Source organism: Ovis aries, chromosome 2 (genome assembly GCF_016772045.2).
Source record: "Ovis aries strain OAR_USU_Benz2616 breed Rambouillet chromosome 2, ARS-UI_Ramb_v3.0, whole genome shotgun sequence".
NCBI classification, from domain to species: domain Eukaryota; kingdom Metazoa; phylum Chordata; class Mammalia; order Artiodactyla; family Bovidae; genus Ovis; species Ovis aries.
In genome coordinates this window covers 117288136-117432314 of record NC_056055.1, presented here as the reverse complement: position 1 = coordinate 117432314, position 144179 = coordinate 117288136, and the positions used below count along the sequence as shown (strand labels likewise).

The window sequence follows — 144179 nt, the reverse complement described above, 5'->3', positions numbered from 1 at the left end:
TTGGGTTCCTCATGAAAATAACTCTAGAACAGTGTTCTGGAGTGGAGTCTGGGGACAGAATTTGCAGCGTCTGTGAACTTGGACAGAGAAAAGGTACGTGTTTATTCCCACTGATGTGTACCTGAAAGTGACTGCTTCCTTTCACTGTAAGTAGAAGTAGTAAATTTTAGTAATATTGGTAGTACTTATAACTCTGTCACCAATTGAAATTATGTATATTTTCATATCACATTACCCAAACTCTACTTTAAAATACAAATTGCAATCATTCCTGTATTGAAAGCATATTGGTTATTAGATTTATTATTTTCATATCACATTACACAAACTCTACTTTAAAATACAAACTGCAATCACTCCTGTATTGAAAGTATATTGGTTATTAGATTTATTGACAGAGCTTGTTATTTAATATATTAATAAAAGAGTGCATGTATTATAATGCACAAATTTGGTTTTAAAAATATATTTTGATAATAATCATGTTCGTATATAATCTGTTTCCCCTGAGACCCTAGGTACTTTACCTTATGTGATTAAGAACATTTTTCTGAGAAGAGTCCATAGGTTTCATAAGACTGCCAAAGGTGGTCTGTGGCAGATAATTGGTTAAGAAAATCTCTACTTTTTAATAGACTCAGGTCCTGCCTTTGCTACATTTCATCTGAGGCCTTTCTTACCTGTTTCTTTCCACTTCCATCCTTTTGGTTACGACCCAGACTGTCATTCTGACTGGTGTCTTTTAACTGAGGGTTTCTTTGATTCGAACTTTTGCTTCCTTGCTTCTACTCCTGCTCTGCAGCTCCCGGGCAGTGGCTCTGCCCTGATACCTGGCCCAGGAAACTGACCCACCCGGCAATGACTTCCGGATTGCTGAGGACCAGGGAGGAGGTGTCTTCTCCACCCAAGGTCACAAGGCCACCCAAAGAGTTTATGACCGCTAGAAAACCAGATAATAACATAAGCAGCACAGAATGGGAACCCTTCAATCCAGGCCTTGTAGACCTGGTCCGACCCCCTGAGGGTGTCCGGCTTACATTTGTGGCTTCCTTCATCACCTCATTTCCTATGAAGACTTCCAGCTCATGACCTGAATTTGTGGCTCCAAAGGCCATCCAGACCCAGGAGGTCCACATTGCCAGTGCCCACCGTCCATGGCCACGTGAAGCTTCACTCCCCACGGTGTGGAATCCGTCAGTTCACAGTAATTGGGGTTTTCACTCCCTGTGGATTCCCCAAGCACACAACTCTCTTATTCTGGGCTCACCCACCTGGCCAACACTGGGGGAATTCCATGCTCCCACAGGGAACAGAATGATGTCTTGCAGGGGTGAGCAAGGACCACACTAAATCTCCTCCTCCCACCCTCTTCTTGAGAGGGATGGAACATCATGAGCAGTTGGCCCCTGCTAGGCCATTGTGTCAGTAGCACATGCTGGCCTCTAGAGGGAGCCCCATGAACGATGAGGAAGGGGAGCCGCAGCTCTGAGCATTTAGGGAATGGGGCGACGGAAACCTTGAATTCCACCTGTCCTGGGGAATGGGGCTCATCTGAGCCACATACCCTATGTTCACGAATATCCTTTAGTGTCCTTTGGGCAGGAATGCCCGACTTAATTTACTCTGTCTGGTCTGGCCTCCCTCCAGTCCCTGCCCACAGCCACTGTTTATCTATGTGGGGATCATGATCCAGATCGGTTTTTAAAAATCCCTTCTATTTTTATTTACCACTAGCAAACAATTAGGAGTTAAAATAGGAAGGTATCTACAAACAATAAATGCAGAGAGAGTGTGGAGAAAAGACAATCATCCTACACTGTGGGTGGGAATGCAAATTGGTACAGCCACTATAGGGAAGAGTTTAGAAGTTTCTTAAAAAGCCAAAAATAGAGCTACCGTATGACCCAGCAATCGCATTCATAGGCATATATCCGGAGAAAACCATAATTTCAAAGGATGCTTGCACCCTGATGTTCATTGCAGTAGCCAAGATACAGAAGCAATCTAAACTAAATGTCCATTGACAGAGGACTGGATAAAGATGTGGTATCTATCAGGCAGTTCAGTCGCTGAGTCGTGTCTGACTCTTTGCGACCCCCATGGACTGCAGCACGCCAGGCTTCCCTGTCCATCACCAACTTCCAGAGCTTGCTCAAACTCGTGTCTGTCGAGTCGGTGATGCCATCCAACCAGCTCATCCTCTGTCATCCCCTTCTCCTCCCGCCTCCAATCTTTCCAAGCTTCAGGGTCTTTTCCAGTGAGTTAGTTCTTCCCATCATGTGGCCAAAGTGTTGGAGCTTTAGCTTCAGCATCAGTCCTTCCAGTGAATATTCAGGACTGATTGCCTTCAGGATGGACTGGTTGGATCTTGTAGTCCAAGCACTAGGTTTTCTCTAGTGGCTCAGTTGTTAAAGAATCTGCCTGCAATGCTGGAGACCTGGGTTTTATTTCCAGATTGGGAAGATCTCCTGGAGAAGGAAATGGCAACCCACTCCAGTACTTTGGCCTGGAAAATTCCTTGAACAGAGGAGCGGGGCAGGCTATAGTCCATGAGATCACAGAGTCGGACACGACTGTGCAGTTTTCACTTTTCCAACACCACACTTCAAAAGCATCAATTCTTTGGTGCTCAGATTTCTCTTTAGCCCAACTCTCAAATCCATACACGACTACTGGAAAAACCATAGCTTTGACTAGGCGGATCTTTTTTGGCAAAGTAATGTTTCTGCTTTTTAATATGCTATCTAGGTTGGTCATAGCTTTTCTTCCAAGGAGAAGGCGTCTTTTAAATTCATGGCTGCAGTCACCATCTGCAGTGATTTTGGAGCCCAGCAAAATAAAGTCTCTCACTGTTTCCATAGTTTCTCCATTTATTTGCCATGGGACCAGATGCCATGGTCTTAGTTTTTTGAATGTTCAGTTTTAAGCCAACTTTTTCACTCTCCTCTTTCACTTTCATCAAGAAGCTCTTTAGTTCCTCTTCATTTTCTGCCATAAGGGTGGTGTCATCTGCATATCTGAGGTTATTGATATCTCTCCCAGCAATCTTGATTCCAGCTTGTGCTTTATTCAGCCCAACATTTCGCATGATGTACTCTGCATATAAGTAAATGAATAGGGTGACAATATACAGCCTTGATGTACTCCTTTCCCAGTTTGGAACCAGTCTGTTGTTCTATGTAGTATCTATATCTATACCTAAATCTATATATGGCTTCCCTGGTGGCTCAGATGGTGAAGAGTCTGCCTGCAACACAGGAGACCTGGGTTCGATCCCTGGATCAGGAAGATCCCCTGGAGAAGGGAACGGCAACCCACTCCAGTATTCTTGCTGGGAAAATCCCATGAAAGAGGAGCCTGGCGGACTACAGTCCATGGGGTCACAAAGAGTTGGATATGACTGAGCGACTTTCATTTCATTTTCATCTATATATAATGGAGTATTACTTTAATCATTAAAAAGAATGAAATAATGCCATTTGTAGCAACATGGATGGACCTGGAGATGATCATACTAAGTGAAGAAATTCAGAGAAATATCAAATATCATCTGATAGCCCTTACATGCAGAATTTAAAAAAAAAGATACAGATGAACTTGTTTATAAAACAGAAACAGACTTACAGACTTAGAGGATGAACTTGTAGTTACTGGGAACAGGGGAAGGGTGGGGAGGAGGATAGACTGGGAGTTTGGGATTGACATGCACACACTGCTATATTTAAAATAGATAACCAACAAGGACCTACTGTTAAAAAAAATAAAAAATAAAATAAATGAAGAAAATAAAATAGGAAGGTATCACGTTTTACAACTTTTAAAAATCAGATATGATTTAGATGGCAAGGTTTATACTCTAAATGGTATAATAATACACCAAATATTATAATACAATGTTGAGAGAAATTAAGGCAGACTTAAAGGAGGTACATGCCATCTCCACGGACTGGAAGATGCTGGGTGAAAACATCTATTCTGCCCAAAGTGATACAGACTGGCTACCATCCTGGTCAAAACCCCAGCAGGTTCCCCCTGCCACTCCTGCTGTGTGGATAACTAGAACAAACTGATTCTAAAATTTTTTTTTTGTTATGGTAAAGTGTATTTAACAAAATTTACCATTTTAGCTGTTTTAAAGTGTACAGTTCAGTGTTTTAAAGTGTGCAATGGTGTTCAGATAGATTCTTGACTGCTCAGGCTCCCCTGGTCTCACCATCAGAACTCCCTTAAAGGAGACACTGGATTTTAGCAAAGGGCGGCAGTGAGTGTATGTAGAAAGCAACCATTCTGGGACAGATGTGCATACAGACTCTCATCCAGGCTTCTGTCTAGGAATAAACAATGTCTGTAATAAACAAAGCATCATGTTTAGCTTTTCTTCTTTTTAAGCGGATTGTTGGAAACACTTCACCACTGTGTTATTTTTCTTGTCTCACTTTTTAATTTAGGAGTATTTAAAAAACACACAGAAGGGTTGACACTGTTGCACAGTGAGCAGCTAGATTCCAGCCACCTAGAGTCAACAGCTGGCAGCATTTTGCACAGCAGTGTTTCATGTCACCTTTCTTGTCCTCTCACCCATTCTCTTACATGTGATTTGTTTGTTGACAAACATTTTTTCCCTCCTAGACCATTGGACGGAGAAGGCGATGGCACTCCACTCCAGTACTCTTGCCTGGAAAATCCCATGGATGGAGGAGCCTGGTGGGCTGCGGTCCATGGGATCGCGAAGAGTTGGACACGACTGAGCGACGTCACTTTCACTTTTCACTTTCGTGCATTGGAGAAGGAAATGGCAACCCACTCCAGTGTCCTTGCCCGGAGAATCCCAGGGACAGGGGAGCCTAGTGGGCTGCCGTCTGTGGGGTCGCACAGAGTCGGACACGACTGAAGTGACTTAGCAGCAGCAGACCATTGGGAAGTAAGTTCAGGCATCAAGATGCTTTACCTTAAAATACCTCAGTATGCATTTCCTAAGAATAAGAAGTTTCTCCTAAGGAAATTTAACACCATAGAAGTTGCTCTGATGAACTCCACGTCCCCCAGGGCCCTCAGCAGTTTGTTGCTCAGATGGGAGAGTGGCCTTCCCCATACCGCGTCAGCAGTGACAGACTCCCGGTGCCAGGCTATTGCCAAGGGCCTGCCTTTTATGGTTCACCTTCCAGGCTTATTTGTTCTGGACTTCCCAGGTACAAATAACCCACAGGCCCTTATATTTTATGTTTTAAATTTTATTCCTTTGAATAGAAAATACATTCACACATTATAAAAAAGGGAACAGTGCAAAGTCTCCCCCTTCTCCTCTCTGTCTCCCCCTCAGGTTCCCTCCATGAAGGAATCTTACTAGCTTAATATGTGTTATTCCTAGGATAGTTTATATATTTACAAGCATAAACATAAATGTCAACAGTTTTCCTTCATTGCACTCTCTTTTGGGCCTATTTCCATCTATGTTTGAAAATATATAACTCAATGTAAAAGCAAAATTTTATGCCTAAAATGTGCCTTAATTCAAGCTCTTCCATAGTAGTCAAGCTTCAACAACAAGCTTCACATCCAGGGGCTAGAGCTTTCCACTGTATTAGGAGAGAGTTTTGTGGTCACAAGAGTAGTGGTTGCTCAGGGAGCCTCTGTTCTTACAAAAGGGTTTCCCTGGAGACTCCTACCAAGTCCCATCAATTCTGTCTGATATGAAAGACAGTTCTATCTAATATCAAACATATTCTTAACAATACAGTATTGACATTGTCTCTTCCTAGCACAGTGTGTATCATATTAGAAGTACCTCTTCTAATATTATGACTCCCTGGTGGCTCAGACGGTAAAGCGTCTGCCTATAATGAGGGAGACCTGGGTTCAATCCCTGGGTCGGGAAGATCCTCTGGAGAAGGAAACGTCAACCCACTCCAGTACTCTTGCCTGGAAAAATCCCATGGACGGAGAAGCCTCAAAAGCTACAGTCTATGGGGTCACAAAGAGTCAGACATGGCTGAGTGATTTCGCTTAGAAGTAGTAAACAGCACAAAGCAAAGGCTAATAGAATTTTGCCAAGAGAACGCACTGGTCACAGCAAACACCCTCACCCAACGACACAAGAGAAGACTCTACACATGGACATCACCAGATGGTCAACACTGAAATCAGATTGATTATAGTCTTTGCAGCCAAAGATGGAGAAGCTGTATACAGTCAACAAAAACAAGACCGGGAGCTGACTTGTGGCTCAGATCATGAACTCCTTATTGCCAAATTCAGACTTTAATTGAAGAAAATAGGGAAAACCACTAGACCATTCAGGTATGACTTAAATCAAATCCCTAACAATTATTCAGCAGAAGTGAGAAATAGATTTAGGGGACTAGATCTGATAGACAGAGTGCCTGATGAACTATGGATGGATGTTCATGACATTGTACAGGAGACAGGGATCAAGACCATCCCCATGGAAAAGAAATGCAAAAAAGCAAAATGGCTGTCTGAGGAGGCCTTACAAATAACTGAGAAAAGAAGAGAAGCTAAAGGCACAGGAGAAAAGGAAAGATATACTCATTTGAATGCAGAGTTCCAAAGAACAGCAAGGAGAGATAAGAAAGTCTTCCTCAGTGACCAGTGCAAATAAATAGAGGAAAACAACAGAATGGGGAAGACTAGAGATCTCTTCAAGAAAATCAGAGAGACCAAGGGAACATTTCATGCAGAGATGGGCTCAAGGACAGAAATGGTATGGACCTAACAGAAGCAGAAGATATTAAGAAGAGATGGCAAGTATACACAGAAGAACTGTGCAAAAAAGATCTTCACGACCTGGATAATCACGATGGTGTGACCACTCATCTAGAGCCAGACATCCTGGAATGCAAAGTCAAGTGGGCCTTAGAAAGCATCACTACGAACAAAGCTAGTGGAGGTGATGGAATTCCAGTGGAGCTCTTTCAAATCCTAAGAGATGATGCTGCGAAAGTGCTGCACTCAGTATGTCAGCAAATTTGGAAAACTCAGCAGTGGCCACAGGACTGGAAAAGGTCAGTTTTCATTCTAATCCCAAAGAAAGGCAATGCCAAAGAATGTTCAAACTACCGCACAATTGCACTCATTTCACATTCTAATAAAGTAATGCTCAACATTCTCCAAGCCAGGCTTCAGCAGTACATGAACCATGAACTTCCAGATGTTCAAGCTGGTTTTAGAAAAGGCAGAGGAACCAGAGATCAAATTGCAAAAGTCCACTGGATTGTCAAAAAAGCAAGAGAGTTCCAGAAAAACATCTACTTCTGATTTATTGACTATGCCAAAGCCTTTGACCCTGTGAATCACAATAAACTCTGGAAAATTCAGAAAGAGATGGGAATACCAGACCACCTGACCTGCCTCTCGAGAAATCTGTATCCAGGTCAGGATGCAACAGTTAGAACTGAACATGGGACAACAGACTGGTTCCAAATAGAAAAAGGAGTACGTCAAGGGTGCATGCAGGGTGTATATTGTCACCCTGCTTATTTAACTTCTATGCAGAGTACATCATGAGAATTGCTGGGCTGGTTGAAGCATAAGCTAGAAGCAAGATCTTTGGGAGAATATCAATAACTTCAGATATGCAGATGACACCACCCTTATGGCAGAAAGTGAAGAGGAACTAAAAAGCCTCTTGATGAAAGTGAAAGAGGAGAGTGAAAAAGTTGGCCTAAAGCTCAACATTCAGAAAACAAAGATCATGGCATCTGGTCCCATCACTCCATGGGAAACAGACGGGGAAACAGTAGAAACAGTGTCAGACTTAATTTTGTGGGGGCTCCAAAATCACTGCAGATGGTGACTGCAGCCATGAAATTAAAAGATGCTTACTCCTTGGAAGAAAAGTTATGACCAACCTAGAGAGCATATTAAAATCAGACACATTACTTTGCCAACAAAGGTCTGTCTAGTTAAGGCTATGGTTTTTCCAACAGTCATGTATGGATGTGAGAGTTGGACTATAAAGAAAGCTGAGCACTGAAGAATTGATGCTTTTGAACTATGGTGTTGGAGAAGACTCTTGAGATTTCCTTGGACTGCAAAGAGATCCAAGCACTCCATTCTAAAGGAAATCAGTCCTGGGTATTCACTGGAAGGACTGATGTTGAATTTGAAACCCCAATACTTTGACCACCTGATGTGAAGAGCTGATTCACTTGAAAAGACCCTGATGCTGGGAAAGATTGAGGGTAGGAGGAGAAGGGGATGACAGAGGATGAGATGGTTGGATGGCATCACTGACTCAATGGACATGAGTTTGGGTGGACTTTGGGAGTTGGTGATGGACAGGGAGGCCTGGCATGCTGCAGTTCATGGGGTCGCAAGGAGTCAGACACGACTGAGCGACTGAACTGAACTAAACTGAAACAGCCTCTATCCCACAGAGCCTGCTGAAATTATGCACACGTGCGATCCTCAATGTGCTTAGCCCGCTGAGCCTGCTTTACCAACTCTTTCCTCTGGGAATGGCAGTAAAGAGCGCTGCTCCCATTTCCCCTTGCTCTCTCTCTGCCTCCTGGCTGACCCTGGGGCTTCCCATGTGGCCCTGCTTGCTGCAGCATGTCCTCTCACCTGGGAACTGTGGGAGACGATCTCTTCAGTAGCAACTGTTTCCTGACCTGTTGGTTTCACCAGACCTGAGTGATATTTAAACCTACATTTGAAAACAAGTTTGCGGTTATAATTGAGGAATGGTATGGTAACATAAGGGCTCCCCTGGCGACTCAGTGGTAAAGAATCTGTCTGCAGTGCAGGAGACCTGGGTTCAATTCCTGGGTTGGGGAGAGTCACTGGAGGAGGGCATGGCAACCCACTCCAGTATTCTTGCCTGGAGAATTCCATGGACAGAGGCGCCTGGCAGGCTACAGTCCACTGGACTGTACAGAGTCAGATAGGACTGAAGCGACTAAACAGCAGCAGCATGGCAGCATAAATAAATACGAATTTGAGCAAACTCTGGGAGATAGTGCAGGACAGAGGAGCCTGGGGTCAAAGAGAGTCAGACATGACTCAGTGACTGAACAGCAACATGGTAACACTGTGGATGAAGTTAAACCTAGAAGTTGCGTATCTCTGTAAGTCCATTTAGGGAGAATTGCAATGGCTTGTCTAATACTAGAAGAATTCAGTTAAATTCCTCTCAAGACTAAATGGCAAACTGAGATTCGAAGTCAATGAATATAACACATGGATTTATCAGGTAAACTGATCATTTAAAAGATTAAAAAGAGAGCTAATCATTTGATTTATTTACTCATAAAAGGGAAATGTAACTCATAAAAGGGAATTTAATAGTTAAATCTTAACAGATTTTCTTTCTGTTAAGACCAGTACAGAATATGGCAGCTAGTTCCATTCAGAAATGCATGTCACTTACAGGTTCAAAATCATCTGTATCAAAATCCCAACTGTCTTCTCCCCAGCCAATCCTAAAGGAAATCAATCCTGAATATTCATTGGAAGGACTGATGCTGAAGCTGAAGCTCCAATACTCTGGCCACCTGATGCGAAGGACTGACTCACTGGAAAAAACACTGATGCTGGGAAAGATTGAGGGCAGGAGGAGAAGGGGATGACAGAGAATGAGATGTTTGGATGGCATCACCAACTCAATGGATGTGAGCCTGAGTAAACTCTGGGAGATAGTGAAGGACAGGGAAGCCTGGCATGCTGCATTTTGTGGGGTCACAGAGTTGAACCTGACTTAGCTTCTGAACAAAAATAGCAAAGCTATTTTAAAAGTGTGTAACTAACTTATCTTAGATGCATGAAAGGTATATTCACACCAAAGTGAACCATTTCCATTTCATGATGGAAAAAATATTTCAAATTCAAGATAGCCTTTAAGTTTCTGTATTATTTCCCATTATATTTTAGACATAATAGGTTATTACATACAACATACTGTTTTACTTTATTATCTTGCAGTTAGGAAAATAGTAATAGTTGCTTGAGAGATTATCATAATAAGTGAAATAAGTCAGAAAGAGAAAGACAAATAGTACATGATATTGTTACTTATATGTTTAATCTAAAATATGAGACAAGTAAACCTGTCCATGAAACAGAAACACACTCCCAGACAGAGAGCAGCCTGTGGTTGCCAAGGGGATGCAGCATGGGAGTGAGACGGACTGGGAGTTTGGGATCAGCAGATATAAACTGGGATATATAAAATGGGTAGGCAAGGTCTGGAGAAGGCAATGGCACCCCACTCCAGTACTCTTGCCTGGAAAGTCCCATGGGCGGAGGAGCCTGGTGGGCTGCAGTCCATGGGGTTGCTAAGAGTCGGACACGACTGAGCGACTTCACTTTCACTTTTCACTTTCATGCATTGGAGAAGGAAATGGCAACCCACTCCAGTGTTCTCGCCTGGAGAATCCGGGGGAGGGGGGAGCCTGGTGGGCTGCCATCTATGGGGTCGCACAGAGTCGGACACGACCGAAGCGACTTAGCAGCAGTAGTAGTAATAGTAGGCAAGGTCTTACTGTACAGCAGAGAGCTATACTCAATATCTTGTGATAAGCCATAATGGAAAAGAATATGAAAAAGAATGTATATTTATGTATAACTGAGTCACTTTGCTGTACAGCAGTAATTAAAACATTGTAAATCAACTATACTTCAGTGAAATTAAAAAGAAATACATTATACTTCAAAAAAAAAAGTTGCTTGTAAAAAGCTATCCACAGTAGCCGTTTAGTTTTTATTCTGAAAAACTGAACCTTGTAGAGCTACCTAGTGCAAATCCATCAGCACAGCTCAGTACAGCACAAAGGCAACCAAAACCCAGGTACCATCTACCACGCCCCAGATGGGCCTCTCTACTTGGAATACTAGGCAGGTTTACTTCCTCTGGTGTTTTCCCATTTTTGTCTGTATTAATTGCCTTGCTCTCTTTATTATAGGTTTCTATGCTAAATTTAAACCATCTTCTGGGCTTCCTTGGTGGCTCAGTGGTAAAGAGTCTGCCTACCGGTGCTGGAGACATGGGTTCGATCCTGATCTGGGAGGATCCCACGTGCTGCAGGACAGCTAAGCCCACGCGCCACAACCACTGAGCCCAGGAACTGAAGCTACTGAGCCCGCGTGCAACTACAGAAGCTCGCATGCTCTGGGGCCCATGGTCTGCAACGAGAGAAGCCACCACAAGGAGAAGCCTCCACCACACAGCAAGAGAAAAGCCTGCTCAGGAACAAAGATCCAACAGAGCCAAACACAGACAAATAAATAAATAAAAGGATAAAAAAATTTAAACCGTCTTCTGAGAGGTATAGGAGGAGGAAGTTCTGGAGAAGGAAAGTCTAAGACAGGAATATTGGCTATTAGAATTTCCTTGAATTTCTCTATATTTGCTGCAGAGTTCTCCCAGGAAACTTGATGCACCTCTTTGCACTTGTGATCTAGGTTGCCTGTTTATCTTTTCATTTTTCAGGATTTGCCCTCAGTGTGTGATGTTGGTGCTCATTCTTTTTATGAAGCAAGTATAGTAGTGATTCTTAGGCCCCTTTCAAAGAGTCTAGGATTTTTCTGGCAGGTATTTATCTGTAAAAAGGCTATACTTCTGAAAGAAAAAGAAAGAGGCCTAAACGCCAATAGCTTTGCCCTTGACTACATTCTTCTGGGCTTTTTTCCGTGGTTCTGTGTTGCCTTTTTCCACTTTCTTGGTTCTGAGATTTCATTTCATTCTCTCTCTAAGTTAATATGTTGGCCTGTCCCTATTTCATGGGTGCCGGCAGAAATTACCAGACTCTTGGATCAAGTTTCATTGCATGGATTTATTACAGACAGCATAGCAAGCAGCATCAGCATTATATATGCATGATCTTTTTTCTCACCACTGCCTCCACAAGTCCCACGTGGGTGACACGGTGTGGGCCTGATAGCTTTTGTGCACACAGTGAGTTTTCATGACAGCTGAGATACATGGTGCTTGGAGAACTCACTATTTTATAGCAAGCAGAATGCAAGCCTGCTCTCTGCCCCAGAGAGAAGCAGTCTCATATCTCTTAGGGCTGCTTGCCGCAAACACAGTCCCAAGAAATGGCCTGGGATTCGTCAAGGTAGTCAGGCACTTGTGTTCTTGACATAGTGTTATAGTGTTAGTGACTCAGGTGTGCCAGACTCTTTGCGACCTCATGGACTTCAGCCCGCCAGGCTCCTCTGTCCATGGGATTTTCCAGGCAAGGATACTGGAGTGGTTTGCCATTTCCTTCTCCAGTGTTTTTGGCATACCCAGCAAGAAAGGTGAGAGACACATGAAGAACTGTCTGTCTCAACATACTGCCCTTATTTCACATATGTGTTGACCTCCCAAAAGGGCTCCCCTAGGTAATCCACCATCTAGGAGCTTCCTGGATGGCTGTGCTAAAGATAGCCAACAACAAGCATAAAAGATAAACCTTCATTAATGCTCCCACCAGTGGGGACTGTCAAAGGAGAAGGGGCTTCATCAGCTGGAGGCAGGTGATGACAGGGTCATGGGAAGGCAGCCCGGTTGCAGAAGCGAGCTATTTATGCATTAATTAGGGTTGAGTTACATTTTGCACAAATTCTTCTCTGACTGGCTGGATTTGGATCCTAAAAAGCTCTCACAGGTGCCACCGAAAAGGGAGCATACATGTGAGTTCAATACCTGTGAGGCACAGGGGTGTCAGTGGGTGAAGCAACGGAGGGAATGCAGATGGAAGGACATTAGTGGGCATCCCAGAGTTAAGTGGGATTTAACCAAGCTGAAGTGGGTCTTAGGAAGTGCTACTGTGAACAAAGCTAGTGGAGGTGATGGAACTCCAGCTGAGCTAGTTCAAATCCTAAAAGATGATGCTGTTGAAGTGTGCACTCAATATGTAAGCAGATTTGGAAAACTCAGCAGTGGCCTCAGGACTGGAAAAAGTCAGTTTTCATTCCAATTCCAAAGAAAGGCAATGCCAAAGAATGCTCAAACTACCGCACAATTGCACTCATTTCACATGTTAGCAAGATAACTCAAAATCCTTCAAGTTAGGGACTTTCCTGGTGGTCCAGTGGTTAAGAATCTGCCTTGCAATGCAGGGGACACAGGCTCAATCCCTGGTCAGGGAACTAAGATCCCATGTGCCATGGAACAACTAAGCCCATGCCACAACTAAAGCATAAGTCAACAAAGATGCCACATGCTGCAATTAAGACATGTCACATATATTTAAATAAATAAATAAATTTTAAAAATTCCTCATCTTAGGCTTCAGTGGTACGTGGACCAAGATATTCCAGATGTACAAACTAGATTCAGAAAAGGCAGAGGAACTGGAGATCAAATTGGCAACATCTGTTGGATCATAGAAAAAGCAGGGGAATTTTTAAAAAAATTTGCTTTGTTGATTACATGAAAGCCTTTGACTGTGTGGATCACAACAAACTGGAAAATTCTTAAAGAGATGAGAATACCAGGCCACTTTACCTGTCTCCTGAGAAACTGTATGCAGATCAAGAAGCAACAGTTAGAACCAAACAAGGAACAATGAACTGCTTCAAAATTGGGAAAGGAGGCTGTCAAGGCTGTATGTTGTCACTCTGCTTATTTAACTTCCATGCAGAGTACATCATGTGAAATGCCAGGCTGGATGAATCACAACCTGGAATCAAGATCACTGGGAGAAATATTAACAACCTCAGATATGCAGATGACACCACTGTAACGGCAGAAAGTGAAGAGGAGCTAAAAGCCTCTTGATGAGAGTGAAAGAGGAGAGTGAAAAAAGGTGGCTTAAAACTCAACATTCAAAAAACGAAGATTGTGGCATCCAGCTCCATCACTTCGTGGCAAAAAAAGAGGGAAAAAGCAGAAGCAATGACAGATTTTTTTATTTCTTGGGCTCCAAAATCACTGTGGACGGTGACTGCACCCATGAAATTAAAAGACGATGCCTCTTGGAAGGAAAGCTATAACAAACTTAGTGTATTAAAAAGCAAAGACATCACTTTGCGGATAAATTTCTGTTTAGTTTAAGCTATAGTCTTTCCAATAGTCATGTACGAATGTGAGAGTTGGACCTTAAAGAAGGCTGAGCCTTTATTGAAGCCTCAGTAAATGACAAGAAATTGACTTTCCATTTCCCTGCAGCTCATGATTGGTCTCTCCTGCTCTGTTGATAAACGTGGAGTGAATTGGGTGCTTCTCTTATTTTTGGAGATGTTAGGCATCACTCCCCTCTCCAGAAAGGCATTAAGACATCAAGACATATTCACAGAGTTATGACTGTCTTATTTCGAAGGTTTTGCAACCCCTCATTGATTGTCTAACTATGTAGAACCAAATTAGGCACTTGGCTTACGTCCTAGTCGATCAGTAATTTCCTCCAAGCTTGCCTGTCTATTGTTATAGAAGGCATATTAGAAATTCCTCTCGTAGAGATAAAGTAGCCCAATGAATACTACTATATGAGCAGGATTAAAAGCAGTGAGGGGACAATTCTCAGTTCCTGCAGCCTCCTGTGTCCTTCATTCCATGCTGTTTGCTGGGACAACTGACTTTGGAGAGGAGTCTCAGGGGAATCAGGTGGGCATGGGAAGTGGTGCAACCTACACTGCTGTGCCTAGACCACACTGCTTCACAGTTGACGTGAGAAGAACACAAGTGAGGAAAACTTCAGCTAAGCCTGAATTAGCCTCTGTAAGTTGGCTGAGGCTCAGTCACGTATCACCCAGAATCCTGGGCTACACAGAAAGAACAAAAGAGAAGCTGGTAGAACTTGGAGGCCCACTCCTCACGCAGAAAGATGATGGGCCATGTGGCTTGCGACTGCCCTGTTTCTCATAGCTATCTGTGGTCACAAGCCAAAATTACTTTTTTTTTTTTTGGCTTCACACCTTACAACAGTGAAAGCTTGAAATCCTGACCACTGGACTACCAAAGAATTCCCCCAAATTACTTTTTATAATGGTGACTGCGGTTCTCCCTGTTGCTAGTTTCCAAGGGGCAGAGGTCAAGCACAGGCCAAAGACCATTATAAATAGAATTGCAGCAGAGTGCACAGTGAGCATGCATGGAGCAGCAAGCAGAACGGTTTCCCTCAAGAAATCCGTGCTGATGGGTTATAGAACATGACACCATAAGGAATAAAATATATGAAAACTCCACTAAATTTCTGGTTGCTATTAAGAAGCAAAAATGTTTTAGTTGTGGCCTCCGCAGACCTGATTTGAGCCAAATATTGTAGGGTCATTTTCCATCACCCGATTCTCACACTGAGGCAGTTTACAGCCCCAGGGCCTCTTAAATTGAAGGGGAAGGAAATCTCTCTGAGGAAAAACCTTGCAAGACTTCTCTGATAGTCCAGTGGCTAAGACTTCACACTCCCTATGCAGCAGGGCCTGGATTTCATCCTTGGTCAGGTAACCGCTAGACCATTCAGGTATTACCTAAATCAAATCCCTTTTGATTATACAGTGGAAGTGAGAAATAGGTTTAAGGGACTAGGTCTGATAGATAGAGTGCCTGATGAACTATGGACGGAGGTTCGTGACATTGAACAGGAGACAGGGATGAAGACCATCCCCATGGAAAAGAAATGCAAAAAAGTAAAATGGGTGTCTGAGGAGGTCTTACAAATAGCTGAGAAAAGAAGCGAAGTGAAAAGCAAAGGAGAAAAGGAAAGAAATAAGCATTTGAATGCAGAGTTCCAGAGAATAGCAAGAAGATATAAGAAAGCCTTCTTCAGCGATCAATGCAAAGAAATAGAGGAAAACAACAGAATGGGAAAGACTAGAGATCTCTTCAAGAAAATTAGAGACCAAGGGAACATTTCATGCAGAGATGGGCTCAAGGACAGAAATGGTATGGACCTAACAGAAGCAGAAGATATTAAGAGGTGGCAAGAATACACAGAAGAACTGTACAAAAAAGATCTTCATGACCCAGATAATCACGATGATGTGATCACTCATCTAGAGCCAGACATCCTGGAACATGAAGTCAGGTGGGCCTTAGAAAGCATCACTATGAACAAAGCTAGTGCAGGTGATGGAATTCCAGTGGAGCTGTTTCAAATCCTGAAAGATGACGCTCTCAAAGTGCTGCACTCAATATGCCAGCAAATTTGGACAAGTCAGTAGTGGCCACAGGACTGGAAAAGGTCAGTTTTCATTCCAATCCCAAAGAAAGGCAATGCCAAAGAATGCTCAAATTACCGCACAACTGCACTCATCTCACACGCTAGTAATGCTCAACATTCTCCAAGCCAGGCTTCAGCAACTAACTTCCAGATGTTCAAACTGGTTTTAGAAAAGGCAGAGGAACCAGAGATCAGATTGCCAACATCCGCTGGATCATTGAAATAGCAAGAGAGTTCCAGAAAAACCTGTATTTCCGCTTTATTGACTATGCCAAAGCCTTTGACTGTGTGGATCACAATAACCTGTGGGAAATTCTTCAAGAGATGGGAATACCAGTGGATGCGTACATGCGGACCAGGAACCAGAGGTTAGGAAACGGGGAGACACAAGGGCCTTTCGCCAAGCAGAGTGGGGACCAGTGATGCAGACCAGACACTGCCCATCAAGTTCTCTGAAGTGATAAAATTAACAACTGAAAAGTCCCCCAGGAGCTTCAGTTCCTTTTTATGAATTAGGGATGCCATTATGGGGCCAATCAATAAAGATGAGAGAATAAGATGCTGGATCAAAGATGTAAAATAAGAACTGATTTGACAGAAATACAAGTAGAAGAAAGACATAAATGTAATCAAAGATAAAGCAGTGTAAAAATACTTACAAGGTAGGCATTTACAGTTAACTTATATATGGCTATTTTTAGATATTGTCTTTATTGTGTTTATTAACTTACTTTTGGGCAATTTCTTTTGCCAGATGGTGTGGAACCCTGTACCAATGTCGCAGGATAAAAATCTCTGAAATTGACCAACCCCCATAGCATAGCAACTGTTGCCATGTGCCTCTGGGATCTAAACCAGCCAGTTCCCTGATCCCATATTAGGCAAATTATCCACCCTACTATCCACCCTATAGCATCCTCACCAATCACCTAATGCCACAATTTCAGCAGGAATTTTCTGTCTTGAGGCCATAAAAACTGGATGCAAGGCTGTGAAAGGGCTCGGTTCTCCCTTGAGTTAGCCCACTATGCTAACAGCATCTCCCACTGTAATAAACTTTATTCTCCTCTCGTTCTGCCCCATGTCTGGAAATTCATTTCCAACCCGTGTACGGGCCACGACAGATTGTTCTTTGTTGGGAACTCTAATAAGACAACTCTGTAAATGCAAAATATATACTAGTTCAAACAGTACAAAAAATGGTAAAATTTCTTAATAACATTAAAAATAACTACCCATTTAAAGGCCCAGGTTGCCTTACAAGGACCAGGTGGCCTGGGTCTGCAGGGCCAGCACCCCTGAGGACATAACTCTCCCACTGGGTCTGCCTGCTCTTGAGTCCTGTGTTAAGAGAAAAAGCACACAGAGTCAACAGTGGGCTTTTGTTTCTAAAATTACAAACAGAGCTTAAAAGTGGGAAGAGTCTATGCTCTGTCTCTTAAATAGTTCAAGGAGACTCACTGATCTCATGGCAGGTCCTTTGCCCACAAGCCGACAGGGTAACAGCAGAAGTAAGGGCAGAACACCTCCTTGGTTGAGCATGTTCACATGGACAGAGGAGGGCGATGTGGCTGGAGCTCATCATCAGATGTTGCGTGGTGCTGTCCTGGGATGAGGACGTAGCATGGAACTAAGTAGTGTCCTGTAACGGGGAAGGACAAAATCTGACTCTGTGCTGGGTCTGCTTCTTTTACTTTAGCCTTTGCTTTCCATTGCTTTTGTCGCCATAATCACTGGAAGAATGCCCTGTATTCTATATGTATGCTATAAGCATACACAGTGGCCTGCCTTGTGGAACCCTGTCCCTCTGCCTGAATGTTGAAGTATCTTTGTTCAGCTCATGGGGAAACACGCTGACCCTGCCCACCTGTGGATGGCTGCAGAAAAGAAGAAACTGACAAGCCCTCTCCACAGGCTGACCAAACCAGGAGATATTTTGCAAGACTTTCGGTGGTTTTATTTTACTTCCTCCTCTCCTTCCCTCTCTCTTCTATAAAAGAAACTGGTATCCAGATCATGATAAAATGGTACTCTAAGACTCTAGTCTGTCACCTTCTCTGAATAAAATCATTATTCCCTGCCTCAATACTGCGTCTCTCAATTATTGGTCTGTGGTGCAGAGAGCAGACTGAGTATGGATTTGGTAACAATCCCTGTCCTTGTGTGGTGACATCTAATATGGTATAGTAGACTATAAACAAATATAGGACGGAAAAAATAAAGTGGGTAAATCAGACAGAAGGTAACAGTTTGGGGATCTATTTTAGGTGGGGAAGTGAGGAAAATCCCTCTGAAGAGTTGATGTTGACAGTGACCTAAGTCAAGAGTATGAGCAGACCTTGTAGAGAAGGGGGAAGAAGACAATTCAGGCAGAGGGGCAAGCACAGGAAGGTGCCTGTGTGTTCAAGAAACAGTCCTGGTGAGGCGTGCACTCAATTTACTCTCAATAATTTTTTTAATGACAGATAGGGTGGTTAGCAGAGTCTATGGCTATTGAGCCCTTAATATGACTGAATTGAGATATGTTGTAAATGCAAAATGTATACTAGATTTCAAACACTATTTAAAAAAAGAGTAAAGTGTCTTAATAACTCTTAAAATAACTGCACACTTAAATGAAAATGTATTAAATATATTGGTTAAGTATAATATATTGTTAAACTAATCTCACCTATTCTCTGTACTTTTTAAACACTTTTTATTGAAGTATAGTTGACTTGCAATGTTGTGTTTAATTTCTGCTGCACAGCAAAGTCACTCAGCTATGCATATATATGCATATATTCTTCTTAATATTCTCTTCCATTATGCTTTATCTCAGAATATTGAGTGTAGTTCCCTGTGTCTTTGTACTTTTTTAATGTGGCTACTTATAAAATTTAAAATTACATGTATGGTTCACATTTTATTTCTATTAGACACCACTGATCTAGAGATCCAGGCTCTGCCAACAACTCTTCTCAAGCAGTGTGTTTGGACTTCTGGTTTCTACTCTGTGAGTAGTGTTTGGAAGTCATCTTTCCCATCCTCACAACAAGAAAAAACTGAATGAACTAAAAGTCAACAGATAATTGTCAGAAGACAAACTGCCAATCCCCAAACTGGAGAGATGGGTAAACACAGAGAATAAAGATCATCCTACCTGAAGGAGAAGCTGCTGGAACTACTAAGTCATAGGAACACTGAACAGGTAATGTAGACAAGTTTCTAGAGGCTGAGTCTACACTAGTTTGAGAGAGAGATACCCCTCAGGGCCCAGAGTAAGGTGAGATGGTTCCTACAGTTTTGTGGGGTCTGTCTCCAGGAGCCTTTTCAGATAACAGTAAGTACCTTAGAAAAATCTGTTCATGTTTGGCCTGGTGGAAGGGAAATGCAATGATTTTGAAACAAGTCCAGAGAATTCTCCAGAACAAAGCCTTACCCAGTGAGGAGAAAGCCATTACCCCAGCCTTCTGACTTGGAGGGAAGGAAATCCCTGAAGTCCAGCCCCCTCTGGATATCCTGTCTCATGCAACGTGAAAAGCGCTTGTGGAGGTCATAGCCCTGGGAGACAGGCCTACAGAATCTAAGTCCTAGCCATGGAATTGCTCAGTTTTCCCTCCCATCAACCTTACCACCACATCAACAGGACTCTTGTAATAATGTGGGGTACAGCTGGAAGGACTAATAATGCCCAGGCTCTACTTAAGAAATAGTTTCTAGGGAAACCCAAATATAAGAAAGGAAACAAAAACAAGAGGACAACAGAGGAAATTTAGGTCTCTGATATATACAGCTTCAGGAACAGTAAACACAGCCTAACTCCTAGACAGAAAAATATAAAGGCTCACACCAAGGTCTACTTACCTCACTTCCTCCTACCTACTACGTCATGTCTGGGTTTCAAGCAAAAATTACAGGCATCCTTAAAGTCAACAAAAAATATAGCCTGACAAGATAAAGCATCAGATCAGGCTCTGATATGGAGAGATTTTGGAATTATCAGACTAGAATTTGAGCAACTTTGTGTAACACGCTAAAGGCTTAAGTGAAAAATGTGGGCAACATGTAAGAATTTCTCTTTGTGTCCTCAGATGACCAAAAGGCAAGGGAGCCTCTGAAGTCTTTTTTATAAGGGAACTAAGCCCATACATGAGGGTTCCACCCTCATGGTCTAGCCCCTTCCAAAGACCCTGTCTACAAATATTACCATGTAAGGTTTCAACATATGAATTTAGGTGGTGGTGGTGGTTTGGTCGCTAAGTCATGTCTGGCTCTTGCGACCCCATAAACTGTAGCTTGCCAGGTTCCATAGGATTTTCCTTCTCCAGGGGATCTTCCCAACCCAGGAATCGAACCCGAATCTCCTGCATTGCAGGCAGATTCTTTATGAACTGAGCTACGAGAATTTAGGGGTGTGACACAAACATTCAGTTATAGTTCAGTTCAGTCGCTCAGTCGTGTCTGACTCTTTGTGACCCCAGGGACTGCAGCAGGCCAAGACTCCCTGTCCATCACCAACTCCCAGAGTTTACTCAGATTCATGTCCATTGAGTTGGTGATGCCATCCAACCATCTCATTTTCTGTCATCCCCTTCTGCTCCTGCCTTCAGTCTTTTGCTGCATCAGTCTTTTCAAATAAGTCAGTTCATCCCATCAGGTGGCAAAAGTATTGGAGTTTCAGCTTCAGTATCAGTTCTTCCAATGAATATTCAGTACTGATTTCCTTTAGGATAGACTGGTTGGATCTCCTTGCAGTCCAAGGGACCCTCAAGAGTCTTCTCCAACACCACAGTTCAAAAGTATCAATACTTCAGCACTCAGCTTTCTTTACAGTCCAACTCTCACATCCATACATGACTACTGGAAAAACCATAGCCTTAACTAGATGGACCTTTTTTGGCAAATTAATGTCTCTGCTTTTTAATAAGCTGTCTAGGTTGGTCATAACTTTTCTTCCAAGGAGCAAGCGTCTTTTAATTTCATGGCTGCAGTCACCATCTGCAGTGATTTTGGAGCCCTCCAAAATAAAGTCTGTCATTGTTTCCAATGTTTCCCCATCTATCTGCCATGAAGTGATGGGACCAGATGCCATGATCTTAGTTTTCTGAATGTTGAGCTTTAGGCCAACTTTTTCACTCTCCTCTTTCACTTTCATCAAGAGGCTCTTTAGTTCTTCACTTTCTGCCATAAGGGTGGTGTCATCTGCATATCTGAGGTTATTGATATTTCTCCTGGCAATCTTGATTCCAGCTTGTGCTTCACCCAGTCCTGCATTCCTCATTATGTACACTGCATATAAGTTAAATCAGTAGGGTGACAATATACAGCCTTGACACACTCCATCCCGATTTAGAACCAGTCTGTTGTTCCATGTCCAGTTATAACTGTTGCTTCTTGACTGGCATACAGATTTCTCAGGAGGCAGGTCAGGTGGTCTGCTATTTCCATCTCTTGAAGAATTTTCCACAGTTTACTGTGATCCACACAGTGGATCAAAGGCTTTGGTGTAATCGATAGAGCAGAAGTAGATGTTTTTCTGGAACTCTTTTGCCTTTTCCATGATCCAACGGATGTTGGCAATTTGATCTCTGGTTCTTTTGCCTTTTCTAAATCCAGCTTGAACATCTGGAAGTTTGCAGTTCATGTACTGTTAAAGCCTGGCTTGGAGAATCTTGAGTATTACTTTACTAGCATATGAGATGAGTGCAATTGTGCGGTAGTTTGAACATTCTTCATTGCCTTTCTTTGGGATTGGAATGAAAATTGATCTTTTCCAGTCCTGTGGCCACTGCTGACTTTTCCAAATTTGCTGACATACTGAGTGCAGCACTTTCACAGCATCATCTTTTAGGATTTGAAAGAGCTCAACTGGAATTCCATCACCTCCCCTAGCTTTGTTCGTAGTGATGCTTCCTAAGGCCCACTTGACTTTGCATTCCAGGATGTCTGGCTCTAGGTGAGTGATCACACCATTGTGATTATCTGGGTTGTGAAGATCTTTTTTGTGCAGTTCTTCTGTGTATTCCCATCACCTCTTCTTAATCTTGTCTGCTTCTGTTAGGTCCATACTATTTCTGTCCTTTATTGCGCCCATCTTTGCATGAAAATTTCCCTTGGTCTCTCTAATTTTCTTGAAGAGATCTCTAGTCTTTCTCATTCTATTGTTTTCCTCTATTTCTTTGCATTGGTCACTGAGGAAGGCTTTGTTTTCTCATCTTGCTATTCTTTAGAACTCTGCAGTCAAATGGGTATCTCTTTCCTTTTCTCCTTTGCCTTTCACTTCTCTTCTTTTCTCAGCTATTTGTTAGGACTTCTCAGACAATTATTTTGTCTTTTTGCATTTCTTTTTCTTGGGGTTGGTCTTGATCACTGACTCATGTACAATGTCACAAACCTCCATCCATAGTTCTTCAGGCCCTCTGTCTTTCGGATCTAATCCCTTGGATCTATTTGTCACTTCCACTTTAAAGTCTTAAGGGATGTGAGTTAGGTCATACCTAAATGGTCTAGTGATTTTCCCTACTTTCTTCAATGTAAGTCTGAATTTGGCAATAGGAGTTCATGATCTGAGCCACAATCAGCTCCCGGTCTTGTTTTTGCTGACTGTATAGAGCGTCTCCATCTTTGGTTACAAAGAATATAAATAATCTGATTTTGGTATTGACTATCTGGTGATGTCCATGTGTAGAGTATTCTCTTGTGCTGTTGGAAGAGGGTGTTCGCTATAACCAGTGCATTCTCTTGGCAAAACTCTGTTAGCCTTTGCTCTGCTTCATTCTTTACTCCAAGGCCAAATTTGCCTGTTACTCCAGGTATGTCTTGACTTCCTACTTTTGTATTCCAGTCCCCTATAATGAAAAGGACATCTTTTTTTGGTTTAAGTTCTAGAAGGTATTGTAGGTGCTCATAGAACCATTTTACTTCAGCTTCTTCAGCATTATTGATCAGGGCATAGACTTGGATTACTGTGATATTGAATGGTTTGCGTTGGAAACAAACAGAGGTCATTCTGTCATTTTTGAGATTGCATCCATGTACTGCATTTCGGACTCTTGTTGACTATGATGGCTCCTCCATTTCTTCTAAGGGATTCTTGCCCACAGTAGTAGGTATAACGGTCATCTGAGTTATATTCACCCATTCCAGTCCATTTTAGTTGCCGATCCCTAAAATGTCGATGTTCACGCTTGCCATCTCCTGTTTGACCACTTCCACTTTGGCTTGTTTCATGGACCTAACATTCCAGGTTCCTATGCAATATTGCTCTTTACAGCATCAGAATTTACCTCCATCAGCAGTCACACCCACAACTGGGTGTTGTTTTTGCTTTGGCTCCATTTCCTCATTCTTTCTGGAGTTAGTTCTCCACTGATCTCCAGTAGCATATAGGACACCTACCGACTTGGGGAGTTCCTCTTTCAGGAACTGTTCATACTGTTCAGTTATAGTAGATGCTGATAAGACCAGTGGTTGCCAGGATTTCAGGGGAGAGGTGAAGCACAGGGGATTATTAGAGGGATGAAACTATTCTGCATGAAACTGCAATGATGATTATGTGTGCATTTGTGAAAACACGTAAGGTAGTACAACATCAAGAGTGAACTGTGACGTAAACTATGTACTTTAGTTAGTGATAATGTATTCGTATTATTTCCACAAACAATACTAACAGTTAGTGTTATGCTGTTAGTACAGCATACAACAGTTAGTATGGCATACAACAGTTAGCTGTATGCTATAACTAAGCAAGTACTGGTGTTCAGTTCAGTTATCCATGCAACAATAGCAGACAACCAAGTTAAAACAGAGTGAAAAACTAACTGTATTGTGGTTAAACAATTCATTTTTAATGAAATTATCACTTGAAGTGACTTTAAAATGCACAATGGAAAACTGCTAACACAAAGTCTCTCTGAAGAAATACATTTTGAAACAATCACTTCCATTCCTTAAATTTTTTTGAACTTTTTTTAGTCTAGGAAGGAACAGAAAACCCAACGGTCAGCTACAGTTCTTAAGTACAGTACAGACATATAGTTATCAGATTAAGGCAAGTGTTTTTTCACTACCTGTTCTGCCACTCTCAAGGGAAGGACTGTTTGTGCCATATAACCATCAGTCAGTTAATATTTTACACTTTTTATTTAGGTACTTACAAAAATATGCTTGGCTTTTTAGCTCACTTTATTAGTTAAAATATATCCCCCAAAGACAACTCATTTCTGGGTGGCTAAAATGACCTGCCTAGTGTCATAATTCTAAAAGTATTTTACATAGTAATTTATATTTGCCAAAAAGTAATTCAAAGGACAAAGTAACCCTTGCAGATTAAGCCGCCACTGCCCATACAAAATAAGCAAAAACGTCTCATGAAATTAAAAACAAACAATTTTCTCTGCTCCCTGTAACGGAAGCTATCCAAGATAGTTTGAAATAAAGTCTAAGAAACTCAGAAACATTAAGTCGTTTGGTCCTTTACGGTGCAACAGTGCTTTTAATGGACGAGTTTAAGGAAGCGGGTTCTACCCAGTCTCTTCATGTCGTAAAGCTTCTGTGTCTCAGTTGTCCCCTTACATGTTCACAAACCTCAAAGAACAGCGCCTCCGCAACCAAACTCCGGTAGCAAGGAGATAGGCGGACCCTCTTCGGAAGTAAGATGGCAGTAGCGTGGCGCTCTGGGCGGCCCCGGCCACGACTCTGTAGCCGGAAGTCCTCCGGCGCTAGCCAGTAGGAAGCGGAAGTAAAGGGCGGTCGGCAGCTGGTCTCTCCTTTGCGAGGCCGGCTTGTGAGCAGAGCCGCGGGAAAGGCGCGTGTCGGCCGCTCACTGGCGCAGCTGCTGCCGCCTGCGCCGCTGCCCTGCCCCGCCCCGGCGTTGTCGCAGGTGCCGTCGCGGCCAGAGCGCGGCCCCTGGCATGGGCTGGAAAGGGGATGAGAGCGGCGCGTGTGCAGCTGCAAGACCAGTGACAGGTACCCCTGGGGTTGGAGTGGGGAGGTCTCGCCGGCGGAGAGAGGGTCTGGGGAGCGAGGCCACCGTGTGTCTCGGTCACCTTGATCTTCCGATTCTTTTCTGACTCAGTTTCCCCTCCCGTGTCTCAGCCCTTCCTCTCTGTTCGAGTCCCTCTAGAAGTCCTTCAGTGTTTTCTGGGCAAATCCGGTTTCTGCGAGGGTGGCCGCGGACGCTCTTCATCGGTTTTGCGCCTTCATTGGAGAGCTTTGAAACCCGTGTGCCCAAGTGCAGACGGAGGTGGGGGACGTGTCCTAACACGAATTCAGACCAAGCTTGACCCCAACAAGGTTGAGAGCCAGCGGTTTGCAGGACTCCGGTGGGAAAAGGATGGATCTTTGTATAGATTTATGTTTTCCCTACAGTGAATTCGGGTGGTGAATTTTGTTTACCGTTTTCGTTTGTTTCAAGGAACTGTTGACTGGAAATTGGATGATCCGGTTTCACTTTTAGTGTGGGACCTGCCAGAAGAATAAGATCGCGTACATCGCCAATGAGTTACGTGCGCGAGCTCTTCAGCGTTCCTTGGCCAGGATCTCTAGATTGTTTAGCATTTTTTTTGTGTGTGTGTGTGTGCCAGATTTGAAAACTAGCATAGTTTGTTCATTTGAAGTCTTGGGGTCTTATGCCTTACTGTGTGCTAACTATTTTGAAAACATTCATCGTGCACTTGGCCAGCCAGTTTTAGTGTGATGTTTGAAGACGTTTAAATAGCTGTATGATAGCAACATAAAAGTTGGGTTGATTGTAGCCTTTCCGTTTGACTTGGTTTTGATAAAACTTAGCTGAAACTCATTTTTAATAAAGGAAATAAACATTACTTTCTACGGTAGTATAACTCCTTCACAGTGTGTGTTTAGCTTGAGGGGACTAGATTGAACTATGGAGAAAATTCTAGGTATAAATGTATATTAATTTAACTACTTCAGAAGTAAATTTATTTCTCAAGAAGGGTGCTTCCTAATATTTTTCCTTGCTGTTGTCATATATGTTGAAACTCATCTATTAGCCTGAACCCTTCAGGTGTTTTTTTGAGTTCATTAGCTATTTTCTTCAGTTTAAAAATGGAAAAAGTTGGTGATGACTTAGAACTTTATGCCTTTTCTATTTTTTCAAAAGTGATAAACACTTGCCATAATATAACTTTGATGAATATTTTAAATAAATGAGCAAGAGTGTCTTTAATTTACACTAAAGAAACCAGGCCACACGCTAGATCTTACAGATGAATCATTTGGGCCTGGAACTTACTAAAGACTTTTTAATGTATGCATCATGCCTTAAGTGTGATGCCTATAATCACGCAGTGCCACACTGAAGATTCTGCCAACTGTTAGTTTGCAGACTATTCCTCTTGATAAGCAACCTTGAAGGACTACTAGCGTCACAGTGATATGGGATCTCGGCAAATGAAGGTATCCTCAAACAAAAGACCACTCAGAAAGGTTCTTATTTTGACTTCTGTGAACAGTCTTTTTGTCTGGTGTTACCTGTGGTATCAAGGATGTGGGGTTTGGGTGTGGGAAAGCTGTTCATTAATGTATGGCTTTCCTCCCTTTTCCATCTCTAATGATGCTCTGCTGCACCCCAAGAACTCTATGTCTTTAAAACAGGTCTAGGGGATCTCTGAATGAGTCATGATGCGTAGTTTTCATTTCCACCCTTCTTAAGTCCTAGGCTTTCTGAGCGCCTCTGCTTTTGGCGCCACATCCCTTTTTCTCCCAGTTCTTTTCATTCACCTGTTAAGGAACAGAGTCTGTGTTTGTTTATGTTGAGGGCCTCCTGTGTCCCAGGCATTATGCTAGGCATGTGACTGTGACAGAACTCCCTGCTCTTGAGGTGCTCACATTCTGTCCCCAGAGTCAGCCCCAGTATGGATCTGTCAGGCAGGTTGCTTGATCACACCCTTGGTTCCTTGGTTTCAAGGTGAAACCATACCTCTCTTGGCCATTTGGGACCCAAAGCCTCTGCCCCTAGAAATCCTTGAACTTGCCTTGGGTCTCATAATAAAGCCATATGGTCAGTCTAGGTCTGGACATTAAGAACCCCTTCTTAAAGCCAGGGCAGAGAGCATGGTATTATAGAACTTTTGAAAACAGGCAGGTGTAGGTTCCAAGAATTGCTATTTATTAGGCAAGTTACTTAGCCTCTCTGAATTCCCATTTTCTTATTTTTAAAGTGGGGGTAATAGTGTTTCACCCATCATGCAGCATTTTTATGGACTGTCTGCCGTTTGCCAGGCACTGCTGTTTACTGAGGTGAGCAGAGTGGAGCAGGCCTTGTGTGGACAGGCTGGGGAACATGCTGTTTGCAGAGCTCTTGGCAGTGGCGCAGTCCAGAGTGATTCCGCCTCTAGTAATTGCTCAGTAAATGTGAGTGTCTGCCCGGGTGGAGTGGGGAGGAGCCGCCTCCTCACTCTCTGCATGCAGTCTATCTGGGAGTACTGTTCAGTGGCATCCAGTTTCTCATCTGGAATCATCACTGTTGGGGGTGACATATCTAGGTCCCTGCAGGAAAAATTGTGAACACAGCTGTAGCATTATCACTGCTTGAACATAGTTCGTATGCGCTGCCTCTGGTTTAGAAACTTACTGATTTTGGGGTAGGATTTTAAAAAGTTTTTGTTGGCGCAGTGGTAAAGAATCTGCTTGCCAATGCAGGAGACGCAGGTTCAGTCCCTGGGTTGGGAAGATCCCCTTGAGGAGGAAATGGCAACCTGCTCCAGTATTCTTGCCTGGAAAATTCCATGGACAGGGGAGCCTGGCAGGCGACAGTCCACAGGGTCACAGAGCTGGAAGCAACTGAGCGGGCAGGAACTATAGCTGATTTACAGTGCTGTGTTAGTCTTTGCAGCAGAGTGTTTCTTTCCCCCTCTAGCCACAGAGCATACATTTCCAAGGAATGTTTTTGGGGCCTTGTAATAGTGCTGAGCTGTTATTCTATAGTTTAGAAGATAGTTTCTAGATTCTTTTCCTTATGACGTTTTGCTAGATGGGTTAGTTTTTGTGTAGTACTTGGCACATTACAAAGTGACTTTCGCTACAAAGTGACTTTTGTTACAAAGTGATTTCATGTTGCCTTCTCATCCCCGCAGATACTGTTATTCTTATTTTAGAGAGTGGGAGACTAAGGGTAAGGGCGGGGGAGTTATTAGGTAACATGCTTGAGGTTAAACTGTTGGTAACTAGCAAACTCAGGAGTTGATCATAGGTCTCTATTACTAACCCATGTCTGTTCTATCAGGAGGAGCAGGTTTCTGAGGCTGCAGCCCATGAACCTCCCGGGGAGGGTGTCTCAGAGAGTTCTTGAGTGGCCCGAAATTGTATGTAACAGTTTGGGTCCTTGCTTGCCCCCTCTGCAGGAAATGTCAGTAACTTTTGCTACTTCGGGAGAAGAGCCTACATCATTTCCAGTTTCCTCTCCGTGCCCCCCACCTCCCCAACCCCCGCACCCTCCCAAGCCAGGACTTACCTGCTAGCAGGTTTCATTGTCAGAGGTCTGGTTTGGTTAGTCCTAGTCTTTATTAATGTTGATTTAAAAAAAAAAAAATCTGTTTATAAATGGGGCTTCCCTGGTGGCTGAGGGTAAAGAATCCACCTACGATGCAGAAGACAGGGGGTTCGATCCCTGAGTCAGGAAGATTCTCTGGAGAAGGAAATAGCAACCCACTTCAATATTCTTGCCTGGGAAATACTATGGATGGAGAGCCTGGCAGACTCCGCGGGGTTACAAGAGACAGACACAGCTTAGCACCTGAACAACTACACGTTTATAAGTGGGACATTCCTATTAATTTTTTTGTTTCCCAAGAAGCCAACAGTGCCTGAACTTCAGACTCTTTTAAAAGCAGCTTTTTGGGCTTCCCTGGTTGCTCAGTGGTGAAGAATTCGCCTGCCAATGTAGGAGACATGGGTTTGATTCCTGGTCTGGAGGATTCCACGTGCCATGTGGCAACTTAGCTGGCGCACCACAGCTGCTGAGTCTATGCTCTAGAGCCCGGGAACCACAACCACTGGCCCCGACGCTGCGACTGCTGAAGCCCACACGCCCTCGGGCCCTTGTTCCACAGCAGGAGAAGCCTACTCAGCGAGAGGCTAACATCTCTGATTGGCATAGGCACCAGGAGATGAAGTGCAGCCTTTGTAGCAAAGAGTGTAATGAACTACACACCTTTAGTTGTGTGTCAGTAATCAACTAACATATATTGACTATCTGTAGATAGTGTGTGCTGTTATATTTTGGAAACATTTTTATTTCTATCACAATCATGTTTTTTTTTTTTTTGTCTCTAAGTATTAAGATTGAGGTTGAAACATTGCCTTGTAGAAAAATCTTTTTTTTCCTCCCTTTTCTAGGACTTTGCTGTAAAATGGGCCTTCTGCCTATGCTTATTGGACTATGGCTGTTTTCCTCAGTTAAGGCAGATTCAAAAGCCATTACGACCTCTCTTACAACAAAATGGTTTTCCACTCCATTGTTATTAGAAGCCAGGTAAGAAGACATGTTTTTTTCCTTTCCACACGTTTAAGTGAAAATGTGGGCTCTGCCAGTGAATATTTGGGAGCTTTTAGGGAGTGGGATTCTTATTATGCATTTAGTAAGAGCCCCATTCAGCGTGCACCATGCTGTGTACCCGCCACAGGCTGAGAGAACACAGATTCTGCCGGCAGGCTAGGACTGCACTGATGACAGAGATCCTTAGGGACTTCTTTAGACAGATCCACTGAATTGGTTAAGTTATTATGGTGTCTTCCAGGAAGAGTATAAATATGCTAATAAGGGAAGAGAGTGTTGTACTTAAAGGAAAATTTCTGTTTATTTGAACAGGGTGCTAAGGGGTGTTTAATACGAGAAAGAGAAGAAAGCTTGTTGAGGTGCAGGTGGAGGATATACCCCTCCTGAGAACTTGGAAGGAGACAGACCCCAGATAAAAGAGTACAGGGGGGAGCTGAGAAAGTGGCCACATCTAATCTGATGTTAGCTTCTCCAAAATCAGGATGCAGTTAATCAAGTTGTTATCTGACAGTTAAAATTGGTAGCATCTTTCACTCTTAGCATTTTCTAAAACAATGATATGTCTCAAAGTTGACAGTTGTCTTTGGGCAGCATTTCCTGAAACATGCTGGACCCTAGTCTCCTACCCCATGTACCTCGGTATCATCTGGGGCTTCAGGAAACTCTGGAAGACAGGTTCTTGCCTGTTTGCCTTCTGCCGCATGCAGCCGTTTCTACTTCTGCTGTGTTCCGGGGTCTTGGTGCAGAAAATGAGTTTCAAAGGCCTAGGCCTTGAAGGGATTTAGAGTGTAGTGAATATGCAGTAAGTCACACCAAGTTTCCCACCGTTACCTCTCAAACTAGAAGAGATTCTCTGGTCTGGGGAGTATGGAAGAAAATGAAACTTGAAGGAAACTTGACAACCCTTCAGTGAACCACAAGAAGGAGTTAGTAGACAGGTTGTAGAAACCATACGTATGTTTGTAGGGGAAACAAGAAAACATGCATCTCAGTTTCTCAGTAAAGAAGATTGCCCAAACTTGGGGAAAAAAAAAAAGAAAATGTCCTTCAAATTGGTAAAGTAAAATATAGTCAATGATTTCTTGGAAGGTTTTATAAACCAAATATACTTTTTAGTAAATGGTTGTTATATAAGTATAATCAGATACCTGTCTTTTAGTCAGTTTTTTTGTTTATAGAGGGAAGCTTATTTTTATTGTATCTCAAATAACATATAGCTAGGACCTATAGCGAATCTTTCTAAAGCATACATTTAGGTAGGTGAAAGATAAACATTTAGTAATTTTAGAATTTGATAGAGCTGGAAATTTGAACTGTTCATCAGTTAACTTTGTGGTCTATCTTTGTGACCTTTAACTTAGAATTTTATCTTCTCACATCTTTCCTTAATCCCTAGAAAGATGTGAACAAAGTGTTTGTTGTATTGATAGTGTACCTCCTAAGGAAGAGCCTCCTTTGTATTGAGGAGAGGCTGGAAGGAACATGACTTGCTGAGGAGCCTTCCAACTTTCTGCTGAACAGACTTTCTGCCGTCCCTTCTCCATGCCCCCCTCTCCTCAGCAGTTAAAGGGCAGCAGAAACAAACCCCAGGCCCTAACAACCCCCATGCCCGCTCCACCAGACCCCACTGCTTATATGTCATAGTGATGTTACAATAACTAGATAGATAAATAAGCCGAGCCCCTTGTTAGATCTTGGGTGTTTGTAGCAGTGAAGTGTGAAGGCATATGAGGTCCGAGACTGCCTGGACTAGGACTCTTATAACTAACTGAATTTTTTTTCTTCCTTCTACTCATCTTATTTTGGATGATTTGTCTGATGTCAGTCTAAGTCATTGAGATTTACTACTACTTTACAAATAAGTTTGTGTTGCTATCTGTAATAGATGTTTTAAGATATTCTGCTTAATAGTCATAACTGGGTTACATCCCATTACTCTTACTTATACTAACAAACTTACTGGTGTTTGTATATTTTCTTAGAAGAGTCTTATGGCATATACTTATGGACTTTTGAGAAAGTATGCTCAAGTTGTCAGCCTTAATTAATCAATGTTTTTCAGTTCTTTGATCTCAGTGAAGTGAGTATTATAAACTATTTCCTTCACCCCAGTTTACCCATAACAAACATAGCCGCTTTTCATGACATCCTGGCCATTTGCCATTTGGGTTCACTATTTTAGTTTTCCTTTGTGGCTATTTACAGATAGTTTGCTAGGGTAATGGGATGAGTAGACAACTCAAAACTATGCTGTGCTTGTTTGGAACCACTCCATATTCACCTCCAGAGCTGGCTGAGGCCACCATCCTTCCCTCCCGCATCCACGGCAGACATTGATGGTGGGTCACAGCACGTCCATGGTGGGAGGCTGAAGGGTCAGATATTTCCCCATACGTCGAGGCGTGCAGTTAACACAGACATTTTGCTTTCCTTGCTTCTGGCCCTTAGGGACTGAAAATATTCCCGTGTGTATTTTTAGATTGGACCTGATGCTAATGAAGGGTTTGTAGCTTCTGATTGTCCACCAATATTTAATTGAAGTAGAGCCCTGAATATGTTTTGAGCAGCTATAGTTACTAACAGAAACATTGTATAAATAAAGTTCTGTTATTAAAATTGAAGCAATCATTTATTGAATGCATAAACATTATAATGGCCTGAGAATGCAGCTTGAAAGATTTGAGTGATTGAGACTGGAATGTAAATTCCAGAGTTTTCTTTTACTACCTCTATGCCCTTAAGAAAGCTAATATATTTATAAGTGGAGAAAATGTTATATATGATGTGCTCTCTCTGCCTGTCACCTAGTTGTAGCGATTGTCAACTCAAGTCCGATAACCATAACTATCACTGCCCTCCTGCCTTCTCCCACTAAGACATTATAAAGCAAATCCCAGACATCGTAGAATTTCATCTGTAAAACCTGATTTTTCACTCAGTGGAATAGATATCAGAAGCTAAAAAACAGTTTAGAGCGAAAAGCAAACAAATTGAAGCATACTGTAAGCAAATGGCAGCATTCCTTTTAACAGTATCTTGTACTGTTCTTATCTTCCATCGGTTAGTTCAGTGGATCTGGTAATTAATTTTCTTAAGACTGTTTGACACTTAGACATTGTAAGATGTATTTATGCATTGGGGTGAGAAAGAATGGATGTTTATGTTTTCCTGTAATTATATGAAAGTATGTATTTATGTGCATATGGCCTTTGTAGGAGGGCCTTAGCTTAAGTGAACCCTTGTCTCACAACTAATGAGTGTATTACTTCTCTCCCTTCTGCTCACTTATCTTGTGAATGCTGCTTTAATTCATGAATTTAGCATTTAATTACACATTATAATCTGTTGCAAAGAGTCGGACACGACTGAGTGACTGAACTGAACTGAATCTGTCTTAATACCTGTAAGACATTAATAGACTGTAAGCTGTTATAAGATGTGTGTGATGTTTGTGTCAGTTACTCGAAAGCCTAGAAAAATGCCACATTCAAGGAGGCACTAATTTAATACATTATTATAATGGGTATTTTCAGAAACCTATTTTTAGAGAAGCTGTGCATTACCAGGAAATGTTTCTTATTTTTCCCATATTTCTGTGTCTAGCTGTGGAGTAGAGTGAGAGTTGTACATCCCAGTGTTGACAAGTAATGGGAAAGTCTTCCTTTGGCTAGGTAAGCTGAGATCCAGATCTGTAGTTTGCTCTAAGACAGGGAAAGACCACCACTACATTGGTATGGTTTGGAGGAGAAGATAACCGATTTACATGAATCATTCAATGAGTACCTGCTTTTTCTTCTTGTGATCTTAAAGGCCCTGAATGAAGGGAAGTGGAGAATAGCCATTATTTTATTTTAGGTCGGTACAGTAAAGTCAAGGAAAAAATTAAAATGGCATTAAGTTCTGAGACCTGATTTTATTAAATCAGTACTAACTTTAAAATTTGATGGCCTTTAAAGTTTGGATTTATGGATGTAAAAAGATTGCAGCATGCTGCCTTCAGTCTCCTAGAGATGTTTCTAGGATTCATGTTTTCCTCAGGAGAACCTTAGGCGAAACATATTGTTTTGTTCTTTGTAAGTCTTTCAGAAAATGAGTGAGCAGAACTAGTACTAGAATTATAAATTCCTAATTCTGCTTCCACTACTGACAGCATTTTCACAAATGAGATTTCATAACCTTTCTTTATATTGGGACTTCCCTGTTGTTACAACATTTCTATTATTCTAGGATTCTTAAGGAATACTTATGAAGCTATTAAGTGAATAAACTATGAAGCTAATTATTAGTAGCTAATAAGCTAGTAAGATTTGCCTAAAATTAGGAAATATTTTATTGAAATATATTACATATGTTCATATAAAATATATATTATCAAAACCAACCTTTGGACATTTGGAAACTTAAAAGCTTATTTTTACTCTCCTTAGTAATGTAACTTATATTGGAAGATTTTTATTAAGTTGTTTTATTTCTGATATTTCCCCCTTTTCTCTCAGTGAGTTTTTAGCAGAAGACAGTCAAGAGAAATTTTGGGATTTTGTAGAAGCCAGTCAAGATATCGGATCATCAGATCATCACGGTAAAATAGAAGCAGATGCTTCTTTGACTTTGGTGTCTGGGAATATATTAAAAATTTGGTCTCTTTCAGGGTATGGTGGCATGGCAATTAATGAAAAACATTTTTATCTTTAATGAGTAGAATTGTCGTGGCAGCCAGCAGAGCCAACACAAACTAGTAATTGTTTTTGAAAAAGTTTACAACTTTGGCAATAAGAATTGCCTTTGATTCCCCCAGCCTTGTGTTTTGATTTTTTGTGTTCTTTTATTGAAAGTGCTATGTGATTATTTTGCAGAGGTCAAATTTATTTAGAATCATTTAGCATCTACATAATAACCATCAGATTTGATTCGCGTTCTTTTGTTATGAACTAATTACTCAACTGATCTGTTATCTGTTAAGTTTCTTCTCATTGAGTGCCATCCAAAATGTTTTCCATTATGCATGCCAACCACTCACAACTAGAGTGTCAAGGTGTCAAATGAATGTAAACTGTATACTTGTTTAGTTTTTGATGAGCTTTCACAAACGTTTTCTAATTCAGTGTAAACTATATAGAATATGGACATTAATACTCAAAGATGCTGATCCAGGAGTAGCTAAAGCCTTGAATATTGCGTTGACAGGCATAAGTCCTTGTTGAAGTGAAAGTGTGTACAAATTGTAAATTTGTGACTGCTGTTAATGTTTGAATTGATTTTTAACTTTATGATTTAAAAAATTAGAGCATATTTAAAAAGTGAAGTCTAAATCTTGTTTGCAGTTTAAATATGTAAAAGTTTTGCACAAGCATCTGTAAGCTTTAGTTAAATAATTTAGAGTCAACTGGAATTGTTCAAGTAACCAAAAAAAATTATTTTAGTTTACAATTTTGTAAAACAAATTTATGAAAGTGGGTTTTATAGTGAAATTTGAACTCTGACATTTAAAATGAAAGTTCTTCAGTATAAATGCTAGTGTGTTTTTGGTTGAAGTTAGGAGAGTATGAATTCTTGGAAGTGACCATAAAAGTATATTAAACACTTTATTTGAAATATTATTCATAGTCCTAACACCCAAAGATAGTCACTTTTAACACTCTGGCAACATTCCCTTGTGGCTCAGACGATAAAGCATCTGCCTACAATGCAGAAGACCTGGGTTCAATCCCTGGGTTGGGAAGATCTCCTGGAGAAGGAAATGGCAATCCACTCCAGTATTCTTGCTTGGAAAATCCCATGGACGGAGGAGCCTGGTAGGCTACAGTCCATGGGGTCGCAAAGAGTTGGACACAACTGAGTGACTTCACAAAACATTTTAAGACATTTCTTTCTGATCTCTTTTGCTGCTTTGAAGGTGCTAATGTCACACAGAACCTTTTACATTTTGCTTTTTAAAATGTTAAATATTTTTCTTAAAATTTTCAAAAATATATAATAGTAGTTTAAAAGTCAAAGCTTCACATACCTGAAACTATCATAATATTGTTAATCAACTATACTTCATTATAAAGTAAAATTTTAGAAGAAAAACCAAAGCTGTATAAAAGGCTATACAGAGAAAAATCTTGTTCCTTCTGTTTCTCTTGGCTTTTTATAACCACTTAAAATTAATTTGTTTAGCCTTCAGTATTTTTTTGTTCTTCTTCTTTTTTTTTTTTACAACTATTGAGTTGACCAAAAATTCGTTCAGGTTTTTCCATATTATTTTATAGGAAAACCTGAATAACCTTTTTGGCCAATCCAATACATAAGTATGTATTCTTATTTCTTATTCTTCCTAACAGTAAGAAAAAATAGTGTACTAAATATATTGTTTTGTACCTTATGATTTTCGTTTAATATATCCTGGGGATTTTTTTTTATACTGCTACACGTATTTTTCCCCCAGACAATTTGTTTCAATTGTTTGTTTTAATGCCTCTCCCCAAACCATCGTTTCATTAGCATTCTTTAATATCTTGTGCTTCCTCATTACATTGCTCAGCCTTGTCAGGTTGTTTGAATAGATAACTTGTGCCAGGGGACACAAGGACACATCATAGTTTCTGTGTGCAGGGGCTCACAGACTATTGCGGGGGTAGTTAGGGATCAAGTGAACGAGTGAACAGTGGGCTAAGTGAGAGAGGTAAGCGAAGAAATAGGGGAGCAAAGAAGAGATGAACATGATTGATTGAAGTGTGGGGGTCGGGGCTGGGAATGCCTCCGTGGGATAGGTGCTCTCATAAACTGAGTTCTTCCTGAGGAAGAAGGTGGAGTTAGTCATCCAGGTAAGTGGGAAAATCTCAGTCCAGGGAGAGGGAATAGTGAAAAAGGACTGAAGAGAGGAAGAGTCCAATTGCACAGTATACTCTTAAGTAATTCTAAGCATTTGACAACAGCTCAAGACAGTATGCTTTGCTTCCCTGGTGGCTCAGGAGGTTAAAGAGTTCTCCTGCAGTGTGGTAGAGCCGAGTTTGATCCCTGGGTCAGAAAGATTCCCTGGAGAAGGGAATGGTTACCCACTCCAGTATTCTTGCCTGGAGAATTCCATGGATAGAGGAACCTCAAGGACTGCAGTCCATGGGGTTGCAAAAGAGTCAGACAAGACTGAGAAACTAACACTTTCACTTTGCAAGACAGTATAGTGGTAACATTTTGCAATCATAAGCTTTTGTAACACATAGCTTTATACTTTATGAGCTATCTTATTTGGATACCTGTAGTCATATAGAACTATTTTGGTTGGTATTCTTCTGACAGGTACTGATTACTCCTATTATCATGCAATATTGGAAGCTGCATTTCGGTTTCTGTCACCACTACAGCAGAATTTGTTGAAATTCTGTCTGTCTCTCCGCTCCTACTCAGCTACAATACAAGCCTTCCAGCAGGTGAGTTCAGTGCTTCCACGTGACAGGACTTTTTTAGGGGTTGTATCACATGATTGGATGTATTGCAGTTGTCCTGTCATTGTGTTACAGCACTGTACCTTTTCTACCTGAAATTTTCTAGGATTTATGATTTGTTTGTAAATAATGAGCAAAACTGATGATGTGAAATCTTCAAATAACATATAAAAAAGGTCCATCTAGTCAAGGCTATGGTTTTTCCAGTAGTCATGTATAGATGTGAGAGTTGGACTATAAAGCAAGCTGAGTGCTGAGGAATTGATGCTCTTGAACTGTGGTGTTGGAGAAGACTCTTGAGAGTCCCTTGGATAGCACGGAGATCCAGCCAGTCCATTCTGAACGAGATCTGTCCTGGGTATTCATTGGAAGGACTGATGCTGAAGCTGAAACTCCAATACTTTGGCCACCTGATGTAAAGAGTTGACGCACTGGAAAAGACCCTGATGCTGGGAAAGATTGAGGGCAGGAGGAGAAGGGGACGACAGAGGATGAGATGGTTGGATGGCATCACCGACTCAATGGACATGAATTTGGGTGGATTCCAGGAGCTGTTGATGGACAGGGAGGCCTGGCGTGCTGCGGTTCATGGGGTTGCAAAGAGTTGGACACGACTGAGCGACTGAACTGAACTGAACTGATTTTGCGCTTATTGTCATTTAAGGAAAAAAATGCCTATGCAAAAAACCTGAAACTACAGACTTCATTTATATAGCACAGCCGAAGAGAGAGATGCAGTTTTGCTAAAGCAATTACCCCTGAGGGTGATCACAGTCTGTAGATCACAGGAGAACAGCAGATAGGAAATGTGAAGAAATATTACAGGGTTATAGTCAGGAAAAGCTAGAATGTGAAAGACTTCATGGCAAAATGATCTGATTTTATCAACAAATACATTAAAAAAAGAAAAGAGGGAAGGAGGAACTTCAAGAGAAACTTAAAAATGTGTCACCTTAATGTAATGTGTGGATCTTACTGGATTTTGAGTTGAACAAACTTGTAAAAAAAATAGAGAGCAAGAGAATCAAAGCTGTTTGTACACTGGTTGTATGTTTGATATAAAAGAAATGCTAATTTTAAAACCATTTTTTAATTCTGAAATGAAACTGGTGTAGACAGCAACTCATAAGAAATGTATAGTGTGATGCATTATGATGAAGGGAACACGTTTGTGATTTTCACCCAGGTCAAGAAATTGAACTTGACTCAGCACCGTGGAAGCCCTTTATGTGCTGTGTCCCCACCACGGCTGACTTTTGCCCTGCAAAAGGAGTCACTTTCTTCTTTTGGAATCATCTGCTGTTTTCTTTTAAAAAAATCCTTTCATTGCTCAAGAGTGCCTCTCCATACAGTAGAGTTTAGTTTTCTCAGTTTTTTTAATAAATTTATTAATTTTGGGGGGGAGTGTGTTCTCTTAATTTATAGGTTCTCCCTCCGTCCCTCTCTTTTCTGTTGAGTAACTTACACAGTTTGCCCTATACATATTTTTTTAGCCACACCAGGTGGCTTACCAGGGGATCTTTGTTCCCCAGCCAGGGATTGTACCTGAGCCCTAGCAGTGGAAGTGTTGAGTCCTAACCACTGGACTCCCATGGAATTCCCAGTATGTCGCTCTCACTGCAGAATTTTTCTTGTAAGGCTAAGAGTGTTATTCTGCTCTTTCCCCTCCTCTTTTCTTACAGTATGGCATTTGACACTGAGACTTTCTCTGCTCAATTTGATGTGAAATTTGTTTTCTTTAACTTCCCTGGTTCCCTGTCCTGTTGATTTTAGGTTTTGTTAAAATATGGTGACTTTAAAAAAAGGTAGCTTGCTTTTTGAAATTTCCTGACTCTGTTCCCTTCTTCAGCTTTTATTTGGACTTTTTCTTTTATTGTCTCTTATTTCTGTCCTACTCAAGTATTATTCTACCCTCAAAAGTTTCTCCTTTGCGTGGGGCCCTTCCCTGGAAGGGAGTCCTAGCTTGTGAGTTCCACGTTCGCAGAGCTCAGACTGCCATGTGCTTACCTAATGTTAGGCTGAACAAAACCAGTTGGTCCATCATACTTGGCCAGTGAAAACCTGTTAGCTGTTTCAGGGTTTTCTTATTCTCAGAATCATTAGAATCTCTGCAGTTCTTTTTTATATTTTATATCAGGGAGATTTCTTTCCCCCTGGCTTTGTCATAGATGTGGTCCATTGGTTTCTGTTTTCATTTTTGCTCTGATGAGGGCACTAGGGAAGACTGAAAACCTGTGCTGCCAGTGGCCATCAATATGGAACTGTATGACTTTTTTTTAGTTGTTTATTTTAAAGCTTGAGATACTGTTTATTTATTTTTTGGCTGTGGTGGGTCTTCCTTGCTGCATGAGGGCTTTCTCTAGTTGTGACTAGCAGGGGCTGCTGTTAGTTGCGGTGCAAAGGCTTCTCACTACAGTGACCTCTTTTGTGGAGCGCGGCCTCTAGGGTGCGTGGGCTAAGGTAGCTGTGGCTCACGGGCTCTAGAGCAATGGATGAGTAGTTGTGGTGCCTGGGCTTAGTTGCTCCGTGGCCTGTGGGATTGTCCTGGACCAGGGATTGAACTGGTGTCCTTTGCATTGCAAGGCAGATTCCTAACCACTGGACCACCAGAGAAATTACTTGTTAAAAGTGATAATGGTGGTATGTTTTTAAAAGAAATCTCTGTGTTTGGGGAGTTCCTTGATGGTCTAGAGGTTATGTTTTTGGGCTTTCACTGCCATGGCCCAGGTTTAATCTCTGTTAAGTGAAACTGAGATTCTGCAAGCCACGTGGTGTGGCCAAAAAAACTAAACGAATAATTTTTGTGTTTTATTGAGAGATAACTGAAACATGCATGAAATGTTATTTGGAGTGCATATCAAAATGATCCAATAAAGTGTGGTAGGAAAGTGGAGGAAATAAGATTTGGCCATAAATTGATAATTACTGAAATACTCATCATGGGTACATGGGAGTACTGTATTGTACTATTCTTTCTTTTTACAAATAGAAGTTTGGAAGTTTTGTAATAACTTAAAAAAAAGACAAAGAATGTAATGAAAAGTTTTAATGTTCATTTTTCATGGCAAGCTTTCCATTTCTTCCCCTCTTTTCTTAGTTATTTGTATTCCAGCCATAGAAAAGAACATTCACTAAGAATACGTTAAATAAATGACATCAGTGCAAACAGCAGTGCTTGTCATCACGCCCTCTCTCCCATTTCTCTACGCTCATGCATCTCGGGGTGTCTCTCATTAAGGTTGTGGGTGGACTTGTGTTGTTGTGCCTTGGCGGTAGTGCATTTTCCTCTGAACACACCCCATAACTCATTCAACCTTTCTTTTAAATGTCTTACTGTGCTCCGTGGGTGATTTTTGCCTTTCCATATATACTCTGTTTTCGGTCCTGTTGGCTTTTTAGATGCACTGTCATTCTTCCTGTTTCAGGGAGGGGCTTTGCATTAATCTGCATATTAGACTGAAGACTGCATTGTTACACTGTGACACCTACAGCTGACATTCGTAAGCTTAGTTTTCTGCAAGGTACATATTCTATTCCCTGGATAGCTTTTGATGTCTTCTAAGATAGATTTTTAAAGTTCTGTGTTCAGAATAACAATAACACCTACTTCGTGGAGTGATACTGGGAGGAGCTAGGTGAACTAGTATAATGAGGAAAGTAGTGAAGCGTAGAGCTCTTACTCCTGTCACGTAATAAATGTTCAGTAGATGTTGCCTTTGTTTCCACTGATGTCTTATTATTATTTTATTACCTATTTAGAATATTTATTTTTTATCTTGTCTTTGGTTAGAAATTATTTTTAAAAATGTCTTGTATCTTAAATGACAGATAGCAGCTGATGAACCGCCACCAGAAGGATGTAATTCATTTTTTTCAGTGCATGGAAAGACGACTTGTGATTTTGATACCCTTGAGACTCTTCTACTAACAGCTTCTGAAAGGTACATTTGTGTTTATTTAAGTGTCATGCATTCATTGTGCTTTCTTCTGATTTTTCTTGTGGGGTTTGTAGTTCGTAAATATAGTGGTTTAGAATATGGATTCTGGAACCAGACTGACTAGATTTAAATCCCAACTCCATCACTTAAAATAGTTTTGCCTACTTAAGCAAATTATATAACCTTTCTTTCCTCATCTTGTTTCAAAATAGAGATAATAAAAGTACTTACTGTTGTTTGCTGCTGCTGCTAAGTCATTTCAGTCGTGTCCGAGTCTGTGCGACCCCATAGACGGCAGCCCATCGGGCTCCCCCGTCCCTGGGATTCTCCAGGCAAGAACACTGGAGTGGGTTGCCATTTCCTTCTCCAATGCATGAAAGTGAAAAGTGAAAGTGAAGTCGCTCAGTCGTGTCCGACTCTTGGCGACCCCATGGACTGCAGCCTACCAGGCTCCTCCGTCCATGGGACTCTCCAGGCAAGAGTACTGGAGTAGGATGCCATTGTAATGACTATATCAGAGAGGTTACAAGGCTTTTTCATCAGCTTAGTAAAGAATATTCTGTGTATTAAAACCAGTGCCTGGAGTAATGATAATAATGGTAATGAGCTTTAAGGATAGTATTACTTTCAGCCAAAGGAGATTATTTAATATAATTGCAAGCTTAATTTGAATATTAAGTTGGTAATGGCTGACTTTTTTACTTGAAGGTAGGTTTCCTGTGATGGACGAATAATAGGTCCTTCTTGCTCTCTGGCTAGGGCAGTAACCGCTCTGGATATCCTCTCATACTTTTGTAAACAGGATAATAGCAACCTCTTCTTTGAGGTTGCTCTGTGCCAGAAGTGCCAAGGGTGTTTGAGGTGAGGAAATTCTTCTTTAGTGAGATTACCTACTCAGCATCTGTCCTGTGCCCACCAAATGATACGAGTGCTTTTTCCTCAGGGTGATAACCAGAAATGCAGTGAGCAGCATTCAGCCATTCAGTGGGGAGGTGTGGACTTTTGAAATTGGCTGCATGGCAAAGTGCTGTTCACTGGGGAAAACAAGTTGACCGACTTGAAAAATTCTTTGTTTCATTTGTTACAATAATGCAGACCTTTATAAAGAAAAGAGTGATAATGTTTCCTCTTCTGAGGTGTGGTAACTTTTTAATGCATTGGCATATATCCTCTTATCCTTTTTTCTGTGGTTATACATTTATGCAGGTAGGTGGGTTTATTTTTACTAGAGGCATCTTCCACTTGGCACATGTAGGTGTACTTCCTTGAGAGGGGCTGGTAGGTCATAACATCTGTGTGTTATGATCTGTTAATACCTGATGCCATTCTTAAAGGAGCTTTCTTGAGGGGGGGAGTTTCAAAATTTATGACGAAAACCTAAATAAATGTCAGATCCAGTAGTAGGATGATCATAATGGTAAAACCAATAGAGAAGGGAGATGCTGTGATTGGGCAATTATATGCTTAAAATCATCCCCACTGTTTTGCATTACTCACACTTAGGTTTTCAGATAAAAGATAATTATATTCTATTTATATAGTAGAATAGTTTACTAAAGTTTTAGTACTATGAGGTCTGGATATGTATTTGTTTCCAGGCTCCCCCACTTCTTTAGGAATTGATAACAATTTCTAGTCAAAGTCTACATTTTATAATTTATATAATTTACATTTGTTATGTTTAATTATGGACCAATAAGACTTATATCTGACAGTATTCTTACTAACTAAAAGCTGTTTAAGATTGTGATACTCAATTTTCTATTAAGATGCTTATAATCTGAAATTATCATTGCTGTAGCTTCGTTTTGTACTGTTTTTAACATTTAAAAACTTTTTTAAAGTTAACAGTCTTAAGCTTTTAATATTTATTTTCAGACCAAAACCTTTATTGTTCAAAGGAGATCACAGATACCCCTCATCTAATCCTGAAAGCTCAGTGGTTATTTTCTACTCTGAGATTGGCTCTGAGGAGTTTTATAATTTCCACCGACAACTTATTTCAAAAAGCAATGCAGGCAAAATAAATTACATATTCAGACATTATGTATCAGTAAGTATTGACTTGTTTTATACTGTTTTAAATGTTAATTTGCCCATGACAACCTTCGCCCTTAAGCTAATAATTTCCCCCTTTATAAAATGACTTGAACTACTTCTTTGGAAACCGTGGTACTTTCATCAAATCTGTTATTTATACTTTGCTTGCCTTACTGAAGAAATGTAAACAATTATGCTTTAAAAATTTAAAAATTTTTAAATAAAATTATGCTTTAAAAATAGCTTCCCAAGTGGCTCAGTGGTGAAGAATCTATTTGCCAAGCAGGAGATGCAGGTTTGATCCCTGGATCAGGAAGATCCCCTGGAGAAGGAAATGGCAACCCACTCCAGTATTCTTGCCTGGGAAATCCTGTGGGCAGAGAAGCCTGGTGGGCTACAGTCCATGGGGTCACAAAGAGTCAGACACGACTTAGCAATTAACACCAGTATAAAAGTTAACGTTCTATTTCAAAATGGACCATGTAAATTATATTTAATTTCATCCACATTTAATATGGGCATCATACTATGAAACTGATTCTTGAATTCAGTACCTTTCTAAACCCTTTTTTTCCCCTCCTTTTTGGAATTTTTCATTTGATAGGAGGAGAATGTCTAAAGAGATAAAATCTAGCAGAATTGGTTTGAAATTAAGGTTTTCAAACTTTGTGTAGCATTTAGCATTTAAAATATTTATATGTAATGATCGTTAGCCTTTAAAGTCTCTTTGTCATATTGAGCTCAGTAAATACTGTTAAGTCCATGCGGAATAAAAAAATTAAAACTTACATGAGCAGAAGCAGAGTTGTCAGCATCCAGTTTTTGACCCTGTCCCACTATGCTCTATTGCTGGCCATCCTCATTCAGGATGATGGTAAGCCTGTGACATTTGGTCAGCCCAAACCCTACCTGAAGACATGTAAATTCAGTAGAAAAATGTACACACACAAACACGCATGTTTACACATATGGTCTCAACAAAGCAATTCAAGGTTTGAAACCTTACCAGTTTTCAGCCCTGTGTAGGTCCAGAACTTCTTTTTTATTTTCTCCATTTCTTCATGCGGTTTGGTGACCATCACGCTTCCCACTATGCCTTCATCCAGTTTAGCTTCTTCCTTGGAATTTCGGTTCTCACACTTGTGGCAGGATCCACAATCTGAGGATTTCCATAGAAGTTCAAGCGTATCATGAGTACCTGATCCTAGGTGATGACTGCATGGCATTAATGTGGTTGCACTCTGTATGCCATGGTGCATTAAGAGCTAGGTGGTCATGATGGCGTGGGAGCTCGGTGGTGATGGATTGCTTGCTCTGTCTGCAGAACCCCAGGAAGGAGCCTGTTTACCTCTCTGGCTATGGTGTGGAGTTGGCCATTAAGAGCACCGAGTACAAGGCCAAGGATGATACTCAGGTGAAAGGTGAATTTGTAAATTAAGACCAACGCGTTTTCTTTAGATACGACAAATTAAAGGGGAATTTTTTTCTTTAATTAAAAAGAATAGATTTAGGAGAATGATGAAGCTGTGTTTAAATCTTGGTTCTGTTATGTTTGAGTTGGGTGACAAATTATGTGGGTCCTAATTTTTTACTCTGTAGAGTAAAAAACGTGGTTAATGATATATGGTATTTGTGAGGAGAAAATAAGATGTGTAGATAAAAAAATTTTACAAAGGTTTTTGTACAATGAAGTTCAGTAAGTAGTAGCTACTGTTACTGATAATAAGTAACTCACAAATAGTAATTAACTTGTGATCCAATATGAAATCTTAAACTATTATGTAACAGTTTAATTTTGTTGTTGTTGTCGTCATTTTCTGACTTGGAACAGTTTATTATGGATACTTCTTGTTGTAATATGCTAGGGTTTTGAATTTCAACAAGGTTTATGTGTACTCTTTTTATGCCTTTTGCTTTATTTTAAAGGTAAAAATGATTGATTTTGGTACGTGGAAGGTAGCCTAGTATTTCATCATTTTGTTCTCAATAATTATATCTAGGCTTAAGTTGCCTAGTTATAGATTCCTCAGAATTTTGATATTGAAATACCTGTTATTCTTAATTTTGAAGTATTTAAATGTAAAAATTTCCAAAGTTCAAGAAAAAATACAGTCTTACTTTATCCAGGATCACAGGCTATATAAAAAACACATTTATAAATGCTATTATAGTTTCAGGTATTTCAAAATGTTTCCTTATATTTTTCAAATTTTATGAAGTTAATATTTTTATATTCTGAATGATTAGACATGTAATTGCTGTGCTTTTGTAGGAACTGAAGTTAACGCCACAGTGATTGGTGAAAGTGATCCTATTGATGAAGTTCAAGGATTTCTCTTTGGAAAGTTAAGGTGTGTATTTTCTTTTGGGAGAGGGTTTTACTCTCTTTAACTCTTTAGGCTTCTTAGCATTGTAAGTATCATCTTTCTCATTACTATATCTCCTGTTTCTCAAGAGTACTTTACATATGTAATCTGATATGAGAAGATGACCATTTAGTTTCTAGTATGTTTATGATTTTTAGTAATTCTGAAGCACATTATTCTTACATGATACTATGACTGCCTGCTTATGGCTTAAGTTGATTTCCCTTTTTGGACCTTGTAGTTGATGCCATTAAAGTTACATTCCACTTTTTGATTCACATAGTAGGAGAAATCTAATAATTTTATGTAATCTTTTCCTGAGAAAATCAAGTGTATTTTAACTTAAAGAGGTTTTAGCTATTTTTTTTGCTTGTTTTTTGTCTCTTTAAAAAAAAATTATTGAAGTATAGTTGATTTATAATGTTGTGTTTATAGCTATTTACTTATGCTCAGCATAGCTTGAAAAATTGCAAAAGAGTTATAATAGGTATGGAGGATTTTATATGCTCCATTGAAATACATTTTATTGCGATTTGCTTTATATGAAATAAGATAGAAAATGGCTTTTTGAAGAAAATTTCGTTAACTGTTTTATGAAAGCATCTTGGAATTTTTTACCTGAAAAATCTTCTTAGCTCTTATTTTAAATGTTGCAGCTATTTCTGATATGTCTTCTCATTGTTCTGAGCCCTGAATTCTGCTCAGGGCTCAGGGAAATCTTAATTAGGACATCTATGGTGTGCTTTTTTAAAAAATAGAAATTGTATTTGTAGGTGTAGTTTCATAGACTTTAGCTTTAACATTTGGTTGAGTAAAATGATGTAACTAAAGTTTAGCAGAGATGATTTCGTGTTGAGTGACTGCACATACTGAGTTCATCCTGTGCCTATGCACATTTCTTTGTGTTGAGCACCAATTATGGCCTCAGTATGCAGTCAGGTTCCATTCTTATTGCATCTAGATTTCCATAATTCCTTTTCATATTCACGTTTTATGTTTGTTTTTTGGATAGCATTATGATTTCATGTATTTACAGCACAAAGGTATTGTGTAGAATATTGAAGACATTTTCCTTTATGGACATTCAGAATAGTTATTTAGCTATTTAAAGTAATTGACCCATTTTAAGACACTTTCGGAGAAGGAAATGGCAACCCACTCCAGTGTTCTTGCCTGGAGAATCCCAGAGACGGGGGAGCCTGGTGGGCTGCCGTCTCTGGGGTGGTACAGAGTTGGACACGACTGAAGCGACTTAGCAGCAGCAGCAGCAAGACACTTTTATCATGAAGAAAGGTTTGTAATAACTCGAATGTGTTGGTTGGATGGTGAGTGATCTGAGTAAATGTTTTACTTTTGGCATTTAAGAAGTTTTGAGTTAGAATATTTAAAAACAATTAGTCTATTGCATCTGTGCTTCTGATCTAAATGATGGATCTCTGCCTCTGAAAACTTGTTTTACTAACTTTAAATAGAATGCACTATACTTTGAGATAAAACTAAGCAAAATCCAGTTATTTTGGATAGCTTGAATTATATTCACGTGAGTAAAGGATTTATGGGCAGGTATTGAAAGAAATTCATTTTGGGACTGGCAGCAAGATATTTGCAGTTTTATTTTGAGAAATTAAAAAGATTCAGGAAAAAGAGAATAATATACCTACATATCACTCAAAATTGATTGTTGCTATCATACTTGCTTTTCTGTATGAAAAAACTGTGAATTGAGTTTTTTTCCCTTCAACACAATGCCTTCTTTTCCTTAAAGCAAGAAAAGAAGAAACAAGTTGAGTAAAACACAGTGAATAGAGTTGAGGTCCTCTCTGTTCCCTACTCTCAGTCCCACTCCTCTCCATCCCCTCAAAGAGAGAATCACTATGTAGTGATGCGTTTTTAAAATCTGTGTTAGTTTTTAAATGAACTTATTAATTTTTTTTAAAGAAAAGTAGTTATACTTTAATATTTTTCCTGTATTGTAGGATTTTTTCTATTATATAGAGGGAAAAGTCATGAAGATAAATTTGAGGTCAACTTTTAAATGCTTTGGGAAAGAAAAGACACATGAAAGGAATTGATTTTGTGTTTCTTTCAGAGACCTGCACCCTGACCTGAAGGGACAGTTGAAAGAACTCAGAAAGCATCTTGTTGAGAGCACCAATGAAATGGCACCTTTAAAAGTCTGGCAGTTGCAAGGTAATAAAAATGTAGAAGAATCGTTCTAAATTTTACAGTGTTAAAAAAGTTAGAATTTGTATTTGTTTGTATTTATTCACAGATTTTAAGGGTCATGTGATTTATTGTGATTTATCAGAAATGGAAGGAAGTCCTTTTGTAGACAGGTAACACTTAGCAGAATAATATATATTTATAGAAGAGTACCAGATCTTTCTCTCTTTGACCAGATGTGTTAGTTTGTAAAACTAGAAACAAGCTTGTCAGAAGCTTTGTGTTTCTACATGTACACATTTATTAAACAGTTGGATGCTAAAGGCATCTCATATGGCAGGATGTGCTCTTCTGGTCCAAAGAACTATATATCAAAGTTTTTTTCCCAAGATAATCTACTAAAATCTTTTGCTATACTTTGTGATATGTTGTAAATTCAGAAGAAGGAAAAGGATTTGGGATGGATTAATCTGTGCTAAATGTGTTGGTATGTACCCTAGTGTTTATGCAGGCAGATTGAGAAACAGCTACAGTAAACACTTTAGGAGCCTATGAATTGAGTAAAACCTGGACACTCTCTGAAATGGTGGCATTCTAAGGTATTCTTAATTACCAAGAAAATAATGGGAAATAAATGTTTTTTTCCTATTTCTCATTTCTCATTGTGTTAGATTAATACACTTCAACTTCTGTTTGACGTTGTTGCAGATCTAAGTTTTCAGACTGCTGCACGGATCTTGGCTGCACCTATTGAGTTAGCTCTCGTGATTATGAAGGATCTCGGTCAAAACTTTCCCACCAAAGCCAGGTAACACAGAGTAATACAGTTTTGAGACAGTCTTCTTTTTAACATGTGTCTGATTATGTCCATGCTTACGCCATGTTGAAGCCACTAAAATATGAAAATGCCTAGAAAACTAAAGTTCTGTTGCTACCAGTGCTGTACCACTAATGGTATCATCTTTTCAAGAAGGCACCCTTGCATTGTGTGGTTGAAGAGAGTAACTTTGCAAATACTCACATTCCTCAGCAATAAAACAGAAATAACAGTACCTGTCTTTCAGGATTCAATGAGTTAACAAAATTTAACATATGCAGACGTAACTAATCTAGGGTCTGGTGTGGACTCTAGTGCTTTTCTTCCTAAACAGTTCCATATATATCATCTTAATCAATCTTGATGAAGGAAATGAATTATAGAGGCTGACTTGTTCATAGTGACTGATTAAGGTTTTGAATGCAGCTCTTCTGCATTGCTTTCATTTCTATAAAGGTCCTCTACTTCTCATAAATATGAGACAAACTTGTTTAAAAGCCACATTTTTAGAAACTTAAATGATTGTCAGTCCTTTGAGTAATTGAATGAGGTGTTTTAACTGAGATGCTTTTGTAAATAAATTTGTTTACTTGGTTAGTCTTGGAAAACACTTAGACAGGACTTAACAATAATGTAGTACATCCTTATTTAGTCATGTGTGCTGTTGATATATGCATGTGAAGTCGCTTCAGTTGTGTCTGATTCTTTGTGACCTTGTGGACTGTAGCCCACCAGGCTTCTCTGTCCATGGGGATTCTCCAGGCAAGAATACTGGAGTGGGTTGCCATGCCCTCCTCCAAGGGATCAAACCTGATCTCTTATGTATCCTGTATTAGCAGGTGGGTTCTTTACTACTAGTGGCATCTGGGAAGCCCTGTTGAAGACATACATATGCTTAAAAGGGTTGAGCAGTCTGTAGCCTTAACTTATTTAACATTATCCTTTTATTCTATGAGCTGTAGAGATGATGTATAGGAATAGAGTTGCATATATTTAACTAAGTTCCTGGAAATAACTGCACTTCCATTAAAATTAGCTATTACTATTATTTTTCCTTGGTTTTATAGCTTATGATAATGAACAAATATACACATCTGAGAGGAGAAATTTATTTTATCAATTGTAAAGGTTTAGTTTTTTCCATTTAGTTTTTTTTTGTAATTTATTGAACCGTGTGTTGTTTCATATAGGGAAATTGAAGTCATGTATATCAAATACTAAACCAATCACTGATAATATTTTTCTTTCCTTAGAGCAATAACAAAAACAGCTGTGAGTTCAGAACTTAGAGCTGAAGTGGAAGAGAATCAGAAGGTACTAACCAATGGAAAATAGTAACCTTTCTATTTTGTATTATATCTTTAAAGATGCACAATGTGAGTTAAATCAGTGACATTTAATGGTTTTGCTCTTCTTTTATTAAAGATGATGATATTTTGATTCATTTCTGGAATCTTTTTTATACTTTCCATTTTTAATCACAGTTGAATATGAATATAACTCAAATAATGTTATCAGTTTCTTTAGAAAAATAACATCCCCCCTATCATGTCTCACTCCCTATGTATCCCCCTTCCCAGAAGCATCTGGTTTCAACTCCTGATTTCTTTTGATATTTATCTCTGGATTCTAGCAAGCTTAAATTGGTACTTTCTCATTTTCCAGCCTCATATATTGGCTTCTGTTACAATGGTGAGGTTTAACTTTCTTTCACTGCGCTTCCTCTCCTCCCACTGTCTACCAATACTTCATATTGGCACTGTCCCCGTCTCTCTACTATCCCTTTAGTTTTGTCATGATTATATCAATTTTGATCTGCTTTACTGTGGACTGGTTGTTCTTTGTGTCTAGTGTTGTGCTGTGCTTAGTCGCTCAGTAATGCTCGATTCTTTGCGACTCCATTGATTCTAGCCCACCAGGCTCCTCTCTCCATGGGGATTCTTCAAGCAAGAATACTGGAGTGGGTTGCCATGTCTTCCTCTCTTTATGTCTGGTACATATCAGTTATCCTGGGACCTTCCTTTAACCTCTTTTGTTGAATCTCCTATCTCTTGGATTCCATGTCTTCTTTGATTTTGGGTTATTCCCTTATTTTCGTATAGCAAATCATTCTTCATGAGAAGGGTTGTGTGTGAGGTAAATTCTAGGAAATCGGTTTTCCTTTTTTTTTTTTTTGACCATCCTATGTTGCATGGATCTCAGTACCCTGACAAGGGATTGAACTTGCGCCTCCTGCAATGAAAGAGCAGAGTCTTCACCACTGGACCGTCAGGGAAGTCCCTTCTGTTTCTGATTTTATCAGTAGCTTGGCTGGGTATAGAATTATAGGTTGGAAGTTATTTAGAAGTTTGAAGGCATTGGTCTTTGGAATTTTGGTTTCCATTATGGCTTTTGAGACATCTGAAGCCTTTATATGCTGGTTTTTTTTTTTTTTTTTGAATCATAGGATCTTTTCTTTGACCCTAGTAATCTGAAATTTCACAGTGATAATGCCAAGAAAGGCAATGCCAAAAAATGTTTAAACTGTCATAAAATTGCACTCATTTCACATGCTAGCAAGGTTATGATCAAAATCCTTCAAGCTAGGCTTCAGCAGTACGTGAATTGATAACTTTCAGATGTACACACCGGGTTTAGAAAAGGCAGAGGAACAAGAGATCAATTTGCTAACATTGTTTGATCATGGAGAAAGCAGAGGAATTCCAGAAAAACGTCTGCTTCTTTGGCTGCATTAAAGCCTTTGACTGTGTAGGTCACAAAAAAACTGGAAAGTTCTTAGGGAGATGAGAATATGAGGTCACCTTACCTGTCTCCTGAGAAACCTGTATGCAGGTCAAGAAGCAACAGAACCAGGTGTGCAACAACTGACTGATTCAAAATTGGGAAAGGAGTACATATTGTCACCCTGCTTATTTAAGTTGTATGCAGAGTACATCATGGGAAATGCTGGGCTGGATGAATCCCAAGCTGAGAGTTAAGATTACTGGTTGAAATATCAACATCCTCAGATAAGCAGATGGTGCCAGTCTGATGGAAGAAAGTGAAGAGAAACTAAAGAGCCCCATGAAAAGGGTGAAAGAAGAGAGTGAAAAAGCTGGCTTGAAACTCAGTATTCAAAAATCTAAGGTCATGGTGTCAAGTCCCATCACTTCATGGCAAATAGAAGGGGGAAAACTGGAACAGTGACAGATTTTATTTTCTTGGGCTCCAAAGTCACTGTGGACAGTGATTGCAGGCATGAAATTAAAAGATGCTTATTCCTTGGAAGGAAAGCTATAACAAACGTAGACAGCATATTAAAAAGCAGAGACATCACTTTGCCAACAAGGGTCCGTATAGTCAAGGCTATGGTTTTTCCAGTAGTCATGTACAGATGTGAGAGTTGGATCATAAAGAAGGCTGAGTGCTGAAGAATTGATGCTTTGGAACTGTGGTGCTGGAGAAGCCTCTTGAGAGTCCCTTGGACAGAAAGGAGATCAAACCAGTCCATCCTAAAGGAAATTAACCTTGAATATTCATTGGAAGGACTGATGGTAAAGTTGAAGCTCCAGTACTTTGGCCCCCTAATGTGAAGAACATTGGAAAAGACCCTGATTCTGGGAAAGATTGAAGGCTAAAGGAGAAGAGGGTGGCAGAAGATGAGATGGTTAGATGACATCACTGACTCAATGAACATTATTCTGAGCAAACTCTGTGAAGTAGTAGAGGATGGAGGAGCCTAGTGTGCTGCAGTCCATGGAGGTGCAAAGAGTCGGACACGGGTTAGCAACTGAACGACAACAACAATGCCTTTTCAAAAAGTCTTTGTACTTTTTAGTGGTTGGTGGACCCTTTACATCTGGAAAATCATTTCCTTTAGTTTTGGGAAATTTTCTGGACTTATTTCTTTGCATTTGGTCTTTTTGGTTTCTCTTTTCTGTTTTTCTAGAACTCCTGTTTACTCTTAAGATGTTATACCTTCTTGACTTGTTTGACCTAATTAAAAATGTTTTATTTCTTGTTTTCTAGTTCTTTTGTCTTTTATTTTTAAACTTTCTGGGATGGATCTTCAAACCATTTGTTGAGATTCTCTTCTTTAGTTGTCAAATTTTTAATTTACAAGGGTTATTGTTACTGGGTTCTCCTTTTTATGGTGTTACTTTTCTGAAGATGTCAGTGGTTCATGTGTGTGTTTTCTTCTCTTTTCATAGTCTGTTTGCTTTTAAGTTGCCTTTCTTTTTGTCTTGGCCTCTTGTCTTAAATGTTGGAGGCTTTCCTGAGATACCTGGTGATCTCTCACTAAATACTTATATTGGAGAGCAAGACAGTAAAAAACTGATTGAAAGCCCTAAGAATGCGCCTCTGTGACTGTAGGCTAAGGTGATATGGCCGTTTCTTAGGGTACTCCAGTGACAGATCTTTAAACTTTTCGTCTTAAGCTGTGTAGTCTCCAGAAAAGGATCTTCTCATCTTCTGCCTGGCAGGGTTGTTGAAGCCCAATAGAACAGAGCATTTGATAACTTCCACTCGGTCACCTGTTTTCAGCATGGGATCCCCGCCCTCAGTTGTGTTTCATTTCTCATAGATCCCAGTCAGTAGGGTGCTGTGTTCACAGCCTTGGAGTGAGCAGATGTGGAGTTTCTCTTTCCTGTGTAAAAACTTCTGATTCTCATTGATGCAGGTTTCTATTATCTACCCTTCTCTTGCTTATCATTTATCTTCTCAGGGCAAAGAAGCAAAAGCTGTGGCTTTGGCATTGTTTTGTTTTATGTTTTTCCCACACAGTGCTAGATAGATCTTAGAGTTCATTTCTCTTGGTCCACTGACTGGGATCATGAAGGGAACTCAGCGGTCCCTGCTGCTCACTCCCAGCCCTGGGAGAGCTTAGGGATCTAAGTTCTGTTCCTAGCATCTGATTTGTTTCTTTCCTTCTCTTATTGTGTGGTGTCTAATATATGATTAACAGTTCTGATTTCCTTGGAGAGGAAGAATTGAGTGGAAAGGATAGAAGTCAATAGAAGCTATGATATGGCATCAAAGCAGTGTTTCCAGTGGGTTAGGCAGTTCTGAAGGCTGCAGGGGCTGTGCAGTCGTGTGTGTCCCACCATGACTGTGAGCATCAGTTGGAGGGCCCCCTAAAGGCCAGGCCTTAGAGAGCTTGGGTGTGTATAGGTGCCGCCCTTAGCTCAGCGACTCAGTTTCTTGATATGCCTTAGTTTGGAGGTGTAAGGGAGGTATAGGGTTTTGAAACCCTTTTGGATCAGATCCCTGGACTTCATCCAGAAGGCCAGCTGTTAGTGACTGCTGGCTCAACCTTGACTAGTATCACAGACAGGCAAGGGTAGCAGAAAAGTAAATCTCAGCACTTGGCTTATTGAATACCCTCCCTACCCCAACATTGTAGGAAACAGTGTAATGATCATTGTCAATATTTGTGTATAACGCCAGAAACGTGGATATTTTTGTTAAACATTCTCTTCCTACTCCTTAATCAATTTTTAATATTTCAGTATTTCAAGGGAACTTTAGGGTTACAGCCTGGAGATTCAGCACTGTTCATCAATGGACTTCATATTGATTTAGAGACACAAGATATATTCAGGTATGGATAAATATTTTTTACTCTGGAAAGTTTTAATAATGTATGGCTCCTTGTGATATGTCCAGACTGTTGTTCCTCCTTGATGTGACATGCTGCAAAACCTGATGACCTACCAGCCCAGTGAGTGCATTTAGGTAGTCCATATTCTGGCTGGGATGGGCAGAGTGATACTTTGCCATTTTTTATCATAATGTACATCTGATACCTTGGACATTTAAGGTCCAAGTGTCTATCATTTGAATAGCTATCTTTTTGTTAAAATGTGGTTTAGGATTAAATTTCTCTAAATTGTCCCCATGAATTTTGGGGTAGGTGGGTATGGAAGATAAGTGGAATTCTGATTTTATCCTTGAAATTAAAAGTGACATAGTTGACACTAAGGCTTTATAATAGTGAAAACAAAAGCTGTGGTTGGTTAATGCTGCAGAAGAAACAGCTTCCACAGTAAGATACTTTTCACATTGATTTAATTAAGCTTTTATGTCCACATACTGCTTTCAGACCTAGTAAAAAAATTGGTAAAGAACACATTAAAAGACTGCTCTTGTTTTTATTTTATATTAAAAAAACCTTTAATTTCCCATACTATTACAAACTGTGTACTAGCTTTTTGTAAACACTTTTCAATAATGCAGAGATAAAGAAACTAAAATGTAAAGTCTTCATTTCGTTTCATCTTCTTTAATCTTCCTTACCCTGCAGACCTTTCAAGTTGGGTGTGAATTCCTCCAGACCTTTTTCTGTGATCATATGTATGTGGGCCTTGTGGGAATTGATACTGATATTGAAACACATATTATTTAGTGTATTTTTTGGTGTTCCTAAATTATTTTCAGATAGTTGTAGATTCATGTGCAGTTATAAGAAATAACGGGGAGATTACTTTAGTGTTTTTAAAAACATACGGTGTAAAATCCAGATTTAGGATTATTTCATCCTCAAATTGTGTGTGTGTGTAGTTAATCTCTACACAATGTATACATTGGTAAGTATAAATAATATCAACCAAGAAGCAAGTCTTACCCACTCTGTTCTGCATATTTGGATAAAATGAAGCAAGGGAAGAATCTCCTCTTTTGATTTCTCAACTACTGTGATGGGGCATTGAGTTTGAACTGATGAATTTTTTCATGGTGAGAAATGTTTTTTAGGGCCCTTTTTCCTAAATACTGTTTTTTTCCCCCAGTCTGTTTGATATATTGAGGAATGAAGCTCGGGTGATGGAGGGTCTACATAGACTGGGAATAGAAGGCGTTTCTCTGCATAATGTCTTGAAACTGAATATACAGCCCTCTGAGGCCGACTATGCTGTAGACATCAGGAGCCCTGCTATTTCGGTAGGTATTCCGTGAGTGTCCAGGGGGTGATCTGGCCAATTATTTTATTATGGATCTCGCATTTGTCTTCTATGAAAGATAAGTTATTCCTGTCATCTCTTTCGTTGGCATCAAAGATTTGCAACAACTGCTTATATGGCATATGTGTATATAATAAAGTAGGCTCTTAAATGCTCCAGAAAGTAGAGTCATTTGGTTTAATGTGGCGAAGACAGTGATTTTTCCTATTTTACATCTCCGTAGGAATCGGCTGAGCACCTCTTGGGAAAGGGTTTAGTTGTTTTAGTTGCATGCTAGTCTTGTGTGATTTTGTTTAAAAATGTTATTTTAGCTACCAAGCCTCTTTAAGAAAAGACTGACATTTTATACTGAATGATTTATATAGATTAATGTCTGCTGTGTGATGTCTCTGGGCCTTTGTCTCCTCAGATATGAGAGACTAGAGGGATTGGAGCTGCCTGGGGTAGTTGTGGTGAAAGTGATACAAGCGGTAGAGATGTACCCGCGCCTTTAGCTCTCCAGGCCCTTTTTCGTGCTGTCTGTCCTGCATTTATTTTAGGGAAATTTTTTGGGAAGGGGAGTAATACAGAATGTAGATGTTTCCTGCTTGAGTTCTCACTTGGTGTTATAACTGTTATCTTGATGAACACTGTTACATGATTCGTTTTTCCATAGAATTTTTTTCATTACAAAGTAGGGATATTGACATAATTAACAATCATAGGACCCATTGCCATACTTACTAAATGTTAGTTTAATCATTTCATGTTTCCTTGGAAGAAAAGATGTTTCAGTCAAAGCCCTCTTTATATCTCCTTCTAGTTCCACCCCTCTCCTCCCTGCAGGTAATTCGTCTTTTGAAGTGGGCATGTATCCCTCCTGTCACTTATTTGATCATTTTCTTCCCTGTCATATGTTTTCAAAATTTTGAAAAATGCCATATCTCAGTATCCTTCAGTTTTTCAAGACTTATCTGCTTGATACATAAAGGTCTAGTTTATGATGTCATGTTTTACATTTTTCTTATTTTTTAAAAATATCTTTTATAAATTAACAATGTGGAATTTAAGACATACAAAAGAGTGTGTATTGAAAAAAGTCTTCACTGAGCTGTCCAGTTTTTCTTCCTAGAAGCAGTAGGCTTTATCAGTTCATTGTATATCCTTCCAGAAATACTCTTTATATACATGAACAAAATATTATACACATACTTTCCCACGCTGCTCTTTTGTACAAATATTATGTACCATGTAATCCATTCATTTTTTATGGATATTTTAGTCAGTTCAGTCACTCAGTTGTGTCTGACTCTTTGTGACCCCGTGAATTGCAGCACGCCAGGCCTCCCTGTCCATCACCAACTCCTGGAGTTCACCCAAACTCTTGTCCATCGAATCAGTGATGCCATCCAGCCATTTCATCCTCTGTCGTCCCCTTCTCCTCCTGCCCCCAATCCCTCCCAGCATCAGAGTCTTTTCCAATGAGTCAGCTCTTCACATGAGGTGGCCAAAGTACGGGAGCTTCAGCTTTAGCATCAGTCCTTCCAAAGAACACCTAGGACTGGTCTCCTTCAGTATGGACTGGTTGGATCTCCTTGAAGTCCAAGACACTCTCAAGAGTCTTCTCCAACACCACAGTTCAAAAGCACCAATTCTTCGGTGCTCAGCTTTCTTCACAGTCCAACTCTCACATCCATACATGACTACTGGAAAAACCATAGCCTTGACTAGACAGACCTTTGTTGGCAAAGTAATGTCTCTGCTTTTGAATATGCTATCTAGGTTGGTCATAACTTTCCTTCCAACGAGTAAGCATCTTTTAATTTCATGGCTGCAGTCACCATCTGCAGTGATTTGGGAGCCCCCAAAAATAAAGTCTGATACTGTTTCCCCATCTATTTCCCATGAAGTGATGGGACCAGATGCCATGATCTTCGTTTTCTGAATGTTGAGCTTTAAGCCAACTTTTTCACTCTCCTCTTTCACTTTCTTCAAGAGGCTTTTTAGTTCCTCTTCACTTTCTCCCATAAGGGTGGTGTCATCTGCATATCTGAGGTTATTGATATTTCTCCGGACAATCTTGATTCCAGCTTGTGCTTCTTCCAGCCTAGCGTTTCTCATGATGTACTCTGCATAGAAGTTAAATAAACAGAGTGGCAATATACAGCCCTGACATACTCCTTTTCCTATTTGGAACCAGTCTGTTGTTCCATGTCCAGTTCTAACTGTTGCTTCCTGACCTGCATACATATTTCTTAAGCGGCAGGTCAGGTGGTCTGGTATTCCCATCTCTCTCAGAATTTTCCACAGTTTATTGTGATCCACATAGTCAAAGGCTTTGGCATAGTCAATAAAGCAGAAATAGAGGTTTTTCTGGAACTCTCTTGCTTTTTTGATGATCCAGCGGATGTTGGCAGTTTGATCTCTGGTTCCTTTGCCTTCTCTAAAACCAGCTTGAACATCAGGAAGTTCACAGTTCATGTATTGCCGAAGCCTGGCTTGGAGAATTTTGAGCATTACTTTACTAGCGTGTGAGATGAGTGCAATTGTGTGGTAGTTTGAGCATTCTTTGGCATTGCCTTTCTTTGGGATTAGAATGAAAACTGACCTTTTCCAGTCCAGTGGCCACTGCTGAGTTAATTTTTTACTGTTTTGAGCAGTATTGTTATGGCCCTTTTGTACCTCTCTCTTTGTGCATTTGAGAATTTAATATTTGGGATAGATACCTAGAGCTGCAGTACTTAGTGGTAGGATAGTAGCAAAAGTTTCATCTTTGAAGTGAAGTGAGGTGAAAGTTGTTCAGTCATGTCCCACTTCTTGTGACCCCATGGACTCTCTCCAAGCCAAAATACCAGAGTGGGTAGCCTTGTGGGGTAGATACCTGGAGCTGCAGAACTTTGTGGTAGGATAGTAACAAAAGTTTCATCTTTAGTAGGTCATTTTCTCCAAAGTGACTATTCCAGACTTCAGAATTGGATGGAAATGCCCATTGTTCTATATTTTTGCCTATTCTTGGATATTGACAATATGAATGAAATTACACTGTGCTTAGTTTATACTTCTTGGATTACTACCGAAGCTGTGTATCTTTCCTTCTGTTAATTGCCCATTTAAAATTCCTCTATAAATTCCTTATTCATATTCTTGACCCATTTCTATTTCTCGTACATTCCTTGACTTTTTAAATTGATATGTTAGTTCTGTAGGTATTCTTGACACTAGTCCTTTATTGATTTTGTAAGTTGCAAATACTTCCTTATATTCTGTGGCTTGTGTTTTAGTCACTTTTTAAATAAAATTATTTATTGATTTATTTTTGCCTTGCTGAGTCTTCCTTGCTTCATCTGGTCTTTCTATCGAGAGCAGGGGCTACTTCCTAGTGGCCGTGTGTGGGCGTCTCCTTGCAGTGGCTTCTCTTGTTGCCGGGCACAGGCTCCACGCTTGTGGGCTTCAGCAGTGTGGCACATAGGCTTAGTTGGCTCACAGCGTGTGGGATCTTCCTGGACCAGAGATCGAACCTGCGCTCTCTGCATTGGGGACATTACCACTGGCCCAGAGGGAAGTACTGGTCACTCATTTTTCTACTTGATCTGTTTTTGAAAATGGTCTTTTCCTGTGTGATTCTTCTTGAAATAAAGTCTCAGTGTTATTTTTGCAAATTTCGCTGGTGGTAACTAAAGTATATACACCATGTTGTGTTCTTTGTTTTGTAGTGGATCAACAACCTGGAGGTTGATAGCAGATACAATTCATGGCCGTCGAGTCTGCAAGAACTGCTTCGCCCCACCTTTCCTGGAGTAATCCGACAGATCAGGAAGAACCTGCACAACATGGTGAGTGGGGCTCCTTGTGGCTGGGCCATGGTCTCTGTTTCTCCCTTGCCTTCTTCCTTTTCTCTCACATCTAGAGCTCACTTCTCTCCTTTGCTAGTTGCTTCTCTGCCTCGCTCCCGCCCCCCACTACCGCCACTAAACATGTTCTTTTTCTAGCTCTGTGTTCAAACTGAAAGGGTTTGGAAATGTATTCATTGTAGGGCTATGGAATGTCCGTGTGTAAGGGATGCTCCTCATCTTTAACCTGAAGGTCTAGATTGTCTTGAGTTTTAAGATGGTTTTCCTTTTTCACTCAGAAGATAAATTATATACCGTTTTTCTTGAGTAGCTTAGTCCCTAAAATTTGATAGTTCGGTTTATTCTCTTAAATAAATCTTTGCCAGCTCCTACTTTTTATCCTTATTCCACTGCTTTAGAGAGATAGAGGTTCTTAGTTGGCCTCTTTCCCCGTCCCATGTCTTTCTCTTCCCTCATGTAGCTCCTGAAGAGGCGGGGCCGGTGAGGGCCGAGGTTGGCTTCCTGAGAACTCTTCAGGGAAACGATCTTCTGTACTTCCATCCCTCTTTTGAAACCCCCTTTTTTCCCTTCCTAGTCAAAATTTCAGTCTTTTTTTTTCTTGGCATATGAAATAATTTATTAAACGAGAACTTTATTTGATTCAATGAGATGGCTATTATTTTTTAAAGCACATCATGAGAGCTTAATACATGATACCTATTATTGTGGTCTAAAAATTGGGTTCTGTCCTTTGAAATAAATACCCAAGAAGCTAATCTCTGTTTTCTAAAGTGGAAGAATTAATAAAATATGTATTGTTAAGTAGTGAAGGATAGGAATAAGGTATCTGGATGTAGTTTTCATGTTAGCATAAGATCATGAGAAAATCATTTAGTCTTTGAGTACCATGTTCTTTGAATACAGAAGGAGGGTAACTGCTATTTGTATAATTTCTTTTTTATAAGGTTCAAAAGTAGCTGGAGGGAAACGGCCAACCCAATAAGAAGACTTAAGGCATTTTTCCTGACCCAGTGACATTTGAATAAATGTGATTTCATGTTTTCCTTTCCCTCTTCCTATAGGTTTTCATAGTTGATCCTGCTCACGAGAGCACTGCAGAGTTGATGAACACAGCTGAGATGTTCCTCAGTAATCATATACCACTAAGGTAACATCATTGTTGATTTGATAATATAACATTTAGTTGAGGTTTTGTTTGTCATTCTTAAATGCAGATCTGGTACTACTGAACTTTAGGATAATTAATTGTGGGGATCATTAATAACAGTTTTATCTTTAGCTCAGTATGAAGCCAGTGTATTTTGGGGTAGAGAACTTGATTCTTAATGAATAGAATCTTATTGTCATTGAGTTATTAGTAAATAGCCCATGTAAAAATAGCATGTGATCTCAGTTTATTTTCCAGTGGAAGGGAATTTTCCTACATAAGTGTCCGCATCACAAAGCCCACCTCCACTTTTGGCAGAGATAAGAAGTATTGCCAAGAACTTTTGTTAGACTCAGAGCTAAATGTATACACAGCTTTTTATAGATGCAAACAGACACATTTATTTCACTAAATAGTTTTTACCAAATCTACCAACAGAGTATTTAAATGGCTGAATTTCCACTGTGCCTTTTAAGAACAATGTTTTAAGGTTTTACATATAAAGGTTAAGGTATTTTCACTCACATTCTAAATAATATCTGATAATTTTATGAGTTGGTAAAATTTGAATTCTTAGAAAACATGAAAATAAAGAGGAAGAGAGCTCTTTAGTTAACAAATGTTATTGTGTGTTCCATACTTAGCACTGAGCTAAGTACTATGAGTGGTATATAAGGCACATTTCTCCCCTCTTGGAAAAGTACAGCGCCTACTTCCTGTAAGATACTTGGTTAAGTGCTGGGTGATATCCTTACTAGTTATAAGTTCTTTGGAATTTCAGGGAAACAAAAGACTATAGATGGATATTTGGGAAGGACAGAGGTTTCATGGCAAAATTGGATTTAAGTAGACTTTGAAGAAAAAGGTGGGTTTTCACTGATGGAAAAGCAGAGGTTTTGCATTCGATGAAATTTTTAATATAAACACGAATACTACCTGGCTCAGTGGCGGATTATAGCCAGAGCTATGTTTGATTAAAAGGGAAATATAAGAGTAGTCATGTATGGATGTGAGAGGTGGACTGTAAAGAAAGCTGAGCACCGAAGAATTGATGCTTTTAAACTGTGGTGTTGGAGAAGACTCTTGAGAGTCCCTTGGACAGCAAGGAGATCCAACCAGTCCATCCTAAAGGAGATCAGTCCTGAATATTCATTGGAAGGACTGATGCTGAAGCTGAAACTCCAATACTTTGGCTATCTGATGTGAAGAATTGACACATTAAAGGCCCTGATGCTAGGAAAGATTGAAGGTGGGAGGAGAAGGGGACGTCAGAGGATGAGATGATTGGATGGCATCACTGACTCAATGGACATGAGTCTGAGTAGACTCCGGGAGTTGGTGATGGACAGGGAAGCCTGGTGTGCTGCAGTCATGAGGTTGCAGAGTTGGACACGGCTGAGTGACTGAACTCACTGAAAAGAAGAAAAAGAAGTTGGCTCATGGCACACAGTAGGCACTAGTTAAAAATTTACTGAATTGGATTGAGAGACAGGAACAAGGAATGTGGTCTTCGGATTGCAAGGGTAGATAAGAAGGCACTGGCCTCATAGGCATGTTGTGAACAATTAGGGGAAAGGCAGACCAGCAGTTGTTTTCCTTTGTTGCGTTAATGTGGTAGCTGGGTTGTTGGCAGTTCAGTGAGGAGAGGAGAGAACGAATCTGAGAGCCTTCTTGCTGGTCCTTGATGAGGGTTCCAAAGTCTGAATTTTGGAACTTAGTTAACAGAACGACTTTGATGCCCTTTTTAGAAACTGAATACCTGGGAAAGGGAAGTATTGATACTTTTTGAGGAGATAATTAGGTTCTCTCCCTTATTTTTATTTTCATAAAAATAATATTTAGGTCATTCCTGCCTGGAGCTTATTCATATGATTTTTGTCATAAGAGACATTAAAAAAAAAAAAGACAATTTTTAATCCAGAAACAAACCCTCTCAACCACCTTATCTTTGGATACACAAATTTTCCACTTACATTCTGAGAGCATGATGCTTGAAATATGTTTATATTTTCTTCTATTTAAGCTGTACTTTAAAAAAAATGAATAGACTTTGTACTTTTTAGAGCAGTGTTGATTAATTAACTGATGTTGCTGCATTCTTATTAATGAAAGTCCAGAGTTTACATCTGGGTTTACTGTTTGTGTTGTACATGTTGGGAATTTTGACAAATGTATAATGACATTTTCCGCCATTATTTTGGAGCAGTATCATAGATTAGTTTCACTGCCCTAAAAATCTCTTGGGTGTCATCTATTGGTTCCTCCCTACCTCTCTCCCAGCCCCTGCCCGCAAATGACCTTGTTACTGTCTCTGTAGTTTTGTCTTTTCCCAAATCATAATGTATATAACATTTTCAGATTAGCTTGTTTCACTCAGCAGTACAGTTTGCTTTTAAGTTTTGTCCATGCCTTTTTGTGATTTGAGACCTCACTTCTTTTTATCACTGAGTAATAGTCATGTGGATGTCTTATAGTTTTCAATCCATTTGCATGTTAACAACATCTTTGTTGTTTCCAGGTTAGGGCAGTTATGAGTAAAACTGCTACAAGAATTTGTGTGCAGGTTTTTGTGTGGATATAAGTTTTCATTGCATTTGAGTAAATGCTGAGTGTGATTGCTTTATCTCACTGTAAAATGTGTTTAGTGTCTTGAGAAACTGCCACATTATATTTGAAGTGGTTGTATCATTTCACATTCTCACCAGCAACAAACGAGTGTTCCTATTGCTCCACATCCTTTCCAGACAGAGTTTTCTGTTTTGGGTTGTACCCTTTCTCCTAGGTGTATGGTGGTATTTCATTATGGTTTTAATGTGAAATTCCCTAATGACAGTGATTTTGAGCATCCTTTTTTTAAAAAAAACAATTCTTAAAAAAAATTTTTTTTAAATTAATTTATTTTTGCCCACACTGGGTCTTTGTTGCTGCACCCTGTCTTTCTTTGGTTGTGGCAAGTGGGGGCTGCTTTCTGGTTGTGCTGCATGGATTTCTCAGGGCGGTGGGCTGTCTTGCTGTGGAGCATTGGCTCATGGGCTCGGTAGCTGTGGTGCAGGGGCTTAGTTGTCCTGTGGCGCATGGGGTCTTCCCTGACCAGGGATCAAACCTGTGTCCGCTGCATTGACAGGTGAATTCTTAACCACTGGGCCACCACAGAAGTCCCTGAATGTCTTGTAATATGCTTTTTTGCTGACTGTATGTCTTATTTGGTGAGATGCTTGTTCAGATCTTTAGCCCAGTTTAACTTTTTAAAAATTATTAGTTTTAAGAGCTCTTAGCATATTCTGCATATCAGTCCTTTATCAGATATGTGTTCTGCACAGATTTTCAGCTAGTCTGTGGCTTGTCTTCAGTCTCTTAGCAGTTTCTTTAGCAGAACAGAAATTTTTAATTTAAATGGAGTCTAGCATACCCAGTTCTTTTTGTTGTGGGTCATGCTTTTGGGGTTAGACCTAAGAAGGTATTGCCAAACCCGGGATCACCTCATTTTATCCTGTGTTGTTTTCTGTGAGTTTTACAACTTTCTGTGTTTTACGTTTATGTCTGTGATCCATTTTAGTTAAAGACTGGCCATTCTTCATTGCTTTTGCTCTGAGATGGAGTCTAGTGGCCTACCTATTGCCAGTGCAAATCTTTTCGGCCAGTCTGTACATGTGTGGTGGTGTATCTTTGTGGTTTGTTCCTTTAAGTTTTAAAATGTAATTAACTTTGGATATAGCTTTTTACCTAAGGACAGTAGTAAAAATTTTAATGGTTCCCATTTGCCTGTGATGCTCGTATCGCTGGGGTGAGATCTCCAAATCCTCCACACCCATGTATGCTTTCACATTCTGAGAATTCTCCCTTCTCCTAGTTTTGGTTTAAAAACAGAACGAAATCTCCATCTTAAGCTATAGCAACATCTTACATGTCAGCGATGTCTCATTTCATGCTCTTGAAACAACTTGCTTCAATAGTTATAGTCTAAGCCACCTTTGGGAACTTGCTTTTTTTATTCTTAAGTGATGAATAGCTTTGCCAACCACGTTAGAGAATGACGTGAACTGTGCTTTGTAAGACGATGCCTTTCCTTTTTTTTTTGATGGGTTGCATTCTTGGAGATGTTTCATTTGCTTCTTTTTGCTCACCCCTTTCTCCCCCCAGACTTGGTTTAATCTTCGTGGTTAACGACTCTGAGGACGTTGATGGGATGCAAGATGCTGGAGTGGCTATTCTGAGAGCGTATAACTATGTTGCGCAAGAAGTGGACGATTATCACGCCTTCCAGATTCTGACACATGTATGTTTCTGTTCAAAGTGGTGAATAATTTCTAAAAATCTAGCTTACCCTCAGAAACAGTATGTGGTAAGGGGATTCTGTATTTCTGGAAAGAGAACAAGGTACAGTATTCACAAACTTTCTGCATTTTATATGTTAGGAGTTGCCTTTATTGATACACTAATGTTAATAATAGATTGTTGAGATTTCAGCTAAGATTCCTTAGATACTAATTCCTTAAAAACTAAATACATCAATATATCCTAGTCTTTGGCCTTTTGACAATTTGAAATCACAGGTTAACGCCTTTTGGTAACTGATGTTCTCTACTTGTTTAAAAAACTTTATTCTTTTTCAAGATCATCATGATATTTTCATTAGGCATCCATTTAATATTCAAGTCATAAAATTCTTATTATCTGTTTTCTCTATTTTTAACTGGAAACTCTGAAGTGTTCTAAATTATATATGTGTATTTTGAGATACTTGCTCAAGTCCAAACAGAGAACTCTCCTTGTTTTTTTTTCTTCTATTTTTGAGTATTAAAAGTTTATAAGTAGTAGTTTTGTTTACAAATTAGTGTTAATTATTTAAAAGCTAGTTTAAAGCAGTTGATTTTCACCACTTCTGTTTTACCTGTAATCATGGCGGCAGCCTGCTGTTTATTATGCTTGTTTTGTTTATTGTTTAGAGATTCAGTCAGAGGCTTTTTTTTTTTTTTAATTAGTTGAGTGTTCCTTTACTTATTTGGCCAGCCTTTATTAAAGATGCACCCTTTACAAAGAAGTGCAAGCTTTCCTCCATCCTCCAACACCTCACGATCTATTGGGCGACGCCTCCACAGAGATGATGTGGTTCTGTGTAGCACCGCTGGCTACAGCAGCATGAGGCCCTCACTCCACGTGGAGTGAGGGTGTTCTTGTGGAGTGTAAAGCTGTCTCAGCTCTGCGTAGGTGAACAGACAGGAGTCAGTGAACAGTGACTGCAGGTCAGAGGTAGTGACTCCGGGTTGTTAGTGTGACTTGAACAGAATATCGTGAGCGCAGAGTGGAGCAGGGAACCTGGTCACTGAGCCCACTGGGCTGCGTAACAGGTATCCAGGTCTAGAGTTAAACCCCAGCCCAACTGAAAAACCACACTGTGATGCATATATGGAGGTGGATCTGGTGAAGGGTGGAGAAAGGCACGAGTCCTAGCTGATGAGCTGATGCTGTGACCTCTGTAAGAAGTAAGGGTGGACCCATGATTAGCAGTAGGCTGTGGAGAATGAAATAGGTTCATGTGAAGTTACTGAGGATAAGGGGTTTAAAGTTTGCTTTTTAAAGTTTTTCCCCTCATAGCTATGTGTATGAGGGAAAGGATAGTGAGTTTTCTTTTTAGTCACAAAAGGAAAAAAATTATGTTTGTTATTAAAATTTTTTAAAAACAGTATTGAAGTGTCAGTTAAAAATCTCTTCTTCCCTCTCCTTAATTCTACTCCCTAAAGGCAGCCACTGTTAAAAGCTTGCTTAGTATATCCTTCCTGTGCTTAACTGTGTATGCATAGACACAGTTTTGTTGTTTGTTTTGTGTCTGCCTTTTACAAACAGGGATTATGCCATACATATTTTGAAACTCTTTTCCCCTTAAACATCATGGACATGAATGCTTATTTCAAGGATTACTTATAAGTATTCAGATTTAAAAAAAATTAACAGATTGTTGTGTTTTGGACTTCTAATGTGTGAGAATGAACTGACTGAGTTATTTTACAAATATATAGTTTCTAACATAAGAAGGCATAAGGAAGTAGTGCAGAAAAGGGAGAATTGCTAATATGGCCCGTTTGCCCTTTAAGAGAAATAGCTATTTTTTTCTTTTTCCTCTGCATTCTGAAATCTTTTGTAATAAGTACTCTGAAATTTTGGATTTGAAAGTGTAGTTGGTTACTTGGTTTTTCTTTCTTTAGATGTATAACAAAGTAAGGACTGGAGAAAGAGTGAAAGTTGAACATGTGGTCACTGTCCTGGAGAAGAAATATCCATATGTGGAAGTGAATAGCATTTTGGGAATTGACTCTGCATATGATCAGAATCGAAAGGTAAACATTCTCTGGTGTTTCTCATCTGACTGCAGCACTATGCTTTCCTTACCTCCCCTTATTATTGAAAATGAAAGTCACTCAGTCTGTCTGACTCTTTGTGACCCCATGGACTATAGTATACAGTCCATGGAATTTTCCAGGCCAGAATACTGGAGTGGGTAGCCTTTCCCTTCTCCAGGGTGTCTTCCCAACCCAGGGATCAAACCCAGGTCTCCTGCATTGCAGGTGGATTCTTGACCAGCTGAGCCACCAGGGAAGCCCAAGAATACTGGAGTGGGTAGCCTATCCCTTCTCCAGCGGATCTTCCTGACCCAGGAATCGAACCAGGATCTCCTGCATTGCAGGCGGATTGTTTACCAATTGAGCTATTAGGATTTCTATTAATATAGGTGGTGGTGGTGAAATATTTAGATACTTAGCATTTAAAAAATTTAGAAACCAGATCACTTTTTTATCTTTGCAAATATAGTTTATTTTTCAGTTTTGTAAAGGTATCTTTAGCTGGTCTATTAGCTATTAAATTGAAAAATAATTTATCTTTATTATGCAGTAGTAGTACTGATGTGATGTTCATTCCAGATAAAAGCTGCTGGAAGTGTATGATGTATGCTTGTCAGGGTATGATGAATAGCCTAATGTGTGTCCTGTATTTAATTGCTTAGACTAAAGGTGGAAGTGTAGTAAGAAATGCAATAAACAGAATGGCAAAGTCTGATAATAAAGATGTAGGGGAATATTTTAAAATCTTTGTTTAAAGATAATAATGAGACAAGTAAATATAGTGAAGGACCTTTATTGCAAACAGTAACATGGGTGGTTAGTTTGTTGAAAATAAGTGTTAAGGCAAGGAATCGAAATACATTTCTGAAACAATTTAAAACAGTAAGAGTATATTTATTTACCAACTTTTTTCATTTCTTTGAATGAAAGACAAGACCTTTGATTCATCTGCTTGGAGATCTGAGCTATCATTTCATTAGAAACCATACTGATAATGAATGTATTTTTTATAATTGGTCTTTTGTCTGAGTACAGAATCCTAGATTCTATAATTTCCATCTCAAGTCTTACGTACACCGAATTCAGTACCAGTTGTTTTTAGCCTTTTGCTTTTTTGTTTTTCTCGTCATTCAGTTTATTTTCATTTCCTCCCTTCCTCTCATTTAATTTAACTTAATATAATTTTATTAAGGTAACATTGCAGAGTTGACTCATTGGAGAAGACTCTGATGCTGGGAGGGATTGGGGGCAGGAGGAGAAGGGGATGACTGAGGATGAGATGGCTGGATGGCATCATGGACTCGATGGACGTGAGTCTGAGTGAACTCTGGGAGATGGTGATGCACAGGGAGGCCTGGCGTGCTTGAATTCATGGGGTTGCAAAGAGTCGGACACGACTGAGCGACTGAACTGAACTGAACATTGATTTATAACATTATAAGTTACAACATTTTATTTCTACTTCTGTATCCCCTACAACTTGCTCACCAAAAATTTAGTTTCTACCCATCACTATACAGTTAGTTGATCCTATTTACTCATTTCTTCCTCTCCAGTGTCCACTACTGTGTTGCGTTTGTTTTTGTTTGGTTTGTTCATTTATTTTGTTCTGCTTGTTAATTAGATTTTTATATTTCACATATAAGTGAAATCCTGTGGTATTTGTCCTTTTCCATCTGCCTTGGTTTCACTTAGCTTATTAACTTCAAGGTCCATCCATGTTGTCACAGATGGCAAGATTTCATCTTCTTTTTATGGTTGAGTAGCAGACTGAGTGACTTCAGTTTCACTTTTCACTTTCACGCATTGGAGAAGGAAATGGCAACCTGCTCCAGTATTCTTACCTGGAGAATCCTGGGGACGTGGGAGCCTGGTAGCTGCCATCTATGGGGTCGCACAGAGTCGGGCACGACTGAAGCGACTTAGCAGCAGCGCAGCAGCAGCAGTAGCAGTCTGTAGTATGTGTGTGTATATCTCATATCTTTATCCATTCATCTATTGATGGACATTTGGGTTGTTTCTGTATCTTGGCTGTTGTAAACAGCGTCATGATGAACATAGAAGTGCATATATTGTTTTACATTAGTATTTTCATTTTCTTTGGATAAATTATCAGAAGTAGAATTATTGAATCTTATGGTAGTTCTATTCTTAACTTTTCTGAGGAATCTCCATACTGTTTTTCATAGTGGCTGCACCAATTTACATTCTGACAGTGCAAGAGGATTCCTTTACTCCACATCAGTTCAGTTCAGTTCAGTTGCTCAGTCGTGTCTGACTCTTTGCCACCCCGTGGACTGTAGCACGCCAGGCATCCCTGTCTATCACCAACTCCCGGAGTTTACCCAAACTCATCTCCATTGAGTCAGTGATGCCATCCAACCATCTCACATACTTAGCATTTTTTGTTGTCTGTCTTTTTTACAGCAGTCATTTTGGCAAGTGTGAGGTGATAGCTCACTGTGGTTTTGATTTGTATTCCATGACGATTAGTGATATTGAACATCTTTTCATGTGCCTGTTGGCCATCTGTATGTCTTTGTTTTTTTTTTTTTTTAATAGAGATATTTTACTTTATTGTATATATAGTAGATATATAGTTTAAAAGGAATAAAACTCCTACTCTCTAGAACATGAGATAGTAAATAGAACACAGATTGGCACTATTATATAAATGGAATTCATGAACATAAATAAGTAGTGATTTTTAACTATATTCATATTATGCAGTTTTAAAACTATCTAATCTTTTACAATGACCAAATCCTTATTGAAACTGTAGAGCTGATGAAGGATACACGCCACTTAGGTGTTAGTTTGGAGACTTTCAGAACAGCTTTACTTGGTGGTATTTATGTGTGAGGAGTCCTACTACTGTGTATGATTATCATGTTTTAGGAGATGTGACTTAACAGTGAATTTTTTATATTAACATTACAAGGAAGAAATCAGTTTGAAGTTATTAGTTATTTTAGAAATACTACTTAAACTAGAATGACATTTATGAAACAGTATATATTCCTGCTCTAATTCCATTTTAATAGTCTATATAAACTTATCAAACGAAGTGATGGGGTTAAAATTTTTTTAGCATTTTAGATAGTCAAGTTAGAAAAGGAACTTAAGAAAGAAACAGATTTAAAGTTCCAAAGACCCATCAGCTTTGGCACGTTTTCTTCCTTACCACAAATCATTTTCCCTTAGAAATGGAGTAGGTTAACTATCCTTCTTATGACCTTGGCTATAATAAAAAGAAAGCAGTCAAGAGACCACAGATGCAGCCACTGGCACTGATGGAGAGCGGCAGTGAGCAGGTGGGGACACAGGAGACCACAGAACTGGGTGACAGGGTGAGCTAACTCGGCCTTAACAAATCACTATCTCAGAGAAAAACTCGGTCTGTTGAGTTCAACAAGGCAGGATTAACTTTCTGCCGTGAATACTTAGGTACTTGGCAACTCCTGACCTAAAGGACATACAAAACCACAACCAACCAACCAGCCAACCACTCTTGGAATATAATATAACTCCATTCCTTATTAGAACTTCATTCCTCTTCTGTTGGGTCATGTTCAGAGAACATTCTGCACAGGGCTGTGTTGGGGCGGCGCACGAAAGCATCAGTTTCTCGTCCCAACTCTGTTAACTGTTCCAACGAAGACACACAAGGATAATGGTCTTTTAACATATCTGGCAGTTTAGAAGTCTTCTCTTGAAGACGTCGAGAACGTCTAACTGGTGTTAGAAACTTTGGCTCTTTATATGCTGAATTTGTTTCATCAAACTGCATCTTCTTTTTTACACTTTGCAAGTATGGCGTAGTAGACACATTATATTTAATTAAGCAACCTGCCCTAGTGTTTGTACTTGGGGTTTTAACATCACTGGTTGGGTCTTTTACTTTGTCATCTTCCTCTTTCTCACAGTCTTGAAACACCACATTTCTAGGATGCTTATTTTCCATTTCCAGTTTTTCTGGTTCTAGATCAACACCTGTATCAGTGTGGGCTTCTTGGATTTCTTCTTTGGCTGCACAAGTCTCCTCAATATTTTCTCCAAATTTAAGTTTTTCTTGACTCTTCTTTGTCAGAATGTCAACAATTGTATGTCGCATCTCTTCGATGGGCTGAGCTCCTGCCAGAATGGCCTTCTCATAGATTGCGATAATATTTTCAATAGGACTTGTGAGTGATTCGACATGTGCAAGGCATATCCAATATTTAACAAGCTTTTTGGCATCCGGAATATTTCTAATCAGGTCATTTAGTGTAACTAATACTTCTTCTTTTGGGCATCCCTCATTAACCAGGTTCAGGCATTCGGAAAATGTCTTGTTCACTTTTTCGGTAAACAGTCGTTTGCTCATCTTCTTCTGCCATGGTAGTCCAGAAAGACTCAACAGGTTGTTCATTTTGTGTTTCGGGCTCAGGCCGGGTAACTGCTGAGCTCGGAGGACGCTTCAGAATTCTTCCTTTGCCAGCTTTCCACTCACTCAAATGAGCTTTTCTCTCCTCCGCAGTTTCTTTGGGCTGAGTCCATCTACTGTCAACAGCTGCTTTCACCGTAGTGTGTCTGTGCTGCTCAGCGCTCTTTGACTTTTCTATCAGTTTAGTATTAGAAGATGAAGCAGGCCTGGCTGCCGTTCCAGCTGCCAAGGTTTTTGATAGTGTCTTATCTCCTTTCATGTCCTGTGAAGAACTGGTCTTGATGCCAGACAAAACTGTATTTAACTCTTTCTCTCGAGGCCCTTTCCGAACTGTGACATTCATCTGTATGTCTTTGGAGAAATGTCTATTCAGGTCTCTGCTCATTTTTTAATCAGGTTGTTTTTGTTGTTGGTGGTGGTGTTTTGAGTTGTTTGAGATCTTTACATATATTTGTATATTAATCTCTTATTGGATATTATTTGCAAATATTTCTCATTTTGTAGGTTGTTTTTTCATTTTAGTGATTTTTTTTTGCTGTGCAGAAGCTTTTTTCATTTTATATAATTCCATTTGTTTATTTTTACTTCTGTTTTCCTTGCCTCAGTAGGCATATCTAGAAAAATATTGCTGAGACCAAAATGAGCATATTGCCTTTCTTTTTTCTTGGAGCTTTGTGGTTTTAGGTTTTACATTAAAGTTTTTGATTCATTTGAGTTAATTTTTGTATATGGTGTGAGACAGTGGTCTAGTTTCTTTCTTTCTTTTTTTTTTTGCATGTGGCTATCCATTTTTCCCAACACCATTTGTTGAAGAAACTATCATTGCTCCATTGTATGTTCTTTGCCCCTTTGTCATAAATTGTCCCTATATATTTGGTTTTGTTTTCGGGCTGTTATTTCTTGTTCCATTGATCTATGTATCTGTTTTCCTGCCAGTGCCATGCTGTTTGGATTACTATGGCTTTGTAATATAATTGGAAGTCAGGAAGTATAATGCCTCCAGCTTTGATGTCTTTCTCAGGATTGTTTTGGCTATTTGGGGTCTTTTATATTTCTGTATAAATTCAGAATTTTTGTTCTATTTCTATGAAAAATGTTCTCGGGATTTCAATAGGGACTGGATTGCATCTGTAATATAAATTGCCTTGGGTAATACAAATGTTTTAACAGTGTGAATTTTTCCAGTCTGCGAGCATGAAATATTTTTCCATTTATTTGTGTCTTCAGTTTTTTCAGCAGTCTTACAGTTTTCAGTGTGTTGCAGGTCTTTCACCCACCTGGTTAAATTTTTTCCTAGGTGTCCTATTGCTTTTGTTGTGATTATAATCGTTAATTTCTCTTTGTGCTTAGCATATAGAAATGCAACATATTTTATGTTGATTTTGTATCTTATAGTTTCACTGCATTCGTTTATTATTTCTAGTAATTTTTTAGTGTAATCTTTACAGTTGTTTTACACATAAAATCATGTCATTTGCAAATAGTAATGGTTATTGGGCTGGCCAGGGTGTTCCTTTGGTTTTTAAGTAAAAATAAAAACCATGTTTTCATTTTCACCTAGAACTTTATTGAACAGCATATTCACCATTTTGTTCCACTACCTTCAGCCATTTTCGAGGCAACTTCCTAATTCCATCTTCCCAAAACTTTTTATTGTTTTGAGCAAAGAACTGTTCCAGGTGGCTTTTATAGCTTTTCAGGAAGTGGAAACTTTTTTCATTAAGAGAATTTTGTAAAGACTGAAATAAATGGAAATCCGAAAGTGCAATGTCTGGAGAATACAGCAGATGAACCAGAACTTCCCAGTCAAACTATAATAGTTTTTGCCTGGTCATTAAAGAAACTTGTGGCCTTGCATTATCCTAGTGGAAGATTATTCATTTTCACTTGACTAATTTTGGATGCTTTTTGTTGAGTGCTACTTTCAGTTGGTCTAATTGAAAATAGTACTTGTTGGAATTAATCATTTGGTTTGATGGAACGAGCTCATAATACAGGACTCCCTTCTCATCCCACCGTATATACAATATCACCTTTTCTGGATGAAGACTGGCCTTTGGTATGGTTGGTGGTGGTTCCATGATCTGTTCCATTCCACATTATTGTACAATATCCATTTTTCATCACGTGTCACAATTTGTTTTAAAAGCAGAATGTTTTCATTACAAGTAGAGAATCACATGCAGAAATATAGTCAAGAAGGTCTTATTCACTTGTGTGGAACCCAAACATCAAAGCAATTAACGTAACCAAGCTGGTGCAAAATGACTTTCAATGCTGGATTTGGGTATTTTTAGTATGTCTTTTATTTCCCTTTCTCAATTCATGTCTTGATATGATTGCTGTCAGGTTCAACTGGTCTACCAACTTTGGAGAATTGTCTGGTGAGAAATCTCCAGCACAAAATTTTGCAAACCACTTTTGATAGTCATAGCACATTCCACGTTCTCCATACGCTGCGTAAATCTTCTTTTGAGCTTCAGTTGTGTTTTTGCCTTTCTGAATAAAGCATAATTATGTCAGAAAGGTTGCTTTTTCCCTCCCATCTCTAGTATTAAAGTGGCTATGCAAAAACTCACCAATATTAATAAGTTTTTAAAAAAAAATCCTTGCTGATGGGACAGCTGTCACAATATGGTCTATTAAAATTGTTTCAAAGAAAGTGAAGACAACTGAACCCTACCTCTCTCTTCTGGTTTCCACTTGAATAGTGTATCTTTTTTATCCTTTCTTTCACTTTTGAGTCTTTTGTGTTCTTAAAGCAGCAGTGAGTTGTAGGCTTATATAGTTGGGTCTTATTTTTTAATCTATCCAGCCATTGTATACCTTTTGATTGGAGAATTTAATACAGTAACAGTGATTATTGATAGGTAAGGGACATATAATAACCATTTCATTAGTTATTTGAGGCTGATTTGTATTTCCTGTTTTTTCTTCCTCTCTTGCTGCCTCCCTTTGTGAACTGATGGTTTTCCATAATGGTATGCTTTGGTTACTTTCTCTTTATCATTTGTGGACCTACTGTAGATTTTTGTTTTGTGGTTACTATGAGTCTTACATAAAATATTTTGTAGATAGTAACAGTCTCTTTTATGTTGATGCTTTAACTTTGATCACCTATAGAAACTACTCTTTTATTCCCTCCTCCTTTTTATTTTGGGCGTCACAATCTAATTCTGTAGTATGTGCTGTGCTGTGCTGTGCTTAGTCGTTCAGTCATGTGTGACTCTTTGCGACCCCATGGACTATAGCCCGCCAGGCTCCTCCGTCCATGGGGGTTCTCCAGGCAAGAATACTGGAGTGGGTTGCCCTGCCCTCCTCCAGGGGATCTTCCCAAGCCAGGGATCGAACCCAGGTCTGCTTCATTGCAGGCAGATTCTTTACCATATATATCTAATAGCAAATTATTATAGCCTTAGTTACTTGTAAAACTCTTGTGTGTGTGTGTGTGTGTGTGTGTTTTGCTTTTCATTAGCATATTCTTTATATTGAAAAACAGAAAGATGGAGTTTCATGTGTGAACTGTATCATCTTTAGAGGGGAATCCGAGCGACTCTATGTTCTCTTTGAGTGTGGAGGTCATTGCTACAAAATTTGTGGTTGAGGGCTCTCTCATGCTTCATCTGAATACTCTTGTCATTTGTAGAGTTAACTTTCTTTTTTCTTTGATGCCCTCTGACTGGATAATTGCAAAGTTTCTGTCTTTTAACTTGTAGATTTTTTTCTTTGACTTGATTTCACTCTGATGTTAATGTTATATTGTTTTTTATTTCATTCATTCTATTCTTCAGCTCCAGAATTTCTGTTTGGTTCTTTTTTATGCTCTCTCTCTTTGTCAAAATTCTGTTTGTGTATTGTTTTCTCAATTTTACTGAATTGTCTTTCCGTGTCTTATAGCTCATTGAGTTTCCCTATAACAGCTATTTTGAATTCCTTATTGTGTAAATTGCAGATTTCCATGTCTTCAGGATTGGTTACTAGAAGATTACTGTGATCCTTAGGTAATGTTATAGTTTCTTGAATTTTTTGCATATTCGTTGCCTCTTTATGTTGTTACCAGAAGTGACTGGTAGCAGTCACGTCTCCCAGTCTTTGCTCTCTGCTTTGGGAGAAAAATACCTGTCATTCCAGGCTTGTTAGGAATTCTGAGGCTTTCTCAGAACATCTGTGGGTACACCTACTCCATGCTATTGTTCCCTCTTGGGCAGATTTCTGACGCTTGTTTAACTCCTCTTGATTCTACAGTGCCCCAAGCTGGGTGCTGACCGGCCCGTTTTTTGTTTTTCCCAAAGTGGCACTACAGCTCAAATTTTGTCTGTTTCCGGCCCATGGATGTGGACTGGCTTTCTGTATGTCCTCATTAGCCACTGGGGAAGTTCACTCTTGCTGCCGTTATCAGGATTGCACACTGGGAGCCAGCCGCTGCGTGCGGGTTTATGTGGGTAAAGGTGTGTAGAGCACTGTAGGGGGATCTGGGGGGATCTGTGAATGAGATGTCCTGGGTGGCTCTTAGGTGGGCTTCTTGATGCAGTAAATGGGCTCTGCCTTCCTTAAATGGCCAAAGAGCCCTGGCTGCTGCTCTCCTGGCCTCTTCTCACTTGGTGAAGCTGCTCACAGTTCTGTATTCTGGATGGGCAGAACAGAAATGAGGCTCTTTGCCAGCATCTGACATAGCTAGGGAAGCTGGGTGCTTAGTCCTTTGCTCTTACTTCCCCTGTAGAAGAGATGGTAGACTCAGAAGATCTCTTGTGTCTCTAAGCTGTGCTGACTTGGGAGGAGAGTGATATGAATAAAGTCAGACTGTTTCTGTTAGTCTCGCCAGTGTGTCCAGTGGACAAAGTCGTGGAACTTCTCTGCTGGAAACCTAGACCTTCTTTGGCATCGTATCCATGGGTGATTGCTTAAGATGGTTGTTCCCAGGAGTTCCCTGGAGCCAGCTCAAAGGCCAGTGTAGAGGCCACAGCCATTGTCAAAGTCCGTCTGCCTGTTTCCTGCTGCATGGGTGGGCAGCAGTTCTCCTGGGCCACTTGGTGTTTGGTTTTGGATTCCAGAACTCCCACAAAGACACTTTTGCCTGTGGATGGATGCCAAATCATTGCTTTTCTGTGAGGGAGGCACTAATGAGGGGTGTCTTTTTCAGCCGTGAAACTGATATCACTCCTTTGCGTGCGTGCTCAGTCACTTGCTTGTGTCCGACTCTTTGCCACCCCATGGACTGTAGCCCGCCAGGCTCCTCTGTCCATGGGGTTATCCTGGCAAGAGTACTGGAGTGGGTTTTCATTTCCTCCTCCAGGGGATCTTCCTGAGCCAGGGATCAAGCCCACATCTCCTGCATCTCCTGCATTGGCAGGTGGATTCTTTACAGCTGAGCCACCTGGGAAGCCCCCAAATCACTCCTGCCTCAGTGTTAAATCTCCTTGTTTTCAGGAATATCCAGCTGGGTTTGAAGTTGAAGCTGGTCATGAGGTCTACTCAGTTTAGAGTGAACATATTTCCATTATTGTATTGCAACCTTTTGTTCAGTCATTTTCTTTTTATATTTTTAATAAAATAATATTGATAATGGGCACATGCTGGTGATTTTTTTCACAACCAACCTGAGTAGTACTCTCATGTAGAAAAAGAAAAAGTGAAATAAAAGGAAATAAAGGCCACTTGAGAGAGAATATTTGAGGAAATTAATGGAATTTTCTCATATTTCACATTTGGAAAATGTTTAACTTTGATTTTCTATCATTCTGTTGAAGAAAAATTATGTACTGACTTTTTTATTGTGGGTGATTGCTATATCAAGAGGAATTGCTTGAAAACATTGAATACAGTGGACAAATTGGAGGAAAGGGTGTTTTTTTAATGTTTATGTTTTATTAATAACATATTCTTTGATGATACATATGCAGAGTTGGATGTGTTAGAGATGAAGGACATATTCTATGATATTAATGATTTTAAAGCATAATAATGTGAGAAGGAGTATTAAGCTTCTAGGGCATGGATTACTAGTACCTGAATACCTGTCCTGTATGGTAAAGCCTCCCAACTTGCCTTTTTAAACTTGAAAAGGCATATGTTAATGGACTGCTAAAACAATGCTGGAAACATAATTGTTACATTAAGAGAAATGATAACATTCTAAAATTTACCTCTTATGATCAATTTATCCTGTGCAACAGATAATCAGTTATTACATCTTCTTGAATTTTCATTTATATTCAAATGAATAATTCACTCTTGAAATACAGGCTTTCAGTGATAGCTAATATAAATACATAGATACAAAAATGATAAGAAAATAGCATACCATTTTGCTGTCATGTTTCTTTCATACAGTGCATAATTAGCAAGCACTGTTAAAGAAATACCTACTTCTGAAGAAGAATATATTAAATCTAAAGTTCTGATTTCATTTAGCAGTTATACACTGATTGAAAAATGAAGAAACTCACAACCAGTATTGGGTTTGTGTATGTGTGAAAAATGTTTCAAGAAGCAGTCTCCACTGCAATAAATTTGAGGTGATCATTCTTTTACACCTATTGATATAGAAATCGGTCAATGAAAGAGAGAGATATCATTAAGAATTTAACATTTAGCTCTTTACATTTGTAAAACAGTTTCATCTAAATAAGTTATATAATCTCTATCTGCATATGTGTGTGCTAAGTTGCTTCAGTTGCGTCCAGCTCTTTTTGGACTATAGCCTGCCAGGCTCGTCTGTCCATAGGATTTTCCAGACAAGAATACTGGAGTGGATAGCCATTCCCTTCTCTAGGGATTCTTCCTGACCCAGGGATCGGACCTAGGTTTCATGCATTACAGCAGATTCTTTACTGTCTGAGCCACCAGGGAAGCCCAATCTATATCTAACTTTCCCTAAATAAGGTTCACAGAAAGTGGTATTTTCACATGTTGTCTTTTATGCACTGAAATCTTGATTTTGCTGAAGAATCAAGTGAGAGTATCACAGACTCAGCTCCTCAGTCGTTTCTCCCATTTGGCCATTTGCCTCATCTGTACTGGCTAGTGGGCCTTCTCATAAAAACAGGTCATAATTTCCTAGCTAAGTAATCACATACTTTCAAGAGACGGTTATTGTGAGATTCGCAGAAGTCCTAAGAATCTAATGATCAATAAGATTTTTTAATTTTTTAAGATTTTTGCAGGACATGTACCCTTCATATGAAAAGGCCCAAGGAAAATAGATTTTTTTGAAAAGAAGGAATAAGTACACGTTTTTTAAAGGAGAAATGAGTACAATTGGCAAATGTTATTATACTTACAAATATCTGAGTCTTTTGTTATAAATCTGAAGCATTGTTATCTTCTGTGTTTGATATTTGAAAGAAGTAATTGTTTCTAAAACTAGGGAGTACAATTAAAGCAGATCTTTTGAACTGAAGAGCATATAGTCTGATAGGTGCATATTTGTATCTTTTAAAGCCAAAGTAAGAAAAGTTCTAAATTAGTCATGCCAACATTTTACCACTGGCATATTAACTCTGAGTCTTTATTAATCTCAGTTGTCTTTTATGAATGACTCATTTGTGACTTTGTCATCAGTGTTTCAAAATTGTGTATAATTAGCATTTTCAGTGATCAGTTTCTAGAAATTCTCACATAAAAGTTTTAAGTGTGACTTGGATTATTGGCCTGCGTTCTGTTGTTTAGTCTGATAATCTTTTTGCAGGTTGTGAAAATGGAAAGTCAAAACATCTCCCTCCAACTCTTGACTTTTACTCAATTACCACTTTCAGAGAAAGCCGATGTTACTTACTTCCTATTGTTACTGAGAGTTATAATGTGGGTTTTGTTTTGTTTTCTTGGGGAATCCATCAGTAAATTTTCAGAGCTCAAAGTATATTGAAATTGGGTGTCTAGGAACTTCTTTGAAATAGGTGAGATGTCAAAGAACAGAATTAACGTAAGTTTTGGGGGTGTACATTTGAAAAGTTTTAACAGTGGCATAGAGAAGTGGCAGAGATCAACCTAGAATGTTATAGAGAAATGGTGAGATCACAGTCTTTCTCACTGTGTCCTATTATAGTCCATCATAGAAGTCTGTAGTATCATTTACCACTGTGGCTAGATCTGAAACCAAGCTTATGACTAGTATTAGTTACCACATTTTTCTATTCGTGCTATCTAAAAAAGGTTATATACTTTAAATTTCTGCTATTTTCAGAAAATATCAGTTATAAGGTGTTTAACAAGATGTCTTATAAACTTTTTATGTCTTGGGTAATAACATAGTTTTTACTCTAAAAACTTAGTCTTGAGTCTGTGGTTGGTATCTGGAGGAATGTACCTATATTGATTGTTGGAAAAGTCTTAGATATATTTGTTCACCTGGTATTTCCCTGCCAAGGAACTTATGTCCTTGAGAAGAAAAAAAAGATTGAGCTTAGTACATTATAGAGTGATTTTTTGAGCACTGTCTTTTCACCAGCCTTGTTTTGGTTTCTGTAGGTGTAATTTCTTTTTTAGTGACATGGACCCTTTTAAATTTAGAATTGGATGTGAATATTTCATCTCAGGTTATCTGCCCAGGAGCACTAATGATTTATGACAGTCTGTAGTAGTGCCGCCCATTATGGCAGTCTCTGGTCACATGGGCTTTAAAGATGGAAATTAACTAGTTTCCTTTGCTCAGTAGCTGCATGTGGCCAGTGGCTACTGCACTGAGCAGTGAAGACAGAATACCTCCATCATTGCAGGAAGGTCTCTTGTGTAGTTTGGGCTGTAGTATATATAATTCAGATCTGTTAGCCTGGGCTGCTTAAAATTACTCTCATCCCCACCTTCAACTACTTCTTGATTTATAAGGTTTTGTGGTTTTATTAAACCTCAGTAATTTAAACTCAAATTTACCTAGTAGGATATTAACTATGATGTTCTTTATGTATATATTTAAATTAATTTTTATTGGAGTATAGGTGATTTATAATGTTAGTTTTTTATATATTTTAAAAATAATTTTTCTATAGTTATCTCTTGGATTATATATTTCTTTTGATTTTTTTTCTTGTTAGAACATGTATGTGTGAAAAATATGCTTCGTTCAATTTTTCTCAGGAATGACAAAAATATACTATTTGTGGTCCTATGTGTTTCAGGAAGCAAGAAGTTACTATGAGCAGACTGGAGTTGGTCCACTGCCTGTTGTCCTGTTCAATGGAGTACCCTTGGAAAAGGAGCAGCTAGACCCTGATGAATTGGAAACCATTACAATGCACAAAATCCTAGAGACCACAACTTTCTTTCAAAGAGCAGTGTACTTGGTAAGTAGTGTTGCAGGTAGATTTTGAAAGAGAATGGTTTGCTTACATTTTGTAGTCTCTGTATTAGGCAGTAAAATTCTTTAAGTATCACTGTTTTCTGTACCACTCTCAACTGATCTGTAGACTCCCAGCAAATTCTGGGAGTGGAATTATTCATGAGATTTCTGTACATTGTTTTTGAAGTAACTAATTTTATTGGCTTTAAGATTAAATTTTATACTAAAAATTCTTAAGAACTTAGCCATTCTTAGAAACATTTATTCTACTTGTAAGGAATTTCGACATAGAGAAATTCAAATATGCCATATGTATGTGTGTGTGTAGTTACTGTTGACATATAACGTACGTGCCATAAAAGTCAACCTTTTAAGGTGGACATGCGGGAGGTTTTAGTATATACGCAGAATTATGCAGCTGTCGCCTGTGTCTAATTTCAGAGCATTACTACCCCTAGAATAAACCTGACACCCAGTAGCAATTGCTTCCCATTATCCCCTACCCTACCCCCTGGCAGCCATCAATCTGTTTTCAGTCTGTGTGGATTTGCCTGTTTGGATAGGTTATATAAAGGGATTCGTGTAGTATATGGTCTTCTGTGATCGATTTCTTTTACCTAGCATAATGTTTTCAAGCTTTATGCTTGTTGGAGCATATGTCAATACTTGATTCCTTTTTATCACCAAATGACAGTTCCTCCCGTGGACAGACCACGTTTTGTTCGTGCCTCCATCAGTTGATGCGCATTTGGGTTATTGCCCCTTTGAGGCTGCTGTGAATAATGCTGCTGCTGTAAGCCATCAGTAAAAGTTTACTGTAGACATGTTCTCGGTTGTCTTGGGTATACACCTACGAGTGGAATTGTGTGCCCAGTTAATTCTATTTTTAACAGTAATTCTGTTTTTAAGAGAGCTGCCAGACTGTTTTCCAAAGCAGCTGCACACTTAAACATGTATACAGGTTCCATTTTCTATAATTGGCATTATCTGTCTCTTTGGTTATAGGCTGGTGGGTGTGAAGTGCTATCTCATGGTGGTTTTGATCTGCATTATTCAAACATGAATGATGTTGAGTGTTCTTTCCTGTGCTTATTCACCACTTATTTCCTCTTTGGAGAAATGTCTATTCAGATTATTTGCCCGTTTTTAATTGGGTTATTTGTTTTATTAATGTTGAGTTATAAGAGTTATTTATGTATTCTGGATATGAATTACTTATTATTATATGTATATAATTCTCAAATGTTTTCTCTCATTTTCTGGTTTGTCTTTTTACTTTCTTGGTAGTGTCAGTTTACCTTTCTTGTTGTTGCTTATACTATTTGTATCGTATGTAAGAAACCTTTACTTAATCCTAGGTAGTGAAGATTTCTGTGTTTTCTTCTGAGTATTTTATAGTTATTTCTCTTAATGTTTAGTTCTTTGATCCATCCTCAGTTAATTTTTGTATGTGGAGTGAGGTAGGAGTCTATCTCATTTTTCATGTCCAATTTGAGACATGCAGCTGGATGTCTTTTTAACTATTCACTTAGCTGCCCCAGTATCATTTTTGAAAAGAATTGCCTTTCACCCTTGTCAAAAATAAATTGCCCACTAATGTATAGGTCTATTTTTAGACCATTTGTTGTTTCAGTTAACCTACTTTTCCTGTGTAAGTACCTCACAGTCTTGACTATTGTCAGAATCAAGTTTGAGTTTTCCAACTTAGTGTTTTTCTGTTTTTAAGAATGTTTGGCTCTTTTGTGAATATTAAATGTATAAACATATGAATGTGAAATATATAAATGTATACTGAAGCAGTCACTATGATAGCAAAGAATGAGAAATAATTTAAATATCCAACAATGTGGTGGAACACAATGCAGCCATTAAAAAGACGTTAACTAAGACCATCTAAAGACATGTCTACAACATGTTGCCATGGACCAGCAAATGGATTATATAAGGTAGTGTGGCTAGGCTGATCTTATTACTGTGTATATGTGAATGTGTCTGAGTAAGTGACATAAGTTTATGTGTGTGTGTGTGTGTGTTAGGCTGGAAATGTGCTTAGTCACTCAGTCATGTCCAACTCTTTGTGACCCTGTGGACTGTAGCCTGCCAGGCTCCTCTGTCCATGGGGATTCTGCAGGCAAGAATACCGGAGTGGGTTGTAGTGCTCTCCTCCAGGGGATCTTCCCAACCCAGGGATTGAACCCAGGTCTCCCGCATTGCAGGCAGATTCTTTACTTTCTGAGCTACCAGGGAAGCCCAGGCTGGAAATAAATAACTCAGATGAGCAGCTTTTTCATGGACAGCATGGCGAGATCATGGATGATTGTTTTTCTTTGAACTCTTCTGTAGGTATCATATTTTCATCAATGAATATGTACTATGGTGCTAATTTGAAGTAAAGAAATTTTTAAAAAAGCCTTAGCCTGTTTACCATCTGACAGGAAAACTGCTCAAGCACAGAGAAAAACAATTGCTTTACAGTTTTAAGATTGAAATTATATTTAAGAAAATCAGATTTGAGTTCAAAGTGAGCTTCAGACAAGATAATTATGTGCCCACTTCCCTGGTGGCTCAGACGGTAAAAGTGTCTGTGTACAATGCAGGAGACCTGGATTCGATCCCTGTGTCAGGAAGATCCCCTGGAGAAGGAAGTGGCAACCCACTCTAGTACTCTTGCCTGGAAAATCCCGTGGACAGAGGAGCCTGGTAGGCTACAGTCCATGGGGTCACAAAGAGTTGGACATGACTGAGCGGCTTCACTACACTTGTGGTTTTAAAACTCATTGTGTAGTTTTGAATAAACATTACAAATTTCAACTCACTATTTGCTAAAATGAATATTTTTAGAAAGGAACTTTTCCAAATCACATTGATTTACATGAACACCTTTGGTTTTCAAACTACTCTTTTCACTGGGCTCTTCTCTGTGGTCAGACATGCCCCATCTGCTGTTTTGCATCAGGCCAGCTTACAAGACAGTTGTCTATAAAATTTGTAAAATCTCTAGTGAAATTTGATTAATAAAACCTTAATTAGTCAGTCATGTAGGTCTTTCTTTTTTAGGAGAAAGATCAAAGAAAGGGGAAATAAAATATTAGAGACTTAAAGCTGACAAAAAGCCCCTAAAACAGCTTTACACGTATGCTTTGTGCTGTCCATGTTCAGGTGAATCATAAAATTCCAAACACAAAGAAACTCGAAAAAGCAGTTGGAAGAAAGTTAACATAGCCCCAGATCTCTAATTTAGGCACCGTGTTACCAGTCTTTAATGCACACACAGAACACATGCGTGCACATGTGTGTGCATACTCGTGTATCCGGGAGGAAGGTGACTGCTGGGCTGGGCCCTTCCTCCTGGAAGTTTGTACCTGAGTATTAATATTTGAAATGTACCGACAGTTTTAAGTTTCTGGAGAGAGAGGCATCATTTCTCCTTTGGAGTAGACTTCTAATGTTTCTAGAAAAAGTCCCAGTCTGGGCTGTTTAGTTCCCAAATAGAAAGGACTTAGCTCATACACTGAGAGAAAATGTCAAGGTCACCATAAAGATGACTGTTGTTGTATAATGTGGCATGGCTGCTAATGGGAACAAGGCTATTCTTTAGCCTGACTGTGCCCTTAATGCATCGTGGAAATGATTTTTATATAAATAAAACGTTGGATTGGACTGTTAGTATTACTTAAAAAAAAAAAGAAGAAGGTTTGGCACTTCTGTGTCCCTTTCAATTCTCTTAAAATAAGCTTGTCAGTTTCTACCAAAGAGAGGTCATTGGGATTTTAATAGTAATTGTGTTGAATCTGTAGATCAATTTGGGGACTATTGACATCTTAACAATAGTGAATCTTCCAACCCATGAACATAGAACGTATTTCCATTTACTGTCTTTTAATGATGTTTCATAGTTTTTAGTGAAGAAGTCTTAGACTTTTGTTAAGCTTACTCCTTAGTATTTTATGTTTTATTCTTTTTGATGCTGTTGTAAATGAAATTGTTTCTTTAATAGTTTATTTGTAGTGAATAGAAATGCAATTGATTTTTGTACGTTGATCTTACATGCTATAACCACATTGAACTTGTTTATTAGCTCTGTTAGTCTTTTGTGTGGGTGTGTGTAGATTTCTTAACATTTTCTCTGTGGAAAGCATTGTCATCTTTCAAATGACAGCAGCATGTCTAGAGTGGAACGCTTGAGTTTTTCCTACTTATAATATGTTACATTTTGTTTTGTTTTTTACAACAAATTACAGTATTTCTACTCTCTTAGTTTTCTGCTTTTCAAGACATCAAAATATGACTTACTGTACAGATATTTCAGGACCCCAAAGCAATGTATAGACAGAAAAAAATCTCAGTATACTTAAGGATTCTCAGTTGCTTGAGAGGGAAATCACCTCATGGGAAATAGATGGGGAAACAGTAGAAACAGTGTCAGACTTTATTTTTGGGGGCTCCAAAATCACTGCAGATGGTGACTGCAGCCATGAAATTAAAAGACGCTTACTCCTTGGAAGAAAAGTGATGACCAACCTAGACAGTATATTCAAAAGCAGAGACATTACTTTGCTGACTAAGGTCCGCCTAGTCAAGGCTATGGTTTTTCCTGTGGTCGTGTATGGATGTGAGAATTGGACTGTCAAGAAGGCTGAGCGCCGAAGAATTGATGCTTTTGAATTGTGGTGTTGGAGAAGACTCTTAAGAGTCCTTTGGACTGCAAGGAGATCCAACCAGTCCATTCTGAAGGAGCTCAATCCTGGGATTTCTTTGGATGGAATGATGCTAAAGCTGAAGCTCCAGTACTTTGGACACCTCATGCGAAGAGCTGACTCATTGAAAAAGACTCTGATGCTGGGAGGGATTGGGGGCAGGAAGAGAAGGGGACGACAGAGGATGAGATGGCTGGATGGCATCACGGACTCAATGGACGTGAGTCTGAGTGAACTCCGGGAGATGGTGAGGGACAGGGAGGCCTGGCGTGCTGCGATTTGCGGGGTCGCAAAGAGTCGGGCGCGACTGAGCGACTGAACTGAACTGAGAGGGAAATCAAGGTCTGGCATTCTTATAAATAATGATTATTAAGACTGATCAAATGGAAAGACTCAAATGATTTGTCAGTTTTGAACTGTGTATTTAATTATTTAAAAATTCCCCTGGTTATTGTCATAAAAGTAAAAAAAAAAGTCTCCCTCTGTATACAGCCATCCATCTACCCACCTTCCAATAACAGGTAATTGCTGTTTTAAGTTTCTTCTGAGTTGTTCCAAAACATTTTTGTATCTATATGCTAACAATGAAAATTTACTCTTTCCTAACCTTTATTCAAAGTGGTAACAAATTATTAATACATAACTATACTATACTTTGGCTTTTTTCACTTAACAAAATACAAATTATAAGTCTTTCTAATTTGGTGTATAGAGTATTCTCAGTTTTTTAATATAGCCATGTAGTGTTTCATTAATTGGTCTCAGTAAGCAATTTTGCCCCACTTGGCAGCATGTTTGGCAATAAATGGAGATATTTTTTGTTGTCATAGTTTGGGGAGGAAAGAGGTGCTACTGGCTTCTAGTGGGAATGAATCAGGCATGCTGCCTAAATCTCTTGCAATGCTCAGGATGTCCCTTCCCTTCCAAAACAGCAGGATATCACCTCCTTTCCAAAGAGTTATCTAGTCCAAAATGTCAACAGTGCTGAGATTGAAAAACCATTTTGTGGATATACCCTCACTGCGTTTCTCAGATATGTAAATTAACATTTTCCGTCAAATCTGGGAACTTTTTACCCTTTATTTCTTCTTTTGGTTTGTGGTGACTTCTGACACCACACAGCCCAGAGTTAGGAAATAGTCCTAATAGATTAAGGACATAGTTCTTCACAAGATTGTCTTTATTTCAGACACTAGACACAAGTTCAGAGATCCTTAGGCCACCGTTACTTATGATCAAATAGCTACGAATGCAGGTATCCCCTCAGTTACGATAAATTGCTAGAATGGCTTACAGAACTCAGGATAGTGTGGCTTTTACAGTTAGTATTATTAAAGTAATAGAATATGTATCAGAACCAGCCGAAGGCTGAGGCGCACACAGCAAAGCTTTGGAAGATTCCAAATGTAAAAATTCTGTGTCTTTTCCCTATGACACCAGGTTATATTATCCTTCCAGCTCTTTGATGTGGGATACAATTGTTCTGCAGTGTGTGGGTCGTCTGCTTGGTGGCTGTACGGTGGGGTTAGTGGGGACCTCCTCCAAGAGGGCTTATGCCACAGGCTGTGTGACCCAGATCTGCCGCACGCAGAGCCCCTGCCTCTGCGACGGCCCCTGCTGACCTGCACCTTCACAGGAGACACTCAAACGCAGGTCTGGCTCAGTCTCTGTGGGGTCTCTGGGTCGTGGTATGCACAAGGTTTTGTTTGAGCCCTCCAAGCATCTCTGGTGGGTATATGGTTTGATTCTAAACGTGATTTCACCCGTCCTACTGCCTTGCTGGGGCTTCTCATTTGCCCCTGAACGCGGGCTATCTTTTTTTGCTGGGATCCAACATTTCTCCTGTCAATAGTGGTTTAGCAGTGAGCTGTAAAAAGAAAAACAAATGCAAAAGGCGAAATGGTTATCGGAGGAGGCCTTACAAATAGCTGTGAAAAGAAGAGAAGCTAAAGGCAAAGGAGAAATGGAAAGATACACCCATTTGAATACAGAGTTCCAAAGAATAGCATGGAGAGATAACAAAGCCTTCCTCAGTGATTAATGCAAAGAAATAGAGGAAAACAATAGAAACGGAAAGACTAGAGATCTCTTCAAGAAAATTAGAGATATCAAGGGAACTTTTCATGCAAAGATGGGCACAATAAAGGACAGAAACGGTATGGACCTAACAACAGCAGAAGAGATTAAGAAGAGGTGGCAAGAATACACAGAAGAACTGTACAAAAATAATCTTCACAACTCAGATAATCACGATGGTGTGATCACTCATCTAGAGGCAGACATGCTGGAATGTGAAGTCAAGTGGGCCTTAGGAAGCATCACTATGAACAAAGCTAGTGGAGATGATGGAATTCCAGTAGAACTATTTCATATCCTAAAAGATGATGTTGTGAAAGTGCTATACTCAATATGCTAGCAAATTTGGAAAACTCAGCAGTGGCCATAGGACTGGAAAATGTCAGTTTTCATTCCAATCCCAAAGAAAGGCAATGCTAAAGAATGTTCAAACTGTGGCACAATTGCACTCATTTCACATGCTAGCAAAGTAATGCTTAACATTCTCCAAGCCAGGCTTCAGCAGTATGTGAACTGTGAACTTCCAGATGTTCAAGCTGGTTTTAGAAAAGGCAGAGGAACCAGAGATCAAATTGCCAACATCTATTGGATCATCGAAAAAGCACGGGAGTTCCAGAAAAACATCTACTTCTGCTTTATTGACTATGCTAAAGCCTTTGACTGTGTGGATCACAATAAACTGTGGAAAATTCTGAAAGAGATGGGAATACCAGACCACCTGACCTGCCTTCTGAGAAGTCTGTATGCAGCTCAAGAAGTAACAGTTAGAACCGGACATGGAAAAACAGACTGGTTCCAGAATGGGAAGGGAGTACATCAGGGCTGTATATTGTCACCCTGCTCTTTTAACTTATATGCAGAATACATCATGTGAAATGCTGGGCTGGATGAAGCACAAGCTGGAATCAAGATTGCTGGGAGAAATATCAGTGATCTCAGAAACACAGATGACACCACTGTTATGGCAGAAAGTGAAGAACTAAAGTGCCTCTTGATGAAAGTGAAAGAGGAGAGTTAAAAAGCTGGCTTAAAACTGAAAATTCAAAAAATGAAGGTCATGGCTTCCAGTCCCATCACTTTATCACAGGTAGATGTGGAAACAAGGAAACAAGTGGCAGACTATTCTTTTGGGCTCCAAAATCACTGCAGATGGTGACCAGCCATAAAATTAAAAGATGCTTGCTCCTTGAGAAAAGTTATGACCAACCTAGACAGCATATTAAAAAGCAGAGACATTACTTTGCCAACAAAGGTCCATCTGGTCAAAGTTATGGTTTTTCCAGTAGTCATGTATGGATGTGAGATTTAGACTATAAAGAAAGCTGAGTGCTGAAGAATTGATCCTTTTGAACTGTGGTGTTGGAGAAGACTCTTGAGAGTTCCTTGGACTGCAAGGAGATCTAACCAGTCAACCCTAAAGGAAATCAGTCCTGAATATTCATTGGAAGGACTGATACTGAAGCTGAAGCCCCAGTACTTTGACTACCTGATGCAAAGAACTGACTCCTTGGAAAAGACCCTGATGCTGGGAAAGAATGAAGGCAGGAGGGGAAGGGGATGACAGAGGATGAGATGATTGGATGGCATCACCGACTCAATGAACATGAGTTTGGGTAAACTCTGGGAGTTGATGATGGACAGGGAGGCCTGGTGTGCTGCAGTCCAAATGGTTGCAAAGAGTAGGGCACTGAGCAACTGAACTGACTGAACGTGTTGGGTATTGCCATCCAGGGAAGTTCAGTCAAGTTTTGGCATCCAGATTTTTTACTGGGGCTTCCTTATGTCACTGCTGATAGAAAGCTTTTAGGTTTAATTAGGTCCCCAGTTGTTTTTGTTTTTATTTTCATTATTTTAGGGTCAGAAAGATCTTGCTGTCATTTATGTCAGAGTCTTTTTCATGTGTTTTCCTTTAAGAATTTTATAGTGTCTGGTCTATACATTTGGGTCTTTAATCCATTTTGGGTTTATTTTTGTGTATGGTGTTAGGTAGCTGCCGGGGTCCAGCCCCGGTGGATCCAGGGTGATTCGAAGGTGGGGACGGAGTCGGCGTCTTTGGAAAAATACATATTTAATCACAGATATAGAGAGATTAGAAATGGATAGTGTAGTAGGAAGATCAGTGGAGAAAAAGAGGCTGAATAACTTGGATTACGTGGAATAGCATCCATGCTCCAGATGGGAATTCAGCCAGAAAAACGGGAGCAAGAAAGAAGCGACATGGGGGAATCAGTCTTTCCGGAAACTGATCCGATTTTTTTATTTTTGGGTTTGCTTATATACCTTTTGTTACACATAGGGATGAATACAGAGTCACGCGGGGGTCAGCAGTCCTGACCTTTATCAAAATCAGGTGCTTCACATAAATGTATAAAAAAAAAGGTACATCATCTTCTGGCCATGAGTGAGACATGCTGACATTTTATGATCCTTTCTTTCTGATAACCAAAAACTTATTTCTTCCAAGGGTATTTTTTCTTAAACCAGGCACCACCCTCCAAATAAAGTTACATTCCTATAGGGTGAGGGTGTAGTGAGTTACAATCAAGAAAGGAATTTATTCAACCCAAGGTTAACATGATTAGTCTTAAAGGTTAATACTTATTTCTCCTATATGCTTAAAGGTTAATACTTATTTCTTCCTATATGCTAGTTATATTCATTATAAGGGTAGGGAACATGGAGATTTAGCAGCAAACATCAACCCAACAAATGAAAATCCTTTCACCAATGCTCCCCTTAAGATCTATTTAGTCTTAAGATATGATAAAGTTACATTCTTACACAGCAAGGACACAGTGATATATAACAAAGTACAGTGATCTATTACAAAAGAGAAAATCCATTAACTCAAAAAGTCTAGTATTGCTAACATCAAAAACTACCATATTTCCTTTGCTATATTCCAAATACATTGATTAATATATTCCCAGGTGCCTAAGGATATGAAGGCCTGGCGGCAATCATTGACTCAACAAGAAGAAAAAGTCCTATGCTAATTAAGACTCTCAAAATACTCCAAAACTCTGTGCTGTTTATGGTTGAGAGGTAGTAAACAATCATGTGCCTAGTGGCGGCAGTAAGGATAATCCTGTCACACAAGCTAGTCTGTCAGCAGAGAGGTTTGACCTGAGACATCCTTGTCCCACCCAGAGCAGGGAATTAGCAGCAATTATTGACACAACAAATGAAGAGACCCTTCACCAATATAATTCCTAACCAACTATACTAATAATTTTAACTCTCCAAAATAATTTGCCTTTAGTAAGTCTAAAACATCTCGTGCCTCTCAGGTTGGGAGGCTGTAAGCAATCACATGTGGCCGGACAAACCTATACAGGTGGGCTAGATAACCTTCAGAGGAGTCTGTAAGCTGAAACACTCTTGTCACGCCCAAGAATTTTTATTGCCTTGGAGCTGCACGTTTACTCCTTCTCAGAGAGAAACGGTTATGGGGGAGAGCCCCCGTAAAGTCAGAGGTGTAGGTGAGAGCATAAAACAGACTCTGGTTTTGGGGTTAGATGCTCGGGAACAGGGGGTTTCCTGAGGCTTGATCACGCCTTTGCGTATGCCAAGCCTCCTTCCTCATGACCTTTGCCATGGGCGGAATTCCTCACGCTGGCCCCCGGCAGGTAGCATTCTAGTTTCATTCTTTTATATATTGCTGTCCAGATTTCCCAGCACCACTGATCGAAGAGTCTGCCTTTCCTGCACTGTCTATTCCTGCCTCTCTTGTCATAGACTAGGTAACAGGCTTGTGGGCTTATCTTTGCACTTTCTGTTCTGTACCACTGGTCTATGGTTCTGGTTTTGTGCCAGTGCCATATTGTTTTGATTACTGTAACTTTGTAGTATCATTTGAAGTCAAGGAATCTGATTCTTCCTCCTCCATTTTTTTTCCTTAAGATTACTTTGGCTATCCAGAATCTTTTGTGTTTCCATACAATTTATAGAATTCTTTGTTGTAACTCTGTGATGAATACCATTGGTAATTTGATAGGAATTGCATTGAATCTGTAGATTGCTCTGGGTAGTATATTCATTTCCACTACATTGAGTCTTCCAATCCAAGAACGTCATATATTTTTCATTCTATTTGTGTCCTCTTTTGATTTATTTCATCAGTGTTTTATAGTTCTCTGAGTTCAGGTCTTTCGCTTCCTTAGGTAGATTTATTCCTTAGTATTTTATTCTTCTTATTGCGATGGTAAATGGGATTGTTTCCTTAATCTCTGTCTATTCTTTTGTTGTTAGGAATGCAAGTAATTTCTGTGCATTAACTTTGTACCTTGCAACTTTACTTCTGTTTCATTGACTATGCTAAAGCCTTTGACTGTGTGGATCACAACAAACTGGAAAATTCTTAAAGAGATGGGAATGCCAGACCACCTTACTGGCCTCCTAAGAAACCCGTATGCAGGTCAAGAATCAACAGTTAGAACTGGATATGGAACAGACTGACTCCAAATTGGGAAAGGAGTACATCAAGTCTGTGTATTGTTGCTCTGCTTATTTAACTTACATACAGAGTACATCATGTGAAATACTGGGCTGGATGAATCACAAGCTGGAATCAAGATTGCCAGGCAAAATATCAACAACCTTAGATATGCCACACTAATGACAGAAAGTGAAGAGGAACTTAAGAGCCTCTTGATGAGAGTGAAAGAGGAGAGTGAAAAAGCTGGCTTAAAACTCAGCATTCTAAAAATGAAGATCATGGCATTTAGTCCCATTGCTTCATGGCAAATAGAGAGGGAAACAGTGGAAATAGTGACAGACTTCATTTTCTTGGGCTGCAAAATCACTGCAGATGGTGACTGAAGCCATGAAATTAAAAGATACCTGCTTCTAGGAAGAAAAACTATGACAAACCTAGACAGCATGTTAGAAAGCAGAAATATCACTTTGCTGACACAAGATCCATCTAGTCAAAGCTATGGTTTTTCTAGTAGTCATGTATGGGTGTGAGAATTGGACCATAAAGAAGGCTGAGTGCTGAAGAACTGATGCTTTTGAACTGTGGTGCTGGGAGTCCTTGGACACAAGGAGATCAAACCAGTCAATCCTCAAGAAAATCAGTCCTGAATATTCATTGGAAGGACTGATGCTAAAGCTGAAGCTCCAGTACTTTGGCCACTTGATGCGAAAAGCTGTCTCACTGGAAAATAACCTCATGGTGGGAGAGATTGAAGGCAAAAGGAGAAAGGGGCAACAGAGGATGAGATGGTTGGATAGCATCACTGACTCAATGGACATGAGTTTGAGCAAACTCTGGGAGATAGTGAAGGACAGGGAAGCCTGGTGTGCTGCAGTCCATGGAGCTGCAGTCCAGAGTCGGATATCACTCAGTGACTGAACAACAGCAACCTCACCATATTCACCGATTAGTTCCAGTAGTTTTCTGGTGGAATCTTAAAGGATTTTCTGTGTGTAGTACTGCAAACAGTGACAGTTTTACTTCTTTTCCAATTTGTCATCCTTTTATTTCTTTTTCTTCTCTGGTTGCCATGACGAGGACTTCCAAAACTATGTTGCGTAAGAGTAGAGAGTGGCCATTGTTGTCTTGTTCCTGAACTTACGGGAAATGCTTTCAGCTTTTCACCATTGAGAATGATGTTTACTGTGGGTTTGTCGTATCTGGTCTTCATTATGTTGAGATAGGTTCTCTCTATGCTCATTTTCTGGAGAGTTTTTTTTTTAATTTTTATAAATAGGTGTTGAACTTTGTCAAAAGCTTTTTCTACACCTTTGAGATGATCATACGATTTTTACTCTGTTAATATGATATATCACATTGCTTGATTTGCATATATTGAAGAATCTTTGAATTCTGGGATATGCAGATGTGTGAGATTCAAAGTGTGTATAGAGAGATACATGAAGCAAAATTGTCACTTAAACATTCCTCTTGCTCACTGTTCATTTTTCTTTCTGCAAACAATCACTGTATGTGTATGTGTGTGTGTTTGTAGGTGAGCTCCATTTAAAGGTATGTATAATTTTGATAGATGTTGCCAAATTGCCCTCCTTCAGTTAGGCTTTTATCATAGAGACCAAAGTTATATACATGGGCTTGCATCTATACTGAGTCGTTGAGTACCTTTGTAAGTCTTTTGAATTGTGTAATTGGTTTGCTGCTGCTGCTAAGTCGCTTCAGTCGTGTCCGACTCTGTGCGACCCCATAGACGGAAGCCAACCAGGCTCCCCCATCCCTGGGATTCTCCAGGCAAGAACACTGGAGTGGGTTGCCATATCCTTCTCCAATGCATGAAAGTGAAAAGTGAAAGTGAAGTTGCTCAGCCGTGTCCAACTCTTAGTGACCCCATGGACTGCAGCCTACTAGGCTCCTCCGTCCATGGAATTTTCCAGGCAAGAGTACTGGAGTGGGGTGCCATTGCCTTCTCCGGTAGTTGGTTTGTATGCTCATTACTGGCTTATAGTTAGAGATTTTGTATGTGAGTTATTACTCTTGAGATAAGTAGCCACAGAAGATGCCTGAATGGATTTTTTAAAGACTTGACTGTGTATATTTGGTTCACATCTGTTTCCCCTGAAAATCATGTTGAAGTACGGTTTTGTGTGAAGTATTTTCAGTGTGAAAGTTTATAAGTTTCCACAGCCACATATACTAGATCACCTTCATGAAGTACAAGTATTTCTATAATACGAGGAGCATGAAAGGGAAGAGTTAATGATAAATGATTTCTTCTTCCCCAATGTAATTGTGACCCTAGAAATATAGGATTATTTGGATGTCTGAGATTGAAAAAGGCTTGGGGTGATTTTTTTTTTCAGAGAATATTAACTTCTTTAGTGAAGTCATTTGGCTTTGTTCTTTAGAGAGAAGCTTACTGTGAGTAGATCTCAAGATGGGTTTTTGGCTTGTGTTAACTCCAGTTTCTCGAGCTTGCTTGTTTCTGTGGCAAGATCGAATAAACGTGGGTTTGCAGTTCGCATGCGCTTCTCATTAGCTTTGTGGCTTTGAGTAAGTTATTTAACCTTTCTGTACCACATCTTGCTCACATTGTTGAACAGATTAGAAATACTGTACATAAAGAGCCTTGCTTGGCAACGACAGGAACCTATAATGGGGTAACTTCTATTTTTAGCTGTTACTAGTATGTCAGAAGATAATATAAAGTTAATGATGTTTTAGTTCCTAATAAATCGCTATTGATCAATGGCTCAGTGGGTAAAGAATCTGCCTGCAGTGCAGGAGATGCAGGAGACACAGGTTTGATCACTAGGTGGGGAAGATCCTCTGGAGAAGGAAATGGCAACCCACTCCAGTATTCTTGCCTGGAAAATTCCTTGGACAGAGGAGCCTGGTGGGCTACAGTTCATGGGGCCACAAAGAGTCTGACACGACTGAGCAACTGAACACTGCTCATGTTTGTTTAACGTGCATCTTACCGGCATCCTGTTTCTTTTTTTCCGGTAGGGTGAACTGTCCCATGATCAAGATGTGGTAGAGTATATCATGAACCAGCCAAATGTTGTTCCACGAATCAACTCTAGGATTTTGACAGCTGAGCGAGAATACCTGGACCTAACAGCAACCAGTAAGTAACATTTCAGGAGCACTTTAGGCTTTTTTGATTTGTCTTTCAAAATCTTGTATTTACTGGATTGTAATGTTCAGAAGATAATCCAAGATTGTGACACAAATTTGTTTAAACTCTTTGTACCTTGATTTCATTATGAAGTGAAGTGAAGTTGCTCAGTCGTGTCTGACTCTTTGCGACTCCATGGACTGTAGCCTACCGGGCTCCTCTGTCCATGGGATTTTCCAGGCAAGAATACTGGAGTGGGTTGCCATTTCCTTCTCCAGGGGAACTTCCCGACCCAGGGATCAAACCTGGGTCTCCCGCTCTATAAGCAGATGCTTTACTGTCTGAGCCACAAGGGAAGCCCCCTGATTTCATTATATGAGCCTCTAAATTTACAAGAGTTTCCTCCAGAGGAGAGAAATTCTTCCTGGATAAATCTTTGTAAACTCTGAAAGTTATTCAGTGTCTTTTAAATGCCAGCTCAACATAGGCACTAGATGGTAGGAATGGTCCTGGATTATTGACTTTCTTACAGTCCTAAAGCTCTTAAGCAGCTGTTTTCTTCCTAGTTCTGGTGTCAATTTCAGCAATAATGTTGACAAATATCTCAGAGAACTTTACTCTGTGGAGTTACGAATGCCTATTTAACAAATAAAGCTTCATTGAGAAATATCATTCTTGCCATAAAAGTCAACCTTTCAAAGTGTATGGTTATAATGTGTACTGTTTTTAGTATATTCTCAAAGTTGTGTGATCGTCACACTGCCTAATTTTAGACTCCTCCAAAAGAAATGATGTACCCCATTAGTAGTTCCTCTCCATTTCCCACTTCTGTCCTTTAGCAACTACCTAATTTAGTTTCTCTTTCTATGGATTTTTCTGTTCTGGATATTTTATATAATTGGAAGCTTTTTGTGACTGGTTTCTTTCACTAAGCATAAAGGTTTTTAAGGTTCCTCCACGCTGTAGCCTGTCTCAGAACTTCCTTTTTATGACTGGATTCCTTTTCTATTGTATGGACAGGCCATACTTTGCTTATCTGTTCCTCAGTTGATTAATGTTTAGATTGTTTCCACAAGAATACATTTTTGTCGCTCATGAAACTGAATACCGGAAAAACAACCCAGTCAAAAAGTGGGCAAAACACATAAACAGATATTTCTTCAAAGAAGACATGCAAATGGCTAATAAGCACATGAAAAGATGCTTAACATCACTCATTATTAGAGAAATGCAAATCAAAAGTACAATGAGATATTACCTCATACCAGTCAGAGTGGTCATCATCAAAAATCCACAAACAATAAATGCTGGAAAGCGTGTGGAGAAAAGGCATCCCTTTTGCACTGTTGGTGGGAATGTAAATTCATATAGCCGCTGCGGAAGACCGTATGGAGATACGGTCTCAAAAAACTGGGAGTAGAACTACCATATGACCCAACCATTCCACTACTTGGTATATACCCTGAGGAAACCCAAATGGAAAAAGGCACATGTACCCCAGTGTTCACTGCAGCACTGTTCACAATAGCTACGACGTGGAAGCGGCCTAGATGCCCATCGACAGATGAATGGATAAAGGAACTGTAGTCCATGTATGCAGCGGAACACTACTCAGCCGTATGAAGGGACACAGTTGGGTCAGTTCTGATGAGGTGGATGAACCTAGAGCCTATTATACAGAGTGAAGTGAGTCAGAAAGAGAAACACAAATGTTACATATTAACGCACATATATGGAATCTAGAAAGATGGTGCTGATGAGCCTTTTTGAGGACACCAGTGGAGATGCAGAGAACAGACGTGGGGACATGGATGGGCAGAAGGGGAGGGTGAGATGAACAGAGAGAGGCATGGGGGCACACACTACCACGTGTAAAGTAGACAAGCAGTGGAGATTTGCCCTGTGACTCAGGCTCAGATGGGGCTCTGGAGCAACCTGGAAGGGCGGGAAGAGGGGGGAGGTCAGAGATGGAGGGGACACGTGCACACCCATGGCTGACTCGTGTTGATGGGTGGCAGAGGCCAGCTCAATATTGTGAAGCAGTTTTCCTTCAGGTAAAAATGGGTACGTTTGGAAAATGAAAAAAACAAAGCAAAACAATGCCTTGTTGAGAAGTTAACCCCAGGTGCAGTTTGTTCTTTTGCCTTTGCTGGAGACTATGGAGGCCGCTTTAACAAACTGCAGGATATAAAATAGAGATATCATTATTTGCTCAGGAAATCTCACTGAGGAAGAAAGGATATGTGTAATGGTGAAGTCAAAACCAAGTGTATTTGTCGTGGTAGTTGAGTACAATAAATATATACATCTATTTGTGATTGGTACTTTATTGTGGCTATCTATGTTCTACTTTAAACTTAATTCCTTTTCTTTCAGGCAGAAGAAAATGGTTAAATATAGGCAGAGGAAAAAAATATGCTTATATTTGGAAAAAAAAAAGTAGTTAAGAAAATACTCTTTACCAGAAGAATTAGTAGTGCAAGTCAGGCAGTATTATGAATCTTCATCCTGTTTGTTGTTTCCATCATTTTAAATTAAGCTGTAAAGAGTTATCTTTGGAGTACTGATGAATAAGGAACATAAAAACAGTTCTGTGTTTGGGGATATCTTTCTCCACTGAGTGTTAACAGCCTCAACTGTGACATGATGCTAGTCCACAGTGGCAAGGATGTAGTTCACTTGGTGAGCATTTTGAAGCTGTCAGTGAAAGAGTAACTGGCATCCTCCTAACCCAGTGGTTATAGCTCCATCATCTACACTGCTCTTGGCCTTTGCTGTCCTGCAACTAAGTTTTAAGGCCATGGTGCTTCCTCCCCTCCCCTGCATATAGCCAACAGTATGAATGGACTATGTCTGTCATAAATTGCTTACCATTTCTAGAACATTGATTGAGCAGATTGTAGGCCCTCGGTGTGCTTTGTTGAATGAAAAGATAGACGGGTGAGTGGGTGTATAGACCAATAGATGGGATGGTGGGCAAGCAAGCTGTTGCTTGGAGGATAGGGCAGAAAGCAGGGTGTTTGTATTGGGGTGTGAGTAATGCAAAGACCTGGGATGATTGCTGGAGATACAGGGTTTATGATACCGGGCTGAAGACCACTTTGTAGGTAGGAAGAAATTATGAAGTACTTAGAGCAAGAGAGTGACTTGATGAAGCTGGAATTTTGGTAGGAGTAATCTGAGGGGAAATGATTAATAAGAGCAATTGCCCATAGGCACTAGTAGGAAAAATATATATCTAAAAATGACCTCTTATTTCTTTTAAGGTTAAAAATGTTATTATGATAGACATGAAATAACTAAAATATGAGTTTTCTTATATTTTCTCTCCCATTTATCCCCTCTTCTCCCAAAATAGAATAGGGAAGAGTTTACTGGAGGGATGGACTATGGAAAGGAGAGATAAAGTCTCTTTAAAAGATCATCCTCTAGGTATAAAGTGAAAAAGTAGGAATAAAATTAATTTAAATCATCAAACTAACACATATATGAGAGTTATGTGTAAGATGGGTACGTTTTCTCTTTGTGTCTTAAAATATGGTTAATGAGGTAGGGGTCTTGTTAACTTGTTCAGTGAACTTAGAACAATATATTTTGCTCGTGCATTTTGTTAAAACATATATTATGGTCAAATCAGATTATCAATTGAATGTTAAGATTAGATTGAATTCAGGCATATTAATTATAAATCTACTTTAATATTTTTTCAGATAACTTTTTTGTGGATGATTATGCTAGATTTACCGTCTTGGATTCCCAAGGCAAGACTGCTGCTATAGCCAACAGTATGAATTATCTGACTAAGAAAGGTAATACATTTTCGGCTTACCTTGGATTCAACTTTTTTTTTTTTCAGTATCTACAAAAATTTAGTGTCTGTTGAGAAAGAGATTCCATAATTTCTTTTATTTTTTGTATAATTATTTGGGTCTAGAAATTACCTATTTAAATTTAATTTTTATATATATTTGAAAATTCAGATGTTATCTTTATAAACTTTATGTGCTGTGTGTGCTGTGCTTAGTCGCTCAGTCATGTCCAACTCTTTGTGACCGTGTGGACTGTAGCCCATCAGGCTCCTCTGTTCATGGGATTCTCCAGGCAAGAATACTAGAGTGGGTTGCCATGCCCTTGTCCAGGGGATCTTCCCGACCCAGGAATTGAACCAGGGTCTCCTGCATTGCAGGCAGATTCTTTACCAATTGAGCTACCATAATAGACATAAAAGGCAAAAAGAAAAATTTTTTCATGGTTCAGAATGGAAAAAGAATTATGTAAAAATGGTTTAATGGATTGCAGATTGGTTTGACTCACCTCTTCAGTGATAACATTGGATTAAATTTTTAGGATTTATAAGATAAGTGAAAGTTGCTCAGTTGTGTCTGACTCTTTGTGACCCCATGGACTATGCAGTCCATGGAATTCTCTAGGCCTTTCCCTTTTCCAGGGGATCTTCCCAACCAGGGATCATCACCCACATTGCAGGTGGATTCTTTAGTAGCTGAGCCACAAGTGAAACTTGGTTCAAGAAATCCTTGTGAACATTTTTAAGCTGATTTTGATACAGAGTTCTTTATACAGATCAAAATTATGTAAAATGATACCCTTTTAATGGAAGACAGATGTTTTTCCTCCCTGGTCACATTTATTACCCTTTCAAAGCACCAACTGTCATTTAAGGTAGCTATTTTTATTACCATTGTCGTTTTCTCCCAGAGAGAAATTCTGGCTTTTCAAATGTATATTTAAATACAGGCAATTGCTCCATTTGGTTCCTCAAAGAAATTGATTCTGAGGAGTCCCTGTGTAGTTCTGTAACATGAATAGGACTAAGAACCAGAAAAAAACGCATAGAGGATGTTGGGCATTATTTAAAATTTGTCTCTTAAGTTGGCATTAATTAGAGAAATGATATTTTCTTTTTTTCTACTCTTTTTCCTTTACTTTTGTCCAGGAATGTCCTCCAAGGAAATCTATGGTAACTTTAAACTTCAGAATGTTCTATTCCTTTTATTTATTTTTATTAATTATCTTATGTGGTTCAGGCACTGTTGTGATTCAGAATTTATTGCTACTTTATTGGAATGTTTCTGGAACCTGTGGGTAATTTATCAATGCAGATGAGTTCTGTGTGTTGTAAAGAGTTATATTTTAGAAAGTTACAAATGAATATGATTAGAGACTATCATATGTTACCCACACTCTCAAAGACTCTTTTTCATTTTACATGCTAACAGATGCCCAAACCAAAATAGAATTAATAAATGCATGTTTCTAGTTTCTAATTAAGCCACATGGAAGGTTATCATGCTTTCATTCTGGTATCAAAGTTTTGCTGCTTTTGCCTTGTATCTTTATTTTTTGCATGGCTTGCAGAAATTATTTGACTTAATAGCAGTACTAAAACATAGGATGTGCTTTCTCCCCTCTTCCCACTCAGTATGTTCTGTTTGTTTTTCTACAGATGATTCTTTTATTAGGCCAGTAACTTTTTGGATTGTTGGGGATTTTGATAGCCCTTCTGGAAGGCAATTGTTGTATGATGCTATTAAACATCAGGCAAGTATCTACTACTTCAGTCTGTATCTTTGTTTGAGGCTGCAGTATCTTCATGAGCATCAGTGTGCTGATAATATTCTGTTTGTCCAAAGGAACAGACTAGATGGTGTGGTCAGTTCAGAGTTGTATTTGAGAGCAGTCCTGGAAGGATGCTGTACGTATAATGCATTCTTAACTCAAGTTGATAAAGCTTGTGTGGTGGTAAAGTGCGAGAACAGGGAGGGAGTGATTGAGGTGATACATAGGTTCAGAAGACAAGCATAAATGAATAGGATGTACATTGTCACTGTGTGACCACCACCCAGGTACAGAAATAGTTACCTGAAAGTATGGCCCTGCCTGTGCCCTCGCCACTGTCCCTCTCCTGTCCTCCTCACAGCCTAGGTTTACCTGTTACTTACGTTGTTTAAATAGGCTCTTACAATATTAATATGTGTTTGTTTGCATTTGATTTCATTGCTCAACGTTTTTGAGATTTATTCATGGCTTTACAAGTGGTGGTAATTAGTTCCTTTTCATTGTGCATTGGCTGTACCAGAGTTTTGTTTGTTTAGTCTGTTGGGTGGACAGTTGGTTTGTCTCTAGGTTGGGGCTAGAAGAATGCTGCGGTGAATACTCATGTATGTGTTTTTAGATGCACATCAGTATGAATGAGACACCTGAGTATGAATTTCTGTTGCTGTGGCCCTTTTTTGTTTTTTGGGGGTCCTAGATATCTTCTTCCACATGAATTTTGACTTTTTACCTGAGGAGAGATGAATTTTTGCTAGAAATCTGTAAAGGCCATGTGACTGAAGGGTTTGTGCAAAGCCCTTCAGGAGGGTTGTGACTTGTGGTAGTAAAGATGGGTGTAGTTGGGATTCACATGCCCAAGTGAGGCATAACATGCATAAGAAGAACGCAAAGTGTGTTGGGGAAATACAGGACTCTGACAATCTGCAGTGTATACCGTATTTACAGAGATGGCAAGAAATGAATTGGAAAGGTAGGTTGGGGGCCAGTTCATATAAGGGTTTGAATGCCTACTTACAGCATTTTAATTTTATTTGGTATGCAGAGGAGAATGACCGAAGACTTAAGTGTTATTTGCTACTTATGGAATGTGACTGATGTTAATGCTGCTTTTTAAGTTCAAGACATCTGCCATATAACTCTTATTTCCCATTTTGTAAATAGAAATCCAGTAACAATGTTAGAGTAAGCATGATCAATAATCCTAGTGAAGATATAAGTTACGAGAAAACTCAGATCTCCAGAGCAATCTGGGCTGCTCTCCAAACCCAGACCTCCAACTCTGCTAAGAACTTCATCACAAAAATGGCCAAGGAGGAGACTGCGGCTGCCCTGGCTGCAGGAACTGACATCAGGGAGTTCTCTGTTGGGGTAAGTCTGTGTGTTGCATGAGGCTGCCTTGTTCTCTTGTTTAGAAGTTCATTCCTATGGGCTGATTTGTCCTGTTCCTGTTGATGTCAGGATTTGTGATTGTAGTTCTGAGCTCAGAGAATATTTTTTAAGTTGGAAGAGCCTTCCCAGTAAATAACAATTCTGCGATTTTCCCTTTACTTCACTTTAAACTTACTAGGTTTCATGATGTGTATACATGAGTTTATGTATGCTTTTAAGCACAAAGCCATTGGTTTTGTAAGTTTTTTAAAGGTAGATAGTGTTTGACTTGTTTGTAAAGCAAAGACAAATATTTGTTTCTAGAGATTTAAGCTACTTAATGAGTTAGAGGCTTATGTGTTCTTGATATATTTCCAGTATAAGTCCAAATTAGTTAATTTATATACTACATACTTTTCATTGTTGTGTAATTTTAAAATTGTTTATAAAATGATGAATGTATTTGATGTTTCAGTTAGAAAAAAGGTTCTCTCTTGAAATTAATAAGATTTAAGATGCATTATAAAGTTACCGTGAATTATAGTTTGCCAATTGAACTATCACATAAAGGACCAGAAAAAGGAAATAAGCAATTACTTGTTAAGTGAGAGGTTGGGAAAAAATGGGAGGAAATGTGGAAAATGGAGACATCATAATGTTAATTATTAAAATTAGTCATAACTTTCCTCTAGAGCATTTTATGATTTATTCATGTGATTATTAATTTCTGTGGTTTTCTTAATAACAATTACTTTTCCTTAATAACAATTACTTTCCTAGGGCATGGATTTCAGTCTTTTTAAAGAGGTCTTTGAGTCTTCCAAAATGGATTTCATTTTGTCTCATGCCGTGTACTGCAGGGATGTTCTAAAGCTGAAGAAAGGACAGAGGGCAGTGATCAGCAATGGAAGGGTGAGGATTTTGTCCTGAGACAAGGTTGCCTTCAAATTAGATTAGTGAACAGTCTTGGCAGCTTTCTTCTCTGAAGCTAGTAAACTCTTCAACAGAGCCGCTTTTTCCAAAGGTGATTAGGGCTTATGCAGTGCTGATGATCATTACTGCCCCCTTGTTTCAAAGGAAGTTTGCTCATTTGGACACAAGTGTCCTTACATGAAACCTTCCTGTTTAGTTTTGCCCTGCGATTGTGTAAGGTGGTGAGAGTGTGGTTGCTCTCAGAACATAATTTCCTAAGACCTTTGATACATAAAGTGTTTGTCCTATGTGGGGATTAAGTTTATGGTTTGTGCAGTTTATGTGAACTTAATTGGTTTACGCTTAGAATACTTCATAAATATCTGCAGACGTGGAAATGAGGCTAGACAGATATGCTACACTTGAAACTCTTAGCACTCAGGGTGGAATCTCTGGTATCTGCCACTGTATTTCTATTTTGGCTTTTTTTAACTCAGTGAGAACTAATGAAAATGATATTGCTGTTTTATTCCAGAGTTTGCTTACTGTAAAAATAGTGTAAAATATTCAAATCTACACTGTTGAGTGTGGAGGAATTGATAAAGGGATAGCCATATGAGTTGATTTGGCTTTTGTTTTCACTTTTTTCATTGATTTAACTTAGGCATAAACATGTTTTGGGTCTGTAAAGTGATTTGGTTTGTAAGGTGGCCTGAGGACAACCAAGGGCTTCTCTGCAGCCTGCTGATTCCAGCACTGACTACCCTGCTCTCTTTCACAGATCATTGGGCCACTGGAGGACAGTGAATTCTTTAATCAAGACGATTTCCACCTCCTGGAAAATATCATCTTAAAAACTTCAGGACAGAAAATCAAATCTCACATTCAACAGCTTCGGGTAGAAGAAGATGTGTAAGTTTTGCCATAGAAGTTAATCAGTTCAAGTCATAGGGGCTATGTTAATTGGACCTTCCTCATGCTTAAAAAAAAAAAAAAAGTTAAACATTTATTCCAAGATGTTTTATCTCTAGCTTTAAAATATAATAATTGTCTTCATTTCAGGTTTACTTATTTTTGCTTCCATTGAAATGAGTTAGTTTTGCAGCAAGCTGTTTAAAGAACTGAATTCTCTCCATTTTGATTTTTTAAAAGTTTTTGATTGTGGAAAATTTCAAACATATGCAAAAGTAGAGGGGTGATTTTATTTCTTTGAAATACTTATGGAAAGACATACTTTTCCTCATTATCTCTATAATTACCCTTCAGTTTTATTTTCAGGAAAAAAAGGCAAATTAAGTGTTTCTTTTTCTTTATTTACTATTTATTGAATAGTGAGTTTTTTGTTATGTAGTCCAAAGGTGATGATGATGAGTTGATTATTATTGGTTCTTTATTGTTATTTTAATCCTTTTCAGTGTTATTACTAACTTATGTATTTTAATAAGTTATTTCTCAAAGGAAGAAAAGTAATTATTTGACTGGTCTATGTACCTGCTGTGTAACTGAAGCTCATATTCATATTCACATGGTTTTTGGCATTAAATATCAAATGGATGTGTAATTGGAGGATGTATGTTTATGTGTAATGTTGATGAACCGTGATACCTTTTTCCACAGAGGCTATACCGTTTTACTTTCCCATCAGTAATGCATAAGGGTTCTGGTTTCTCCACGTCCTCATCAACGTTTGTTATTTTTAAATTTTTTTATAATACCCATTCTAAATGAGTGTGGTATCTCCTTGTGGTCTGTCATACTCCCCTAACAATTAGTGATCTTGAACATCTTTTCGTGTGCTTAATAGACCCTTTGTCTATCTGGGAAAAATCTGTCCAAATCCTTTGCTCATTTTTAATTATTTATTCTGTTGATGAGTTGTAGGAATTTGTTCATATTCTGGATATCAGTCCTGTATAGCTGTGTGATATGCGGGTGTTTGTTCCCCACTCCATGGATTGACTTTTCACACTCCTAATAGTGTTCTTTGATGCATAGTTTGAGGATATAGAATTTTAAAGTCTTTCTGTTTTTTCTTTCCTTCATCTATTTCATCACAGCATGATGTTGCAGAGTTCAAGATGCATGTCTTAGTGTTGACTTTGATAGCTACCAAAGCAGCCTCTTTGCCAAGTTTTATGTGATATGAGAAGGAATCTTTTTTCATCTCAGCCAAACTGGGGTCACAGATAAAGAGGTTTTGTTCTTCCTCATTTGGTGCTCCTTGTTTTAGCCTATGAAACGCCTCCTGGATACAGGCCAGGAGCTAACCTGTGACTTGAGGCCACTGTGTCACAGGCATGGGCTTGATGTGCTCCTTGGACCACTCCCTCTCTGTCTCCGGAGCCTGTTGCGAGCCCCTTGGAGTCCCTGCGGACTGTATAATTGCCAGACTCTGCACAAAAGGCTTGTCTTTAAGCAGCCAGAGAGGGACTGGGTGGGTGCTGGGTGGATATAGACAAGTAAGGTAGCTTTGGGCTTCCTTGGCAGCTCAGTTGGTAAAGAATCTGCCTGCAATACAGGAGACCCCTGGTTCCATTCCTGGGTCGCAAGATCTGCTGGAGAAGGGATAGGCTACCCGTTCCCATATTCTTGGGCTTTCCTTGTGGCTCAGCTGGTAAAGAATCCGCCTGCGATGTGGGAAACCTGGGTTCGATCCCTGGGTTGGGAAGATCACCTGGAGAAGGGAAAGGGTACCCACTCCAGTATTCTTGTTTAGAGAATTCCATGGACTGTATAGTCCATGGGTTGACAAAGAGTTGGACACAACTGAGCAACTTTCTCTTTCCCTTTCACTTGCAGGGTAGTTATGGGGGTGCCAAAAGATTGATACTAAAACTTTTAGGGTTTTCAGAGTGACCTTGCTTGCCTAGGGTTTTCCTTAGTGCCAGAACTGCTCCACCTTGGAGTGGCCCCTTGTGACAGCCACAGCTTTCATGCCCGACCCAGACCTGCAGCTAAGAGGCCATCCTCAGCTCCCTAAACCTCAGTTGTGACCTCTTTGATCAGGGAGCTCATCCCAGGCCACGTTAGTGTCCCTTGACATATTTTGTGACAGTGTTGACACATCACAGGAAACAGATGACCTGTTTTATTTTGTTTTCAGAGTTAGTATTGAGAAGTACCAGGGGATATAATTTGATATAGTTGTTTGGTTCAGTGAGAGAATGGATGGGCTTGATTCTAGTTCAAATATATTCACAAATATATTCAAATATATTTTAACATTCTTAGAATTCAATCCTTGGTTCAGCAGACTAGAGCATTCTTTTTCAGTCTCATGATTTAGTACAAAATCTTCCTTGGTTAGAGATCAAGTTAGGAGGGGTGGGGAACGCGGAAATGCTTTCCTAAGTTGTTTACTGTAATGTTGATTGTAATAGTGTAATAGATAATGATGTATTCATAAATATAATACTATTCAGTTATTGAAAATATTGATGTACCCCAACAAAATAATGTTTGTAATATATGATTAAATGAAAAATCAGGTTACCAAATAATTTAGTACCACTTTTGTGTGTGTGTGTATATATATATATATTTTATAATATAGAAGAATTATGAACTGAAATGTTTTCAACACTTATTTCGTAAATATGCTATTATTGTGTGTATCTCCATTTTCTCCTTATGTATTTTTTTCTGAATGATTTTTGGTAAATTGTGACTCTAATGATCATAAAAAGTAATAAAGTTATTTAGAAGAGGGTGAGGGAGACACAGATGACACTGGCAGCCTGCTCTGGGCCAGGCTCTGAGCTCGGTGCTTTATTTGTATGTTTAGCCTGTGCTGGTTTTACAAAAGCCACTTGTAGGTGTTACCTCCAGTTCACATATGGAAAAATCAGCACTTACTGCCGGGCTATAAAGCTAATCAGTGGCACAGATCTGTAGTTTTTTTTCTCATGCTTATTGGTACAAAGTTTATTTCGTCAAACCATGTCGTTGGCAGTCAGTACGTAGGTTGATTGTAACAGCTGGAAAACCTTCAGTCAGAGAGATGCTAAATTTTCACCAACCAATCTTTCAGGGCCAGTGACTTGGTAATGAAGGTGGATGCTCTCCTGTCGGCGCAACCAAAAGGAGATGCAAGAATCGAATACCAGTTTTTCGAAGACAGACACAGGTATAGAATCAGTGTTGAATGTGTGCATAGTTTTGTTTTCCTCAGCTGCTTTATTCTGCCATTTAAAGTGTATTTGTAAGTGTGATATGTGGCTTTCATATATGTTTATACTCATACATAGAACTCATAACGGAGCTCAGTTGCATAAAAGTTGACATTTATTTCTAAATCAGTTTAGTTCTGAATACACCCTTTGAGAAAACAGAGCATTTAATAAAGCAGATCAGCTTAATTGTATGATATTAAAGAATGAACAGTTGTTAGACCACTTGTCTCTTCACCATTTTTTGAAACCTGTCTTGTTTTCAATAAAATAAAAATAAGTGTAGCATTATAAGGAAGTCTTTTGTCATCTTTTTGTCTCTTGTTTTCCAGTTTTTTATTTTGAAAAGTTTCAAACTTGGAGAATAGTTGAAAGACTATTACATTGAACACCTGAATATCTTCAACCTAGATTCACCAATTATTGACACTGTGCCACATTTATCCATGTGTGTGTGGATGTATGGTATATATTTGCATACAAACGTAATGTGCATTCACATTTTTGGCAACCATTTGAAAGTATGTTGTTCAGTTCAGTCACTCAGTCGTGTCCGACTCTTGTGACCCCATGGACAGCAGCATGCTAGGCCTCCCTGTCCATCACCAATTCCTGGAGTTCACCAAAACTCATGTCCGTTGAGTCAGTGATGCCATCCAACCATCCTCTGTCGTCCCCTTTCCTCCTGCCTTCAATCTTTCCCAGCATCAGGGTCTTTCCAAATGAATCAGCTCAATGCATCATGTGGCCAAAGTATTGGAGTTTCAGCTTCAACATCAGTCCTTCCAATGATCACTCAGGAATGATCTCCCTTAGGATGGACTGGTTGGATCTCCTTTCAGTCCAAGGGACTCTCAAGAGTCTTCTCCAACACCACAGTTCAAAAGCATCAGTTCTTAAGTGCTCAGCTTTCTTTATAGTCCAACTCGTGAGAGTCTCACATACATGACTACTGGAAAAACCATATCTTTGACTAGACAGACCTTTGTTGGCAAAGTAATGTCTCTGCTTTTTAATAGGCTGTCTAACAACTTTCCTTCCAAGGAGTAAGCATCTTTTAATTTCATAGCAGCAGTCGCCATCTGCAGTGATTTTGGAGCCCCCAAAAATAAAGTCTGACACCGTTTCCACTGTTTCCCCATCTATTTGCCATGAAATGATGGGACCGGATGCCGTGATCTTCGTTTTCTGAATGTTGAGCTTTAAGCCAACTTTTTCACTCTCTTCTTTCACTTTCATCAGGAGGCTCTTTAGTTTTTCTTCACTTTCTGCGATAAGGGTGGTGTCATCTGCATGTCTGAGGTTATTGATATTTCTCCCAGCAATCTTGATTCCAGCTTGTGCTTGTAAACATTGTTATATATCATGCATAAGTTCTCTGGCATCTGTCTCCTGAGTACTGGCAGTATCTCCAGCAATTTAAATCGCTGGCATACCTCAGCAATTTAACCTTGATAAAGCAATGTCAGGTAATGTCAGTCCATTTTCTGACTTCTCCGAAGCCCAGTAATGGCCTTTCACAACTGTCTGTTGTTTTGGCCCGGCTCACATGTCGTAGTCAGTGGCTGTGTCTCTGTGGTCTCTTCTAAGGTCGAACAGTTTGAGGGTTTTTGTTTATTTGTTTTTGCCACTCTTTTATAACATTGACTCTGAGGAGTCCAGGCCAGTTGTCTTGTGGAATGTCCCACAATCTAGGTTGTTTTCTCATGACTAGATTTAAGGTTGAATTGTCTTTAGGAAGAACTCCTACAGTTGATGTATGCAGCACTTACTTTACCAGTCAAGTGTATATCTTTTTGCACATCAGAATCACCACAGAGGCTTTAGCTGCAGAAGCCTGCATGCTACTCTTCTATGATTTTGATTTAATTAGTTTAGAGTAGATTGGACTTTGGTTAATTGACCTGTGCTTTCTCACAGTCAGTCCTTGAGGGGATAAAATTTGAACAGGCTATTTGCCGTAAAAATATTTGTTTAATTATGACTCTCATGTCTATGAGTGGCATTAATTCTCAAGAAATTTCCAACTGTGATACAGACTGATTGTGAGACGTTCTTTATAGCTTGAAAGCCATCTAAAAGTCTAGCAATAAGGAATAGCTTAAGTAAACTACAGCAGGTTCACTTGGCACATTGAAGATTATTTCTTTTTCAGGATATTAATGTATAACAACATGGAAAAATCTTTATAATAATTACAATTTCTGGGGGAAGGAATGAAGTCATTATAAGGTTGCTGATATCTTGTAGGTGCATCTGATCTTTATATGGGCATATAAGGAGGACTGTATAGAAACATGTCATACAGTGGTTGAGTTGGGATGGTGAGATTTTATGATTATTTCCTGTTTCTCTCTTGCAAATTTCTTGTAATATTCTTATATTTCTTTTACTATTTAAAAACATCAATTTCTTCCTTCCTTACAGCCTTCTTGCCAAGAAATAAAAATTGGCATAATGTTCCTTAACTGTTAAAAACAAGCATCAGAAACTTTTAGAGGGTTTTGCAAACTTTGAGGTAAACAGAATCACATAGTTGACCACCATGTAACCTTATTGTTTGAGATCTAAAGTTTTTTGGAAAATGCTAAGAGATTTGATTAGTTGTATTGGATGTATTGTCTTCCTGCCCCCACACCTCCAGATTAATGTTTTATCTTGTTGATCTCTGTAGTGCAATTAAACTGAAACCCAAGGAAGGGGAGACGTACTTTGATGTTGTGGCTGTCATTGACCCTGTCACCAGAGAAGCACAGAGACTTGCCCCATTGCTTTTGGTAGGTACAGCTGCAGAGGCAGTGCCCGTGTTTTGTCCTAATGATAGGTAAGTGTGATTTTGATTGTGCGCTAGAGCTGTGATTTCTAGGGATTTACCCCGTGCAGAATTTATAGGATTTATTATCTTTGTGTTTTTTCTTGAGATACACATTTCTGAAGAGAAAATGTAAACATTTTGTCTTGAGTATCAGTCACTTTGTAGGAAAAATTTTTGTTTTGTCATCTGATTTCTTCTTTTAGGTTTTAACTCAGCTGATCAACATGAATCTAAGAGTATTCATGAACTGCCAATCTAAACTTTCCGACATGCCGTTAAAAAGGTAAAGCCAACTGGCTAAGAAATCCACCCTTGGAAAAAATTGCACTCAGTCTGAAAGCTAAAAATTGAATGTAAAAGATCTAAGGGGTTTATGTATGGACATCATGTTTAGAAAAAAAATCACTTACTGAAGTTTTGCTAAATTTCTAAGAACTAATCAAGAGTTTGAAGAACTTAGTATGAGTGCGGAAGCTAGGGGCACAAGCTTTTCCCCTCCCCACAAAATGCAGGAAGGAATGACCTCCCCCGCAACCCCACCTCCCCTGCTCTCCGTGCATCTTCAGCAACCACAGGACATATAGTTAGGGCAAGAGATGGTTTTGGAAACACTTTCTTACTGTGGAAGGAAGGTCTTCCAAATCTAGTTTGTCTTAAGTCACTTGTTTACCTGTGTAGATGTGTATAAGCTCAAAGGTTGAGGTTGCATTAAAAAAACAGTTTAACATCTTTTCTTTTCCATTTCAGCTTTTACCGTTATGTCTTGGAACCAGAGATTTCTTTTACTTCAGACGGTAGTTTTACTAAGGGGCCAATAGCAAAATTTTTGGATATGCCACAGTCTCCTCTGTTCACTCTGAACTTGAACACACCTGAGAGTTGGATGGTAGAGTCTGTCAGAACACCATATGACCTTGATAATATTTATTTAGAAGAGGTAAGAGTATCATTGCTTCCCAGTATTTAATCCCACATAACCCTGTTGAAGATGTTCTTACGGTAGTCTCTGATAATCTCCCTACAGTCTAGGGGTGCTTCTGAAACAGTAGTGTTCAAGTAACAGCCTCGTTGAGATCGATGTCACATACCATAAAATTCCCCCTTTTAAAGTATACAGCTCAGTAATTTTAGTATATGCACAGAGTTGTGCAGCCATCACCACTATCTAACTTCAGAAAATTTTCAACACCCGTAAAACTAACTCCATTCAGTTCAGTTTCAGTTCAGTTGCTCAATCGTGTCCAACTCGGCAACCCCATGGACAGCAGCACGCCAGACCTCCCTGTCCATCACCAACTCTCGGAGTTTACTCAAACTCATGTCCATTGAGTCAGTGATGCGATCCAACCATCTCATCCTCTGACGTCCCCTTTTCCCCCCACCTTCAATCTTTCCTAGCACCAGGGCCTTTAATGAGTCAGTTCTTCACATCAGGTGGCCAAAGTATTGGAGTTTCAGCTTCAGCATCAGTCCTTCCAATGAATATTCAGGACTGATTTCCTTTAGGATGGACTGGTTGGATCTCCTTGCAGTCCAAGGGACTCTCAAGAGTCTTCTCCAACACCACAGTTCAAAAACATCAATTCTTCGGCGCTCAGCTTTCTTTGTAGTCCAACTCTCACATCCATACATGACCACAGGAAAAACTGTAGCCTTGACTAGACTAACTCCATACTCATGAGTAATCACCCCCAGTTCCCCTTGCCCTCTGACAACCACGAATCTATTTTCTGTCACTTTTTTGTGACTGGCTTCTTTCACTTAAATTATTTTCAAGGTTCATTCATATTTTGGCATTTATTAGTACTTTATTCATTTTTATTGCCAGATAGTATTCCATTGTATGGATATTCTATGTTTTATTTAGTATTTATTATATCCACTGTGTGGCTGTATCACTTATAGACATTTGGGTTGTTTCTGCTTTTAGACCATTATGCATAATGCTGCTATGAGCATTTGTACATAAGTTTTTATAGATATGCTTTTCTTTCTCTTGAATATATACATAGGAGTGGGATTGCTGGATCAGATGGTAATTTTATGTTTAACTTTTCAAGGGATTGCCAAACTGCTTTCCAGAGTGATTTGCCCTAATAACAAATGACACTGAGCATTTTTTTCATGTGTGTATTGGCCATTTGTGTATCTCCTTTGGAGAAATGTTTATTCAAATCCTTTAAAAATTGACTCATCTTTTAATTGTTGAATTGTAAGAGTTCTTTTTATATTCTGGATACAAGTCCCTTATCACATATGTGCCTCACATATGTTTTCTCCCATTTTATATGTTGTCTTTTCACTTTTTTGATGGTGTCCTTTGAAGCATATAAGTTTCTAATCTTCATAAAGTCTAATTTTCCTATTTTTTCTTTTATCACTTATGCTTCTGGAGTTATATCTAAGAAACCATTGTTTAGTCCCAGATCACAAGGGTTTACGCCAGTGTTTACTTTTGAACTTTCGCGATTTAAAACTCTTACATTTTTGGAAACTCTCTATTTCCTTGATACATTTGGAGTTACTTCTTTGTATATGGTGCCAGTAGCGTTCCAGCTTTGTTCTTTGTATGTGGCTATGCAGTTGTCCAAGCGCTCTTTGTTTTAAAAACCTGTTCTTTCCACATTAAGTGGTCTTTGTGCCCTTGTCAGAAATCAGTTAACCCTCACGTGAAGGTTTAATTCTGGGCTGTCGGTTCGAGTCCATTGATCTACGGGTCTGTCCTTGGGCTAGACCACGTTGTCTTGTGTGCTGAAGCTTTGTAGTAAGTTTTCAAACTAGGAAGTGTGAATTTTCCAGTTGTTTTTTTTTTTTCAATGTAGTTAATGGCTATTGTGGGTTCTTTGCATTTTGAAATCAGCTTATTAATATCTTCAGAAAAAGCTGCTGTGATTTTAATAAGAATTTCATTAGATCACTAAGTCAGTTTAGAGAGTATTGCCTTCTTAACAGTATTAAGTGTTCTGAACCATGAATATGGGATCTCTTTCTGATTATATAGGTCTTTAATTTCTTTCAACAATGTTTTGTAGTTCTTAGTATACAAGCCTATATAAGACCATATCATCTGCAAATAGAGTTTTACTTCTTTCTTTCCAATGTGATGCCTTTTATATAATTTTCTTAATGCATTGGAAAAATTTTAAATTACTGATTCAATCTCTTGCTGTAGGTCTGTTTAGATTTTCTGTTTTGTCTTGAGTCAGTTTTCAAAGTTTGTGTATCTTAGGAGTGTATCCATTCTATCTAGGTTATCTAATTTGTTGGCATACAGTTTTTCATAGAATTTTTTAAAATTTAAATTTTCTAAAATTTAAATTTACTTGATTTCAATAAGTTGGCTCTTCTCTTTTTCTCTTGGTCAGTCTAGCTAAAAGTTTGGCCATTTGTTGATATTTGTGAAAAACAAGCCTTTGGTTTCATTGCCTTTCTTTTTCTTTTCTTTCTCTGTAACTGTATTTGGAGTCCCTAAGGTAATTAGTCCTTTTCCCCTAACCCATTTTCAAAGATAGTTCAATTTCATTTCACTTATGTCTCTTACCAGCCCTCACTCTATACCTAGCTTAGAGTGTATTAACAAAGGAACTGAAAGATGGTCTTTACCTCCAGGGGCCGTATAGTGCCTCAGAGCGTCCTTCCTTTTTAAAACATTTGTCATTGTGTCTGCCCGTAATATCTCCTATCACGGTTTAACCCTGTTTTCTGGTTCTGGCTTCTTGGGAATTAGGAGACTGAAAACTTGAGCAGAGTTACCAAAGGACTTTGCAGAATTCTTTTCGTGAGGTTGAATAACTAGTTTCTTAAAGAAGAATCTCTGTGCTCACTTCAGCGGCACATGCACTAAAACTGGAAGAAGAATCCTTTAGGTACTAAGCTGACTGAAGCAGAAAGAGAGAACGTGTGTGTGTGTGTGTGTGTGTGTGTGTGTGTGTGTGTGTGTGTGTACACATAGGTACACACTTGCCCTTTCCCAATCCTATCCACCATATTTTTAACAAATAAAGAATACAGTTTTTGCCCTTGAGGAACTAACTTTTCTTGAAGAAATTATAGAATGGCCACAAAAAAGCATTAAGGAACATTGCACAGAAGTATAGAATCAAATGCAAAGCAGATTTCTTCCATATTTCCCAGAGTTTTTGCTGCTCTTTTTGAGGCTTCCTCCAGTTTCTCTGCATTCCATTGAAAATACAGAGCCTGAGACTTCTGAGCATGTGGGGGTTTCCCTCTTACCTCTTAATATTATACTTTTGGAATTTAGTATTGCAGTAACATGTTAAGCTCCAAATAGTTCCATTATTAGCATTAGATAAGGCTATAAAACCAAGCCTGAACTAGCCTGGAATAGAAACTCTTTAATTATTAGTTTGGTGCAAGCATAATTATGATTTTGGGCCACGAATTTTAAATCATTATAACAAGGCTCAAACACATCTTTATTAATCAGAATAAGAACATTACAATTAACATGCTTTTGCCAATGAGAAATAAATTTGTTTAATCTTGTAGCATAAAAATTCATGATTTGAGGTTTGATGAACTCATGGAAAGCATTTTCTGCCTCCTGTTCATTGTGGAAACGTTTTCCATGCATAAAGTTGTCAATATGTTTGTAGAAGTGGTAGTCAGTTGGCAAGAGATCTAGTGAATTTGATAGATGAGGCAAAACCTTATAACCCAATTTGTTCAACTTTTGAAACATTGTTGGGTGTTGTTGTGAAGAAGAATTAGGCCCTTTCTGTTGACCAGTGCTGGATGCAGACATTGTAGTTTTCAGTGTTCAGTTCAGTTCAGTTGCTCAGTCGTGTCTGACTCTTTGCGACCCCATGAACTGCAGCACACCTCCCTGTCCATCACCAACTGCTAGAGTTTACCCAAACTCATGTCCATTGAGTCTGTGATGCCATCCAGTGATATCATCCTCTGTCGTCCCCTTCTCCTCCCACCCTCAATCTTTCCCAGCATCAGGGTCTTTTCAAATGAGGCAGCTTTTCACATCAGGTGGCCAAAGTATTGGAGTTTCAGCTTCAAAATCAGTCCTTCCAATGAACAGCCAGGACTGATCTCCTTTCAGATAGAATGGTTGGATCTCCTTGCAGTCCAAGGGACTCTCAAGAGTCTTCTCCAACACCACAGTTCAAAGCATTAATTCTTGGGCACTCAGCTTTCTTTATGGTCCAACGCTCACATCCATACATGGCTATTGGAGAAACCATAGCCTTGACTAGATGGAACTTTGTTGGCAAAGTAATGTCTCTGCTTTTTAATATGCTGTCTAGGTTGATCATAAGTTTCCTTCCAAGGAGTAAGCATCGTTTAATTTCATGGCTGCAGTCACCATCTGCAGTGATTTTGGAGCCTAAAAAATAAAGTCAGCCACCGTTTCCACTGTTAACCCATCTGTTTGCCATGAAGAGATGGGACCAGATGCCATGATCTTAGTTTTCTGAATGTTGATCTTTAAGCCAACTTTTTCACTCTCCTCTTTCACTTTCATTTTAAGAGGCTCTTTAGTTTTTCTTCACTTTCTGTGATAAGAGTGGTGTCATCTGCATATCTGAGGTTATTGATATTTCTCCTGGCAATCTTGATTCCAGCTTGTGCTTCTTCCAGCCCAGCGTTTCTCATGATGTACTCTGCATATAAGTTAAATGAGCAGGGTGACAATGTGCAGCCTTGCCGTACTCCTTTTCCTGTTTGGAACCAGTCTATTGTTCCATGTCCAGTTTTAACTGTTGTTTCTTGACCTGAATACAGGTTTCTCAAGAGGCAGATCAGGTGGTCTGGTATTCCCATCTTTTCAGAATTTTCCACAGTTTATTGTGATCCACACAGTCAAAGGCTTTGGCATAGTCAATAAGCAGAAATAGATATTTTTCTGGAACTCTCTTGCTTTTTCAGTGATCCAGTGGATGTTGGCAATTTGATCTCCGGTTCCTCTGCCTTTTCTAAACCAGCTTAAACATCTGGAAGTTCACGGTTCATGTATTGCTGAAGCCTGGCTTGGAGAATTTTGAGCATTACTTTTACTAGCATGTGAGATGAGTGCAATTGTGCAGTAGTTTGATCATTCTTTGGCATTGCCTTTCTTTGGGATTGGAATGAAAACTGACCTTTTCCAGTCCTGTGGCCACTGCTGAGTTTTCCAAATTTGCTGGCATATTGAGTGCAGCACTTTCACAGCATCATCTTTCAGGATTTGAAATAGCTCAACTGGAATTCCATCACCTCCACTAACTTTGTTTGTAATGATGCTTCCTAAGGCCCACTTGACTTCACATTCCAGGATGTCTGGCTCTAGGTCAGTGATCACACCATCATGATTATCTGGGTCATGAAGATCTCTTTTGTACAGTTCTTCTGTGTATTCTTGCCACCTCTTCTTAATCTCTTCTGCTTCTGTTAGGTCCCTACCATTTCTGTCCATTATCAAGCCCATCTTTGCATGAAATGTTCCCTTGGTGTCTAATTTTCTTGAAGAGATCTCCCCGTGGGGAGAGGAGAGGAGAGTTTTCCTATTCTATTGTTTTCCTCTATTTCTTTGCATTGATCACTGAGGAAGGCTTTCTTATCTGTCCTTGCTGTTCTTTGGAACTCTGCATTCAAATGGGTATATCTTTCCTTTTCTCTTTTGCTTTTTGCTTCTCTTCTTTTCTCAGCTATTTGTAAGGCCTCCTCAGACAGCCATTTTGCTTTTCTGCATTTCTTTTTCTCGAGATGGTCTTGATTCCTGTCTCCTGTACAGTGTCATGAACCTTTGTCCATAGTTCATCAGGCACTCTCTTAAATCTAGTCCCTTAAATCTATTTCTCACTTCCACCGTGTAAAGGAATTTGATTTAGGTCATACCTGAATGGTCTAGTGGTTTCCCCCACTTTTTTCAGTTTAAGTCTGAATTTGGCAATAAGAAGTTCATGATCTGAGCCACAGTCAGTTCCTGGTCTTGTTTTTGCTGACTGTATAGAGCTTCTCCATCTTTGGCTGCAAAGAATATAATCAATCTGATTTCAGTGTTGACCATCTCGTGATGTCCATGTGTAGAGTCTTCTCTTGTGTTGTTGGAAGAAGGTGTTTGCTATGACCAGTGCGTTCTCTTGGCAAAAGTCTATTAGCCTTTTTCCGGCTTCATTCTTTACTCCAAGGCCAAATTTGCCCCTTACTCCAGGTGTTTCTTGACTTCCTACTTTTGCATTCCAGTCCCCTATAATGAAAAGGACATCTTTTTTGGGTATTAGTTCTAAAAGGTCTTGCAGGTCTTCATAGACATGTTCAGCTTTTTCAGTGTTACTGGTCAGGGCATAGACTTGGATTACTGTGATATTGAATGGTTTGGCTTGGAAACAAACAGAGATCATTCTGTCGTTTTTGAGATTGCATGCATTTCGAACTCTTTTGTTGACCATGATGGCTACTCCATTTCTTCTGAGGGATTCCTGCCTGCAGTAGTAGATATAATGGTCATCTGAGTTAAATTCACCGATTCTAGTCCATTTTAATTCACTGATTCCTAGAATGTCAACGTTCACTCTTGCCATCTCCTGTTTGACCACCTCCAATTTGCCTTGATTCATGGACCTAACATTCCAGGTTCCTCTGCAATACTGCTCTTTACAGCATCAGACCTTGCTTCTGTCACCAGTCACGTCCACACCAGTTTTCAGTGTATCTCATTGACTTGCTGTACATACTTCTCAGATACGTTGTTTTTGCCATGGTTTAGGGAGCTGTAGTGGATCAGCCCAGTAGCAGACTACCCGACAGTAATCAGGACCTTTTCCAGTGCAATTTTGGCTTTGGGAAGTACTCTGGCGCTTCTTCTCGGTCCAGTCACTGAGCTAGTCATCGCCAGCTGTCATATACAATCCACTTTTCGTTGCATGCCACAATCCGGTTGATAAACGGTTTGTTGTTGTTGTTGTGTAGAGTGAGAGAAGATGACGCTTCAAGACGATGTTTTTTGATCTGCAGTCAGGAGGTACCCACTTACTAATAAGCTTTTTCATCTTTCCAATTTTCTTCAAACGCCGAATAACTGTGGAATAGTCGGCGTTGAGTTCTGTGACACTTCTCATTGCCTGTAAGAGGATCAGCTTCTGTGGTGGCCCTCAGTTGGTTGTTGTCAACTTCCAGTGGCTGGCCACTAGGCTCCTCATCTTCAAGTCTCTTGTCTCCTTCGTAAAACTTCTTAAACCACCACTGAACTGTACGTTCTTTAGCTGTTCCTGGGCCAAATGCGTTGTTGATGTTGTGAGTTGTCTCCACTGCTTTACAACCCATTTTGAACTCAAATAAGAAAATTGCTTGAATTTGTGTTTTGTCTAACATCATTTCCCTAATCTAAAATAAATATAAACAGGAAGTAATAAGTCATTACCAAAAAAATAAGGTGAGCAATATGCATTAAAATAATGTATAATATAACCACATTTATTTAGAATATATTCTAATATCAAGCAACAGTGCAAAATTGCAATTACTTTTGTGCCAACCTAATAGCTAAAGCCAAGCTGCCCTAAGATTTTGTAATTACACCATATTTTCTGCAAGGAATTAGCAATAATTTAGGCAGTTAGTTTTATGCCACTATGGAACCATTAAATATATCTGTGGTATTTGCATTTAGAACATCAGTATTTTCAGCTGTCTTCTAAAGGCCAAGATGAATTTGCATTTTTGTCAGATGTTTTTCTGATGTTTTGCCTTGTTTCTTTTTCTCATGCAAATTACCTATCTTCTCCATTATTTGCTCTTAAATATATTCATTCTTTCAGAAATTTTATTTTATGTGATTTTTTTCCCAATACTACCTTCCTAGATTAACATCTTATCCTCTCCTCTGAACTTTTGGAATAACCTCCTTACTGTTTTTCTGTGTCCTTTTTCCTGCCTCTCCTTCCAACCCACCTAAGTTTTTAAAATTGTGTATGCTTGTTAACTACCAGCGCAATCAAGATACCAGAGCATTTCCATATCTCCAAAAAATTCTTTCATGCCCCTTTGCAGGTAATGCCCTCCTTCCCCCCAGCCCAGGCCACAGGCGGCAGCTGATCTTCTTTTTGTCACTATAGTTTTACCTTTTCATGAATTTTTTATGAATATGATTATATGATATGTAGCCCTTTATGTCTGATTGCGTTCACTTTGCATAGTGATTTGAGATTCATCTGGTTGTTGCAGGTATCACTAGATCGTTTCTTTTTATTGCTGAAAGTCTTCAGGTGGTGATTTAATTTTATTATTGCAGGTGGACAGCATCGTGGCTGCTGAGTATGAGCTGGAGTACCTGTTACTAGAAGGTCACTGCTATGACATCACCACTGGCCAGCCCCCCCGGGGACTGCAGTTTACATTAGGAACTTCAACCAAGCCAGTCATTGTGGATACCATTGTTATGGCTAATCTGGTAAATAACAGTACATCAGGTGGTGATACTGAGTCACATTAATTTGGGCCCTACAGTTTATGATGGAGCAATTAGCATTCTGAACATGAGTGAGATTAAAGTTCATGATGGACTGAATTTGGTCAGTTTAAAAATCATCAGTTTAGTTAAACTTGTAGATTGGAATTACATGGCGTCTTAAAAGAAAACAGGCTAGAATGTTTTGCTCTAACAAGGTTGGCTCCTGAAAATGTGTTGCTTATGAGCCAATAGCCTTTTTCTTTTTTAAAATTTTTTGGAAGTTTGAAGTATATTCATACATTACATACTGCTTCTTCACTGAAGTACAGCTAAAGGACAGGCTTCTTGGCTTGACAGACCTGTATTTTGCTAGTGTTTCTAATATGTGGGTTTTAAGAATTGCATTGGTTTAAGTATCTTATTTAAAATAAAGTTGACTGACATTTCAAAAAAGAAAGAGCTGTCCCTCAGAAACAGCATTTTGATGTTTCCATGAGAACTAAAATTTGTCTTGTCTTCTGGTCCTAGGGCTATTTTCAGTTAAAAGCCAACCCAGGAGCTTGGATTCTCAGACTAAGAAAGGGACGTTCTGAAGATATTTACAGAATCTACAGGTAGGATTAAATGATACAGGTGCATTTTTTCAGAACATTCTGCAGTATGAATCAGCTTGAATTGAATAGTATACACTGGCAGTTAGGCAATTAGAATTTACTTTGTAATTGTATGTGCTTTTCCAGAAAATGCAATGTGGAAGAATTGTTGGTGTATAATTGAACAGTAAGCAGTATAAATACTAACAATATCTGTAATCAAGTCTGGCCTCAGTCATTCTTTTGTGCTAACTGTCCCAGCACCAAATCATTCTGTCAGCTGTGATGAAAACCATAGGCAGATGAGAAAGTGAGTCATTTTTAGGAAGGAGAAAAGAAATGAAGAAGAATTCAGACTTTTCAACCCAGGGTAGTATATTTCTGTACCCTGAGTGGGTTGCAGATTGACCAGACATATGTAGGCTTTGGTCTTAGAACCTTGGTGCGAGTACTTGTCTTTCTAGGTCTGAGAAAGTATGGAAGTACTCCCAGCATGTTTTGTCAATAGCCTGCTTTTTTGCTTTAAGGTTTGCTACAAGTGACTGTTAGTTTATACTGCCTTCTAAAAAGGTGTGGTCTAAATTCTGTTTAACACAATTCGAATTAGTCTTAAGCTATGTGAGAAGACTTCATGCCAGTTCATTTTGGGAATGATTTCTATTAGTTATTTGAAAACAACATCATGTTGGTCCTCATCCTAGCTTTATAGAATCTTATCTGACACACATGAAAGCAATGTGAATTTCTGCATATTTCTTACCAAGAAAATAGAAGATTTTTGTATTATAATTTTATCTTCATTGTACATAGTAGGGTTTTCTCCAGTAAATGTTTTCCCCAAATATGGTTTTAAAGAATTTTAGTACTGTCATTAAGAGCTTATCTGTTGTCTTTCTAAACCCTGTCCCATCTGTATGCCCTTTTCCAAGCCACTCTTCCCTCTAGGGTGTGTGGGCTTCTTCTCCACCTAGCAGTTGAGGGCTCTCTTCCTTCTGTGCTTCCTGGGCTCTGGAATGTTCCATGCACCCTATCAGAATCTCACCTTTGCCCATGAACTCTGCTCTCTGTTGGATGACAATGAATTCAGTGAATTCATATTTTATCATGGCTTTATATAATTAGCATCTTAAAAATTGGTGACTGGAAATTTTAGACATTATTGTTGATTAGGAAGGAAGTACTCTCTTTAAATTTTCTTCTCTGCTCTGTCTGCTTGCAAACAGAGATTGTTTTAGTTCTTCCTCCAGAGTATGGATGCTAGATTGAGTACATAGCCTGGACTTGGCTGTGCTTCCAGGAAGGACAGAGTCGCAGCCTTTATGAAACTCTGAAGTAGCGCTATGTCTCGCCATGCGTGAAGTAATGCGTGCATGCGCACTCAGTCATGGCCGACTCTTGGTGACCCAGTGGACTGTCGCCTGCCAGGCCCCTGTGTCCATGGAGTTTCCTAGGCAAGAATATTGGAGTGGGTTGCCATCATACTCTTGCCAGCACTGGGAGCCTCTCAGTGTATGGAAGGTCATTCAGTAAAGGGCTCCAGAAGGAAATTTGGGCTGTGACCAGTTGGCATGTTCAACATGTAAGGGTAGAGATTTTGACAAGCGCCTCTGTGTTGCTTGAAGGGGTTTTCTGCAGGTTGTGAGGAAATAATTTGTTCAGAAAAAACTCCTTTATGATGAAAGATGGTGGAAAAATATAGCAGGTTGATGTAAGTCCATTTACTGCAACTTGAGAATTATGATTTGTGATATCTGCCTTCCTTTTTTCTTTTCTAAGTCATGACGGTACAGATTCTCCACCAGATGCTGATGAAGTTGTTGTTGTCCTCAACAACTTCAAGAGCAAAATTATTAAAGTGAAGGTGAGTTTGGTATATTAAGGCAGCCATTCTATTATAGTTGATAAAAGCAGCAGTAACTTGGTCTTTAGTAGTTGTTATATAAAAATATGTATCTTTAAACCAGCCCCAAACTATATGAGGTGATGGGATGTGTTAACTCCAGAAAAAGTGCTGTTATTATGGTGAAAAAGTTAGTTGCACAGTTGTGTCCTACTCTTTGTGATTCCATGGACTGTAGCCTGTCCCACTCCTCTGTCCATGGAATTCTCCAGGCGAGAGTACCATAATTGGTTGCCATTTCCTCCAAGGGATCTTCCCGACCCTGGGATTGAACCCGAGTCTCCAGCATTGCAGGCAGCTTTTTACCAACTGAGCCACTAAGGAAGCCCAATCATTTCACAGTATAGACCTGTACCAGGCCATCATGTCCTGCACTTTAAATTTACGCAGTTTTACTTATCAGTTATATCTCAGTAATGCTGAAGAGAAAGGAAAGAAACCCACGTAAGACTAATTCACCTTTGGGATTTTACTGTAGCCTTATGGCAGTGCGGCTTGAAATGCAAAGTATATTTTGTAAATACAAATTTGTGGCTTTCTTCAGCTGAGAGGTTGCGCCTTTTGGGTTATCTCATTGAGCAGTGCAAGTCTCATTTTGCATGAAATGTTTTCATAGATACTGCTTTGTTTGTACAATCACAGTTCACATTATGTTTTGAAAACTGGGAAGAATGCCAATGAGAATTTCAGCAACAATAATAAATGGTGGTAGCCTTATTTAATTTCTTCTCACTTTTGCTTTCTGTTCTTAGAACTTTGAAATTCCTAGAACATTATATTCAGATAAAAGATATTATGAGACAGTCATTATACTCTAAAATCTAAAGCAGGCCACACATGGTTAAGCAGAAAAATGATCCCTATCCTCTCGAGAAGTTTTAAGCCCTCTTTGTACTAGTCAGTCCGAAAACAAGGCTGTCGCGTGAGATGACTCCTTCCTGGCAGCTGAAGCGTGTGCACACTGTACTCTTTGCCTAGAACGAGAGTTAGCTTGGGGAATGCATTTCTGTTTTCACTTAAACTGTAAGGTTCTCTGCCCATTTTCAAACTAGAGACAGTTATTATCTAGTTACAGGAGGTTGCTATCTCCTCATTAAGATTTTAATGTGGTATGATGAGCATAGTTCTGTTGAATGTGTCTGGACTCATTCAGCAGAATTCAGCATTCACGTTCTGTTGAATGTGTCTGGACTCAGAGTATGTTATATCTGCTCACAGGAGAATTCACTGTCTAGTGTGGTCAGTATTCAGTGAGCATCCCGTGAAGATGAGTTCAGTGCCTCCTCAACGCAGTAGGGAGAGTGAGATTCATCACATGTGACTGATTGCAGGTTCAGAAGAAGGCAGACATGGTGAATGAGGACTTGCTGAGCGATGGGACTAATGAGAATGCCTCTGGATTTTGGGACTCCTTCAAATGGTAAACTGGCATCAGAAAGAAGTGATGTTTTTGAGGGAAAACTGAGATATAAATGCCATCCCTCCCTTCTTTTGAATATAGTAATCCTGTCTGGGCTTTTCAGATTCTGCTCTTTGCATCCACTTGTGTGCAGAGTAGATGAGTGTTCCCCACTGAGCTACTGAAAGAGCTTAGTGTCCCCGCATAGTGGAGTTCCTTCTGTGCCTGACTTCCGAACTCCTGTTGGACTTTTCCTGCTCTTTGGAGAGTTGAGTGGTAATTGCTCAGTTAACTTTCCATTGTTTGTTTTGCATTCTAGTGGACTAGTCCAGTCTTCTCTTGAAGCTCCACAAGGCCCTCTGGGCAGCCTCCCTCTCTGTCCTGGTGGGAAGCACCATCTCCTTCCCCTCCCCTTAAAGGGCAACATGTCTGTACCAGCATTTCAAGTATTCTTGTTTTTACCTTCTTTATTATAGGGGCTTTACAGGAGGACAGAAGACCGAGGAAGTGAAACAAGACAAAGATGACATCATTAATATTTTCTCCGTTGCATCTGGTCATCTCTATGAAAGATTTCTTCGGTTAGTCGTGTTTGGTTATTTCAGTATACATGCATGAATTTATCATGTTGTTCTTTAGGGAGTACACGTTTTATGGGATTCTGCCCATTATACTTCTTTGTATTTGAGGCACTCTGAGGATTGTGTATAGATGATTATATATACTTAACCTTTGTTTCAATTTGGCCAACCTCATGAAATGGACTATATAATATATAGTAAATGAATCTGTATAGCTCTTATAAGGTTATAAACCTTTAAAACTACTGTGTGCACATGATGAAGAATGGCTTTTCATTGTCCACCAAGGATTGCCTGAGGATAGAGAATAGAGGTGGAATAGGGCCATGGGCCTGCCTTCTGATGACTTGTAAGATTTTAGAGCCAGGAGGGATCTTAGTTGTGTTTTATAGACAGGCTGAGACTTGGAGGGTCGCGGCTGAGGTCAAATAGCCAGAGTCGAGGGAGGCGCAGGCTTGGCTGGTGAATGCAGCAGTCACCAGGGGGAAAGCCCTCAGGGGCGCCTTGCAGTCAGTGGTCAGGAGGGCTTGGCTATGAATGCGCACCTTTGCCTGACAGTGGCTTTCCTAATGCCAAGGTCCTTTTTTACTTTTAATTTTCCACTACAAATCCAGTATAGCAAATAATCAAGATGTCATGTTACTCATGTTCAGCTGTCATATTCCCAAGAAATAACAGCTGACCTCGAATTGCAATGTCAGATGTTAACAACCGCTGAATTTAATTAAGTTCCTTGACTCAAAAGTTGTTTGTTTTCCAAGTAGGGAATCCTGAAGCTCTGATCATTTGCCATCCCCTTCCCTCTGCCTACTCTCCGCCCTGGCTGCGCTCCCCGATGTAGGCTGGGAGAGGCAGTGCTATTACACAGAGCTGCTGAGGCTTCACCGACTTTCTTTTTAGAGTGATGTAGGCATTAAACACAACCTCCGTGATTCATTTGTACCATAATTAATGTGTCAGTTCATAAAGGAGTTTATTTTAAGGTGTAACGTAATTAGAACACATGCCTTTATCAGTCTGGTATATTTTTATAGGTAATAAGTGCTTCTTCTTTCTCATCCATTGATGACTCTGTAGAATGAATGAGTGCAGGTTTCCCTTTTCCACTATTCAGGGTCTCTCTTTGCCTAACTGAGCCATTAGTTAGCTCTGCCATAAAGAACACTGAGTCTACTGATTGACTTGACTTGATTTTGTTGAGATTAAAAAGATTTGAATGATTGTTATTATTGTTTGCTTTTGTTTGACAGCATAATGATGCTATCAGTACTGAAGAATACCAAGACTCCTGTGAAATTCTGGTTCTTGAAGAATTATTTGTCCCCCACGTTTAAGGTTTGTTCCTTAGGCTTTGAAAAGGAAAACATTCTTATTAAGGAGATATATACAGTGCAATATACTGTTTACTACTTCTACTTTATCTGTGTATTTAAAAATTTTTTCCTTTTATTAGGTTACTGTAATTCACCTGCATAATTATATGTTGATTATTCTTTTTCCTGTCTGTTTTGGGGGGAATAGTTGTTATAAAACCGAACACAGAATTATGACTTGGTTGAAGCTTGTATAACATAAGAGGAGAATCTGTTTCTTCTGTTTTGATGAAGTAACATTTCTCAAGCATGAATGTCCTCATTTAATGAGAGAGCACAGTACTGGTTCCAGTGAGAAGGATGGTTTGTTCTGTTTTGAACAACTGTACCCAGTGATCTGTGGAAGTAATGTATCATCTCTGCAAATCAAAAACACACATGGAAAGTTTAGAAAGTTTTCTACTTTGTTTTTATCAGTATTTGTCATCCAAATTGATTTATTTGCATCTTTTTCTTTCTTGTTCTATAGAATTTATTAAGCAACTTTTAATATATTCAGTAATATCTCTCCTAGATAAATAATTCACTTCTGGTCCCCTAGGGTACTTATATTTAGAATCTGAAAGACTTGATGGCAGCAAACTTGTTCAGAGTATTTGGGTTTGCCCTGTCATTCCCTGGATTAGACCTGGTGGTGAGAAAGGCTTAAAATCAAGCTCAAAAAAATGTTTTACTGAAATCAAGTTTAGACAAAGTCCATTTCCCTTAAACACACGCACACATAAATTAGTTATATAAAAGCCTTCACTTAAAGATTTCTGGTCCTCTCATGTGTGATTAGAAATCATAAAAAAATGGAGATTTGACAAAAAGTTTATATGTATTCTTTATGTAGTCACAAGTTAGTCAGGGTCACATTTCTTCATTAGACTGCTGATATAGTAAATGTATTTTACTTGTGCCATAATTGTGGTTTGTTGACTGACTTGTTTTTCTTAATCAGAGTAAATGCTTGTTGTTCCTGTGTTTGCAAATAGGAGTTTATACCTTATATGGCGGACAAATACAATTTTCAGTATGAGCTTGTTCAGTACAAGTGGCCCCGGTGGCTTCACCAGCAGACTGAGAAGCAGCGCATCATCTGGGGTTACAAGATCCTCTTCCTGGATGTGCTGTTCCCACTGGTTGTTGACAAGTTCCTGTTTGTGGATGCGGATCAGGTGAGCTCTCAAAGGCTGGGTTTCAGCAGTGCAAATTAAAGGCATTAGACTTCCTTTTCCTTTTTAAATGATTGTATCTTTCCAGTTGTCGAAAAATACGCACTTATTTTACATTATTTAGAATATATGAATCTATTTGCAGAACAGCAGTGGCAGCACAGACATTGAGAACAGACTTATGGGCGTGGCTGGGCAGGGGGAAAGAAGAGGGTGGAAGATATTGGGGAGAGTAACATGGAAACATACGTGACCATATGCAAAATAGATAGCCCATGGGAATTCGCTGTATGACTCAGGAACTCATACTGGGGCTCAATAATAACCTAGAGGGTTGGGATGGGGAGAGAGGTGGGAGGGATGTTCAGGTGGGAGGGGACATGGGTAAACCTATGGCTGATTTATGTTGATGTTTGGTAGAAACCAATGCAGTACTGTGAAGCAATTATCCTTCAGTTAAAAATAAAAAAAAAAAGAATATATGGAAAGGCATCACCAGATGTGATCACTTCTAAAATTTGCGTTCCGTGTGTCTCCTTTCATCTTTTCTCCTGTGCCTCTCTTATGTAGTTGTGATCACATCATTTATGTAGTTTCGTATCTTAAATTTAACTCATTTAATATACAAACTAAAATTGAAAAATTTGCCAGTTTAACATAAAACTGCTTGCTGTCATCTCCAGTCATTTGCCCCACAGCTAGGAGTTATTGATGTGGGTAAGAGAGGGGGTTGGTGCCTGGCCTTGAGCATATGGAACTCTTCAGATGGTCTTCCTGCTGTCAGGAAGACAGCTGACTTAATTAAAAGGAACACACACATTTTAGAGTATACACACTCAAAAAGTGTAAATATCCTTCTGTCCTACAGCCTTTACCCTTATCCTGAACTATCTAAAACTTGAGTTCCTCATCTGAGTGGAAGTGATGTAATGTGTGCAGAAGTCATTTGCACAAAAATCATCCAACTGTTGGGAATTCTGCCCCGCCTGGCTCATTTATATCATAAGTGGCTCAACAGGAAGCCTGCTTTCCTAGTTCTACGATCACATTTCATCCTTGCTGGGCACTTACTGTGTGCCAGGCATCATTCTCCATCTGTCATACATGAGTTCATGTGATCCTCCCAGCATCTCCTGTGAGATGTCCATTTTAGACCCAGAAACTGAGTCACAGAGAGGCAACACGGTGTGAATTTGTTTTACTCCTGCTTTTTTTGAATACTTAGAGTACTGTGTCCCAAGCCCTAGGCTAATCATCTTACACGCTAGTGAGGACAGTCAGCTAATCAAGAAGGAGCCAGGCTTGGACTGGGTTTGCTGCCTGTGCCATTGATCAGTCCCTGAGCTGCCCTCAGAATTTTTAGGAAACTGCTGTCTGCATGGGTGTTAAACAAGTGACTGTGATCCTTTCTTCTTCAGATTGTACGAACAGATTTGAAAGAGTTAAGAGATTTCAATTTGGATGGTGCTCCTTATGGTTACACTCCTTTCTGTGACAGCCGCAGAGAGATGGATGGCTACAGGTTCTGGAAGTCAGGGTACTGGGCCAGTCACTTAGCTGGGCGAAAGTACCATATCAGGTACTGAGAATGTTATGGTTTGATTTTCATTTCCTTAAAATTAATTTCACATATTTAAAATTGTGAGTAGGTAATATGTTAATGTGGTTCAAAAATAAGAACTATAAAAAATATATAGTGAAAAGCTGCCCCATTCTGTCTACTTACCGTGTCTCCTTGTAGAGTTTTTTAATTTTTAGGTAAAAAACTATGACTTCTTTTTTTACACAAAATATATCCTAACCTTTTTTACAGTTTTGTGGCTTTGCTTTTTTCAACTTGATGTTTCTAGTAGACCTTACATCAACATGTAGAGAGAGACCTTTTTCCTTTTTGTATCAACATATTATTCCAGTGTATGTATCATTGTGGTCTTGGTATGACATACGTTATTTGTTGTTGCTTAGTCACTGAGTTGTGTCTGACTGTTAAGACCCCATGGACTGTAGCCTGCTCCTCTACCCATGGGAGTTCCCAGGCGACAATACTGGAGTGGGTTGCCATCTCCTTCTTTAGCGGATCTTCCTAGTCCAGGGATCGAACGCTCATCTCCTGCATTGGCAGGCGGGCTCATTACCACTGAGCCACCAGTTAAACACACAATTTCATGTATTTCAAATATACCTATAGAATAGATTCCTAAAGCTCCTCGGTTAACCAGTGTGTGTATTTGTTGTACATCTGTTGTTTCTGTATATTATCTTCTCTGGGAAAAGTGTGATTTGGAGAGTAGGGAAACCTGTGGGAAGCAACATGTATAGAGATAAATATTGGGATGTTGGTGATTTAAGTATTGTACTGTATGCCCCTGGTCTGAAGGAACTATAACACTTGGTTGGTGTTTTCCTCTGTAACATTTAAGATATCATCAGGATATCTTTGACTAATGAGTATCAATTACTATAGTTTTTATTATCAAACCTGCTGACATTTGCTAGAAACCTTCTTTTGTCAGAGATTATTTCCTTTGAAACAGTGACAAAATGAGCTTGTGGTACCAGAATACGGGTTTTGTAATCACTTCCTTAGCCGTCTTTGAAGTGGTACGTAGTGACTGTGAGCTCTACTGTGAAGCCTCAGCTTACCTTTTCCACGAGAAACCAGAATGTTAGCCTAGTGATCTGTTCCATTAGTCAGTGGGGTTGCTTTTTCTGCCATGATCCATGGTTATAACAAGTGGATTTTCTCTATCCAGTGCGCTGTACGTCGTGGATCTGAAGAAGTTTAGGAAAATAGCAGCTGGTGACAGACTCAGGGGACAGTACCAAGGTCTGAGCCAGGATCCTAACAGCCTTTCAAATCTCGATCAAGTAAGTGGCCCTTTTTTTGGTTAACAGTTTTGGTGATGGGTGCACAATATTGTGTCAGAAAATGAAGTAGTATTTGCTTCTCATTTCTCTCCGTTGAGATAGTGTTTTGTTTCTTCATGGAAAGGAATTTGTGTTGTGTGTGTGTGTGTGTGTGTGTGTGTGATTTTTATTTGCCCTTAAGAGAGGACATAATGGTAAAAAATATGATAGGCCTGATGTCGGTTTGGGGAGGGAGATGGAAGGAGGGCGCTGTCATATCTTCTTATTTTGTGCCCAGCTAAGCTGATAAATTTGTTTCTCTGCCTGCTAGGGTCAGTTTGTTTCTCTTCTTTAGGAACCAACTATCACAGCACAGGATGTAGTATTGTTATTTCTCTTTTCTCTATACAAAAACCATGGTGTTTTTTAAAGAAGTTTAGCCGAATCACTATTTATTAATGCTAAACATTTTTTAGAGGTGAGATTGTAGTTTATGCTGTAGGTACATAGTTTCACATACGTTGTTTTGCTTAGGTCTGCTTTAAACATTTTTAAACCTTTATTATGATATTTAGCACCCATAAATAAGAGTGTACAAAACAAAATATATAAGTACATATTCATATGCATCAGTGAAGTACCACACAGCACACACCCGTGTACTGCCACCCAGTTTAGGAAATTCAACTTTCTTAGCAACCCAAAGCCACTGTCTTCCGCAACAGCACCCTACCTTTTGTGGCAGTCATTCCATGGCTTCTCTGTGTTGAGTAACTGCTTACACATGTGTCCTTAAACACTATAGGTTTGCCTGTTTTTCCCCCTGCCTGTCTCAGTGGGAATGTACAAGGTGTGCTCTTTTGAGTCTAACTTCTTTTGCTCAGCATTATGTTAATGAAATTCATCCATGTTGCTGCATGAAATGGTCCTGTGTTTTGTTTATTATAAATTTGGATTGTTTTCCATTGTTGTCGTCCATGGATAATGCTGCTGTGATCAGTTACACGTGTCTTGGTTGATGCAAGACATTTGATGTACATGCAGATACATGTACACGTGTTTCAGTTGTGCATACAACTACACGTTGAATTGCTGACCCATCAGATTGGTGCGTCTTTATCTTTATTAGATAATTCCAAACAGTTTCCAAAGTAGTTCTGATTTATGCTCCCATCAGCAGTGCAAGGATTCCTGATGCTCTGTGTTCTGAGTAATGCTTATTATTAATCGAATTGATTAGATGTGAGCTGGCATCCCATGTGGCTTTCAATTGGAGAATTTAATCGTGAGGTGGGATTTACATCTGCCAGTTTCTTACTTGTTTTCTATATATCTTTTGTGTTTCTCAGTTCCTGTATTACTGCCTTCATTAATAGATGTTTTAGTTCCTCTCTTGTGTCTTTCACTGTGTACATGGAGATTTTCTGGGGTTTTGTTTGTTTGTTCTAGCCCACTTGCTCTAGTCTGAGAAAGTATTCTGTATGATTTTAGGCATTTAAAGTTTGTTGAGCTTTGCTTTTTGATCCAGATACGGTCAGTTTTGGTAGATATTTCATCTGGTTTTTGTTGTGCTCGAAGTCCGAGGAGACATATGTGCTGACAAAGCAAGAGATTTTATTGGGAAAGGGCACCCGGGTGGAGAGCAGCAGGGTAAGGAAACCCAGGAGAACTGCTCTGCCGCGTGGCTCACAATGTACAGGCGGTGTCTCCTTTAAACCTTTCCTGAACTCTTCCGGTTGGTGGAGGCTTATTAGTTCGTATTTCTTATCAGGATCTCCTGTCATAAAACAACTCATGCAAATGGTTACTATGGTGCCTGGCCAGGGTGGGGCGGTTTCAATCAGTGCTTCCCCTAACAATTCCCCCTGCAAGATGGGGTATATAGCGGCGCCGTTGGTTCAGGCTCCTTGAGATTGTTTGGGTTCTTTCTTACATGTGTTGCCAACACCTGAGGGGTAGAAAATCCCTGTTGAGGCAAAAAAGGTTTTACCCAAGGAGGAGGGCTTGGTCAGGGTGTCCGATCCGCAGTCGGAAGACGATATCTCAGACTTGGTGTACAGTTCCCAAGTCAAAGGTGCCTTCTGAGGGCCAGCCTACATGGAAGGTCGGCCATTCTGCACTGCAAAAAGTTATTACTTTGTTCTTCTTCACCAGCACCGATAGATTCTGTGCTCTAGACTTAAAATCAGAGAAGTGGTCAGTCATAAGAGACAAAGGAGTAGAAGTTGTTTGTCCCATGATTACAGAGAAAAACACAGGAGACCAAATGAGCACACAAAGAGCAGAGACAGTGCCGGCACTCACACAGATGCAACAAACAGACAACAAATGTACTTCGGCCAGAAACACAGTACTAGGTCTTCCCGGGCCCCCTTTTTTTAACCTTTTTCTCCCCTTGAGAGTATCTTACCAGCAGGACGTCCACAGAGCCAGCCGCCTCCCCAGCACAATGCCAGGCCTCGGCCTTCTGCTGGTCTCAACCAGAAAACAGAGCCAGCCGCCTCCCCAGCACGATGCTGGGCCTCAGCCTTACGCTGGACTTAACCAGAAAACACCGGTGTTCAGAGATCTCTCCTCCTAGTGAGGAAACCCCTTCTGCCAGGAGAGTGTTATTCTTCCCAGTTAAAGGGATCCTGGACAAGCCCCCAAATGTTATGCCCAGAGTCCGAGTCCCCAAAACTGAGAGAATAAGACGTCCACAGCAATGCAAAAGCATAAAGGGGTTTATTGCTAGCTCGAGTTAGGGCCCAGGTCTCATCCAGCACAGTGGAATCCGACAAGAGCCCCGAACTCTGAATCACATCTACTTTTATACAGACGGTTCTTTGTTCCTGTAACAGCATAGCTGATTGTTTAAACCGTAAGCGTGTGCGCGGGACTTTTAAACCTCGCATCCCTATCTAGATTGGCTCGGGTCTGGCGCGGGCGGGGGCTATGGGGATTTTTCTGATGGGTCGAGCTACACTGCCTGCGGGAGTTTCCAGTGCCTCAGCCTTCCTAGAGACTAAACCTCAGGCCTAGCCTGCCCCTTAGAGCCTGTCCTGGCTCCAGTTTGGTCCTAACAGTTTTATACCCTGTAGATGTTAGATATGATGCTTTTCTTTGTATGTCCATTAGGTGAGGTTTAGTGATAATGTTGTTACTGAGTCCAAGCGCAGTCTGCTTGCTGTATGACGAGGCAATAAATCTAGAGACGAGGTGTCGAATCAAGGAATAGCAACTTTATTTGGAAAGCTGGGTGTCCAAGAAGATGGTGGACAGGAGTCCTAGAGAACTATCTTATTGGGGTCTGGATGCTAGTTTCTTTTATAAAACAGAGAGAGGCAGGAGGTGAGAAAGTAAAGTGAAGAGGCTGAAAGTCTTGCAAAATATCTCCTGGCTTGCCCAGCCTCTGGGAGGGGATGTGTTGATTTCTTCTTTCCTGCAGCCATTCACAGGTAGACCAGAATCAGATCAACGTTTCTCTAAGCTGAACAAAACCTCTAGAGTTTAACTTTCAGGCAGAGGGACTGGGTTCCCCAAGGCAGGCCATTATGTATGCTTATTACTGTAGAAAGCATCCTTTTAGTGACTTAGAAAGCATCCTCAAGTGATAACAAAAGCAACAGGAAGCGTACGTTAAAGAAACAGATCCAACACGGAGTCGGATTCTGTTCTTTCCTGTTGCGTTATGTGTGTTTTGTCTGTTCTTCCATTAGTTACTGAGACAATTATGTTAAAATCTCTTTCCATAATGTGAAATCTTGTCTTTAGATTTGTCAGATTTTACTTGATGTACTTAGAGACTATTTTGTTCATTGCCTAAACACTTAGAAGTCATGTATATTTCTGACAAATTAACTTTTTATTATTTCTATTGATGCTTTTTGGGCAGGGGCTTGAAGTGTGCTTCATCTAATATTAGTATAGCTACACTGGTTTTCCTTTTAGTTAGTGTTTCGTAGTATATTTTTTTATCCTTCTGTTTTCAGTAGTTCTTAATCCTGTGTTTTAGTTCTGTTTCCTATAAAGAGCTTACATTGGTTTGTTTTTTCATTTGGTGTGACCATCATTTAATTTGAACATTAGTCTGCTGATAGTAAAGGTCATCACCAATAAGTTTGGCTTTTCCACAGTCCCCTTGCTAATGCCACATGTCCTCTGTTTCTTTTTTTCCTTAGTCAGTTTCTTTCCAAATGATTGAGAGTTTTTAATAATTCTGTTTCCCTCTATTAAACTATACGGTTTTAAATAATTTTTTAATGATTAGCCTGGAGGTAACAGCATGCATTTCTGACTTTGCAAAGGCTAATATTAAATGGTGTTTTACCCAGCTACTGGACAGGGCAAAGACATTAGAACAGTTCTTCTCAAATTTTAGCTTAATTAAAAAAAAAAATCATCTGAAGAACTTACAAAAGCATTCATCTTTGGGCCCCCATCCTCCACTGGCTGATTCAGTAGGTATTTGGTTGGACCTAAGAATCTGCATTCTGAGCAAACTCTGTGCCCCAAGTCCACATACTACATTTTGAGTAGCATTGTCTGAGAACTCATTAACCCCATTTATCCATTGTTAAGATCAAGTAATATTTCATTGTATGTATATACTACACTTTGTTTGGCTGTTCATCTGCTGGTGGACATTTGGCTTATTTCCATCTTTTGACTGTTGTAAATAATGCCTCTATGAACATTGGTGTGCAAGTATCTGTTTGAGTCCCTGCTTTCAATTCTTATGTGTATATACCCAGAAGTGAAACTATTGGATCATATTGGTTGTGTCTTTGGACAATAGAACATTTTATTATTAATGTGTCAAACTCAAAAGTTTTCCTAAGAAAAAAACTTCAAAGCATAGAGTCCAGTTGGCTAGAAAACACATGGGCTTCATCTACTTGGGATCAAGCCTCAGTTGACAAGGTGGATTTAGAGCTTCCTTTAAGCAAAACTTTGACATACAAGAGCCACATTCATTGCTTAATTGGCTTTTAGAAGGCAGTGCTGTTTTTCTTAGAAATGCCCTCAGGAAGGGAAGTCTGTTGTTTAGTTGCTAGGTCATGTCCAACTCTCTGTGACCCTGTCAACTGCAGCATGCCAGGTTCCCCTGTCCTTCACTATCTCCTGGAGTTTGCTCAATTCATGTCCATTGGTGCTATCTAATCATCTCATCTGCTACCAGCCACTTCTCCTTTTGCCTTTAAATCTTTCCCAGAATCAGAGTCTTTTCTAATGAGTTGGCTCTTTGCATCAGGTGGCCAAAGTATTGGAGCTTCAGCTTCAGCATCAGTCCTTCCAGTGAATAATCCAGGTTGACTTCCTTTAAGATTGACTGGTTTGATCTTCTTGCTGTCCAGGGGACTCTCAGGAGTCTTTTACAGTACCACAATTTGAAAGGATCAATTCTTCAACGCTCAGCCTTATGGTCCAACTCTCACATCCATACATGACTACTGGAAAAACCACAGCTTTAACTATATATATGGTTCTTTGTCAGCAAAGCAGTGTCTCTGCTTTTTAATTCACTGTCTAGGTTTTTCATAGCCTTCCTTCCAAGGAGAAAGCAGACTGTGAGTTTTAGCCTAAAGCTTTTCAGGTGCTTCTTATGGATAGGTGTTTTATGGATCATCTAAACTTTGGTTTTTAAAAACACCATAAATAAATACTGTAGGTACTTTACAGTTTTTGCTAAGAACTCTGTTTTAAAATTTTGTGATTGGCATGTGATATGTAGTGGCAGCTAATTTGCTGTTCATTTATTTAAATTTCCCATAGCACTTTATTTATAAATATTCTGTTTTGTATTTTATTGAAACATAGTTGATTTACAATGTGTTAATTTCTGCTATATAGCAAAGTGATTCAGATATATGTTCTTATTCACGTTTTTCCATTATGTTTTATAATAGGATATTGAATGTAGTTCCCTGTGCTCTATAGTAGGACCTTGTTGTTTATTCCCCTACAACTTCAGATTGTTGTGTTTTATTTTCTCTACTGAATAGGATTTGCCCAATAACATGATCCATCAGGTGCCAATTAAATCACTCCCTCAAGAATGGCTTTGGTGTGAAACGTGGTGTGATGATGCCTCTAAGAAAAGGGCAAAAACAATTGATTTGGTAAGTTGTGTGTGGCTCTTTTCTGCATTCAGTCCAGTCTGATGTATAGCTAGATAATTTGGTCTTTCTCTGTAATTGTGTAGTTCAGGGGTTGCAGGACTTGTTACAGTAACCTCAGCAGGAAGGTAAATCCTCTGTTGTCTAATGGGGCTGTTTTCACTATTTAGAATCCATGAAGTTACCATTTGTCTTCCAGATCACTCTGTGCCTTGTTGTTTTTCCAAACAGACTTTCTCTTTCTGCCTTCCAGTAGCGCTCCACGACTTCTTTGCAGAAGCTTTGTACAGCCCCTACCACATTGCTTCTCATATCATTGTTCTTTTTGTCCAGTTAGGACCTATAACCCAAGAATAGAAACACCTCTGAATGCTATGTAGCATACCCTTCCTTTAACTTGGCTGAAGTACGTTATTTTGATTTTCACAGTGTAATAACCCAATGACCAAAGAGCCCAAGCTGGAGGCCGCTGTTCGAATTGTCCCAGAGTGGCAGGACTATGATCAGGAGGTCAAACAGCTACAGCACCGCTTTCAGGAGGAGAAGGAAATGGGAGCGCTGTATAGAGACAAGACAGCAAAGGAGGCAAGCCGAGAAGGTATGTACAGATCTTTGGCTTTAGGTAGGTACTTCTTGGCCTGTCTGGTTTCTGTTGCAGAAACAGAATCTTGTAAGAACAAGAAGAATCAGTTATTCAGTCCGCCATCATGACATCTGGTAGTCTATATTTTTCCCTTTGCTTATTCAGTTGGGCTTCTAGACAGTATTTATTAATGTAATTGCTGCCTTTTTTTCTTTCTCTTTCTCCCATCCTTGTTCCTCTCTTCCTCCCTCCCTCCCTTCCTTCTTTTGTTTTGTTTTTTTTTGAAGAAAGAGTGCTTTGTGATTATTATTGTTTAGGGTTATGAGTTTTGTGATACATGACATACACTGGTTTCTCTGCTATGTGTACATTTTGAGTGGTAGCCAGTCTAAAACATTGTTAGAATACAAAAAGTGACTTTATATAAGCCTTTAATAAGAGTCACTCTGGATTTTAATTTATTCAGCTCAAAACTAATTCTAAAAAAGCAATTATAGAAATGGATCTTGAGTGATTCCCCTAAACATCCTGAAGACTATGCCATGATATTAAAATCACAGATGAAGTGTTGGACATTCACCATAAAAATAATGAAATTCATCAGTAAAACCTAAGGATTTTCATGAATAAATGGATAAAGAATGTAGACATACTGTTTAAATAAGATAAAAACACAAATAATAAATGAATTTGAAGAAACAGTAATCAAATTAAAGGACTCTAGCATTACTATTACTACATAGAAAAGAGTGGACATGTTGGTAATGCCGGGTTTCTCTGGTGGCTCAAATGGTAAAAAACCTACCTGCAATGTAGGAGACCCAGGTTCGATCCCTGGGTCAGGAAGATAATCTGGAGAAGGGAATGGCTACCCACTCCACCGTTCTTGTCTGGAGAATTCCAGGGACCGAGGAACCTGGCAGGGTGCAGACCATAGGGTCATAAAGAGCTGGACATGACTGAGCAACTAACACTTTAACTTTTGGTGATGATGCCATTTGTTGGGGAAGATGGTGGTGAAACTCTTCTGGGTGAATCTTGTTGAAGCTGTGTGCGTTAGAAAAATCCTTGTTAAAAGGCAGTAAATCAATCAAGATTCATTAAAATTTTATATCCTCAATAATTCCTCTCTTGAGAATTTACCTTGAAAGAAATAATTCAATACAATAAAGAAGTTATATACATGGAGAAATTTATTTTACTATCATTTTTTTTCAAGGCATTGGAAAACAGTTTAAACACCCAAGACTAGAAAATGGTAAATTACACTGCTACAGAGGAAAATGTATACACTATTAAGTGAAAAAATAAGAATCCTGACTAAACATATGTGCATTTTTACTAGAAGTAAATATTGTACTTGTAAAAACAATTTAGAGGGAGTAGGGGTATACAGTTAATTTCAGTGTTCTTGAAAATGAAAATGTATTTTTTGTTTTTGCTTTCAAAATATGACACAAACACACTAAACCAAAACTCCTAAAAATTTAAAAAGAGAGATACAGTGGAGGTGGGGCACACATAATAGGTTTCAATAGCAGAAAATGCCTAGTCTGTACTTTATAGCGTGATAGTGATCCATTTTCTCTCCACTTGCTCTCCTTTTCCATAGGACCTCAGACACATGAGGAATTATGATCTCCAGAGGAGGATAGGAAATTACACCATTTGAAAAACACTTTTTATATTAAATGCTAGTTTTTTTCAATTTGTCTATACAACTGCTGATGAACCGACTGGGCGTGCCGCCCTGTTCGTCCTGACTCCCGCACGCCGGCGGCTCTGGATCTCTGAAGTTAAGGCTTTCTACTAGATTTGAACCTCAGAGGAAGACAAGGAACTGATTTTTGGGGGACTCTATGAAGAGCAGGCCTTTCACCAGAAGAGAAGATGGCAAAAGCAACTGGAAGAGAAACAAGCCCACATGTGCTGCAGTGTCTCAAGAGGCCACTAGCGGGAGCCGCCGGGTCCTCCTTACCTCAGTCCACGGGGAGGGGCGGCGGAGCTCCCGTCTGCAGCCGGGGCCACCCTTCCGGGCAGACAGTGGATGGGGCGGCGCCTATGTGAGCATCTCCGGGGTTGCGCCAGTGGGCCCCTGTGCCCTTCCCCAGCATCAGGTTCATTGTTAAATTGAAACCCAACGAACAATCATGTGTCTTCAGGCTAAGCGCGGGGCAAATTAATTTGGGGGGAGGACGGCGGGGGGAGGGGGGGTGGGTTGGGGTGAGGGTAGGAAAAATAGCAGTAGGAGGGCTCTGGAATGTTGGGGGAGTGGTCATGAGGAAAACCAGAAATTGGCCTTTCTCTTTTATAAACCATCAGAACCATTGTAACTAATATGAAATGAAGACATTATTCTTATTCTGCACCCAGCCCCAATGAACTTTTTAAGTAATTGTTTTGTAAGCAATTTTTGTATTTGCAAAAGTCTTTGCTTTCTCTTCCCACTTTCTTAAAAGAAGTCTATTATTTCCTTACTGGATACAGCCATAGTAAGCCCCTCTTGTGATCCACCTTGAGGGGTTCAGAACTCCCTCAGGAAGGTCATCACATCATTTACCTGCTGTTTCTCTGCAGAATTTTTGTCTCTCAGACCCAGGGGAAGTTGGCTTTGTCGTTTCTCTACGAAAGACCCCCGGATCTGAGACCAGGAGAGATTTTGATTGTGTAATCCACGTTTTTCTATACACTGTTCTGTAGCTCTTTTAGTTTAAGCCAGCAGAAGTTGCCAGTGTTCCCCTTGTTCTGAGTCTACAGAGTTGCTTCTTGAAGCAAGTTGGACTCATGAGTCATGGCTTTTTGTGTCTTTAGCAACACAGAACAGCCTTTGGGCAGCAGCCTTTCCTGTTGGGTGGGCAGTGCTAGGAGGCGCCCAGAGGAGACTTCCGGTTGTGTGAGACTGCAGGTCCTGCTCCCCATCTGCCCAGGCTGCAGGCTACAGCAGCAGAGCACTCCATGGACTCCTTCCAGTATCTTAGGACAAACATCAAGTAATTAATTTTTTTCCGTATTCACATGCAAGCATTAGTTCAGGAGTCTGTAAGTCGGAAGGAGCTTTTGAGTTTGCTTTTGTAAAAACTGGGGAGGAGGGACTTGTAGATAAATTGATCCAAGACTAAAATGGTCCCTTAGAGTTGTTGCTGTTGGCAAAGGCAGTAGTGTGACCTGTCCCCCCACCCCACACCCCCTAACACTGCTCCTCTACTGGTTGGAGCAGCTAAAGGGACAGAATCAATGAGGATGAAAGACATTTGCTCAGTTTTATCTGAGGTTTAATTAAGCCTTCAGAGAAGCTGTTGCGGCCACCACTTGTGTCTCTAAACCATGGACACATTTGTGCTTTTTTCCAGTTTATTTTCTGGGATATTGAGCAGGAAATAACTATAAAGTCACTGGGATATGCTTTCTAAATGCTGGTTCCCTTGGGTCATGGAACAGGGCACCTTTCCACCTCCTCTGCCTGGTCTCTCATGCATATTCTGTGTGAGGAAGGTGCAGTGTGAAATCTGTTCTCTGTGCGGTGTGTATTCTCATTGCCCCTACCACCCTATATTGAAGTCTCTAAATATGCAGGACCCAGCCTGCTTCTGAGATGGCCTCAGACCCTCCTCCTCATGCCAGGAATTCTTGGTTCAAGTGGCATAAGATCTTCCAAAACCAAATCTTGAGCTCCCTAGGAAATGATGCTGCCACTAAAATTTGGTCTTGGTCAGCTTTGTCTGCTGTTTCTACTATATGAAAGCAAATTGTGACTGAAAAGATTGGTATATTTTTTTTTCTAAGAAACATGAATTGATTTCACTGAAAAGTTGAAGCTTCTGGAAACTGTTCACAGTGTATTGTTTCTAACCATCTTGTATATGTAATGAATTTTTTTCTTTCATCATGCCATAATAGAAAACTTGTCTTAATCAGTGCCAGAGTGATATGAAATAACATGACATGTCAGAATGATATGCAACAGTGTGACTGTTTATGTTCTGTGAACAGTGATATTTGATTGAGGTCAAAATGCGTGTAACAATCTGCTGTTGGGGCTGTGGGGACATGCCTGTGTTTTGTGTTAAAGTTGTCCTCTGTACGGAGCACGTTGAGGATGACGGTGTGTTAGTTTTCCATGCAGCTGATAGCGTTGACTCTCTCACAGCGGCATTTCCGATCGCACATGCATCTGGTAAGCCCGTGTATTTTGTGAACTCAGCTCTCTGGAGAGAGCAAAGGTTTTATACACATGAACAGGCAGTTCCAAGAATGGAGCTTAATTTCCTCTGCTGTCCTCACGACTTCCTATTGCGAACTTTCTTAAGATTCTGATGGAGTAAGCAACGATTATCTGGTTGCAGAGTCCCTGACGGCTAGGGACAGCAGTGCAGTTTCCAGAAGAGACTGGGAGGAAGGAAAATCCACTCCCTTTGGCTGGGAGTCACACCATACTGACCCTGCGACCTGGAGCCGGCCAGACAGCACCCTCAAAACAAGTACGGTTCCCCTTCCCCTACACCTGCTTTGTGAGTAAATTTAGGTACTTGAAAGCAGTTTTTTGCCCCCTACAATTGTCATGAATGGGTAAAAGAAATGATTCAATGCAAGAGTTCCAAGGGAACATCTAGTGTGTTTTTCTGAATAAAATGATGTTAGTACTGTAGTATCGAATTTCATGGAAATATTAAAGTTTTGGTAAAGCTATGTAATGGAAAATTTCTGTTGGTGACAACAAATGGAAGGTGCATTGTGTGCAGAGTTATTTAAATATATATTCCATTGTGTAATTTTAATAGTTTTTAAAATATGTTATTTTATGGGGACATTTTTGTGGGTTGATCAACTTGAATATTGCTGTTAAGTGTCTAGTCTGGTGGGATAAACTTTTTAATTTAAATTCCTGTTTTCTCAGTCTTGATATAACCTGACAGAGTTCACCAAATGTAGACATCATTAACTCAGGTTGCCGTTGCCATTTCAGAGCATCTGGAGGATGCCAGTTCCTTTTTCATTATTTGGTCTCTGATCTCTCAGTCTAATGCAGAAATGACTCTGCTCTTCTGGGTGACGATGAGTCAGTGCACTGACTGGAGGATCTCTCCCTGTCAGGGTTCATGAGTGCTGACAGTTTTTAAAAAACAAATCAGGAAATCAGCTTCAGAGGTAGTCCAGAAGTGAGGCCATCTACTGAGCCCTTTCCAATTACCTCACAGCACAGAGGCCGAATGTGGCAGATTTAAGTGGGACATGAGTTAGGGTGTGAGCCAGGGCCTTCATCCCACCTGTAATTTATGCTTCGCCTTACTTGTCACCTTTTAGATTTCCTCAGAGAAATGGGTATCATCCCTCTTTAAAATGAAAAGAGCAAAATACAGTAACCTAAGGTCAACAATTTGAGACAAAAATATCAAGTACCATGTTTTCCAGTCACTTGTTTTTGGTAATAATAAGGTAAACATGGAAAAACAAAGTAAAATATTAGAATTTTTAAAGAAACTATGTACTTAAAAAAAACTGTTTGTAACTCTTCTATTTTATTGTAATCATGTTCTGTGAAATGCACCATCGGTTTGGGTGCTGCCCCTTGCTTTGGAGCAAGCACTGGGGCGCTCAATGTCTGCAGAGCCCTTTGCGCCTGAAATGAACTGAGAATGAATTTCTGGTACTGTAATGAAAATGAGGTCAACACAATAAACTTTTCCTTCTCTTCTTTAAAACCCCCTGGTCTGTCACTCAGTTCTTCGGTCTGAGAAGAGTAGATGGGTAGAGCTTGAAGTTCTGTGCCTTCATCTGACACAAGCAGCAGGCCTGCACAGGAGGAAGAACTTGACCTGCACGTCTTGTCTAGTGAGGAGCTGGGTCCAGGTGCAGCCGATTCTTTTGGTTCTCAGGAGAGCATTTAGGTCTTTTCTAGGTCCCCAGCTCCCGGGAACTGCCTCAGGCAGGATCTGGCAGGGAAGTTGCCCAGAAGCACTAACCATACCAGGAAGGATGTCAGGGCCTTTGTTGATTTTGGAAATTCTCCAAACTACTCTGGGGCTGTATTTAAGGTTGAAGATACAGTTCCCGCCTTTCAGGTGCTCACTGGGCACTGCAGGCTGGTGTAATGAGAGCTGTTGCCGAGGTGAAGGCTGGGGAGGGGGCCCTTGTGACTGTGAGAACACAGCAAAGAACACCTGAGGTGGAGGAGGGGTTCGGTGTCCAGGAAAAGCCTCTGCAAGGAGATGGTGCTTAAACTGAAGCTTGAGGATCAGTAGCATTATCCATGTAGAACGAGGGAGATGGGGATACAGGGAGGAGTGAGAGCTGGTGTCTCATTTAGGGAGTCACGTGTGAACCTCTGTGGCTGGTGTCATGGTCAGGAGAGAGGTGCTGGAGAGGCGATCGGAGTTGGTCTGGGGCCATCAGAAATCCTCTGGGTGCCGGCATGAAATCACATTTTTCTTGTAAAAAAAATTACTACTGATGTATATAGCATGTGAAAGTACAAGTACACAAACATATACCTTGGTAGATTTTCAAAGGGGGAAAATTCCAGAAAGGAGGAAGCCACAGATTTGAATTTGCCTTACAGGTGTCTGGTACTGGGGGGAAAACACTTGCATTTGTGTCTCACCAGGCGAAAGAGCCTGACGTTGGGAAAGGTGATGGTTGCATGGCATCACCAACTCAATGGACATGAATTTCAGCAAACTCTGGGAAACAGTAAAGGACAGGGAAGCCTGGTGTGCTGCAGTCCATGGAATCACAAATCCTAAAAGATGAGGCTGTGAAAGTGCTGCATTCAATATGCCAACAAATTTGGAAAACTCAGCAGTGGCCACAGGACTGGGAAAAGTCAGTCTTCATTCCAATCCCAAAGAAAGGCAATGCCAAAGAATGTTCAAACTACCCCACAATTGCACTCATTTCACATACTAGCGAGGTAATGCTCAAAATTCTTCAAGCTAGGCTTCAACAGTATGTGAACCGAGACCTTCCAGATGGACAAGCTGGATTTAGAAAAGGCAGTAACCAGAGATCACATTGCAAACATTGTTGGATCATAGAAAAAGCAAGAGAATTCCAGAAAGACATCTGCTTCATTTACTACACTAAAGGCTTTCTGTGGATCACAACAAACTATTGAAAATAAAGAGATGGGAATACCAGACCACCTTACCTGCCTCGTGAGAAACCTGTATGCAGGTCAAAGCAACAGTCAAAACCAGGTATGGAATAATGGACTTGTTCCAAATTGGGAAAGGAGTCACCTTGCTTATGTAACTTCTATGCAGAGTACATCATGTGAAATGCCAGGCTGGATGAAGCAGAAGCTGGAATCAAGATTGCCAGGAGAAATATTAATAACCTCAGATATGCAGCTGACACCACCCTAATGGCAGAAAGTGAAGAGAAATTAAAGAGCCTCTTGATGAAAGTGAAAGAGGAGAGTGAAAAGCCTGGCTTAAAATGCAACATTCAAAAAATGAAGATCATGGCGTCCAGTTTCATCACTTCATGGTAAATTCATATATCATGAATCAGACATAAGAAATAGGAATGCATGACATATGAATGAAGCAAAAAAAAAAAATCAAGAGACAAATAGGCAACCAAGATATTGAAAGTATTGAATAAGAATTTTAAATAACTATTCAAAATTGGGAAAGGAGTATGTCAAGGCTGTATTGCTGGCAGCCAGCATGGGAGATCCCACCCATGACAAGGTCATGTGGAAGAGACCTGATGAGCAAGGCTTCAGGCCTCGAGGGACCACCCCCCTGGACCTGCTCGAGCATCTACCCCAAAACCAGAATCTGTCTGTCTTACTATTTTGTGTCTTTCACCAACTCTTCTGACATTAACAGGGGGCTATCCCTGACCACCTTTCTCTGGGGAAAATCAACTTAGGGCTCTAGCTAATAAGTCTCCTGGACATGAGAGGAATACTTCAAATCAACCCCCCCGTTAGCATCCTAGCTTGCTTGACAGGTTTATCCAGACTCTTGCAGCTACGCATATGATTGTTCACAGCCTCCCAACTGTGAGAGGCACGAGAAGTGTAAAACATAGAGCCTTTCAAAGAGTTAAAAGTTATTAGAGTAGTGCTGGTGTAGGATTTCATTATTGGGCCAGTGCTTGCTGCCAAGTTCCCATATCTCTTATCCACTGTGCAGCTGGGAGTGCGTTAGTCAACATAGTTGGAATGTAAGAAAACAAAAAATAGCCTTGAAATTAACCACATCAGACCTTTGAGCTAATTGGTTCTTTCTTGTAACTCACTGCACCGTTGCTCCCTGAGAAATGTAACTCTGTTTAGCATTTTCTGAGGCTGACATAAATTAGAAATATAAAGAAAAAACACTTTAGGGAAAATGTTTTCTGGTTGAGCAGCCAAAAAGAGGGTGCACCCTCAAAAGAGGGTGATAAAATGTCCACAGGCCTCCAAGGCCAGAAGATAATGTACACAACATCATTTGTGGGAAAGGTATGCAGAAAAAATCCTGGCTTTGATAAGGGCAAAACTGCTGGAGTGTTTGGGCTGATTCTGTATGACCTTGCACCTTTCATTTCCCTCTATGTACAAGTCAAGGTATAAAAGTCCCTTTTGAAAATAAAGTTATGGGCCTCGCTCACTGAAGCTTGGTCACCCCGTGTCTTTTTCTTTTCTTTCTTTCTCTCTCTTACTCTCTTTTTCAGGCTGATCCCTTGGAGCACAGAGGTGCTCTGCGTTCACTCATCTGCCTAGGTTTCTAAGACCTGAACGGGAAGGCATTCTGCGTCTTCACTCCCTCAGCAGATGGGGAGGGCA

General features: G+C 39.6%; 2 protein-coding genes across 5 annotated transcripts; one reads left to right on the top strand and one right to left on the bottom strand.

Moving 5' to 3' along the window:
• The first annotated feature begins 24811 nt into the window (after positions 1-24811).
• UGGT1 (UDP-glucose glycoprotein glucosyltransferase 1) lies at positions 24812-141102 on the top strand. Of its 4 annotated transcripts, XM_004004484.6 has the most exons (41): positions 24812-25052; positions 29445-29580; positions 34101-34183; positions 36883-37013; positions 40857-40969; positions 42845-43019; positions 44331-44427; positions 45279-45357; positions 47462-47562; positions 48244-48343; positions 49606-49666; positions 53842-53933; positions 55120-55270; positions 58983-59102; positions 60182-60267; positions 64408-64543; positions 66471-66602; positions 80145-80309; positions 94520-94640; positions 98342-98440; positions 99586-99609; positions 100096-100190; positions 101367-101573; positions 102354-102485; positions 103267-103397; positions 106516-106611; positions 109329-109431; positions 109673-109752; positions 110217-110406; positions 118714-118872; positions 119401-119486; positions 121242-121326; positions 122697-122785; positions 123241-123345; positions 124596-124680; positions 125696-125878; positions 127294-127454; positions 128629-128743; positions 134707-134823; positions 135250-135418; positions 137016-141102. In XM_004004484.6, the coding sequence occupies exons 1-41, from the start codon at positions 24998-25000 to the stop codon at positions 137039-137041; spliced, it is 4671 nt and encodes a 1556-aa protein (XP_004004533.3). In that variant the 5' UTR covers positions 24812-24997; the 3' UTR covers positions 137042-141102. The 4 variants fall into 4 exon arrangements, with proteins under 4 accessions (XP_004004533.3, XP_011985736.2, XP_060267052.1 ...); XM_012130346.5 differs by lacking the exon at positions 99586-99609; XM_060411069.1 differs by lacking the exon at positions 137016-141102 and having other exon boundaries at positions 135250-136108.
• Positions 69221-71374, bottom strand: LOC105608734 (cytoskeleton-associated protein 2-like). Its single transcript, XM_042244815.2, is given in 2 exon segments — positions 69221-70962; positions 70964-71374. Coding segments are annotated over 2 exon segments (1221 nt in total). The 3' UTR covers positions 69221-70152.
• Positions 141103-144179: the final 3077 nt, after the last annotated feature.

What these genes read in the sequence shown, in the direction of transcription:
- UGGT1 (XM_060411069.1), top strand. Translation starts at nt 24,998, where the DNA reads ATGGGCTGGAAAGGGGATGAGAGCGGCGCGTGTGCAGCTGCAAGACCA. An exon ending in CGGATCATCAGATCATCACG is followed by an intron (nt 34,184 to 36,882) that starts GTAAAATAGAAG and finishes TTCTTCTGACAG; the next exon opens with GTACTGATTACTCCTATTAT. An exon ending in TTTCTCTTTGGAAAGTTAAG is followed by an intron (nt 45,358 to 47,461) that starts GTGTGTATTTTC and finishes TGTTTCTTTCAG; the next exon opens with AGACCTGCACCCTGACCTGA.